We start from the raw sequence: 144,179 nt of genomic DNA, 5'->3' as shown, positions 1-144,179 counted from the left end.
ACTAAGGAAGAGGTGACATAGATCATCTGAGAGACAGCACAGAGGGAAGATCAGTGAGATAGCGTAGCTGGAGATGTAGTCCTCACACAAAGTGATGCAGAAGTGACGCGGAGGAGGGTAGAGGGTCTCCAGGGTGTTAGAACTTCTCCAGGAGGAGGAGAAAAATTGTCTTAGGAGTTTCTCTCAGAAGTGTCTCTATATTCTGTAGAATCTTTCTTTGTAAAGAGATTGTTGCTGAAGATTAATAAATAAACCCTCATCTGTTGCATCAGTTTTCCCGCATTGGATTTTTCCGGGAACAATTGTCCAAAAATGACTGTGTTGATGTGATTAATTCTTATGCTTGTATACCACTGTTATTTTTCTCTATGATATTATGTGATAATTGTAGTAGAATTTATTTTAATTTTTACTGAAGGGTTTTGTAAATAACTTATTGTGGAAAATAAGTAGGAGAAATAAATCAGTTACTGCAGTAGAATTTCATGTTAGAAATTTTCACATGGTATCAAAGCAGAGATCGGGCAACAGGATTAAAAAATCTGCTATGATTCAGGAGCATGATGTCAGGGCATCAACTCAAAAGGACTCATGCAGATCTCCAGAGAAAGAAGAGAGCACAAAGAACACGAATCATGATTATTCTATGTTAGCTTCCAGACTGGAAGAATATGTCGCTTGCTTAGTGAGTTTTGCCTCCTCTGAGGTTTGGTATATAGATAGTAGAGGTTCTTGGCACATGACAGGAATACGAGATTGTTTTTCGAATTATCAGGAAGAAAGGATGAACTTCCTAATCACCATGGGAAATAAGTCAAAATGTACCCCCATAGGAAGAGGTACTGTAGTCTTTCAAACAAAATCTGGGGTCAACTTTGAGCAACCAATGTGTTGCATGTGCCAGGATTGGGGATGAAATTACTCTCTGTATCTAAACTTCAAAACAGGGGATATGATGTTTTCTTCATTAAGGAAAAATTATATGTCAAGCACCCAAGTTGGAAAAATAAGACGCAGATTGGAGTCAGAATTAGCTGGTTGTATAAATTATAGCTAGAATCTCCAATGGCACTGATAGGCAGCAGTGGGGAAAAATATTTGAATGAACTATGGCACAGGAGGATGGGACACTTACACCATGGGGCTCTAATAATTCTCGGAAGAACAGTAACAGGAGTTCCAGACTTGAGTACCAAACGAGATGATATATGCAGAGGGTGCGCACTAGGAAAGTACGCCAAAGCGGCATTTTCCAGAAGTAACAACAGGGCTAAGAGTGTTCAAGGATTGATACACTTATATATCTACGGACCCATGTACACAAAATCTCTTAATGGTACCAATCACTTCGTCACCTTCATTGATGACCATTCTAGAAAGACTTGGATCTAATTTCTAAAAACCAAGGATGAGGTTTTTGGTCAATTCAAAGAGTTCAAGGCTCTAGTTGAGAATCTGACAGGAAAGAGGATAAAGATATTGCACTCAAACAATGGTGTAGAATACATCGATAAGGACTTCACTAATTGTTTTGCAAGAGAAGGCATTAGAAGAGAGTGGACAAATCCCTATAATCCATATCAGAATGGAGTAGCAGAAAGGAAGAACAGGACTATTGTTGAAGCAGCCAGGGAAATGTTGTATGATTAGGATATGCCTAAGCTTCTATGGGCAATAGCATGCAACACGACTTTTTATGTCCAGAAGAGGACTCCTCACAGGACATTAGGTAATATTACTCCGAAGAGTGTCTTCACTGATAAGAAGCTTGAGGTGATTCATTTCAGGATATTTGGGAGTTTGGCATACTGCCATATACCCTAAGAAAAGAGGAAGAAATTGGATCAGACTGTGGAGAAAGGATATCTTATGGGATATAGCAAGAACGCTAAGGCATACAGAGTCTATCTTCCGAGGAATAGGAATATCGTAATTAGACAGGATGTAAAGTTCATGGAGGACATAACTTTCAGGAAATCCCAATAAATGCCTTCCGAAGAGCAATCAAAGGATGATCCATTGGTCCAGCCACTTCAACCAGCAGAAACTAGCACTAGTATTTCTACTAAAGGAAAAAATCCAGAGGTATCACAATAGGTGGAGTCTCAGGAAGAGGAGGAGAAGATAGATATACCCACTACCATTGGAAGAACAAGTCAAGAACTTTGACAGATACTACGAGATGCAGAGGATTTCGTGGGTGCACCTAGGAACGTGAAAAGGGAGCATAGACAACCAGATAGATACCAAGCCTTGGTGGCTTAGGTTGGAGAACCCTCTAGTTTTCAGGAGGCCGTTCAACATCAAGTATGTGTAGATGCTATGGTGGAGGAATAAAATTCCATAATGGTCAATGATGTCTGGGAAGTAGTACCTAGGCCTCAAGACAGGTTAGTTTTAGGTTCGAGATGGATCTACAAAGTCAAATATGTTGCAGATGGTAGTGCGGAAAAATACAAAGCCAAGTTTGTGGCTAAGGGGTATGCTCAAAAGGAAGGGATAGACTACGAAGAAACCTTCGCCCTAGTAGCCAGGTATACTTTTATTAGATCTGTGATATCCCTTGCAACACAAATGGGGTGGGAGATTCACCAGATGGACGTCAAGATGACGTTCTTGAGTGGAATGATAGAAGAAGAAGTATACATTGAACAATCAGAGGGTTTTGAGACACATGAGAAGAAATATCATGTATGCAGGTTGAAGAAAGCCTTCTATGATCTTAAACAGGCACCTAGAGCATGGTACATTCGAATTGATGGTTACTTGCAAAAGATGGGATTCGTCAAGAGTGACGCAGATCCTAACCTATACTATCTAGTTGTAGAGAATGAGCCTCTAATCCCGGTATTATACGTGGATGATTTTTCTTTGACAGGCTCATCCAAACTCATCAAACATTGCAAGGAAAGCCTAGCTACAGAGTTCGACATGAAGGATTTGGGACGAATGCATTATTTCCTAGGGTTGGAAATTTGGCAGCAGAAGGGTGGGATTTTCCTTGGACAAGGGAGATACACTACAAAGATTATGAAAAGGTTCATAATGCAAGACTCTAGACATATGTATACTCCAATGATTACCAACTAGAAGAAGATTCATGCATCCGAAGATAAAGAAGTCGATCCCACCTTGTACAGGCAGCTCATAGGGTCCTTGATGTATCTGGTCAATACCAGGCCATACATTTGCTACGTTATCAACACCCTCAGTCAGTTCATGGTGGAACCAAAGAGGGCGCATTGGGAAACAACCAAGCATGTTCTCAGATATATATGAGGAACATTCAATCATGGACTAATGTACACCCAAGGAAATGACATCAGGCTGAGTGGGTTCACTAACGCAGATTGGGCTGGAAGTTCAGTAGATCGAAAAAGTACCACTACGTACTGTTTCAAAATTGTATTGGGAATGACCTCCTGGTGTAGTGGGAAACATAAATTCGTAGCTCTGAGCTCAGTTGTCACTTTATCAGAGACTGTGTCCAACAAGGGGTCGTATAGTTGAGGTACACCCTGACAGGAGAACAGGTGGCAGACATTCTCACCAAGGCTCTAGGAAGAACAAAGTTTTTTTTATTTCAGGGAGAAGATGGGGATGGTTAAGAATTTGTTTCAGTAGCAGAAGCAGATATTATAGCGAGTTGCAGTGCAACAGTTAGTAGTGGCAGTGCTATGGGAAAAATGATGCAACATATTCAGAGGGAATTGTAGTGTAGATGTAGCAGTGACAGTTGCAGTATCATAGGCAGCAGTACAGGGTACAACAACGCAGTAGATGAGGGGCAGTAGGTTGAGCATCAGTAGCGCAGAGGACCGATGATGTGGATCAGTGTGATGTTTCTATTTGGAGGCATTGCTAGAACACATTCCTTGTAGGTTTTAACCCCGTACAAAAATTACCTGCATACGAATTCTAAAACACAGAAAATAAACAATGCGAGACCATAACACATAAAACACATATACACAAAGATTTTCCCCTGGATCCCAAAACCAAGACTACCAGATTGATTTTTCATTATGTTCCTTTCAATGTTACAATACATATTTATACATACCGAAGCATCCAATACCATGGACCGAAAATCGTTGCGTCCAAAACCATGTGTGAAAACCATGCACAAAACCATAGGTAGGTCCGCCCAACCTAATATAGGGTCCAATAAAAATTTCCCCGGGGTGCTGCCCCGAACCCCGTAGAGGGGGGCTACCCTCCCCCCTCAAACCCCCTAGACAGGGGGGGTTGTCGCTCCCCCTATGATGCCCCCACTACACAATCGGCACAATGAAGGGGGGGTTGTGCCCCCCCTCTAACCCCCTGGTTAACTAGGTGAGATAGTCGTGCAAAGAATACAACACAACCCATCATTCTCCCACTTGTTGTTTTCTTTCCATAGGGGGCCACAGGAGAGCTTAGTCATTTATCTAGCCCTGCAATGCCCATTGTTTCTCTACACCAAGAGAACTTCTCAGAGCTCACAGATTTATTCAATGCATCTGCAGTATTCTTCAAAGTGTGCACCTTTACCAACAACACCTTTTTGTCTTGTATCATATCCCTCACAAAGTGATACTGAATATCAATGTGCTTTGTCTTTGAATGGTAAGCAAGGTTCTTTGCCAAGAAAAATTCACTTTGGCTGTCGCAATCTATCCTTATAGCTCCCTATACTAACCCCATACTTTAACACAATCTCTGCAACCAAACTGCTTCTTTGCTTGCATGAGTGGCTGCCATGTATTCTACCTCTGTAGTTGATAGTGCCACTACAGATTTTTTCTTACTCATCCAACTGACTGCACCTCCAAATAGGTTAAACACATACCCACTTGTAGATCTTCTCTTATCCAGATCTCTAGCCCAGTCTGCATTAACAAAGCCACGAATGTCCAAAACTCTATCCAATCCTGGTCTTCCTTGGTAGCACAAATCATAATCACTAGTGCCACGCAAATACCTGAAAACCTGTTTCACTGTTGTCCAATGCTCCTTCCCTGGTTTTGACATAAACCTGCTCAATAGTCCCACTACATGTGCAATGTATGGTCTAGTACAGACCATTGCATACATCAAGCTATCGACTGCACTTGCATATGGAATACGGGACATGTCCTTTTCCTCTTCTTGTGTCTTGGGACACTGTTCAGCAGAAAACTTTACACATACAGGAATAGGAACCTTCACCGGTTTACTATCCTGCATATTAAACCTCTGGAATATTGCCTCGACATACTTCCTCTGGTTTAATCAGAGCTTTCTCTTTGCCCAATCTCTTTTAATTTCCATGCCCAAAATATAGTTTGCAGCATCAAGATCTTTCATGTCGAATTTGGAGGACAATTGGTTCTTCAAATCCTGGATAATTTCTTTGTCATTTCCAACCAGCAATATATCATCCACATACGAGACCAGATAAATAACATGGTCACCAATTAATTTAAAATACATACAGTGATCTGCTTTGCTTCTGGTGAAGCCAAATCCTCGTATAAATGTATCAAATTTCTGATATCACATCCTTGGTGAGTGTTTTAACCCATACAGAGACTTCTTTAACTTGCATACCAGTTCTTTCTTACGCTTCACCACAAAGCCTTCAGGTTGCTTCATGTAGATCTCCTCTTCCAGATCCCCGTGAAGAAATGTTGTCTTCACATCCATCTGTTCTACCTCAAAATCAAAATCAATAGCAACAGATAAAAGTAATCTAATAGAAGCTACCTTGGCAACAGGAGAAAAAATATCACCAAAATCAATTCTCGGCACCTGGGAATAACCTTTTTCTACCAACCGAGCTTTGTATTTCTCCACTTTTCCTTCTGCATTCATCTTCTTCTTGAACACCCATTTACTGCCAATGGGTTTCCTTCCAGCGGCAACTCTACCAGATCCCAAGCCTCATTTTTGTGCAAAGATGCCATTTCATCAACCATGGCCTCTTTCCAGAGTTTGCCATCCTCTAAATCTACTACTTCCTTCACAGTTCTGGGATCGTCATCAGTAATAGATAGAGAAAAATTTGAAAAGAAAGAAGATGGACTATACCTTTCTGGTTACCTTCTTTCTCGAACTGATCTCCTCACAACCATAGTTTGTGGCTCTTCATCTTCTGATTCCTCTTCTGCTGTAGAGTCTGATTCTTCCTCCTTAAGCTCAAACTCTATCTTCTCAGGTTCCTTTGGCTAGACTTCATGTTTAACAACATCTTTCACCTCTTTGAACACCACATCTCAGCTGTACACAACCTTCCTTGTTATTGGGTTCCAAAGCTTATAACCCTTTAAACCATCCTTATACCCAATAAAGATGCACTTTTCAGATTTACTATCCAACTTTGTTCTTTTCTCCTTTGGAACATGTACATATGCATCACATCCAAATACCCTCAGATGTGAAAGAGAGGATTTCTTACCTGTCCATACCTCTTGTCGTGTCTTATCCTCCAACATTGATGAAGGTGATATGTTGACTAGGTAACATGTTATCTCCACCGCCTCTGCCTAGAATTCCTATCCTAACTCGGCACCACTGAGCATTCTTCTTGCCCTTTCCATAAACGTCTTGTTCATTCTTTCTGCAACTCCATTTTTCTTAGGTGTGTATGGAGTAGTATTTTGTCGTGCCATACCACACTTCTTACAGAATTATTCAAATTCCTTGCTGCAAAACTCTCCATCGTTATTTGTCCTCAACACCTTTGTCTTCTTCTCTATCTGGTTTTCCACCAGGGCCTTAAATTCTTTAAACCTATCAAAGACTTCAGATTTCTTCTTGAGGAAATATATCCATGTATTCCTTGAGAATTCATCTATAAATGATACATAGTACACAAACTTACCTAGTGATGGAACCTTCACGGGTCCAAACACATCATTGTGCATAAGCTCTAATATTTGTTTCGCCCTCTTACCACTAGAGGGGAAACTCACCTGATTCTGCTTCCCATATACACAATTTTCACAGAGATCAAAATCTAGAATGATATTAGTCATACCTTTACCATGAAGTATTCGAAGGGCCTTCTCTCCAATATGTCCAAGCATTTAATGCCACAACATGGTCTTCTCTCTAGAGACCACTAGATTTTCTGATCCACTTTCAGGAATCACAGAACTGTTACACCCATCAACAACAATGCTACCTTGCAGCTTGTACAGAGTTCCAATCCGAACTCCCCGCATCAATACCAGTGCTCCCTGAACCATCTTGCAAGTATCCTTCTCTAACATTGTTTTTACACCTGCATCATCCAGCTTGCTTACCGAAATCAAATTTCTGGCCAATGCAGGAATATGCAGAACATCCAAAAGTGTTCCAACCCTTCCACCTTGCAACTTCAACTTTACTTTTCTGTGACCAATGATTCTAGCCCTCCTATCATCCCCTAAGAAGACATCACCACCATCTTATTTCTCATACTCGCAAAACCACTCTCTATGGGGAGGGAAGTGAAAGGATGCACCTGAGTCAAGCAACCATGACTCATGATCTACATGTGTACTTGAAGAAGCCAAGTACACATCCCCACCTTCATCTGAGGTGGTTTTCACCTCTGCAGAAGGAGCATCATCAGTTCCCTTTCCTTTGTTAGGAGATTTAAATTTACAATCCCTTTTGTAGTGCCCTTCCTTTCCGCATTTCCAGCACACCAGCTTTATAGGTTTTCCTGGAAATTTAGATCTCCCTCTAGATTTAGATCTCCCACTCGATGACTTATTTTTGTTTCTGTTCTGGGACCACCCTCGTACAGACAAGGCATCACCATTCTGGCTCTCTATTTTTCTGTCTCAGCTCCTCTGTCAGCAAGGATGAGACTATTTCATCAAACTGCAAGGCAGTTGCATTGCTACCTATTAAAATAACCAGACTATCCCACGAATCTGGTAGAGAACACAACAAACTAATGCACTTATCTTCATCTAAAATTTTAATATCAACAGACAATAACTGACTTACCACATTATTAAATGTATTTAGATGCTCTGTCACCAATCTCCATCTTTCATCCTCAGGTTATACAGCTTTTTCCGTAGGAACTGTTTATTCACCAGAGACTTAGATTGGTACAAAGTCCCTAACTTGCCCCACAAAGCCTTTGACGTAGCTTCCCCTGATACATTCAGCAATACTAAATCTGAGACACACAATCGTATTGTGCTCTTTGCCTTCCAATCCAACTTCTTCCATTCTTCATTGGACACTCCCATTGGTTTAGTACCCGGATCTACCGCGATCCACTAATCTTTATCCACCAACAGATCCTCCATATTGAGTTTCCACAACTCAAAACTCTGACCATTAAATTTCTCGATCTCTATCTTTCCAGTGCTCGCCATCTTCTTTCACCACCAGAATCGATCCCGTAGATCTCCCACTGAACATGGTCTACCACAGGCCTGAGCGAAACCCCTTAGCAACAAAGGCATCCCCTTGAAGCCAAAACAGCTCTGATACCAAATGTAGGTTTTAACCCCGTACAGAAATTACCTGCATAAGAATTCTAAAACACATAAAATAAACAATGCTAGAGAATAACACATAAAACACATATACACAGAGATTTTCCCCTGGATCAAAAACCAAGACTACCAAATTGATTTTTCATTATGTTCCTTTCAATGTCACAATACATATTTATACATGCCGAAGCATCCAATACCATGGAACGAAAACCATCGCGTCCAAACCATGTGCGAAAACCATGCACAAAACCATAGGTAGGTCCACCCAACCTAATATAGGGTCCAAAACAAATTTCCCCGGGGCACTGCCTGCCCCCCTCAAACCCCTTAGACAAGGGGGGCTAGTCGTGGAAAGAACATAACACAACCCAACATTCCTTGCTAAGAGGGAGTGTTGATTTTGGGTAGCATCGGATGTGATCTAGCTCGGAAAATTTGTGGAGGGGCTAAAATTCATGAGATCTCCAAGACATAGAAATCGTTTGGAGGAATTCCACCTGGATGATGAGTTATTAAAATAATTAATATTTTTAATGGGGATCCTAAGTCTAAACTTAGGAAAATAAAAATATTAATGGGTATTAAGAAATATATGGGTGAGAAGATTCTAAGGGACGAGGATAAAGTCTGTTTTAATATTAGCCGTTGATTAGGGACTTAAGCTCAACCGTTGATTCATTAACAGGAAAGGTATAAGAGAAGACTTAAGATTCATTTGGAAACACACCGGGCAAATACTTAGTAACCCGAGGGGAATCGATTCTCAAGGAGAAGAAGTTCGATTTCAGAGGGAGAGTAGCAGGGTGAAGGAAGAGGAGGGTATCAGCATCAGTCAGAGACTGAGGAAGAGGTGACGCAAAGCATCTGAGAGACAGCGTAGAGGGAAGATGAGTGAGACAACGCAGCTGGAGATGCAATCCTCATGCACGCTGATGTAGAAGTGACGCAGAGGAGGGTAGAGGGTCTCTAGGGTGTCAGAACTTCTCCAGGAGGAGGAGAAAAATTGTCTCAGGTGTTTCTCTCAGAAGTGTCTCAATATTCTGTAGAATCTTTCTTTGTAAAGAGATTGTTGCTGAAGATTAATAAATAAACCCTCATCTGCTGCACCGGTTTTCCCGCATTGGGTTTTTCCAGGGACAATTGTCCAAAAATAACTGTGTTGATGTGATTGATTCTTGTGCTTGTATATCACTGTTATTTTTCTCTATGTTATTATGTGATAATTGCAGTAGAATTTATTTTAATGTTTACTGAAGGGTTTTGTAAATAACTTATTGTGGAAAATAAGTAGGAGAAATAAATTAGTTATTGCAATATAATTTCGTGTTAGAAATTTTCACAGGAGCATCAAGGCATATGACGAGAGAAAGTGGACAACTTCATAATCTATCAAATGAATCATCATCTCATGTAGTTTATCTAGGAGACAACAACAATTATGTAGTCAAAGGCCTTGGATCTACATCATTGAAGCTCAAAAGTGGAGCAAAGATACACCTCAACAATATACTCTATGTCATAGGTTTGAAAAAGAATTTAGTTTCAATTTCTTGTTTAGAATATAAAGGAGACAGGGTTGCATTTGTAGATGGTAAAGTTCTGGTTTGGGGAAAAGGTTCAAGTATTGATTAGGCAAAATTTATTGGAGTTCATGAAGGAAGGATATATAGAGTTATAACACCATCTCCTCAAGCCCTAGTTCACATGGAAACCGATCATGTTGAACTATGACATAGAATATATGGGCATGTTCATTACAAGATAATACCCTCACTTAGTCAAATGGTAAAGGGCATCCCCAACATCAAGGAAGATCCTAAAGGAGTATGTAAGGGATGTGCTTTGAGAAAGAATATAAGGAAACCTTTTACAAGTAGTTACACAAGGTCTAAGGAAATATTAGACCTCATTCATTCTTATGTGTGTGGGCCAATGTCTAACAAATCTCTTGGAGGCCATATTAATTATGTGACCTTCATTTTGATCATTCTAGAAAGACGTGACCCTATCTTCTCAAGACAAAGGACGACGTATTTGAAAATTTCAAGGAATTTAGATCTAAAGTGAAGACCTTAACTGAAAGAAAGATAAAGACCTTGAGATCCGACAATTGTGGGGAATACACTTCAAAAGAAATAATTTCATATTGTAAATAAGAAGGTATTAAGAGGGATCACATTGTTCCCTACAATCCCAAGAAGAATGGAGTTAGTGATCCGAATTGGATCCATAGAAAACTATCAAAGAACCATGACTGTATCAGGTCGGAACAAATCTCTAAAGAATTTAAAACAGCGATCAAAAACACCCCTGAACCAGTGGCAATTGCAGCCAACGTGGAACGATGAGGACCTTGGTCAAAGCACGCGGACCGAGGCCCATGGAGACTGCACAGGAGGTCAAAGTAGCCCCTAGGAGCCTCGGAATGGAAAAGGAGGTGGAATTTGATGCATGATTAGCGCTAATCGCGCATCACTGGGCGAACATGGCCATGAAGGAAAAGCCCGAGCACTCGTTCACGTGGGGGAACCGGAGGACCGTGGGGGGAAAAGGGAAAAGTGCTAAAACATAATGGCGGGACCCGCGCTCTGGAAACCGATGGTTTTGATCGAGGCGCCCTTAAATAGTAAGAGGTTTTGGACAAGAGCAGAGCGATTCCATACACCGATCGATGCGTGGCAAGTGGAGTTGAGAGAAAACCGCCATTGATCGCACGCTATCAGTTGAGCAAGTCAACCGTGTGAAACGTGCGTATGGCATCAGATCTGGAGGACTCAGATCGGACGGCTGAGATCGCGCCCGATGGGGGAAGATAAATCGACAAAGGAATACGCCGCATTTTAGAAGGGATTTGGAATCCATTTGACCGCCACGGTGGAGGAAGAACGCATCCACGACGTAACTGAACAAATGAACCGACGAAGCATGTTGGCGCCATTTAGAGGAGGACAAGTGGCCACTCCCTAAGCTTTCATGATGACGCCGAACATGAAACTCCAAGTGCAGCTGCAGAAGGTGAAGAGACAGAGGCGGAAGAGGAACCGAACAGGCATAGGGGACAAATAGCTAAATCCATGAATAGAGATAATAGAATGGAGAGGAAGTTAGACACAGAAAGAAGAGTCGAGAGATGAAGAAGTGGAACAGTGAACCCAAAGAGGAGGACTGAACACAGAGAACAGTAAAGCAAAGCAGAAGGGACAGAGGGCCAAGCTGACTAGCAACAACATTGAGCACCAGAGAGCTTGAAGATTCAAGCCATCCCATAGAGGAATCTGTCCAAACTGAGCATCACATTTGGCTCTTTCCACTGTAGACCAGAAGGTCACAGAGCTGGTAGGAAGAAGAAAAGTATGTGTACTCCAGTGGCTTGGGGAATCCAAGAACCACCCTGCCAAGCGAAACCTGCTTCAGGAGAACTCACATTGAGTCCCTATATTGTAATTCTCTACTCAAAGGCACAATAAAACAAGGCCACCACTGAAAGCTGGACCGGAGATGTAGCCCTGGAGAATAGGGTGAACTCCTTATTAAAATTGCTTGTGTCTTTGTGTTTGCTTACTGTATTTCTCTGTTGTCTTTCCATTTTATTGTCTGTGTATTGGCAATATGATCGATCCGTTTTTTCAATAACACAGAACACACACCAACACATGAGTTTGTAATACCTTTGTTTAATAAATATTTAATTGATGTCACTCATAGGGTGAATATCAGATCAAGTGGTATGAGAGCTCTAAGTTGTAAGGTTAGACAAGCTTGTGTTGGTTTAGCTATGAATGCTCACAAGATCAAAGCTCAAATTAAGAGAAGGAGAGTTGGTGGAAACTTATCCTGAAATTGGGAGAGTCTATTCTCGAAAGACAATGTCGGAGGAAGGTTCTGTAGAACCAGACCCTCAATTCATAGAGGGTTTCCTAGCTATAAAGTCTATGGTTGAAGAAATGTACAGAGACTTTAGAAATTAAAAGGTGGAAGATTCATCAAGCTCTAAACAAGATAAAGAAGAAGATGAGTCTCACTTCCATGACCACTCCAAAGGAAAGGGGAAAGAGGAAAGCTTTCTCACACCTCCTAATAGCCCTTTGCATAATAAGAAAGCATCTTTGATTAAGCTAGATGTTAAATTTGATTTGCCTATATATGATGGAGAGCTAAATGCTCAAAAGTTGGACAATTGGATTAGACAAATTGATGTGTATTGCAGGGTACTAAACATGAACTCGGACAAGAGTAAGATTTAGCTAGCAAGCCTACGCCTAGGAGGCACTGCCTTGGTTTGGTGGGAAGGAAGAACCCAAGCTGATATGAAAAGACATGGCAAGACTATCTCTGTCTGGAGTGAATTTGTTGTTGCAATCAAAAAGTAGTTCTATCCATTGGCCTACATGCAACAAGCCATGATGACTTGGAAAACTCTTAGACAGTTGAAAGGGAAAAGTGTGCAAGGGTATACTCAAGAGTTCAGAAAGAGAGCATTGATGTTGGGTATCTCATTAGATTCACCAGAGACTATTTTAAATTATAATGGTGGTCTACACAGCTACATGAGGCATACCATCCTCATGTTTAATCCCACTAGTATAGATGAGGTATCTGTACAAGCTACTCATCTAGAGGCTAGAGGAAAGAATGGCAATCCAAAAGTTGGGGGACCATCCCAACCCACTGTAAGCAAGAGCAAGGAGAAAAGAAAAAAGAAGTGGAAAGCAAGGAAGGCTAACACTACACAGAAATCCAAAGCTTCATGCACTCACTGTAAAAAGGAGGGGCATGATGACAAGCATTGTTGGATTCTGCATCCAGAGTTGAGACCTAAGAAGTCCGAGGGCAAGAAGAAGAAGACAGTTGTAGCTATTCAGAAATATTTGGGATCAGACTCGGGAGATGAAACAACTATAGTAGCCGCGGGTATAAAAGGTAAGAATTCTGAAGCATCTACTAGTAATTCTGCTCAATCTGTTATTGATGAACAAAATGAGAGAAAAATACATGAGCTTTTCCATATTCAAGTTATTTCCAAAAATCAAAAGATTGATACTTTTTTTATAGTGGCTCACAAGTAAATTTGATTTCTGAAGCAATTGTAAAGAAATTGGGATTAGCAACTACACCTCACAAGAAACCATACCCATTAGGATGGTTAAACGATAAAGCACAACTACAAGTGACTAGACAGTGCAAAATCAAGTTTTCTTTTGGGTCAGCATTTGTAGATGAGGTTGAGTTAGACATAATTCCTTTGGATATATGTGGAATTGTTTTATGAAGTCCTTACTTGTATGATAGAAAGGCTATTTTCCATAGAGCTAAGAACAAGTATCTACTTGTTAAAGATGGAATCGAATACTTTGTAAGAGATCATAAGCTCAAGAATAATTACACTCTCATAAACTCAAGATAGATGAAAAGAATGGTAAATTCATGTAAACAATTCTTACTGATGGTTGTAAAGGAAAAGAAACCTGATAAAACCAATGTATTTGAAGGTTGTAATGTTGAACAGAAAGCTGATATAGAAAAGGTTGTTTCAGAGTATGATGTCTTATTTTAGGAACCTAAAGGTCTGCTACCCAAAAAGGGAATAGTACATGATATTATTTTGCAGCAAGATGTTCCATTGCCTAACATTGGGATGTACAGGTTGTCTGCTTTAGAGAATGCTGAAATCAAGAAGCAGGTGCAGGAGTTGCTCGAGAAAGACTTTATCAGGCCTAACACATCACCATGTGGGTCACCAATCATTTTGGTGAGAAAGAAAGATGGCTCTTGGAGAATGTGCATTGACTACCGAGCACTGAATAAGATAACAATAAAAAATCGTTATCCCCTTCCTCGCATAGATGATCTCTTAGATCAATCGAGGGAAGTTGTTTATTTCACCAAGCTGGATTTGCACAATGGATACCATTAGGTCAGAGTTGCAGAGCAAGATGCATGGAAGACTACTTTCAAAACAAAGCAGGGATTGTATGAATGGTTGGTTATGCCTTTTGGCTTAACTAATGCTCCTGCTACTTTCATGAGATTAATGAATGATGCACTCAGGCCTTTTCTTGATGATTTTGTTATTGTGTATCTGGATGACATTCTGATTTTTAGTAAAATGTGGGAAGAACATCTAAAGCATGTTAAGCAAACATTAGATGTTTTGAAAAGAGAAAAACTTTATGTTAAACTCTCAAAATGTGAATTTGGCAAAACATCTTTAAACTACTTGGGTCATATAGTAGGGGGAGGTGAATTGAAAATAGATCCCTCTAAAGTGGCAGTCATTGTGAACTGGCCTAAACCCAGGTCAGATACAGAAGTGAGAAGCTTCTTAGGAGCAGCACAATATTGGAGGAAGTTCATTTCTAACTTCTCCTTGATTGCAGTTCCCTTACATGCTTTAACAGGATTGAATAAGGTGTTTCAGTGGGGAGGCAAACATCAGAAAGCCTTCGACACTTTGAAAAAGAAAATTAGCACAACACCTGTACTAGCACTGCCAGACCTACAAAGACCATTTGAGATCCAAACTGATGCCAGTGACTATGCCATGGGAGCAGTGTTGACACAACACGGTAAACCCATATGTTATCATTCTGAGACTTTTAATCATGCAGTAGTTAACTATCCTACATATGATAAAGAATTGTATGCATTAGTTCAGAGTGTGAAAAAGTGGAAACATTACTTAATGGGCAAAGAGACAGTAATACATGCTGATCATCAGCCACTTCAATATCTACACTCCCAAACTAAGTTGCAGCATTCAAGACACTACAGATGGATGGGTTTTCTACAACAATTTTATTTAGTCATCAGATATAAAAAGGGCATACATAACAAGGTTGGAAACATGTTATCTAGACCCATTATAAATGCATCTACCATACTTAAGCATAATTCTGTGCTACATGAAAGCTACATAGAACAATATGCTCAGGACATGGACTTTAAAGATGTATATGCAACTTTGAGTCAAGGCAAAAGAGTAGAAGAATTGGACTGTCATATAAAGGACCGACTCTTATACCATTGTGGGAAACTCTGCATTCCACAAACTGAGAAGATAAAGATAATTAGGGAAGCACACACTTCTCTGATATCAGGTCACTTTGGGGTAAGTAAAATAGTTGCACAGCTGCAAAGATTCTGCTAGTGGCTGAAAATGAATGAGATAGTTTCTAGATATGTAAGAGGGTGTGCCATGTGTGCTAAAAGCAAGCCCAGCAATAGAAAGCTAGGCTTTTACACTCCATTCCTAGTTCCTTCTCACCCTTGGGAAAGTGTTTCCATGGATTTTGTTGGAGGACTGCCTAAATCTAGGAAAGTTCATGATTATCTATATGTTGTTGTGGATAGGTTCAACAAAATGTGTATTTTGATACCTTGTAGTAAACAGATCACAGCTGAACAAACTACAAAATTGTTCTTTGAACATGTATGGGTTCATTTTGAATTACCCACTTCCATTGTATCTGATTGAGACACCCGATTTGTGGGGAAGTTTTGGTCGAGCCTGTGGGAACTGATGGACACCAAGTTGAAGAAAAGCACAACTTTTCATCCACAAACAGATGGCCAGACAGAAGTAGTAAACAGGACAGTGATCCAGTTATTGAGAGGATATTGCAGTAAATATCCTAAGCTTTGGGATGAGCACTTGTGTTATATGCAGCATGCTTACAATAGAGCCAAACACTCTTCTACACAGAGATCTCCTTTTGAGACCTGCTTTGGTTTCACACCAAGGTCTCCTTTGGATTTTGTCTTTGGTAAAGATACCATGGTTGATGGACACAGTGATGTGGACAAGGCATCTAGGTTCATTGAACAGATCCAAGAGATCCACCAGGCAGTACAGGAACAACTGGAAAAGAGCCAGGCCGAGTACAAGGCTAGGCATGATAACCATCAGATGGAGCATAGTTTTCAAGTTGGAGACCAAGTCTGGCTGTATATCAGCAAGGACAGGATGCAAGGTGAAGGTAAAAATCTAAAGCCCATCAGGTATGGACCTTTTAGGATACTTGAGAAGTTTGGTGAAAATGCTTTTTGCCTTGATTTACGAGCTTACATGCACATCGACTCAATCGTAAATGTAGATTGCTTAGATTGTTTGAACCTTCAATGATTGAGGACCTTGAAGAGCAAAGTCAATTGCCTTCTATTGATGACCTGCTACCTGAATACCTCAATGAGTTGCAGGAAGACACAGTGTTGGACAGGAAGGTGAAGACAACGCGCAAGGGAGGTGTTGAGTACCTCAGGATTGGGCTCAAAGGTTCAAAGCCAAGCAGTGCAAGGTGGATTGAGATTGGACAAGTGAAGAAACAGTATCCTCACTTAGTCGATGCCTGAAAACCAACTTTTGGTGGTCGAAAAGCTTTTTCAATGAGAAGGCTGTGATCCAAATTGGATCCATAGAAGACTGTCAAAGAACCATGATTGTATCAGGTCAGAACAAATCTCTAAAGAATTCAAAACAGTAATCAAAAACACCCCTGAACCAGTGGCAATGGCAGCCAACGTGGAACGACGAGGACCTCGGTCAAAGCGCACTGACCGAGGCCCATGGAGACTGCGTAGGATGTCAAAGTAGCCCCTGGGAGCCTCGGAATGGGAAAAGGAGGTGGAATTTGATGCGCGATTAGCGCTTAGTAAAAGCCCGAGAACTCAGTCACATGGGGGAACCGAAGGACTGCGGGCAGAAAAGGGAAAAGCGCTAAAACATAACGGTGGGACCCGCGCTCTGGAAACTGGCGGTTTTGATCGGGGCGCCCTTAAATGGTAAGAGGTTTTGGACGAGAGCAGAGAGATTCCATACACCGATCGACGCATGGCAAGCGGAGGTGAGATAAAACCGTCGTTGATCGCGTGCTATCGGTCGAGCAAGTCAACCACACGAAACATGCATATGGCGTCAGATCTGGAGGACTCAGATCGGACGACTGAGATCGCGCCCGATGGGGGAAGCGGAATCGACAAGGGAATACACCGCATTTTAGAAGGGATTTGGAATCCGTTTGACCGCCACGGTGGAGGAAGAACGCATCCACGACATAACTGAAGAAATGAACCGACGAAGCATGCTGGCACCATTTAGAGGAGGACAAGTGGCCACTCCCTAAGCATTCATGATGACGCCGAATAGGGAACTCCAAGCGCAGCTACAAAAGGTGAAGAAACAGAGGTGGAAGAGGAATCAAACACGCATAGGGGATGAATGGCTAAAGCCATGAACAGTGATAGTCGAACGGAGAGGAAGTTAGACACAGAAAGAAGAGTTGATAGATGAAGAAGTGGAACAGTGAACTCAGAGAATAGTAAAGCAAAGTAGAAGGGACAGAGGGCCGAGATGACCAGCAATAGCATCGAGCACCAGAGAGCTTGAAGATTCAAGCCATCCCATAGAGAAATCTGTCCGAACTGAGCATCACATTTGGCTATTTCCATTGTAGACCAGAAGGTCATAGAGCTGGTAGGAAGAAGAAGAGTCTGTGTACTCCAGTGGCTTTGGGAATCCAAGAACCACCCTGCCAAGCGAAACCTGCTTCAGGAGAACTCACATTAAGTCCCTGTATTGTAATTCTCTGCTCAAAGGCACAATAAAACAAGGCCACCACTAAAAGCTAGACCGGAGATGTAGCCCTGGAGAATAGGGTGAACTCCTTATTAAAATTGCTTGTGTCTTTGTGTTTGCTTAGTGTATTTCTTTCCATTTTATTGTCTGTGTATTGGCAATCTGATCAATCCGTTGTTTCAATAACACAGAACACACACCAGCACATGAGTCTGTAATACCTTTTTTTAATAAATCTTTAACCGATGTCACTCATAGGGTGAATATCAGATCAGTTAGAGAAAGAAAAAAAAAATTAAAGAATGTATACAAACTATGATATTTGATCAAGATCTACCGAAGTTTTTATGGGGAGAAGCAACAATGACATCAGTATATATACAAAATAGAAGTCCTCATAGAATCCTTAAGAATGTGACACTGGAAGAAGCATCGACAGGATGAAGCCATGTGTGGACCATCAATGAATCTTTGGGTGTCCTGCATACATCCATGTTCGAAAAGACATGCGAAAGAGATTAGATTCTAAAAGCATAAAAGGGATCTTCTTTGGTTACAATCTTTCTTTAAAAGCATCTAGAATCTACATCAAGGAAGTTAGAAAAATTAAAGTTACCAGGGATGTTATATTTGATGAAAATCATGTTTACAAAAGATCCAAGGATATTCCAATCAAATCCAATGACGAAGATATATCGGTATTTGAAGAAGAAGAGCATCATGACAAGGAAACCACAAACCAAGAAGAAGAAGAGCATCATGACAAGGAAACCACAAACCAAGAAGAAGAAGAAGAAGGACGAAGTGAGACTATTCAACGTGTAATCATTCTTGAAACAAAGAAGAGGCCAAATTGGTTGAAAGCTACACTTAAATATGTTGAAGGACATGGAGCTACTAAAGGAACTTTTAGAGAAATCAAAATACCAAAGAGATATTCAGGATATGCAACATATACCAGCCTAAATCCATCTAACTCTGGATCTATCATGCACCGAGAGGCATCAAATCCCTGGAGGTGAAAACCTTCTTTTTGGAGTGTAAAATTTGAGGTGAAGTTTTTCACCTCGAGTGATTCGATCCCTCTAGGTGCATGATAAGATCTAGAGTTAGATGGATCTAGGTTGGTTCCAGCTGAGGGTAGCAATGTCATATTTTTTTATTATCATTATTATGTATATGTTTGAGATAAACTTCATACTTTGGAATTTACATTATGATTTATTTTCCTAACGTGACTATATAATTTTGTTCTTTAATTTAGTCTATGTTGCTTGCCTTTCATGGTTTGTATGTCTGTGTTTGGATGTTTTGAGTGGTTTGTGTGTGTGCTATGAATATAATTCATATAAAAATAATAAATGAAAATATCAATATAATAATAATAAATAATAATAATTAATTAACTAATAATTAGTTAGTTATCAATAAAGAGGCATGTCTCTAAATACACAACCGTTCACGAAAATGTACCTGCCTGGGTATATATACAATACCCTCAGTTGCAATCTCATATTAGTTCACTATACAATATTTAATATACAATTATGTGTCTTACAATGGACATTTACGTCTTTGAATTATTTTAAATATTTTCGTTGCGTATATGACTTTTGGTCATTACATTGGTATCAGAGCCATGCAAGCCTTTGGAAGTTATCTATTGCACAACCTACCATTAAGTTTAAGTCCAGAAATCATGGAATTAAGTGAATATAATAAATCTAAATTGTTAAAGTATATTGGATAAGCATTAGATCAACTAAAACAAATAAAAACATCATTTTCATAATCAATAAAACATCTTGAATCATATGCAACATGTCTAACAGAAGAGTACAATGACATGAAAGAGACTAATGATAAAGAATTCTCTAACCAAGGAAATGATGTTGAAAATGTTGATTTAGGAACTCCTTAGAGTGACATAGATGAGTCTAGATCTGAAAATATCAAGAGTGAGAACGAACGAAAGCTCAGGCTTCAATTTCACTTTGATGCAAAAGTAGGTGAAGTTTGATTTAGTCGTTGTATCCAGGAAGGCTTATGGCTCTAAAAATCCCAATGGCTTGTTCAATGACATTTTTATATTTGTTGATGTCTTCACCATACCTTCGAATTAGAAGCTACGTAATTATATGATAGAATATGGAGGAGGATTTCATAATTACTTTTCCAGAGATCGAGTTACACACATTATTTGTAGTAATCTTCCTGACAACAAGATAAAAAATTTAAGGTCTTTCAGCAGGGGACTACCGGTTGCAAAACCACAATCGATAGTTGATAGTATTGCTGCCAACAAAATTTTACTTATGGAAACCTACCAAGTTGAACGCCTTGCAAATTATTGTCCATAACAACAAAGGTTTTCTGCTTTTTTTACTATCAAGTCTATTCCTCTCCTTGATGGCAATATGGGGATGGAAAACATGACTGCTTCCATATCCTACAATCAAGGGTCCTTGTTGAATGGGTCTAAGGAAATGGTTGAAAGAAAAAAGAATTATGACTGCATGCCACAGGCACAGTTTTTTAAAGAAAACTCAAGTGCATTATGTGGTGCACAAGAGATGCATGGTCGTGAAGAAAAGTGCATTGAACAAAGTTCCCAAATGTTAAATAGTGCACACCAAATGACTGGTTCATTGAATTTGAAGGAAGAGTGCCATCTCACTGATCACAGGGATGTATGCAATGATAATGAAGATGATCTTAAAGACGAATATGACTTGGATTATGATAATGGTAAAGATAATTGTGATGATGCTTTTTAGCAACAACCAATAAGGTCGCCTTCAGTAACAAGATCAATATTTCCAATTTCATGAAAAAGACCTCTGTCAACCATGAATTTTAGAAGTGCAATTACAAAGTTTCGCACTCTAAGAGGTTCATGTTAGTCCTTACGTTGGATGAAGACTTGTAATTTTGAGTTTCCATTACCTCAAAATCTTGATGATCACAAGCACAACATGGGTCACACTTTCATGGCAATTATAACAAATGGCTCAACTAAACTAAGTGATTTGCAACCACAGATTCCAGATATTAAGGGATTTTAGTAGATGTAAAGCTAACACTCCTAAGTACCCATGATATAGAGTATGAGAAAAATTCATTTGAGGGTTCAATGGTATCTCCTAATAATATCATAAAATGTTTATATTCGGTTCAGTTTTAAGTGGATCTGGTTCTGACTGTTTGCCACATAAAGGCGTAAGTTGAAAAATTATTCCAAATTTAATAAAAAAAATTAGCAAGTTCTAATTGGAAGGTCTGACTTGAATCAATAGAGTCTGTTAACAAAATTCTTGAAGAATCAAATAAATGCATTCAACCTATAGGAACAAAAAATTTGAAAATTGTGGGTGAATTAGGGCATGACTGAGTTCAACTGTTTACAAGGTTTGTCACGATGTTAGCCCAATGGATGTTACACCGGACAATCCCTCTTGCAGACAAGAGCGATCTCCCTACATCCTAAATGGAAACTAGAAACAATCATGACAAATGAACTAAATCTTTCCCTAAGTTGAACTTAATCGAATTACAAGCAGTCTAACTTAAAGATAAACCTCTTACCGATTTCGCGAAATGCCTGATGAAGATACATGGTTGTGACTTGATGCAACTCTTCAATGCTTAGTAGAACCTACAAACATAAACCATTAAAAGGATCAAAAGCACATGTGATGTAGTAATTCAAACAACTTAGCCTAATGATCAATAAAATTAGGGATTGAACTTGCCTTAATGAACATAATAACTAATTGCAAACTATTCATCATTCATAATAGACAAAAATCAATGGGAGAAAGTGCCCATTTGTATTAATTAGAAGATAAGAGGAGCCTTACAACCTTTGCCTTGATGTCATGAGGTCCCTCCCAAATGCCTTCAATCTCCTCCTTAGATAACAAACTCTCCAATCTCAAACTAGCAGCATAAGTTTGTATTCTCTGAATTCCGACCTCCTTCATCCTCAACCTTCTAGTCCTCTTATAGATCAAAGAGGGGGAAGTTTCAGATATCTAAGAAAAGGATGAACCTCCTTTAGTGAAGGATTAGGTTACCATGAGAAAAGGGATGGAGATGCATCTTATGAGGGTTATAGTTCGAATAGTCATCACCTAGAAGCTTTCAGTTGGGAAATATTCGACCAACTAGGTTTCTAGAATGTACTTTATTTTTACTTTCTAGAATTCACCTGCACAGGTTTATAGTTATAGATAGAGTGCAGCTCTACGCTGTTCTCAGAGTAAATTTCAGCGAAATTGGCGCAAGTGGAACTTAACAAGGTGTGAGAGCTATTTGACCCAAATTTCTCATGGACTTTAACATATTTGGACTTGTTGGACTTCTAAGGGAGATAGTTTCAACATGTTCATGGATGGTGCTCTGCGCTGTTCTCAGAGTAAATTTCAGCGAAATTGGCGCAAGTGGAACTTAACAAGGTGTGAGAGCTATTTGACCTAAATTTCTCATGGACTTTAACATATTTGGACTTGTTGGACTTCTAAGGGAGATAGTTTCAACATGTTCACGGATGGTAATAATATCCATAAACTGATCAAGTGTCATGGCGACAAATTGATGTGTAACAGATTGCCCCCTAAAGTGTGAAGTCTGAAAAATAAGTTTAAAAGATTGAAGTGCTTTATCATTCCAAGGATCGGATCAGAGGCAATGGTCAGAAACCTGCAAGGAACATTCAAGGGAGTATAATGCAAAATATATATCAAAAATCATCTTTGAGGTAACCATTCCCATAATCAGACTAAAGCGAACTCAATGAAAATGCATGGAAAAACTAAGATCATATAGATGGTAGACACAACATGGACACAACCATCTGTCTACATAATCATGAATATAAAATCTCCTCGCAACCTGGATTGATGAAACTAGATCCAGGGTCTTGATCTCCATCTCTCAATCCACAGTACAATTCTAACCATGTGAGTGAATGTCTCAAAGTCAAACATGGCAGAAACCACTTGATTACCGGTCAATGATGTGAACCGTTAACAAGCACGAGAGAAACCACCAATAATGACAATGGTTCTCAAGGTACTCCTAGTACAATCTATGAAGTGCGAATATATGATCTAAAGTCGAGCACTCATAGAATCGTTCGATCGAAGCCCAATGATGAGAACTTGTCGTCGAAATTGAAAAACCTGCCATTAAGCCATGCATTCTTCAAGTTACTAAAGGTTTCTAAATCAGCTTCCTAGATGATGAGCTGAAGTCGATAGGAAGTGATTCGTCATAGGAAAGCCTACGACACGAAACATGATATCAAGTTTTGAAAATAATTGCAAGGAATGACTCAAGGATGGCCGACACGAATGAAGGCAAAGATTTTGCAAAAGGATTTGAACCAAGGTTGAAATTCTCTTGAACACATAACAACACTTTAATGATTTGGCAACATTTGACTCAACAATAATAACCAAAACCATGAAGACTTTCAATGAGGTTTGAAAGGCAAATGGATTTCTCAACCCGGACATGAATGTGATGGAGTGTCGTGTTCAAGAGCGACATGCTACCTTTTAACTGACGATGTAAAATGGACACCTTCCCCAAATTCCCCCCCACCATTACTGGCAAGTACCTCTTTATTTTTTATAAGCTTGAGGAGGATAACATATGCTTGGACTGTAAGCTCATCCTTCGGATGAGTCCATCGAAGTATTTTTAACGAACCCTAAGAAGGAATGGTTCGGTCTCATTATGCTTAACGAGTCCTATACTGTTTAATTTTAACGAGTCCAATAAAGGTATAACTCGATGTCATTTTCTTTTAAGATATTTGAAAAAGACACAAAAAGAAAACTCATTCATCTCTTTAACCGTAAAATTTTAACGAGCCTGGAGAAAGTAAAGCTCGACGTTTTTCATTTTTAGAGAGTCAGAAGAAAAACATAAGTAGACTCCATCAGGTTCTTTTTCGTTAGTTTAGTCTCTCAGGTCCGAAAAAGGATAAAATAATACAAGAGAGAACTCTATTGACCATGTTTGATCAACGTATACCTTTTTTGTAAATAGTCCTGGCTCAGTCCGTAAAAGGGGTAAACTTATACTGAGTGGATGGTTGTTCATTTACTTTTACGAGTTCAAACAAGTAAGTACTCGACAATCTTTTCAGTTTTGAAAAAGTATGAAAAGGGCTTAAAAGAAGACTTCATGATTTTTCACTTTTCGTAATTTTTAAAGAGCATAAAAAGCAATAAAAGTTTGTTGAAATGTCAAAAATGATTTATCTTGACTCCGTAAACGATCCTGCACATTCAAACTCAATAACCTGTCATAACTGCTCAAACATATGTTTTCCCTCTTAAAAAGATTCAAAATATAAAAAATAATATTTTTAAAGCTCCAAAAACTTATAAGAATGGGAAAAAGTAATTTATTTTCACCATCTTTATTTTCACTAGTTCAGAGTAGAGAGAGGATTTTTTACCGTAAAACTTCCAGGACTGATTCCGAGCCAATCGGTGGATGAAATCATGCACCATTTCCTCCAGGTTGAAGATATTTCCATAACTTAGCTTTTCATCCATTTATTTTTTTCATTTTACGTTTGCATTTGGTTTTCTAGGACATTTTTTTGTCAAAAAATGTGCCCTTGGCCGTGCAGAGTTTTTTCTCAATCGAGCCCACGCAGGACGATAAAATTTTCCATACGAAAATTCTTGGCCTGCGCAGAATTCTGCTGGAAATTTCCCCGCAGCTGCGCCATGTCCATAAAAGGGCAATCGCGCAGGCATCGTGGGCTATTTTAAAAACAAACTTTGGGCCTCCAAAAACATGAAATGTATTTTAAGAAAGACTCTAACTGATTTAAAATGGTCATTTCATGTCATTTTTCTTACTCAAAAATGGAATGGAGGGAGAGAGAGCATGAAGCCAATGATGTGCCTACATTGGCAGATCCAACCACTTTGCATGCTCTCAGGAATTTCGACCTACTGAAATACTGGTTAATCCCTGGGATGAAAGCCCAAGTAGATATGATGACATGGTTGGTGAGGACCTGGAATGTCCAGGAATAGTGTTTCATGATTATTGATTATCGCCTCACCATTGATGTTGATGACATATATTTCCTGACTGGGTTATCTCATCGGGGAGCCGATCTTTCACTTTTTGGATCAAGAGTAGGGGGAGACACTACTGATGGATACTTGCAGCGCTTTTGCAGGGGTGCACCGCCCAAAGATGGATGGATTGACATTCAGTCCATCAAACTTTTACCCTTGAGGACCATTGCTTTCACTGTTAGCAAACTGTGTGGCAGTGCTTCCCTCCATCTAGCCACCCGGGCACAGATGCAGACGGTCGTGGAATGTTGGGAGTCCATAGTATACAACTGGTGTGAGGCAGTAGTGGTAAATATGAAGGGGAAGCTGACTAGGTGCAAGAATGGTAAACTGAAAAATTTCGGTTATGGTGCCATTCTAGTTGCTTTTTCCCTAGAAAGGGTTCCTATTCTTCAACCACAATAGATTCGGGCAGACGAAGGGGGTTCGAGGGATCCACGCTTGATGAGGTGGGTTGCACTGATGGCACGCCACGGTGGTGATGGTCCTGTAGTGAGGTATACAATAGATTTTTTTGACTGGCTGAGTGAGCAGATTGTTCCAATCGAGGACTTCCTGTACGTTGAGATAGATTATAGAGGTGACCCTGATATCCCACTTCCAGCCGAGGCTCAGTGGGGTGATCTAGGTAAGATTTTCTCATTTCTGGCATATTTTCAAAGTTTTTTTATTTTTTAAGTGTTTTTTGTCTTCAGAGGCTAATTGTTTGAAATGTACGTGTAGATGTGGGTCCAACCTGACCATCCGGGATGATACGGTACGATAGACGAGATGAGAATCCTATATTTGTTGCAGTAACGAACCCAGAGGTGGATGAAATCCTGACAGATTTGGAGCACAACCTTGAGAGGTTGATTGCCAACATCCCAGAGACTGGATTTGATGACATTCCACATTCCTATCACAGGCATGTAGTTGGGGTTACTAGGCCGCTTAAACGTTTGCAGCGTCAAGTTGCTCATGCTAGCATGTGTTATCATGAGCATCACCATGCCTAGTTGTTCTAGTTTATAGACCATTTTTGACCTTTTGGATTCAGTATTATTGATAAAATAAAAGGCCACGGGCCTTATGTCCTCGAATGACATATTTTGTACACACACCCAAACTCTATTTTAATGAAAAATCTGCTACTTCTATCTATGTTTATCTCGATCAATGAATGAATGAATATTGTTTTTAATTTACAAATATTGTAAATGTCTATTTAACACATGACTCACCAATGCATCTGTCAATGTGTTTAAATATCTCGGAATGTGTTGATATTCAATATAATCAAATCGTCTTTCCAAGAGACAAACATGGTTGGACTCCTAACTAAATAAACACCATTTAAATGTAATACTACAAGATGTGAATCTAACCTAATGATCAAACGTTAGATACCAAATGTAATGGCATCAGCCAATAGCTCAATGACTGTGCTATATTCTGCTATATTGTTCATTGTTTGACCGAGACATATCCCATGAATAGAAACTAGCTCGTTACTGGGTGAATAGATAACCCAGGCTGCGGAAGATAAATTCCAAGTACTATGACTAGCACCATCAGCAAAGCCAATGTAAGTCGGAGAAAATGTCGACATCTGCAAATCAAGTGTAAAAATGAGATAAGCAGAAGAAGTAGTAAAAAACACTAATCTACCACACATACCTAAAAATGGTAAATAATGTACAAATCTTCACCAAAAATTTATGCAAAATATTTCTTTAGGTAAAGACCATTTCTGGGCTTTCCCAAAGGAACACCATCGTAATCAATCAACTCATAGGCACCTTTAGCTAATACATGTTTTATGATGTAAGGGCCATGCCACATGGGCTCGAATTTTCCTGCACCTAGCTTGTCATGAGCTTGATCATATACCAAGACTAGGTCACCTTCTGAATATGTACGAGGATTAACATTTTGATTGTATTGGGCTTTGACACGTTTTTGGTGAGCTTTGCTAGCCAATACAACATTATGGCGATTTTCATCTAGATGGGATAAGTGTACAAAGCATTCTTTATCTGCAGAGGTAGCAGGTAATAATTCGATAGCTAATTTAAGAGATGGAATTTCACATTCAATAGGTAATACGACTTCCAAACCATAAACGAGTTGAAAAGGGGTAAACTGGTCGATGTTTTTACAGTAGTGTGATAAGACCACAATGCTGAAAAGAGCATAGAGTGCTAGTTTCCTTTATGGATACCAACTATCCGTTTAATCATATTGGTTAAAACTTTATTGACAGCTTCGACCTGACCATTAGCTTGTGGATAATACAGAGTAGAGCTATCATGGTGGAGGCCAACATGCGTGGACAGTTCGACCATCATAAAGTTGTGAAAATGACTACCATGGTCTGTGACAATAGCTTGTGGGACACCGAACCGAGCAATCACATGATTGAAAATGAAAATAGCTGCAGTTTCACCATCATCTCTATATGTAGGCATCACCTCAACCCATTTTGTAAATTAATCGACTACAAGGATGATGTATCCATGCCTCCGAGCCAAGTGAGGGTTACATGTTACGAACGATGCCCATTTAGCAAAAGGAATGACAGTTACAATTGGATGAAGAAGAGCAGGAGGTGCTCGCATTTTGCGATCATAAATTTGGAAATTATGGCATTTTCGGATTGTAGTGATGTAGTATTTAGACATTGACAGCCAAAAATATCCAGCACGTAATATATTTTGGGCAGTAGCATACCCAGACATGTGACCGCCACATGCTCCAAAGTGGCAGTCATTCAAAGTTTTTTCGGCTTCTTCAAGAGTTAAACAACGTCGGAATACAAAATCGGCACCACGACGATAAAGAGTGTCGCCAATAATGTTGTATTGTTGGGACCGATATCAAATTCACTGACAATTAGTTTTGGATAACTCGGGCCTAAAAATTTATGTTTGGAGATATATAATGATGTCTCCATACCATGGATCAGACACACTAATAAGAAAGAGAGATTTGTGAGCAAAAGAATCTTCTGCTACAATTTCTATATCAGTGTGGGGGAAGTCACACAATAATTCGGCAAAAACCAAGGATTTCTTTGATTTGGATTTTTCAAATTCCAGATCAAACCCTTGTAAAATGACTATCCACTTCGAGTATTTCCCACTAGCAATTGCTTTGTGATAATATACATCATAGGGTTGCAATCTGAAAAAACAATAGTTTTTGGAGAAGTATATAGTGACGGAATCGTTGAATAGCTTGCACAACTACCAAGGCTAGCTTCTCCACATGTACATATTTAATCTTAGTTTTAGTGAGACTCCTACTCAGATAGTAAATCACATGTTCGTTGTCAGAATCATCCTCCTGGACTAACACCATGCCAATGGTGGCATCAGATGCAGCTAAGTACAAAAAGTAGTCTCGATGATAATCGGGTGGATGCAGTAAAGGTGCATTAGTCAGTGCATGCTTTAATGCATCAAAAGCTTTATCAGCAAGCTCATCCCAAAAAAATGGAATACCCTTTTTCAAAAGTTGAGTAAAACCCTGTGTTAGTTCAACATAATTGTGGATGAATCTACGCAAAAAGTTTTCTTTCCCTTGCAAAATTTGGAGTTGAGTCAAGCTAGAAGGAGCAGGCAAATTCAAAATTGCCTCTACCTTGAGAGGATCGACACGAATGCCTTCCTTTGAAATGATGAATCCTAGAAGGCAACCAGATTGCACACAAAAAACACATTTGTGCGGATTCAAGCGAATATTGTAATGCCTACACCTAATGAAAATCATTTTTAAGTGCATTGGGTGATCCTGCCATTTCATGGAATGAGTCAGGAGGTCATCTAAATAAGGCTAAACAATATGCTTGATATTATGGAATACGTAATACATTGCTCGTTGAAAAGTTTTGCTAGAATTTTTTAGGCCAAATGGGAGTTTGCGATAAGAAAAAGTCCCCCATGGGCATATAAATGCGGTTTTATATTGATCGACAGGGAGTATGTTTATCTGATTGTAGTCATAAAATCCATCCATAAAGGAAAAAAATTCATTTTCGGCACAGTCGTCAACAATTTGGTCAATGTATGGAGTTGGATAATTGTCCTTGGGACAAGATTTATTGATATCTTGGTAATCAACACACACTCGAATGGTTCCTTGCTTTTTATTAACAGGCACAATATTTGATACCCAATCGATTAAAGGAACAAGGTAAATGAATCCTACTTTCAACAATTTCTCAACCTCAGTTTTGATAGCAGCAGCTTTTTGTGGATGTATAGGACGTAATCGTTGTCTGACTGTCTTAGCATCCAGATAAGCTTTAATTTCATGTACAACAATGCTAGGGTCGATTCCTGGCATCTCTTCGTAGGACCAAGCAAAAATGTCACGAAATTCCTGAAATAGGGCTTTGTAAGTTGAAATCTCTTGTAATGAACAAGAGGCTCCTATATGAATATTTTCAATTATTCCAAGTTTTACTGAGATATCGATAGGTATTGTTGCCGATATGTTCCCTAAATTTTGTTCAGAACTAGAAGAAAGGGTAGATATTGGATTTTGAGGATCGCTAAGGGTCTCAGATGAAAATAATGATGAAAAATTATTCTCAATTTTATCAAAAGATGGTAAGAAAGTTGAACGATGATGAGTATCATCCCATGGCATTTCATCCAAGGTCATAACCTCCATAATCCCTTCATCAGTTAAAAAATATTTGTTAAAAGGATCAGGCATAGAGATTGGTTCCAAGCGTGACAAATGAGAATATTCATCAATGATCATATTCATTTAATCATCATCAGATGTTGATGGGTTTGAAAAATATTGAATGGCCTCATAGGCTAATTCAAAAGGACTGCAAGGCATTTCATCACCATATAAGATCATTTCTGATTCTGACGGTACTTTCCATGGATCTCCCATTTCGAAAGTACTTGATGTAATCATGTTGATCTGTGCTTCATTCTGAAGAAGAAAAGGTGGAGGGAACGCAAAAGTTCCCATCAAAGATGAGTCTTTGAGCAGGCCAACACCAACTTCTTCATATGGAGTGATCGATTTTCCAACAAATGGGATACTACCGGTAGAATTAGGGTCAAAGGTATAGTAGGATAATTGATCTACTTTCATAATTCTTCCTTTGTGAAGAAACATAATCATCCTAAAATATGACGAGACTACTGCCGCCATGGCATAAGTCTAGCTTTGGACAAGCAAAAGGTTGTAATCAAGTTGAGAATCAACAACCTCAACGTCTATTGTAACTTTTTTTCCTTCTAACTTGATGGGAAAATCATTTAAAATTCCATACGGATGAAAACATCTTCCATCGAAGGCTTTCAAAATCATGGGAGATTAATTGATTGTTGGAGAACCTAAAGCTTTCCAACAGGCAATGGACATAATGCATGTCGATGCTCCTTCGTCAGTCACTGTTCGAAAAACTCGTTGAGTTTTGACGTGAACTGGTATCTAAAAAAGCCAGTTGGTGTGGGAGACGCGAGACATGATTCTTGAGATCAAAAACAATAAAATGGGAGTCTTGAGGATCTACATCTCCTATCACTAATAATAATAATTTCCTTTGCGTTGGACAAGTTTGCAACACTTCAAGGGAAAACATGGCCGAAGGTGACATAGCCAGATCTTCGATGATGTTATAATTTTGGGCAACCCTCGTATGAGGATTAAAGGCTGACTTATGAAGCATACCCTTAGGAGGCAGATGAATTACCATATCAGGATTTGGTTTTTCAATGTGTAATGGTTCAGAAGAAGGAGGAGTAGATGCGGAAGTTTGACCAGATGAATTGGAGTCATCTCCATTTTCAACAGGACTCTTTGATGTGTAATCTTTGGATCTCGTTGCTACCATAACTCTGGAAGACATCATCATGATATATGTCGATGGGGATGAGGAGGATTGGTCGTGAGAGACCATTTTACTGTCTTGAGGAAAAGGATCCTTCAAAACAGTGGGTGTGGGCAAACTTTTGACAAATTTGGAAACTTCGGCCCGATGAGGGCACTCCTTAGTATAATGATCTTCCTCACAAATCAAGCAAGGATATCGAGGTTTCCTCTTTTCGTCAGATGGTTCGTTCTTGGCTGATTTCTCCTTAGAGCGGTTGTCTTATTTAGTTTTTCCTTTTCCCTTTTTCTTATTTCCAGATGATTTACCTTTTCCAGTAGATGAATCTACAATGTTGATTTCAGAAGTAATTTCGGGAGAAGGATCTTCGTCAGGTGAATCAAATAGAGCCAAAACTTGAACATTCTTAGAATTTTTCTTTTTGTTCTTAGTCTTCTGGCTCACAGAACCAATCATGCCATCTGCGGCATGTGATCTTGGAAGAGGTGGATTATTTGGAGTAGATCGGGGTAAATCTAGGATCTTTTCATACAAAGTATCAGACTTAGTATAAACAAGATCAAGATATTGAGCGCCAGGAATTACCTGCTCTTCAGTTGCAACACCCACTTTGGCCACATCTTCAGTTATTACTGGTAAAATTGATTTTATAAACCATTCGGCCAGAATATTGTCTGGAATGTAAACTTTGGCTAGGCGACGTCTTCATCTCCATTTGTTAATGCGACCTAAGATATGGGTAGACATTGACTGCTTTAAAGAAGTCAAAAGTTTAGTTCCATTTTCATATCGAACGAGTAACTGAAAATGGGTCAAAAAGGTTGTAGCAAGGGCATTGAACGTGTTGAAAGAAGCACGTGGTAATTCCACATACCATTTGGTTGCCGAACCAATTAGGGTTCATTGAAAAAGTCTTAATCTAATAGAATCATCATTTAACGTTGGACATGCACCAAAGATGGTAGGTCATGACATGGTTTCACGTAACTTCACCCAACTTACCTTCAAACATAGGAATGTCACTGGGAAACTTAGTAGGAATGGTTGACCAATAGGATAAATAAAGAATTGGATCATTAGTTAACCAAGAGAGGTCAAGAAATCCAAAGTTGCAATGAAAGGCAACTGGCGATTGGGGTCCTGCGATGGATATTGATAACCCTGAGGGGCGAGTCCCGTACCAGGAGGAGGATATCTAGGATATCCTGGGATAGCCTGAGAAGTTGGGATCTGCATACCTCCTGGGTATCCAGGATGAGCCATACCGTATTGCGTTGAATAGGTTGTTGAAACGTATGACCTGGGTATGGTTGATTCTGGAAGGTGAGATTCTGACCCATTTGACCTTGAACAAACTGTCCTTGAAAGGGTTGGCTTTGCAAGGGTTGACCTTGGAGAAATTGAGTTTGAAAAGGTGTAGCTTGAACAAACTGACTTTGGGGTATACCTTGGAAAGATATCCCTTGAAAAGGTACTTGCATATATGGAACAATAGGTTGAACAACAGGTATTTGAGGTGTTGATGGAATCGTAGGAATGGATTGAACACCATATGCCTAAGGTAAAGACTAAACACGAGGTTACATAGTAACCTGTGACGTAAGCAGGATAATTATTTGTGATACTCCTGGAATTGGCGTTCTAGGTGAACTTGAACCTGGGTTTTGAATAAACGTTGCCATAGCAGACTTCCCTACAGTTTGATGGGTACTTTGGGTGAGTTGCTGAAGCGATTGTTGGGCAAGTGTCAATGAGGTAGCCTCGACGGTTGGTTGAATTTGAGAAGATATGCCTTCAAAAGGCAGTTGTTGCATATGTTGTTCAAGTGGTTGGCCAGGTTGATACAAAGGCACTTGAGAAGAAACATGAATTGACTATTGAGAAAGGTTTCAGATTGTATTCAATCCAGGGTAAGGCATTCCATAGGCGGATTGAGGCATAACAGGCTGACCAAAACTGGTTTGAGGAATTTGAGCATAGTTAAAGTAGTTTCTGGTGGGGACTTTCCCCCTAGCTATAGGGTAAGGTCCACCAAAAGGTTTTCCTCCAGGTGGAGGATATGATGGTTGTCCCCCAGGTGGATAATAACCACCTGTTGGGTTAGCTTGTGGATTACCAACATTACCAGAAATCATATTAATGGCTTGTTCAGATGCCAAACCTTCATTAGTAGGGTTAATTACACCAGTTGACATGTTTGAAGATGGGTTCGAGGAAGAAGCTCCTGAATAAGCTCCTGCGAGAGAGTGATATCCAGGTGGTAAAAGACCACCATACAATGTGGACTCTGGAGAAGTGGAATACATGGATGTATCTGTCATGACACTTCTAGGAATCATTGTGGACCAATCAAAACCGGGTATGGTAGAATAAGGAGTCGTGTAACGCGGAATCCCTTGCCCTAAAAAGTTCAAGGGTGTAAAATACCAAGGGTCAGGGTGAAGAGATCGAAACAAAAGTTCTGAGATATCCGCAGGTTCACTGGTAGAAACTAGAGGCTCCTCCTCTTCATTTGAAACAAGTTCTTCAATGGAAATAAGACCAGGAGGAAGACTATCAGTAATGATAAGTTTCATGCGCGGTGAAAGTGGAGGATCCAGAATATGTGTTGTAGCAGGTGTATGAATTTCAGGCTCAAAAATATCAAACTCGGGTTCGTCAATATCTAGTTCAGAAACGAGATTTCTATCAGAAGATTCTCCGATATCTGATTCAGTTTGAATGATTTCAGTAATTTGTAAATCAGTTGCTGCTGAGTGTGATGTTAAATTCTGAGTTTGATCAAATTCAGTTTTTGTTACTTCAATTCCTGAAATAGTGGATGTTATAAGTTGATTAACTTCAGTTCCTCTTACACCAAAATCTATAATAGTAGAAGTTTCATTTTCTACTATAGTTCCAGTTTTAGATGATTTAGATTTTTCTGCTTTAATATTCTCTAAATGACTCGGTGTATACTCAGGGAGATCACCGATTATCCTACGTGATTGTCTTGGTAGTTCCGCCACAATGATTTTTTTTTAGATTATTAATCACACAATATCTAAATTACACCTAAAGTCTCTAAAAAGTTAAAAAAAAAAACAACACAGAAAGTAACATGCGCTAAAAAAAATCTAGGAGTTCAAACCACACAAACTTACTCTTCACAAAGATCAATATATACTAGTTGGTGATGAAATCCAACATCGAAGAGATCAAGGTGAAAAGTTTTATAGAAAATGAGTATTTGGACCAGTTACCCTGACAACCTGCTTAATGAAACGGTCTAGTGCAAGTAACTTTGCTATAAACCATCCCGAGCAAAGATTACCCTCTAGAGAGTCCAAGTGAGTCTAGCCAATGTCTATTCCAGGTACAATAGGACCTTCCCTCTGTCGTCACCTTAGGTAGAGCCCTAGGATTATGGTCACTATGTTCACCAAATACAACAATTTTACCTGGGGGGACAGTTGTAGATCGGACATACACGCAAGGGCAGAGTAACAAGCTCAATCCCCTTGAAGGCTCCTCCACATGATCAATTGGAGGTTTACTTTCAAGTGACCCCAAGTACCTTTCGGCATTGTTGTAATACATGCAAATTATTGTATCTAAGCCAATGAAGTGGGTCAGATCACTTCACCAAAGTCGACACGACCTCGTTCTTAACTCATGTATAAGAAGAGCTTCCTAGAGCAAAACGGAAATACTTGGATTTTCTCTCCCTAACTCAAGATTCTATTGTCTGTTTGTAGCTTTGGAAATTTTACTTCCTTCTCTATTCCAAATCCCTACACTTAAGCTAATGTAGGTGAAAAGAGCCCTAAAAAATATAAAATTCTAAGTGAATTTTAATTAGCATTGTATTATTAAGTTGTTCTTTTACTCAATGGGTAATGGAGGTGAAACTTATGATGTTGTGACGACTCGAAATCTTAATGCACTCTAAAATGCAAAAGCAACTTTCAATTTTCGATGAAATTATATTTAGAGAAAAGAAAGAGTTTTCTTTGATTTTTGAGAAATAAAAGCAACAACTCACAACTTTTCAACTTTTCTCAAAACAACCAATTTCACTATTTTGTAATGAAAAATGCAGCCAACAAACTAATTTCCAGATTTCCCTAATTATCAAAATAAACTAAAAACTCTTTTCTTCTAATCACTTGAAACTTTCAAGCACACAGAAATCAATCAAGAAGATAGAGAAAAAACATATTCTCCTATGAACGCTTTGATTTGATGATAATAACAGTGCAATCGCGAAAATTTTCCAAGATGAAAGCAACAACTTCTTTTATCAAGGAAAAATAACTATGATTTTTCCACAAAAGCACAAAGTCTTCAAAAACCCTAACTTGTAATTCAAAGTAATTTTGACTACAAATAAACAATTTTTAAAGCTTAACCAGTGTATTTGACAAAACAAAATAAGAATATCAATGACAAAAATACATTCAAACTTGTTTTGATCAATCAGCAAATCAACCAGTCAAAACCCTAAGGTATTCTTCCAAAAAGACCTAATCTTTAAAAAATCATTAACAAAGCAATCAACTAAGTTCAGAAAAGACAACACACAGTGCAAACAAACAGAATGACACTTTCAAAAAGACAAATTCAGGTTTGGGTTGAACCTATAATAAAATTTTCAAAAATTTTCAAGGACTGCGCGGGTTTCCAGTAGGCAACAATGCGCATGCACTTAGTTGCTACAGCAAAAAGGACATAGATATGCACTCTGTGGATAAAAAGAAACAACGTGGGAAAGAAAACTTAAAGAAAAAATAATAAAAACTCGAAAATCAACCAACAAGGTCTAAAAGGCCATTAATTTATGAAGACTCAGGGCTGGATAAATAAAAAAAATCAGAAAGCAAGGGTAAGGAAGAAGACGAGAACAGAGATGTTCCCCAATATGGTCTCCAGTTTGTTACACTGACAATCTCTCTTGCGGACAAGGGCAATCTCCATAGATCCTAAATGGAAACTAGAAATAATCATGACAAATGAACTGACCCTATCCCTAAGTTGAACTTAATCAAATTACAAGCAGTCTAACTGAAAGATAGACATCTTGCTGATTTCACGAAACGCCTGATGAATATCCCTGGTTGAGACTTGATGCAGCTCTTCAATGCTTAGTAGAACCTACAAACATAAACCATAAAAAGGATCAAAAGCACATGTGATGTAGTAATTCAAACAACTTAGCCTAATGATCAAGCAAATTAGGGATTGAACTTGCCTTAATGAACATAATAACCAATTGCAAATTATTCATCATTCATAAAAGACAAAAATCAATGGGAGAGAGTGCTCATTTGTATTAATCAGAAGATAATAGGAGCCTTACAACCTTCACCTTGATGCCGTGAGGTCCCTCCCAAATGCCTTCAATCTCCTCCTTAGATAACAAGCTCTCCAATCTCAAACTAGCAGCATAAGTTTGTATTCTTTGAATTCTTACCTCCTTCATTCCTCAACCCTCTAGTCCTTTTATAGATTAAATAGGGGGAAGTTTCAGATATCTAAGGAAAGGATGAACCTCTTTTAGTGAAGGATTAGGTTACTATGAGAAAAGGGATGGAGATGCATCTTATGAGGGTAATAGTTTGAATAGTCATCACTTGGAAGCTTTTAGTTGGGAAATATTCGACCAACTAGGTTTCTAGAATGTACTTTTTTATTTTTAATTTCTAGAATTCACCTGCGCGGGTTTATAGTTATAGACAGAGCGTAGATCTGCGCTATTCTCAAAGTAAATTTAAGCGCATGCACGAGAAACACTAAAGAAATCAGCGTAGGTGGAACTTAACAAGGTGTGAGAACTATTTCACCCAAATTTCTCATGGACTTTAACATATTTTGAGTTGTTGGACTTCTAAGGGAGATAGTTTCAACATGTTCATGGATGGTAATAATATCCATAAACTAATCAAGTGTCATGGCGACAAATTGATGTGTAACAGTGGATCACAGAGCTTATGCATGAAAATTCCTGAAATATCGATGCAAAGCTGTTTCAAGGCAACCCTAGAACACATAAAAAACAAATGGGGATTCTACAAAGAATTATAGGAAATTCAAACTCCAAATCTGTGAATCTACCCATAGTGAAAATGATCAAGGCATTAGTCGATTACAACCTTCACATATATTGTATTCTCTTTGAGAATATTAATGAAATAACACCCGAGGATCCCATTAATAAGCACACAAAAATCAACGAGAGGCTTCTTTCCTTGATAACCAAAAAACTTCTTTACGCACTTGATTACTTAAGAGAATGCCACACCGCACACATGTACCTAGAGCCCACCAATATTTTGATCAATAGGATCAGAGACAACCTGAAGGTTGTAGACTTTGGGACCAACATAATCGATGAATCAAGAACTTTGGCAAGCTACAATTTTAAAGCAAGGAACCCGAGATACATGAGGCTTGAGTGTTCTGATGAGTCTGGTTTTGTAATAAAAAATGAATCCGAGATAATGGGAGGAGATTTTTGGAGTTTGGGAATATGCACGTTGGAATGTTGTGAAAGTTTGAATGTTTGTAACCCTAAGTTGGCAGAAACTGGTATACTTCTTGTTAAGTATGGAGCATCCATGATTCGGATTTAAATAGGAACACAACAAATTATAGGTATAACCATAAATACAGAGATGCATTAGAAATAATAATTCATTTCATTGATGTAAAATACTGAAATATGCTTACAAACAGAAATGGAAATAAACCAGTTAGGGCGATGGTAGCTTACGATCTCCATTTGACGTGCACAATAGCTCGCTAGAAAGATCTATCCAAGGACTACAACTTGGGGAAGAGAAACATCAGTCCATCGACCCATGTTGCTCCCAGTTTTCCCAAAAAATGTCGTTTAGGGCCTCAAAACGGCTTTGGAAGTTCAAGACCTTAAAAAAACTACTAAAAATAGTAAATTGTGCTACAATTAAGGAAACTAAAAAATTGAAAGAGACAGTTGTGGGGGTCCAAGTGGGATAAATGGGTGGCCACCAACATCCACCTGGATCTTTCCTCCCCCCTTAGGAAGCAATGGTCCCCATTGCGTTGAGTTTCTACATGAGATGAAGAAACCTTTGCTAAACTTGATCCCTGGTGAGCTATTCTGCAACCTCTGAAGTGTCCAGTAATGGTAGGAAGCTTGTTCAAGGATGGTCCACATTGAACACTTGGTGCAAGCGAAGTAATGTGGGAATGTTGTGCTCTAAAGCATTGTTTCCCACAACCTTGATAATGGTGTAAGAACCATATTGGAGTGGTTTGAACTTCCGATGGGCTCTTGTAAGGCGTTCTTTCTGTAGATGCAACCAGATTTTGTCACCCACTTGAAACTTGTGTGGTACCTGATGCTGATCATGTCGCTGCTTGTACTTGGCATTTTCCAGAATGGAGTGGCGATAGATCGGCCCATTGGGTAGAGGTGCTCCGGAAGTCAGATCGGATGAATGCTTGACCTGACATTGCAATGGTACCCCTGTGGGTGAGGAGAAGATGGTCCTATGTTCTTTCATGACTGTATCCATCTGCTGCTACTGCTGTGTGGAGGAATCCTTCGCAGGGGTCATGGATGTGGCTATGATATTCCCCTTACTTTGAGAGCGAATCGACATAAAATAAATTTCCTAGTCTGGGAGATGATCTTACTGCCTTTCTTAGCAGAGATCAAAGAGGTGGCGGTAGTTGGGGCTACCTCCGGTATCCTGTATAATGAATTACACAAGGAAATAATAAAGAGTGAGGTCTTGACTCATACAAAGCATGTCGCCTCCACAGGTATAGTTGGCCTAATAATACATCACAAACATCAAGAGGTGCAACATCACACAATACCTCATCTGTGAAGGGCTTCATGCTGTAGGGAAGGCGGAACTACTGGCGGACTCAGAGATCTCGTCCTTGGTGAAGCCACCCGATACTGTACGGTTGCGGGTGTGATGTAGTCGATAGGCCTAACTACTTTACGACCTCTGCTGAAATGAGGTTCTTTTGGCTGCCGCCGTCGAAAATGAAGTGCAATGGTGAACCCTTTACCTACATCTGTGAGTGGAAAAGACGCTACCCCTCCTCTGGATCTTTGGGCTCATTCTTCTGGACCTTGGTGGTGGCAATAGTGGCACCGGGCTCCGCATCAATGATCTGCTTCCCTTTGTCATTCCCCTTATTGGGTTCTAACTCAGGGTCAGAACATGCATCTGATTCTGAAGCCTTCAACTTAGCCACTAATGATTGCTTGGTCCGACACTCACTTATGTTGTGAGCAGGGCTCTTATGGAAATCACACCACTTTCTTGTGTCCTTCTTTGACTTCGTGGTGTTGTTCTTTTCTTGCGGCTTCGATAGGTTGTCTTGGGTCACCCTGCCTTAGATTTGTCCTTTGTTCTTCAGATTCACAGATCCAAAGTCTCACTTCTTTTGTTTAAACTTCTACTCGAATTTGACAGCGTATTGGTACGCCATGCCGAGCGAGGAGATGTTCAAGAACTCCATCTCATCCTGGATGTATTTGTGTAGGCAGTCGCGGTATTTGAGTACCAAATGCAGCTCAGATTCCTTGATACCCAAATCTGTGCGAAGGGTATGAAAAATGTTGGTGAACTCCGACACATCTTAGTCCCTTCCCTACCACAGCATGGTCCACTTTATGTATTTGTCCTCATAGCTTTTGACAGGGTAGTATTGCTCCTTGATGGCATCGTTGAATGATTCCAAGTGGGTACAACTGAAAATAGTGAGCCCATACTTTCATCCTTCTGCTCACAGTAGGTTTCCCACCAGTCCTTGACGTGGGGGGATGCTTTGAGAAGAGCGAAAATAATCTTTTCCCGACTGGAAAAATCATGAACAAAAAAATACCCTTCTAGCAGATTAACCATTTATCTACGACATTTGCGTCTATCTGACCTCGAATATGGGGATTTCAAAATTAACTTTTACCTTAAAGAGTGTGGCGTTTCTAGAGTAGCTGTCGGAAGTTGATGCGTCGCCTCTGGGTAGCCGCTGAAGGATCTGGGCGAAGTTTTCCATCATCGCATTCCTTTGTTGCTCAAGGATTCTTCGAGCAAAATTTTGATAGGATCTCCTGCCCCTCGTATTTCTTTTCATCCGCCATGGGAGGCCATCGATATTTGCAAGGCTGGTCTTGCAAAGGTTCGACCAGTTCAAGCCCTAACTCCTTATACCCCGACCTCCTTGGGGACATGCAAAGAAAAAAGAGAAAAAGCAGACCGCTCTGATACCATTGATCTGGATTTAAACAGGAACGAAACAAATTACAGATATAACCATAAATACAGAGATGCAGCAAAAATAATATTTCATTTCATTGATGTAAAATGCTGAAATATGCTTACAAACTGAAATGGAAATAAACCAGCTAGGGCGATGGTAGCTTATCTCTGAGAAGAGATGTGGCGGCTACATGCCTTTGAACTGTGTTACAATGAGGCTCGAAGGCCTATTTATTATTAAGAAACAATGGAAAACCCTAAACATCCAAAAACCTAACCCTAGGAGATGAAACGCCAAACTGTGGGCCCCGTTTGGGTAAATTGGTACATCAACTTCCCGGGGTCGTAACTTTGGCATACGATCTCCATTTGACGCGTTCAATAGCTTGTTAGAAATATCTATCCGAGGACTACAACTTTGGGAGGAGAAACATCGGTCTATTCCCCATGTTGCTCCCATTTTTCCCAAAAAACGTCGTTTAGGGCCTCAAAACAGCTCCGGAAGTTCACGACCCGAAAAACTGCTAAAAATAGTAAATTGTGCTACAATTAAGGAAACTGAAAAATTGAAAGAGACAATTGTGGGGGTCCAAGTGAGATAAGTGGGTGGCCACCAACATCCACCTGGATCAATCCTAGGAATTGAAAATTTTCCTCTTTGATTCCATGGAGATTCATGCTCAGTTATAGGAGTTGATGGAGAAACTCTGACATCTTCCTATTCATATGCCAATCACCATTATTATGTTAGATGGGATTTTATCAACGACACAGGATAGGGGGACAAAAACAAAGAATTGGTGAGAAATTTATCGAACACTATATCGAAGAACTGTGCGGACACGATCGTACGACTCAGAGCAATGTACAGACTTGACTGTACGACTCAAAGCGGTTAATAATCCTCATAGAAATAAATAAATAAATAAAGAATTAACAAATTATATAAGTTCTTTATAAAATTATTATAATTTAACTTTATTAATTATAAAGTTATATTATAATAATTTTTTATAAATTTACTTTGAAAAATAATAATAATATTAATAATAATAAAAATTACTAAAAGACTAATAATAATTAAAAGAGAGAGAGAGAGAGGGGGGAACTAGATAAACGCCCAATAGTACCACTTACACATGCCAAAATGACATGGAGAAGGTGAAAACAAAAAAATTGACGATTAAGCTTTGAGGACAAAGTTTTTTGAAGAGAGGGGCAATGTTACGAATATATTTTATATGAAAAAATAAATATATATAAATACACAATAAATCATAGTTATAGTTAATTAATAATTAGTTAATGAAGAGACCTGTCTCTAAGGACATGACCTTTCATGAAAGGGCACCTGCCTAGGTATATAAGCGAGCCCTCATTGTAACATTCAATTAATCCTTGTAATATTCATCTTATTAATAAAATATTACTTACAATACATTGTGTATTTTACATATTAAAAGCACAAACAATTCTAAGTTTTGTTGCTACAGTGTGCTCGCGTTTGGATGCTTTGAGTGGTTTATGTGTTTGGATTTGGATGGTAATGTTTGCGAATGTTACAATTTTTGTGTTATATTTGTATATGTGTATGTAATTGTCTATTAGTAATTAGATGGTGATGAAGAATGAAGAAAATCTTGTCAATAGCTTGTAGGAGGATTGATACTGCACATCTATTTCATTTAATTTTAGGTATCACTGTTTTTGACAACTAATTAATTCTTAATAGTGTCCCTCTAGGTATTACTAAATATATCTTGAAGAGTAGTTTTAATTTTAAAATTGTTAAGTTACCTCAACCTATGTTATGAATATAATTCATATAAAAATAATAAATATAAATATAAATATAATAATAATAATTAATAATTAATTAATTAATTGTTAGTTAGTTAGTAATGAAGAGCCATGTTTTAGAGACATGACCATTCATGAAATGGCACCTGCCTAGTGTATATACGCATACACTCATTCTCATTTGTAATCATCTCATGTCTCATCAATTTTTATATAATGTTTAATATACAATTACTACCCTATTATGGATATTTACGTTTTCCAAGTCTTTTGAAGATTACTCTGTTACGTATACGAACCTTGTTCGTTACATTTGTATCAGAGCCACGTTGGTTGACCAACAGGTCATTGGCCATTAACCTCCCATCAATCTTGTTGTCATGTAATTGAAGTGTTTCGCTTAGAGTTTGGAGATTCTCCATATTGCCATTTAGACCTTTGGCCCCAAAAAAATAAATTAAAAATAAAATAATAATAATAATAATAAATTGAAAAAAGATTATAAAAGAAAAGAGTTAAAAAAAGGCCTTTGGCCATTGACATTTCAATGATTCTAGTAAAAAAAAGAGTTCGATGTAAAATTTGAAGGAGAACATTCATATATATAAAAAGGTTCTACATTATTGATAAAAAGGTGCATGATAAAGTCAAAAGGGAATCCTCCAAATATCTTTAAAACTATATGTAAGAGAAGGAAGAGTAGATAAGATTATCTTGATTCTTCAATAAGTGGTTTACAAGCTCTGGTTTTAGTAACCCATGGTAATTTCCTATGGTATTTTCAAGGTAAAAGAAGAACAAAAAAAATACAAAATCTAAAAGAAGAATAAAAAAAATACAAAATCTCTTTATGTGAATGGTAAGTTTTACTTTTTACTTGGAGAAAATTCACCGAGTCAAAGGCACATAAGTGGACATATATTTTATATTATACCCTGAAGAGATGAATATCCACGTTTCACTATGGTTGTAACTTAAAAAAAAAAATATAAATATATATAGAAAAAAAAAAGGTTTATAAAAAAAAATAAAGTTAAAAAAGGAAAAGAAAGTTTAAAAATTTATTAAAAAAGACGAGAGTTTAAGAAAAAAAACAATTGTTGAGAAATATATATATATATATATATATATATAAAATTATAAATTAATTAATTAATCAAACTAAATTACCAAGGAAGGTTATCAAGTCAAGAAAAATGGAGCCTAATTCGAAAATAATGAAGGAAGTAGTCTATAAATTAATTAATTAATTAAACTAAATTACCAAGGAAGGTTATCAAGTCAAGAAAAATGGAGCCTAATTCGAAAATAATGAAGGAAGTAGTCAAGATGAGTCCCACACAACAATCACTATTTTGGACTAAATTTCCAAGTTGTCTAGAAGAATTTGGATATACATATATTCAAAAAAGTGCAATTTACTTGTCCATGGTGTGGAAGATTATTTAGTATATAAGAACATTAAGGCAATGAGCAGATACAAATAACACGATTAAAGGAAGAAATCACAAAACTTCAAGAAAATAACAAAGCATCAAAGAAGAAATATAAAGATCTCGAAGATCGTGTTGGGTGTGGAGCATGATTATCTTCTGTATTCAAATGTCTCAGGCGGATGTATACCCCAGGAAGGTTGTACACCCCTCCACGCGGGGGGGACTTGTCCCCCCAGTTGGGGGGTCTGGGGGCTAGCGGTCCCCCGGCGGGGGTTTGGGGGCAGTGCCCCCGAAGCTAAAAATAGATGTAAAATTGCTTTATAAAAGTCTAGTAATTTCTAGTCAATCTGGGTCGTTCATTAGGCAGATGATCTGATGGTAGAAGTTATGTTTAATTTAGGGTTTTCTGCCCTAGAAGGCAACCCCTCACTATATATGAGGGAATTGTATTGCATCTATGCACATCTGTATTCTGAGTGAGGAAGAGAGAGGAGATTGAGAGCGAAGAGGGTGTTACAGTGGATCTGCTGTAGGTTGTATCTCTTTAGTTTGCTGGATAATATAATAAAGAAGGACTGGCTATTTCTCCATGGATGTAGCCCAAACCGAGTGAACCATGTATATTTGTGTCTCTCTTGTTTTATGTGTTTTCTGTGTTTATATTTCTGCAATATTTTATGCGTTCCATTGCTCTGTAATATATAATTTTCTAACAACTGGTATCAGATCCGAAAGTCTATTTCACTGATAAACTCACAGGAGAGAAGGGTTCCTGGTTCGAGTGGGAGCAATGGTGGAATATGGTAGGTTTAGGGTCGAAAAATTCAACGGCCAAAACTACCAGCTATGGAAGATGTAGAAGGAAGATTATCTGTATCAGAGAGATCTGTACCTACCATTGAGCGGAAAGACAAAGAAGCCGACAAGTATGACAGACGCAGAATGGGATATTCTCGACAGAAAGGCACTTGGAACAATACGGATGTGTCTAGTGGCATCGGTAGTGTTTAATATTTCAAAGGAAACGACAACACAGGGTTTAATGTCGGCACTGGCCAAACTATATGAAAAACCCTCCGTCTCAAATAAGGTATTTCTTATGAAGCGTTTATTTAATATGAAGATGTCAGAGGGTGAATCTGTTGCTGATCATTTAAATGATTTTAATACAGTTACAAGTCAGTTAAGTTCTCTAGGGGTAAATTTTGATGATGAAGTTAGGGCTCTGTTATTTCTGTGTTCATTGCCAGAAAGTTGGAATGGTTTAGTTATGGCCATTAGTAACTCTGTCTCTAGATCTAGTACTTTAAAGTTTGATGATGTTGTCGGTGCAATCCTTAGCGAGGAAATGCGACGGAAAAGCTCCGGTGAGACATCAGGTAATGCTTTGACTGTAGAGACTAGGGGAAGAAAAATGGAAAGAGGAAAGAGCCTAGGATATCGCAGTAAGTCAAGAAAAGGTAGATCCAAGTCCAGATCGGTGATAGTGTGCTGGAAATGCGGGAAGAAAGGACACTGAAGAAAGACTGCAAGTCTCGGAAGGGAAAAGAAGGAAACACATAGCAAGAAACTAATCATGAAATGAATGTGATAGGTGATGTGTTGCAAGATGCTTTGATTCTTTCATTAGAAAATATTATTGATGCCTGGGTGGTAGATTCAGGGGCCTCATTCCATGCCACACCTGATAGGAAACATTTTCATGATTATGTTCAAGAAGATTTTGGATAGGTTCGATTGGGTGATGATAAACCTTGTAAAATCATTGGAATGGGTACAGTTTTCATAAAACAGCAAAATGGAAATCAGTGGCTATTGAAGAAGGTAAGGCATGTTCCAGATCTGAAGAAAAATCTGATTTCAACAGGGCAGTTGGGAGGTGAAGGTTACGTAACTACTTTCACAGATAAAACCTGGAAGGTCACTAAAGGATCCCTGGTAATAGCGAAAGGAGAAAAGGTTGGTACATTGTATTTATGCAATGGTATTTCTAATTCTGTTAATGCTTTAACGTCTACAGGAGAAGATATGGCATTGTGGCATGATAAGCTCGGGCACATGAGTGAGAAGGGGATGCAGATTCTTAACTCAAGAAATCTGTTGCCAGGTTTGAAGCATGTTTATTTAAAATTCTGTGAGAATTGTGTTTATGGAAAATAGAAGAGAGTCAGATTCCTTAGAGTTGGGAAAGAAAAGAAGAGTGCAAAATTAGAGCTTGTGCATACTGATGTATGGGGACCTGCTCAGCTATCATCTCTTGGTGGCTCTCGTTATTATGTTACTTTTATTGATGATGCAACCAAAAAAACCTGGATTTATTGTATTCGAAATAAATCTGATGTATTTGATACTTTCAAGAAATGGAAAGCTTTGGTTGAAAATGAGACAGGGAAAAGGTTGAAGTGTCTCAGATCAGATAATGGAGATGAATATTGCAGTAAAGAGTTTGATAGGTATTGTTCAAAGAATGGAATTCGTAGAGAGAAGACAGTTCCAGGAACACCACAAGAAAATGGTGTGTCAGAAAGGATGAACAGGACAATCATGGAGCGTGCAAGGTGCATGAGATTGCATGCAGGATTGCCTTTACAATTTTGGGCAGATGTTGTAGATATTGTTGTTTATCTAATAAACAAAGGGCCTTCAAGTTCCTTGGATGGTGTTATTCCAGAGGAGGCATGGACAGGTAAAAAGGTAAACTACTCTTTTTAAAGACTTTTGGTTGTGAAGCCCTTGTTCACATTAACAAAGAAAATAGAACAAAGCTTGAGGCAAAATCAAAGAAATGTACCTTTATTGGATATGGTGTTAATGATTTTGGTTATTGTTTATATGATTATGAAAATCACAAAATCATTAGGAGCAGAGATGTAATATTCAATGAAAAGGTCTTGTATAAGAATCAGTTGCAGGAAAAGAAACAAGAAAAAGAAAACAGAGAATACACAGTGCTTGATGATATCACAGGAAAAGTGATGGTGCCTGAAAATCATAATGATCAACAGCTAGAACAACAACCACAACAGCAACAAGCACCTCAAACACCGGAAAGTGGTGTTAGAAGATCTACCAGGATAAGTAGACCCCCTGAACAATACTCTCCTTCATTATATTATGTATTGTTGCCTGATTCTGGTGACCCAGAATGTTATGAAGAAGCAGTGCAGGTAGAAACCAAGAAGAAATGGGAGCAAGCCATGAAAAAGAGATGGACTCCTTAGCAAATAACCAAACTTGGGACTTAGTCAGGTTGCCTGCAAGTAAAACAACATTGCAGAATAAATGGGTTTACAGGATGAAGGAAGAAGATGGAGGAAAACAAAGGTACAAAGTTAGACTTGTGGTGAAGGGGTTTGCACAGAAGAAAGGTATTGATTTTGATGAAATATTTTCTCATGTTGTTAAAATGATTTCAATCAGAACTATTTTAAGTCTAGTAGCAGTTGAAGACTTTCATCTTGAGCAGTTAGATGTAAAGGCAACCTTTCTCCATGGGGATTTGGAGGAAGATATATATATGCAGCAGCCACAAGGATATGAGGTAAAAGGGAAGGAGAAACTAGTGTGCAGGTTGAAGAAGAGCTTGTATGGATTAAAATAGGCTCCAAGGCAGTGGTATCTAAAATTTGACAGGTTTATGTCTGAACAAGGTTATACTAGATGTCACTCTGATCATTGTGTTTATCTCAAAAGACAAAATGATGGCAGCTATATTATATTGTTATTGTATGTAGATGACATGCTTGTTGAAGGTTCTAACATGCAAGAAATAAATGTGCTCAAAAGGAAATTGGCAAACACATTTGCAATGAACGATTTGGGTGCTGCAAAACAAATCCTTGGTATGAGAATAACTAGAGACAAGAAGAATCACAAATTAACATTGTCTCAAAGTGAGTACATAAAAAAGGTGTTGAAAAGGTTTAATATGCAAAATGCAAAACCAGTTAGTATACCTTTGGCTAGCCATTTCAAATTAAGTAAGGAAGTGTGTCCCAAGACTCAAGAAGAAATGGCTCATATGTCTAAAGTTCCATATGCATTAGCAGTTGGAAGCTTAATGTATGCAATGGTCTGCACAAGGCCTAATATTGCACATGCAGTGGGAGTTGTAAGCAGGTACATGAACAATCCAGGAAAAGAACATTAGATGGCAGTGAAGTGGATTCTCAGGTATTTGAGAGGTACCAAAAATCAAGCATTATGCTTTGGTGGTTCAAACATTGCTCTACAGGGATATGTTGATGCAGATATGGCAAGTGACAAAGATAACAGGAGGAGAACTACAGGATATGTATTTACTATAAGTGGAACAACTGTCAGTTGGGTTTCAAAAATCCAAAGTGTTGTTGCACTTTCAACAACAGAAGCATAGTATGTTGCTGCTACAGAGGCTAGTAAAGAAATGATTTGGTTACAAAGGTTTCTGGATGAATTGGGTAAGAAGCAGGAGTTGGGCAGGTTATACAGTGACAACCAGAGTGTCATACATCTTGCAAAGAACTCTGCATTTCATTCCAAGACTAAACATATACAGCTCAAGTACCATTTCATATGGTCAGGATTGGAAGATGGATAGTTGAAGCTGGAAAAGATACACACTAACCAGAATCCTGCAGATATGCTAACAAAAGTTGTAACCAGGGAGAAACTGAGAATCTGCTCAGTTTCAATTGGTCTTCAAGTATGATGAAGAAGATGAGAAACAACTAGGTCCAAAGTGGAGTCATTGTCTAGCAAATGAAGCAGTGGTGGAGTTGCTATAATCAGTCTCCAAGTGGGAGATTATTGGGTGTGGAGCCTGATTATCTTCTGTATTCAAATGTGTCAGTCGAATGTATACCCCAGGAAGACTGTACACCCCTCCACTCGGGGGGGGGGTACGGGGGGGACTTGTTCCCCCCCCCCCCCCCGCGGGGGTCCAAGGGGGCTAATCCCCCCCGGTTGGGGGGTTCGGGGGCAACGCCCCCGAAGCTAAAAATAGATGTAAAATTGCCTTGTAAAAGTCTAGTAATTTCTAGTCAATCTAGACCGTTCATTAGGCGGATGATTTGATTGTAGAAGTTATGTTTAATTTAGGGTTTTTACCCTAGAAGGCAACCCCTCCCTATATATGATGGAATTGTATTGCGTCTATGCACATCTGTATTCTGAGTGAGGAAGAGAGAGGAGATTGAGAGCGAAGAAGGTGTTACAGCGGATATGCTGTAGGTTGTATCTCTTCAGTTTGTTGGATAATATAATAAAGAAGGACTGGTTGTTTCTTTGTGGATGTAACCCAAATTGGGTGAACCACGTATATCTGTGTCTCTCTTATTTTATGTGTTTTCTGTGTTTATATTTCTGCAATATTTTATGTGTTCCATTGCTCTGTAATATATAATTTTCTAACAGATCGGTTTCATGAAAAATCAATAGAAAGCAACGAAGAAATTTGGCGTATAAGGGACCACAATGAGAAATTACTTTCACAGATAAAAAAGTCCAAGGTTAAGAAACAAAAACTAAAACAAGAAAAAGAAATTTCTGATAAGGAACTAAAGGAGAATCTATTAGGAAAAAAAATAAAAATAAATAAATAAATAAAAATTGTGTCTAAAAACCCTTAATAAAAAATTATTAGAGAAAATAAAAAATCTAAAAGATAAAGAGAAAGAGACTAAGGATGAAGTCAACATTTTAGAAAATGACGAACTTTCATGTCTAAGGAATCATAACCAAGTCTTACTTACACAAATAAAGAAGCTTAAAAGTAACAAGAAATCACTAAATGACAAGTTAGAACAACTTCAAGAAGTAGTATCGAAGTCTCCAGTCATTTCAGTGCAAGTTGAAGATAAAGAAATAAATATTGATCCATTCAAAATCGTAACTCAAGCAGAGGATAAACCTACTGAAGTGAAGACACATGCAGAAGTTGCAATTCAAACGATGGACATTCCAAATGATGATTCAGTAGTCAACTCAACAACGACAATGTCTGAAGGAAACCAAGAAACAACCACTAACATGATAAGGGAAAGTCCAACCAGAAGAACTATTTATCAATATTTGAATCACAAGAGCAGAATTTCCAATCAATCTACGTACCAGTATCACTCATAACATAAATGACAAATTTATGTTCCCAAGAATACTGAAGTTTGCAGAATCCAGTCCTACAATAACTATTCATCACAAATTTTTAGAGATTAGAAGATTCCACAGAAGATTAATCTAGGATGGTTTGATCCGTTCTTAGTACGACAATTTTGTCTATCACTTAGAGCATCATATCATCTTGTATCAACGAAGATGAAAGTTTAGAGACGAGAATATATTCTAAGTAAGTTTTGAGGACAAAGTTTCTTGAAGAGAGAGACAATGTTATGAATAATTCATATAAAAATAATAAATAGAAATACAATAATAATAAATAGTAATTAATTAACTAATGGTTAGTTAGTTAGTAATGAATGTTGAAAATGGCAACAAGAAATGCTAAAAATTAGCACTGTTAAAAATAGTAGTTTGGGTACCAGTGCTGGATCGAGCAACAAGGAATGAAAAATGGAAGTGCTAAAAATAACATTCTATTTTTAGTAGTTCAGGATGGATTCCTATTTTAGTCAGTCCCTGGACTAAAAATAGGAAGTAAAATTCGAATTTGAACTTAACAGATGTTTGAAAATAAATTAATTAATTCTCCATGAGTTAATTAGTTGTGAAAATTCAAACATGAAGTCTATCTGAGGACATGCAACAGTTTCTCTATTAATTGAGAAATTTATCCATCAGTTAAAGAGATAAGGATGAGTTCTAATTTGAGTAATAATTAGTTGGCTCAATTAACTGAGTCAAGTCCAGTTATAATTGATTTAAACAATTTGCTTAAATTAAGTAAGTTCAGATAGTTAATGCATGCTTGCATATAACTGTTGCACTTCAGATAACTGAAGATTTACTCATGAATAACTCATGCATGTCAGTTCAGACAGAGACCCAGTTGAGATCAGAGAAGGGACAATGTACTATCAGTTGGATGAATATTTTTCCTAGAAAGGAAGCTCATCCATGATGAGGATTTATCTCCTTCAGGACTGCGTAGTTGGATCAGAGGTTAGTGAGTGTGTGAAGAGGCCAATTCACACAAGTGGTTGCACTGGACCCCAATCAGAACTACACAAAGAAATAGGAGGCTTGGAGGGCAGACCAGAGGTTGGATAGAGGCCTTTGACTGTCTATGAGCAACAAAGGTATTGCAGAGAGCATGATAGCTTTTGAGTTGATTCTTTTTATAATACTGGTTATATTTTCACGTGTATGATAATACAAAGATGGGGTTTTAGGCTGGTGTTTTCCCCTGGATATTTCTTCTGTGTTATATGTGATTGATTCCTTCTTATCAGTTATATGTGTTCAAATGATGTTGCTCATGTTCGATTAAATTTCCGCTAAATTGGTTGTAGAAGTAGATCAAGTATTTTGCTATAGTCTATTGCATTATCAGGTGATCTGCAGGTGGGAATTTCTACATGGTATCGGAGCTAGCTAATCTGTAGAAAAATTCTACATGGTATCGAAGCACAGGTGATCAAGGAAGAATAGTATATTGAGAGGAGATTTCAAAGTTTTGAGTTTTGGGCCGAGAGTTTGCAGAGCAGATTTGAAAATTTATGTACAAAATTTTCAAAAACAAATAGAAAATTTGGATTCCTTGTGGAAAAAGACCCAAATTCAAAAAAAAATCGGCTGAATCAGAGTTCGGATGAGGGAGATATCGCCGATTTAAAATCAACTCTTTTCCTAAAAAAAATTGTGACGGCGGAAAATATGAAACAGATTGGTGTGCTAGCAAAGAACCTGTATGCACTTGAGGTACAAGATGCATGCAAAGCCTTGAGGAGCAAGGCAAAGGTTAGAGACTTGGTGGTTGAGAGGGAGAGTAAATTACCTCTCAACATGCAGTGCCAGAAGAAGTCTCAGACAATTGTGGAGGAGCTACGATTGGGGAAGCAGCTTCAGGAGGTTGTGGAGTAGCTACAACTAGGGAAGTCGAGAGGAGACAGAGTGGAGGCATCCACTCATGCAGAGACCTCCAATAGGAGAAATTTCGAGCCAGGTGGGCAGAGCGATCACATGCATCAATACCTCCAGGTAGGAGGTGGGGCGATGTGGAGTGATCGTCCCAAGAAGGCTGGAATAGGGGCAGGATCCTTGAGGTACCCAACCTCTTTGATTTGACTTTGCTACAAGAGCCCCGACGAGGAGTAGCAGGATTGGCTGAGTGGGTAGAGACAGATGCAGATGGAGTGGCAGAGAGAACTACAGTGCAGGAGTCCCAAGACAGTGTAGAGCTAGCAGGCTGCAACAATGTGATAGGCACAGGAGTGTTGCACCAGTGCAGGATGGCACAGAGAGGTGTGCAACGGTGTGAGATGCATGGAGTGTTGCAGCAACTGAGAGGTCAAAGAGGGAGCACTTGTCAGCAGCAGGTACAGCTTCAGCATCAGAGTATGTTTCTAGCCCAACAGAGAAGTCAGTTGGGAGTTTTTTTGTTCCGAGAGTTGCTGAAGCAACCACACTTAGTAGAGTGTTGCATGCAGAACATTCCAAAGGTACAAGATCGGGTTCAAGTTGAAAGCCTTTCTTGTTGAGAGGGAGTGTTGAAAATGGCAACAAGAAATGCTAAAAATAGAAGTGCTAAAAATAGCATTTTGGGTACCAATGCTGGATCGAGCAACAAGGAATGAAAAATGGAAGTGTTAAAAATAACATTCTATTTTTAGCAGTTCAGGATGGATTCCTATTTTAGTCAGTCCCTGGACTAAAAATAGGAAGTAAAATTCAAATTTGAACTTAACAGTTGTTTGAAAATAAATTAATTAATTCTCCATGAGTTAATTAGTTGTGAAAAATCAAACATGAAGTCTATGTGAGGACATGCAACAGTTTATCTATTAATTGAGGAATGTATCCATCAGTTAAAGAGATAAGGATGAGTTCTAATTTGAGTAGTAATTAGTTAGCTCATTTAACTGAGTCAAATCCAGTTATAATTAATTTAAACAATTTGTTTAAATTAAGTTCAGTTAGTTAATGCATGCTTGCATATAATTGTTGCACTTCAGACAACTGAAGATTCTCTCATGAATAACTCATGCATGTCAGTTCAGACAGAGACCCAGTTAAGATCAGAAAAGGGACAGTGTACTATCAGTTGGATGAATATCTTTCCTATAAAGGAAGCTCATCCACGACGAGGATTTATCTCCTTTAGGACTCCGTAGTTGGATCAGAGGTTAGTGAGTGTGTGAAGAGGCCAATTCACACAAGTGGTTGCACTGGACCACAATCAGAATTGCACAAAGAAATAGGAGGCTTGGAGGGAAAACTAGAGGTTGGATAGAGGCCTATGACTTTCTATGAGCAGCAGAGGTATTACAGAGAGAGCAAGATAGTTTTTGAGTTGATTCTTTTTGTAATATTGGTTATATTTCCACTTGTATGATAATACATAGATAGGGTTTTAGGCTAGTGCTTTCCCCTGGATATTTCTTCTGTGTTATGTGTGTTTGATTCCTTCTTATCAGTTATATGTATTCAATTGATGTTGCTCATGTTCAATTAAGCTTCCGCTAAATTGGTTGTAGAAGTAGATCAAGTATTTTTCTTTAGTCTATTACATTATCAGGTGATCTATAGATGAGAATTTCTACATGGTATCGGAGCTAGCTGATCTGTAGAAAAATTCTACAATGAAGAGGCATGTTTTAAAGACATGACCATTCATGAAAAGGCACCTGCCTAAGGTATATAAGTAGACCCTCATTCTCATTTGTAATCATCTCATATCTCATTAATTTTTATATAATATTTAATATACAATTACTATCCTAGTATGGATGTTTATGTCTTCCAAGTCTTTTGAAGATTACTCCATTGCGTATACGAACCTTTTTCATTACAATCTGTTGAGACGATCGATATTGTTAATAACTTTAATTATGAAAAATGATGAAATAAAAATTTTGAATGCAAAGTGACAATGTAATAGTGTTGAATGACAAAAAAATGTGAATAATAAGAATGTAGTCAATTAAAAATAGTCTTCATTGTGATCAATCTCAAACTATTTTCTTCTACTATTCTTATTGTCACCCCTGTTAGTTTTGCCATCTTTTCATATCGATTATATGAAAAGTGCAGTTGAAATCATAAACCATTCAAATCTTTAACTCAAGCTATTGTATTAAACATCTTACCTTTTCTCTCTTGCTCCAATATTAATTGAATTACTATAACACAAAAATCAATGCACATTATCAATAATTTTTTTGTGCTTACACTAAAACCAATCACATTGTTAATCCAATCACTTTGAGATTAATGTACCATCATGCTTCTAGTTACATCAAATCAAAATCAACATCTACACTGAAATCAATGCATCTAATGCAAGCAATCAAATATGATTAGAAAAAACATCTACACTGAAATCAATGCATCTAATGCAAACAATCAAATAGAATTAGAAATCAACATCTACATGGAAATCAATGCATCTAGTGCAAGCAATCAAATATAATAAAAAATCAACATCTACACTAAAATCAATATGTCTAGTGCAAGCAATCAAATATAATTAGAAAGAAACATCTACACTGAAATCAATGCATCTAGTGCAAACAATTAAATATAATTAGAAAACATCTACATTAAAATTAATACATCTAGTGAAAGCAATCAAATAGGATTAGAAATCAATATTTACATTGAAATCAATGCATCTAGTGCAAGAAATCAAATTTCATTAGAAATCAACATCTACGTTGAAATCAATGCATCTAGTGCAAAAAATCAAATAGGATTATAAATCACTATCTACAATCAAAATCAATGCATCTAGTGCAAGCGGTCAAATAGGATTGTAAATAACCATCTATAGTAAAATCAACGCATCTAGTGCAAGCAAACTAATAGAATTAGAAAACATATACTTTGAAATCAATGCATCTAGTGCAAGCAATCAAATAGGATTAGAAATCAACATCTACACTGAAATTAATGCACCTAGTGCAAGCAATCAAATATAATTAGAAATCAACATCTACACTGAAATCATTGCATCTATTGTAAACAATCAAATAGGATTAGAAATCACCATGTATTGTAAAACTAATGCATCTAGTGCAAGGAATATTCTTCCCTCTCTCCCCCCTCTATCTATATTTATATCTTACTCCATTTCTATTTCTTTATCTCTCTATATCACCCCCAAACATACACACACACTCTCCATCTCACCCTTGTCATTCCCTATCTCTCTCTCTCAACTTCTCTCTCTCTATGTTTTTCTTCATCCCTCCCTCTCTCCCCTTTGAACTCCATCTCTTGGTCCCTCCTTCTCTCCTCCTCTCTCTCGTCCTTCCTCTCTATCACTTTCTCACCCAACTCTCTCTCTCTCCCTCTCCAACCCTATCACTTTCTCCCTCCCTCTCTCCTTATCACTTTCCTCCTCTCTCCCGCTCCATATTTGTGTCTCCCTTTCTCTCTCTTAGCCTTCTCTCACTGTCTCACTCCTCTCCTTCTCTCTCTCTCTTCATTCCTCCTATCCCCTCTAATTTAGTTTATCTCCTTCAGTGCAAGCAATCAAATAGGATTAGAAATCACCATCTACATTGAAATCAATGCATCTAGTGCAATAAATATTCCCCCCCTCCATATATATCTATATATCCCTCCATATCTCCTTCTTTGTCTCTCTATCTCACCCCCCAAACACACATTCTCTCTCTCTCTCCATATTTATCTATCTCTCTCTCTCTTCGTCCCTCTCTTCACCTTCCATCTATATCTCTATCTCCCTCTGTATCTCTTTCGTATTTCTATATCACCCCCAAAACATACACACTCTTTCTCCATATCTATCTATCTCTCCCTCCCTCTTGCTCTCCCTCACTCTCTCTCTTCCCCTTCTCTCCCTCTTTCCCCTCTTATAGCTCTCTTCCCTCCTGCTCCCCTCTCTCCCTCTATCTCCATCTCCCTTATCACTCCCTCTCACTCTCTCCACCTTTCTCTCTATATGTCTTTCTTTTTACCTTCCTCTCTCTCTCTCTCTCTCTCTCTCACGTCCTTGCTCTCTTCCTTCCTCTCTCTCCCTTTCTCTCCCACTTCCCTCTATCTCTTCCCCTCAACTCTCTCTCTCCCTTCATCCTCCAACTCTGTCACTATCTCCCTCCCTCTCTCCTTTTTTCTCGCCCCCTTTCTCTCCATCCCTCTCCCCCCCATTCTCTCCATCCCTCTCCCCCCCATTCTCTCCATCCCTCCTTCTTTGTCTCTCTATCTCACTCCCAAGCATAAACATGCTCTCTCCATCTATTCCTTGTCACTCCCTCTCTCTCTCCACTTTTCTCTCTCTATGTCTTTCTTCTACCCTCCCTTTCTCTCCTTCCAACTCCATATCTTTATCCCTCCCTCTCTCCTCCTTTCTCTCACTCCCTCTATCTCTCCACCTCTATCACTCTATGTCTTTGTTCTTCCCTCCCATATATATCTAGAGTTAATATATATCATGATATATTAATATTTATTATAATATAAAAATTTAATATTTTATTAACTTAAATTTATTAAGTTGAATAATATTAATATTAATATGAGATTTAATAATATTATTAATATGAATATTAATATCTCAATATTAATGTTAGTTTTATTGATGTTTTTTACATGGCATGATAACAAAATTTATAATAAAACTACATCAAATGAATATTTTCGAATATTACAACTTTGATGTGGAAATAGTTGTGTATAGAAATGGTAGTGACTTTAGTAAAGAGTAAAGATGTTTATAATTTTACCTAATTTGGAATTTTAATGTGGTAAATTTTTTTGTTGAAGGTAAATTTATGATCCATTCAAATTCGACGTATATGATAAAGGAACTATTGAACACGTGAGATAATCGCATTCTATTTTTTTATTATCTAAACTCATGAGATAATTGTATTGTAGTTTTTTTACTTGTATGGTTATTTTCATTTTTGTTTTAAGCCAACATTATTTTTTTCTATCTTCATTATTATTATTATTATTATTTATTAGAGAGATGAACATAAACATTATTTAGATTTCTAATCTTTTATTTTTATGTTGATCGACATTAGCTAAAATTTAACTTTGAGCTCAAACATACTTACACATCAGGGTCATATTGGGTTGTAGAAAGCGCCTCTCGGCGCAATGACAAAATTGATAGAAGTTGAACCAATTACATTTGAAGAAGTCGCTCATCAAGAAAAATGGAAGAAGGCGATGCAAGAAGAATATCAATCCATCATGAATAATGGGGTTTGGGAAATCGTTCCTAAGCCAAGTGACAAATCAGTTGTCACCTCAAAATGGATTTACAAAGTCAAACATGATATTGATGGGAGCATAGACAAATACAAAGCTAGATTCTTGCAAGGGGTTTCTCACAAACGAAAGGCATAGATTATGAAGAAACCTTTGCTCCTACTGCTAGGTATACTACTATAAGATCTTTGGTTTTGCTAGCTGCTACCATGGGATGGAATATCCATTAAATAGATGTCAAAACAACATTTATAAATGGAACCATTGATGAATAAGTATACATCGAACAACTGGAAGGTTTCAAAATAAATAACAGAAATACACATGTTTGCAGACTCAAGAAAACCCTATATGGCTCGAATCAAGTTCCTAGGGCATGGTATGCAAGAATGGATGTATATCTCTTAAGAATTGGGTTCGTCAAAAGTTCCATAGATGCAAATCTCTACATCAAGGTGGTGAAAAATGAACCAACCATTATACTACTATATGTGGATGATTTGTTTATTATAGGTGTGGAGCACAAAATACAATAACGCAAGAAAATATTGGCAGCTGAATTTGAAATGAAAGATCTGGGACTCATGCACTATTACTTGGGTTTAGAAGTCTGGCAGAAACCTAGTGAGATATATTTGGGTCAAGGTAAATACATAATCGAGATATTGCAGAAATTCAATATCATGGATTCCAAGTCTATGACTACTCCCATGATCACTAATCTCAAGAAGTTGAGAAGCTCTGTGTCTAGTCTCATTGATCCTACTAGCTATCGTAAGTTGGTAGGTTCTATGATGTACTTGGTAAATATGAGAACTGATATATGTTTTGTTGTAAATGCTCTTAGCCAATTTTAGATGGAGCCTCGTCATGATCATTAGATAGTTGCCAAGCATATTTTGAGATATTTACGTGGCACTATACATCACTGGTTGAAGTATGATGGAAATGAAGTTAAGTTAACAAGTTTTACCGATTCCAATTAGGGTGGCAGTGACACTAATTGAAGAAGCACTATCAGTGGATATTTAAGTGTGAGATCTGCAACGATTTCATGGATGAATATAAAAGAAGATCCTATTGTGTTAAGTAGTGTTGAAGCAGAGTATGTTGTTGCATGTGAAGTAGGAAAGGAAGTTGTTTGGTTAAAGAAACTTTTGTCAGATTTGTTTGGAAAGCCTCTGGATCCTACAATGATAAATTGTGATAATCAAAGCAACATGAAGATGTCAGAAGACCCTGTATTCCATGCAAGAATGCAGCATAACAAAAACAAGTGCCACTATATTAGGAGTTTGGTACAAGATGGGGTCGTGAAGCTACAATATATTCCAATGGATGAACACGTAGCTGATGTGTTGACAAACTCTCTTCCGAAAAAGAAGTTTGAATATTTTAGAAGCATGTTTGGGTTGGTTGATATTACAGATTTAGTTGAAGGGGAGAGATGAAGCATCTAATGGAAAAATGATTGGGAGGACATATGGCTAGGTTTTGATGTATAGATCCCAAAGAGGGAGGGTGGCATTGGTCATGGAGCTCTGACCTTGCATACACACCTAGATCCCTGGGTTGGTGGTAGAGCTTAAAAGCATGATGGTACCTAGAGTTGACTAAAGCTTGAGTCCCCTTAGTCCCACCCAGATAGATTACCCTGGTAAGGTATCTAGTCCACAACACTGAGTGTACTAGAACTCTTCATAGTTCATTTCATTTAGAAATCATCCATGTACTCTCATATGTATGAATACATTCCTAGTTAATAGGGATTGTTGAAGAATGTAACTAGCTCCAATCTTCATAATTGTACTTGTCAAAAGAAAAATTATTATTAAAGAAAATGACTAATTAAAGCATGGGTTTCATGCTTGGGTCAATGTTTTCTATGTCAAAGCCTTCATTGAAGGCTTCTAGGTTTTGTCTTAAGTCATTAGAGTCTTTGCAATTTTTACTAGACCCTTGTTGGGCTTTTGTTTAATGTAAAAATAATTGTTTTTGAGTCAAAAGATTATTTGTCACCTCCACACCAAGTCAGCCCTGTCCCCATGAAGTCGATCTACAGTAGGGAAATTTGACCCAACAGAAAGGCTATATAAGGAGAGGCAATTCAACCTATTTCACTCACTCACTCAACAAGTTTGATCTACAAGAAAGAGAAGCAAAAAAAGAGAGCAAAGAAGCTAGAGAAGGATGAAATTTGTTGGGAAGACCTAAATAGGGTTTTTGGGCTATCTATCTCTCACACATGCGAAGTTTTTAGGTAGTTGCTGGGGCTGAAAATCTGTCTACTGCAGGTCTGAAATTTTGTAGCTGGGGGTCAAAGTTCTGCTGCTAGGGGGCCAAAATTCTGGACTGAAATTGCTATTGGGAAGCTGTCACTTGGAGTATTTTGTCAAGATCATCTATTGTAGGGAAGGGCTGACTTGGTGGTTGGAGGAGGTATTTGTCTAGGTCTAAGAAGTATGGAAGTGTCTCATCTTGATTTGAATCTACTGAAGGAAGACTTTGACTGGGTTTTCCCCTTGTGGGGGTTTTGCCTTGGCTGAGTGCCTACATCTTGTGTCTCTTGTTCATGTGATATTCATATACATATAATTTGGTAATTGTTTGATGAAAGATAAACAAATTAAGAAGTAAGAGAATCCAACATAATTCACAAGTAATTATGAAGAAAGAGGAATCAAACCCTAATTCCCATAAGCATTGATTTACTCAACAATATATACTCGCTTTTTAGTTAAGCATATTAAATTAAATCAATAAATAATGACTAATGATCGTGCATTTCAACTTCAAGCAAGAACGAATGAAGTTTAAAACATAAAAAACAAAAACCCTACATTCACTTTGATACTTCGAAAGCATCTATCAAATTTTTAATGCATGGCTCCACATTACAAAAGAATACCACACGTATAATGGAGATTCTTTGTTTGAAATATGGATCCATCACCCACTCTTTGACCCTTTGGATGCATTCTAGTGGCAGTTTGCCATCTTAAGTAGCCTATGTCACGAGATTAAAATAATTTACTATTCCCATTATCCTAAGCACCATCCCTCCCTTCACGTGCGTTCAAACAATTCTTTCTCAGGGAAAAACATTGAATAGGTCAATCTAAAATTGACACTTTCTAGGCACGTAGAAGCAACTCTTTTTTGGAAATGCACCAATGTAGACAAAACATGAGGTCCCCCCTATAATCTCTTAAATATGTTGACTTGATTCTAGTGTAACTTTTAATTGTGTGCAGGTGCAGAGTAAGAACTATTGCACATATAACCACTTGTGCACCTCCACACAATGAAAGCCTCTGCAAAATGGTTATATGTGCAGAGGTGCGGAGAAAGAACCATCACACATATATTATGGTTTTCAAAATAGTCAAGGACCCTTGAAAATGCATAGTGAACTAACACGTCAAAATGGTGGTTTCAATATTTCGGGAGGCAAGGGTGGAATTAAACATCTAACTATCTTATCTCTTGTAATCATTGACATCTATTGATTTGGAAGGCATGTGGACAATACAATTCAAGTGTTCAAAGTGAAAACCAATGCTATATCAAGTCAAACTAAGCTATTGTATTAAAGCATGTCACTGAAATTTTGCATCATGAGTCTTCTAAAATATTACGAAGGCATCAATATACAATATTGGTAAGTTATTTCTAGTATTGTCGAGGCATTGTATATATGAATAAGGTAGAGGTTACACTACAACAAAGCATGTCGTCCGCAAATTCGATGTCAAACCAAATGTCAAAGTGCATGTAGAGAATACAAATTGTTTTTGTGATCATAAGCTTGTGGTGCAAACTGAGAACCATAATTGTAGCAGTCGTTGAAGAGAAGGTTTATACCTTCAAAATTTTACAAATGTGGGCAGTTCAAAGAGTGGGAGCCTTAGAAATATAATATGATGCGACGAGTAATCATCCATATGTTGGCTTGGTTCTATTGTAATTTTTAATTGTCGGAGGTGCAGAATAGGAACCATTGCACATATAACCACCTCATACATGACAAAATATTTTTAGATTCAAATTCAATGATCTCCAAATCCAACCGATAATAAACACCCACCATCCATTCCACTGTGATCATGGAGATGAATGACTCTCACGATATAATTGTGCGAAATGCGAAATGTGGAGGTGCGATGTCTTTAGGATAAGTTCATTGCGTTGAGGACCTCCTCACTCTACACAACAAACATCCTCCGCTCTCCGAACCAGAGATAGGCTATATGCACCATCAGGTCATACCAACTTTGGATGATCGGTACCTTCTTTGTCTTGGTATTAGGTAGCTTTTAAATTGAGTGCTAGAGCGATATATTCTAAATTGTTCCTTTTGTATCAATGCTTCAATCGAATCCAAATCTAAGTCCTTTTGTATCAAAACGTACATTGTTAAATGCTTTTAAATTCACCAAATCTAAATCCAAATTTAACATTTGAAAAACACCCACATTCTCTTCCACTAGACCTCAAATAAGGTATTATACAAATTTTTCTCATGCAGGTTTAAAATCACTGATTATGAAATGCAACCTCCTATTTCAACATCTCTTCTTCTGCACCCTACAAGCTTAAAAATTTATTATTATCGAAATTTGATGGTCTATGGCAATAATTTCTCAAATGGAGCGACTGGAGTGGCACCTATGCACTCTGCACAATGTATCAACATTATGAAATTAGATTGATACATTGTGCGGAAGTGCAAGCTTTCTTCCTCCACACTTTCACACACCACGCAATGTATCAACATTGGGGGTGGGGGAGCTAATATGCAAATATCAAATAATGACAAAAGACGCACACCCTGCACTCCCTTAATCAATTAATTAGTAGTAGAGGAAGAGATTATACGCCTTTGCAACTATTAATCTTGTTAAGCATGATTTGAGAAAATTTTAGACAATTTCATCACCATTTTCACTAAAATAAATAATTTTTAATGTGTTATGGATAACTTCTTTCATTTTACCCACTTTTTATAACTTCTATAGTTGTACTCCATTTTTTATTTAAATTTATTTTGTTTGATTATAATTTTAAACAAAAACTATCAAAATCATATATTCTCACCCTTAAACTCTATTAAAAATAGCAATTTTTTTTCCTCACCCTTAAATTCCATTAACCTTGATTTGGGGAAATTTTGGTTAATTTCATGGTCATTTCCAATAAAATAAATTTTATGGGTAATTTCATCTTCATTTCCGCTAAAATAATTTTTGTGGGTAATTTAATTGCCTTTTCTGCTAAGTATTTTAATAATATAATGTGTTTGTTGCTTCCAAATTAAGCAATTACAAATTAGATAGCTGGTTGGCTTCTAATAAGCTTAGATCCATTCTAACTCCGGATATATCAAGTGTCCAAAAGGATCAAATCTTTTCCCTCTAAAAGAAGTTTGCATATAAAGAGATTTGATGGATCAAATCTTTTCCCTCTAAAAAAATTTGCATATAAAGAGATTTGATCCTTTTCGAACCCTCCATAAATCCATAGTTTTTTTTTTTTTTACAGAAACGATTATGGGGCTTTCATTGACTCACTGGCAAAATGCCATAGATTCGATTACAAAAGCTGAGACTGGTTTCTTGGAATCTCTCCAACCAGCTGAGCATGCCACACTCACTTTTGAATCACATTTTTTTACAATTTTTCACTTGGCCTTTTCCAGCTGATTTCCCAAGCTTATGGATACAAATGAACTGCTTTAGCAAAAGACGGAAGAACATAGTGGTTTTTTAAGGGATTGGTTCCCATGAGACTTCACTATCTCTGAGGATAGTTCCAGCATCTAACTGGGCTGCCTTATTTGCTTCTACATCTGCTTCTTTGTTGTTGGTTCTCAGGATATGGAAAAATTCCAGTCTCAGGAATTTGATCATGCCTTTAATTCTTGAGATTGTCCTTGCCAGTCGAAGATCTACCAGATTTGTTTTGGTCACCATAGCATTGATAATGACTTGTGAATCTCCCAAGACAGTTGCTTCTGTGAGTCCCAGAGCCTTAAGCGTTTTGATCCCTTGGAACAGCGCCATGACTTCAGCTTGGATGCTTGTGGTGTGGCCTGGACCCCATGCAAACCTGTGGGTGGAAGAATCTTTTGGATTTATAATTATGCCTCCTGCTCCAGCTCTTCCTGGATTTCCCTTAGCTTCCCCATCAAAGAACAGGGAAGGAAGATCTTGATTGGATAACCATGTTTGAAAATCTTCTCCGTTTTTCCTTATTTGCCAGTCTTTGGGCATATGAGTGGTATTATCCACTTTTGGAAGCTTAGATTGAGAGCGGCTCCGAACTCAATGTCATGTTGGCTTAGATTTGTGTCATCCTTTTTATCACTCAGCCACTCATTTAGCTGTCCTTTAACTGTATTTGCAACTACCTTGTAGTTCTGTTCCTTATCTCTGAAGATCCTTCTGTTTCTCTCCAACCAGGTTTGCCAACTGATAAATTTGGGCAGGGCAGTCCAAGCAAGTTTGACAATCTTGTTTTTTGGGCCTGGGCCTGGGTATCTTGCCAACCACCCATCAAACAAATTCGGGACTGCGTGGGGGAAGATGGGCATCGATTTCAACGTTCCAAGGAGCTCCTGCCAGACTAGGACTGTAAATTTGCATTCCAAAGAAATATGAACAGCAGATTCGGAATTTTCTTTGCATAGAACGCATCTTGATGGACCAAGAAATCCCCTTTTCTGCAGCCTATCTTCTGTTAGGATTTTTTGATGGCATAACAGCCAACAGAAGAAATCAATCTTTGGAATAGTGGAGAAATTCCAGATGCTGTTCCAAGGCGCCGGGTTGGGGGGAACATGGGGTCTCTCCCTGATTTTGGCATAGCCCTGAGCCACCGAATATCCAATCTGCTTTGCTCCCCAGCCTCTCGAGTCCTTCTTTCTTGCGTGTATAGGGGCAGCTCCATGGAGCAACTGAAGCAGCGTGGCATATTCTGGCAACCACGCAGCTGGGACATTGGGCGTTTTCCAGCCTGCCCAACTATCTCCATGCCAAGCCGATATATCCCAAAGCGATTTTATGTTAGCTTCGTCCATCCACGTCTTCAGCTCTCTCCTTAGACTCGAATTCGCTAGCGGAGGTCTATTCATAATACTATCCTCCCAAATTCTGATATGTTTACCATTCCCGGGTATCCAATAGGCATTATCTCTTATAAGTGGCCCGACTTTGAAGATTAGATTGCTGAGAGGGGATCTAAGATGGTCTTTTGGCTGCTCCAGACACCGGAGTCTCTGACCTCTGAAGTATTTCTTCCACAGCACCAACTGAACCGATCCAGGCAGCGGTATTTATTGTGAGAGCAATTGCTACAATTAGGGCTTTACTTAAAACCTTAAGTACGCCTTTGGCGTTCTAATCTTCCAAATCAGTTTAGCTCCCATTGCTAGATTTTGAGTGTTTAGATCTTTAAAATTTAATCCTCCTTCCTGTAGCGGTCTGGGGACTATTTCCCAGTTTACTAAGGAGAGTCTCTTCTCATTATTCTTGCCTCCTTTCCAAAGGAATTTTCTGATTAGCTCCTCCATGTTTTTAATGATTCCCATTGGTGCCAAAAGAACAGAAAAATTAAAGAGAGGCAGGCTGCTCAACACTGATTTAATTAGCACTGATTTCCTGGCCAAGTTGAGCCAAGATGTCCCCCAGGCCTGCATTTTGGATTTGATTTTTTCTATCTGTGGGAGCCAATCCTTGCTTGTAGCTCTCTTGTGGAAGAAAGGTAGCCCGAGGTATTTGAAGGAAGTCCAAGATGCTAAGGCTGCAAAGCCCAGACATCTGGCTATGGAGCTAGCAGCAACTACTGAAACGTTCCAGCAATAAATATGGCACTTACCCCTGTTTAATTCACTGCCCGAATCTTGGCAGTAGTCTTCCAGAACCTCTTTGAATTTCCTTGCCATCAGTTGAGAAGCAGCCCCAAGGAGCAGAGTATCATCTGCAAAGAGTGCATGATTGATGCTTTTGATCCCTCTTGCTATGCATAATCCAACTATCTCTTGGTCTTGTTGTTTCTTGTTTAAGTGAAAACTAAGGACAGAGGCCTGCAACACAAAGAGGAGAGGTGACAGGGGGCACCCCTGCCTCAGCCCTCTAGTTGCTTTAAAGAAATCTGCAGCCCTGCCATTCACAAGAGGAGAAATCCAGGGTTCGGAGATACAAGCTTTGATCCATTTGATGAAATTTTGTCCAAATCCCAGTTTGTGCATTACATCAAACAGAAATTTATGTCTTACACGATCAAATGCATTAGCTAGATCGAGTTTAATAACCATACCTTGTTCTTTTCGGCGCTGACTCGAGTGGATCGCCTCTTGGACCAAGATGAAATTGTCTACCAACTGCCTGCCTTGTATAAAGCCGCCTTGATTCTCTGGGATGACTTTAGGGAGGATTTTCTTCAATCTGTTTGCTATAACTTTGGTGATCACTTTGTATCCAATGTTGCATAAGGATATTGGACGGAATCTATTAAAGGAGTTAGCACCTTTTTCTTTAGGAATAAGGGCGAGGAAAGTTGAGTTTGTGCAGCCCCCAATTTTCTGGCATTCTTGGGATTTTTGAATCATTTTCATAAAATCCTTCTCCACTATCTACCAGCATGCTTGGAGAAACCTGGGCGTGAATCCATCAGGACCCGGAGCTTTGTCGGGTTCCATTGCAAAGAGCGCATCTTTGACTTCAATTGTAGAAATTTTATTTTCGAGAATCTGATTCATTTTTGTAGTGATGAGCTTGGGGACATCGTCTAACATTTTGGCGTTTTGGTTGGTCCCCACGACTTCAGAATACATTTTTTCAAAGTGGTTTGATGCAGCCTTCTTGATGCTGGCAAAGTCTTTTAAGGTGCTATCCTCATTTTTAATTTCTGAAATACTGTTACGGCATTTTCTAGCTTGGGCCTGCTTATGAAAAAGGAGGAATTACGGTCTCCAGCCTTGAGCCATAGACTCCTTGACTTGAGCCTCCAAAATTCCTCTTCTGCCAAGCATGCCCTATGGAATTTATGTTGCAGCTGATATTCCTTATCTAGCTCTTCTTTGGTGATTTCGACAACTTCCAGATGAAGGTGCTGAATTTCCAGATCTTTTTGAATTTTTTTTTCTGTCCACTACAGGATTGGGCAAGGTCTTTACCCAACCCTTCAGCATCTTTTTAACCCTGCGAAGTTTTTCCTCCCATACAAAGAATGGAGATCCCTTGACCGGCTCTTTCCAGCACTCTCTAATATTTTGCAAGAAATCTGTCTCTTTGGTCCATAGGGAGCTAAACCTGAAAGGTATAGGCCCTAGATCCTTAGAAGGAATCAGTTCTAGACTGATAGGCTTATGGTCTGAGACACTGCTTTGGAGAATGCGCATTCTAGCCTCCAGCCCCAAGAGAAGGAAGGAGCTTTGAACAAGAAATCGGTCAAGTCTTGCTGCTATGTGTCCCGGCCCCACTCTCTTGTTTGACCAAGTGAACGTGCCTGTGACTGGTTTTATATCTAGCAGGTCCCATTCTTGCATGAGATCTTCGGCCCATTCTCTTGCCGGATCCCTGACTATGCTGCCTCCTCTTTTTTCTGAGGCTCGGAGTGTGAGATTTAGATCTCTGGCAATGATAATATTTTCCAAGTTTTCTAGATCTGCTAGACTTTTGATGGAGTCCCAACAGTTCTTTTTCTCACCTGCATTGTTAGGAGCATACACATTGAATAGACAAATAATCTCCTTTGTTTCTAAGTGCTGCAATTTTAAAAAAATCCAATGGGTATTTAGGGACTCAGAGATTAGTGAAAACTTGTTTGAGTTCCAGAGCGCCCCAAGTCCTCCCGACGCTCCACGGGCAGACATTGCATGCGCTCCATTTTTTTTCCAAAATTTTTTGCTTGCTTGGAGGAAGGCTGAGTCCTCCAACTTGGTCTCCTGGATGAGGAGGATATCTGGGGATTCCAATCTTATTAAGCTATGCATTGCTTCTTCCTTAGCTGAGGTGCCCATCCCCCTACAATTCCAGGAGACTATCTTCATTATTTATTTCTGCCTTGGAGGGCTCCCTTAGAGCCCTGTGATTGAATCCTAGTCGCCTTCGGGGTTTTAGCTAGGAGCTTCTCTAGCATTGGCTGGCTGCCCTGGAGCTTGTCCTTGTAGGTTTCTTGTTCTCTTTTATCTTTTGCAGATTTGCGCCCTCGTGTAGATCTTCTGGGAGAGGACTGGGATTCCCCGATTTCCCCTTCTTCCTCTGATTCTTCGGACTCTTGGGTTTCCTCCTCTTCTTCTGAAGCCTTCTCTTTGGATCTCTCTGGTATACTTTTGATGGAGGGGGAAGCTTTAGGGGCAGAGATCTCCTTTGGTACTTCTGTATCCTGTGTGATCATGATTTCAGATCCAAGGATTTCAAATTTATTTCCTTGGCTTTCCCTGGCTGATTTTTGAGCAATGCCCTCTTGAGGGGTTTTGGCACTGCCATTTGTGTTCTTCCTGTGAGAGGTTTTGGATCGCTTTGCCTGATTCCATCCATCTTCCTTTCCTTTTTCTTCCACCCCTTTGGACGGGCAGTCCCTGGCAAAATGCCCGTAGACATGGCACTTCCGGCATTTGAATGGCAGCTGCTCATAATCCAGTTTCTGTATATGAGTCCAGGGACCAACCACTATTTTGACGGCTTCCGGCAGTTCGACCTCCAGATCTACCTCTACACAGATTCTGGCACAGTCATATTGGTCCTTGCTGTTAGCCTTGTCTATAAATTTTCCAAGGGTGTTGCCGATATGCTTCAAAGAATCCCAGTTCCAGCAATGAACTGGTAGGTTGGGGAGCCTCACCCACACCGGGACCGTTGTGGGCACGTCCACCGCCGGATCGAAGTCTAGTGTCCATTTGTTTAAGTACAGCCCTTGGGGGCCCATGAAGTAGGGGCCATTCCTGAAAATTAGGTCTTTGTCTTCTTTTGCAGAAAATTCGAACAAGAAATAGCCTCTCCCGAGGAAGTAAGAGGTTACCTTATTTTGGATCAGAGGTGCCCAGTTCCTGGCAACCCAGTTCTCGGTCGTCTTCGGGGAAGGCCAGAGTCCTGTAAACTGACCTACCAGAGCCCGATCTGCCAGAGAGAGAGCTACTTGGATCGGCCCTTCCGGCGGGAGAGCGATCTCCGGGATATCTTCCAGCCTTTTCACAAACTTTGCTGCTTCCGTGCATTTCTTCTTAGGCAGGGAGGCTAGAAGGGTTTTGAAGGCCTTTGCTGTAGAGGGAGGAGGAGGAGAAAGAGGAGGCTCCTCCATGGTGAGCCAAAAGATCCAGCCAGGGTGGCCGCAGTCGGGAGCAGGACCCTCGACGGACCCCCGCAGGCGCAAAGACGAACCCTCCGCGAGTACCCTCGTAGGCTCCAAACAGGTCTTTCCGGGGACTCCTACGCAGGCTCAGAACGAGTGGTGAGCGGATGCGCACGCAGGTTCGACTCCCGTGGAGTGCGGGCTTCACAGGTTGCAGAGCTTCCATAAATCTATAGTTAAAATGGATCTAGGTTGATTTAATTTCCCCCTTTAAATAAGCTATATTCCACATAAATATTATAAATAAATACCATAAATCCGTAATAATCTAAACGGTTTTAATCTCCCCTTTTAAATAAAACTATATTCTACGTAAATAAATACATAAATTCTCAATATTATAAATTAATCCATTTTTTTTAAATTATTATTATTGTGTTATACCTCATATTTATTTAATTTTTTAATTTTTATTTTTATAGAATTTAACTTAATGCAATCTAATTACTTTGATGGCTATATCAGCGTACAAATATCTACTAACTACTTTGAGTTTCCACAGTACTCACCATTTCATACGGCAGCGCACGCGAGTAACAATACCAAGCTATCTTAAAAACGTTGCAGAGGTTTTAACAGGTATTCACAAGCAGCAACCATGAGTACCATGAAGTTTTGCAGAGAATGGTACCCACTTGACTCGTTCACTGTCATATTTCTTCAATTTTGTTTAAACGATACATATAATGCATGCAGTAGCTGGGATCAGCATGCTGAAATGTAGCAATGGGCCGAAGTATTTTCTGTTTATATTTACAGCTCTGACTGTATTTGTGTAGCAATAACATATTGTATCCAAAGGAAGACAGAGAAAACAAGATTCTCCTGTATGCCTGCCGAAACTGCGATCATCAGGTCAGTTATAAGACAAGCTTTTACCTTAGGCTATGGTGTGGCTCACCCAGACTTTAGAGGTTTGACATTAAATGAAATGTTGGTATTGATTTTTTTTTTTATTGCCTCTTCCCCTGTTTGGAGTGTTATAATGCAATTTAGCCAGCTTACGACATTCTAGAAAGATCTCATTCGAGATGCTGTGGGTGGGTTATCTATTCCCCCAAATTCGTCCCGCATGGGCTAGTTCAGTAGGGGCGAAACGCGGATTTTGAGTTGTGGTGGAATAAAAGACTCTCACCTTTGTGGAATTTTGTGCAGGAGATTGCAGAAAATAATTGTGTGTACAGAAATGAGATTCATCATGCGGCAGGTGAGCGCACACAGATTTTACAGGACGTGGCTTCTGATCCCACACTTCCACGCACTAAAACCGTGCGATGTGTTGTGTGCAATCACGGGGAGGCTGTATTCTTCCAGGTCAGCCTGTTTAGCACATATCTTTTTTCTTTGCCCTATTATTCGAAGAGCTCATATTGCATGTTACAGAAACATCAAGTAGCCGATCTTCTAGTCATATTTCGTTGGGTTGCTATCTAAATTCGAAGAGATTGAATATCTGTTTATCATGGGTTTCAACCCCTAAGTTGATTTTAAAACATCCATTGTCTTTTCATCATGGTTTTCTAATTGCATATCTCACTACTACAATGGCATATCCATGACGGGAATTTTGTTCCATATTAATACTGTCCTTGTCTTGCTTCTGGCTTAGCCAGGGTTAACATAATGGAACTAGCTCTAGTGGTGTATTTGGCAGGATAAAGTTGCTATTGCTTCGCATACAGTGGCATATTCCACGGCGGGGATTTTGTTCCGCACTAATACTGTCCTCCTGCTTCTATCTTGACTAGGGTTAATATAATCAAGCTAGCCCTAGTGGTGTATTTGTGTGGCTAAGTTATTGCTTCATTTTTATGTGCCAATTGCTTTTCACAGAAGTCTTTAATAAAAGGTTAACTGTATATGAAAGGAGAGGAAGGTGAAGTGGTATCGATTTTATAGTGCGCAAAGCAGTAGTGGCAGTTATGCAATATAAACCTAATAAATAAATTAACTATAATTACATTTAAAGGATGTACAAATTAATTTCTGGGTTGGAAGCCAGCATGAAGATTGAAACCGTGCACATCAATAGCATGTTCCATGGGATATTAACTGATCAGGGGCCGATGTTTCAAGCATTTACCGAATCAAGGAGCCTATTCAACAAAACATAATCAACTTGAAGAACATAATCAACACTAGAAGAACATGCCTTTCATTGTGCGTAAAGGGATAAGGGATTTTGAGCATAGATACATCTCTTCCAGTTCAACACTAGAAGAACGTGATTTTTCACCGAGCATGAAGGAGAAGCATTTGTATGAGTACAATGTTTTTCATTCATCAGGAGCCAAGAAACTCTTCATTAAAAACAATAATGCATTAGGACTATGTTGAGGTGCTAGATAAACCTAGTTTAATAGGTCAGAAAATGGCTACAACTAACTAGAAGTACTTAAACGGTCCGTCCCAAGCCACTAAACAATAATCATATACAATTAGTGTTGATATGTCATGATTTCCTAGACTAATAATTACTTCCAATGATTTATTCATTATTTGTCTTGTATCACATTCATCATTAAGTAATTACACATAGAAAATCTCAACAATAAAACACTAAAAACAGTAAAATCATGAAGAGACAGCCAAACATAAGAGAGAAAAATCACCCTGGGAAAACCCCAAACCAGGGGAAAAACCAAACAACCTTTTCTTTAGAGAAATTTATCCAATTCAACAAGGAATAAAATCTGAATTTCCCAGTTAAATCAAGTAAAACTAACCAGTAATTAAACCTAGGACAAACTGCTTATGAATAACCTCGAAAAATCGGTCTGTTGTGCAGTTAGAAGTTTTGGTCTGCCTAAGGGAATTAGGTTTGCCTCAGAGGAATTTGGTTTGCCCCAGATTTTGTTCTTCTATTCTTTCTCAGATTTCGTCCTTTATTTTGCCTCAGATTTTGTCCTTTTCATCCTTCACGTGTAAACAGTACTTGGAAGTGATCTGAATTGATGCCCAGACGGAGAGGACAAATGCCAATATATAGATGTTGAATGAGCCAAATGGATGTGTCCCTTCACTGGGGCTGACTTGAAGCCGACCTTACATTTGGAGGCAAAAAATCAAAATTTTAAAATTAAAATTTTTGTTTCTTTTGAAGCCGACTTGAAATCCACATATATATTTATCATTTCTTGTATATTTGGAGGGATAAAACTTGATTATGAAGACCGACCATAACTACAAAATTCAACACTCCCTCTTAGCTAGGGAGGCATTCATAATGACTTTTCCAGATGTTCTCTTGTTGAATAAAAATTTCTCTATCCCAAGAAAAGGTTGAATGAGCTCAACTATGTTGATGAATCCATCCACCTCATGTTCTATACAAGAACCATGTGGAAAGCATCCCCGCATCAACATCAAATAGAGGAACTAGCTACCCACTAGTCCTAAGGTCACCTGTCTCCAAATCATCTCTTGGAGTCTTGTTAGGAACCCCACCTGACCCATGGTGAAACCCTTGGGTCACCAATCTACCAATTCATCATTTGGAGTCTTGTTAGGAACCCCACCTGATCCATTGTGAAACCCTTGGGTCACCAATCTACCAAGTCATCACTTAGAGTCTTGTTAGGAACCCCACCTAACCCATGCTGAAATTCAGGGCCGATTACCATTCCCACATTTCGTCACATCTAATTGAATGGTAAAAATACTTGCCCAATGCTATAAGACACTCGCTCAACCCACTAGCCAAACCCTATGGCAATATGGTCAAAACTATCTGACTGGGGGAGCATTCAGAGGCCTTGATTCTAACTGGGCCAATCTCCCCAACCATATTACATGGTTTCCCGGTCCAAGACCTAAGGGAGATTATCCGCCCCTTGATGCTACAACATCAACACTCCCTTCAAGGGAAACACTCTCAATTACTTCAAGCTTGTCCAACATCATTCAGGAACAGTGAGAATGTCAACAAATAGCTCGACCACAGAAATACATAGGAGCCTCACTGCTCCTTTTGTATCAGGTGCATTTATCATCATGATTGTACTTGATCAAGCAATCTTGAAGCTCCCCTGCTTCTCAACTTGCCAAACTGCAATTGGAGCCAATGTCTTCTCAATGCCCTCTCCCTCTTCATGGGAGAATCTTCGCTTTGCACTTTTCTATGTTGCCAACAAATGCTTGATCTTGTGAATCCATCTTGAAGTCATTGCTTTCTTTCCACAAATCTTGGTACTATGAGATCCTTCTAACTTGTGGGCTTGTTTGCTCCCTCTGAACTAGGAGCCCTTCTAGATATTGATACAATTTCTACCTCATGAACATGAATCACTTCTGTTGGACTAGCTATCCACTAGTTCTAAGGTCACTTGTCTCCAAATCATCTCTTGGAGTCTTCTCAGGAACCCCACTTGACCCATGGTGAAACCCTTGGGTCACCAATCTACAAAGTCATCACTTGGAGACTTGTTAGGAACCCCACCTAACCCATGGTGAAACTTAGGGCTGATTACCATTCCCACATTTCGTCACATCTAATTGAATGGTAAAAATACTTGCCCAATGCTATAAGACGCTCAACCCACTAGCCAAACCCTATGGCAATATGGTCAAAACTAATTGACTGGGGGAGCATTCAGAGGCCTTGATTCTAACTGGGCCAATCTCCCCAACCATATTACATGGTTTCCCGGTCCAAGACCTAAGGGAGATTATCCAACCCTTGATGCTACAACATCAACATTCCCTTCAAGGGAAACACTCTCAATTACTTCAAGCTTGTCCAACATCATTCAGGGATAGTGAGAATGTCAACAAATAGCTCGACCACAGAAATACATAGGAGCCTCACTGCTCCTTTTGTATCAGGTGCATTTATCATCATGATTGTACCTGAACAAGCAATCCTGAAGCTCCCCTGCTTCTCAACTTGCCAAACTGCAATTGGAGCCAATGTCTTCTCAACGCCCTCTCCCTCTTCGTGGGAGAATCTTCACTTTGCACTTTTCTATGTTGCCAACAAATGCTTGATCATGTGAATCCATCTTGAAGTCATTGCTTTCTTTCCACAAATATTGGTACTATGAGATCCTTCAAACTTGCGGGCCTGTTTGCTCCCTCTGAACTACGAGCCCTTCTAGATATCGATACAATTTCTACCTCATGAACACGAATCACTTCTGGGAGAGTTGTCTTGCCACATACTTTGCTTCATTCTTCCAAATGCTTCCAACTGCTGCCAGGGCCTTGGCAGGTTGTCACGATGTACCTACAACCCTCACTAGGAGGTCAAGGAAGAAACGATTGTAACCCAACAAAGGAAATAAAGACAAGAGACTAACCAGAATTAAATTAATAATAATAATCAAGGAAAGATATGAAGTATTTATCTTTGAGGATTGTAGGGGATTGACAGCTCCCTCTTGATCCTTGCTTTCTTGCAGAAATGAAATCCATTTGCAAACTCATTATCCTCATCATCTTGCTTTCCTTGCATGAGCTAGTATTTCTTAGGAATTTCAACCTTGTACCAGGCTGTGTTCTTGCTGCTTTATTACTAAATCAGTCATCATACTCCTGCTATAAGAGATTCTCTTTCTGGCCATCATGGCAACACTTGTACTCTTAACTTAGGCAGCATACATCTACAACTAACATTCTTGCCATATGCAATGGCATTAATATGAGCTAAACTCAGCTAATAAACTGATACTCTTAGTAGCTCCAACAATGAACCTTTGTAAGCAACAAGCACAATCTACAACACAGATCAACTCAGGTTTTGCCTCAAAATTCTAGTTATTGTCATAACTTCAATACTGTCACAGATCAGTACATACTTGACAAGAGCCCTTACACTGTAATGGCATTAGCAACTTCGAAATAACACTTCACATATCTTGCAATATGATGCAATAAAAGGAAATGTCGAAAATTTCAATCAACTGGTCTTGGCGTAAGTGTATAGAACTCATTTGGTCCATCTCTTTTAGCAGGCCTTATCTTGCCTGAAATTTAAACTCGAGACTGTGATGATGCCATTACTTCTTAAAACTACAGAACGGCATGTGTCGGACCTTATAATATCTTCCAACAGAACATGGACTCCTCTGCATATGAGATGAGGCTGTCAACAGAATCAATCAAGGAATCTTCCATCTAGTCCAAGCAAATGTAAACTTGTAAAGTGATTCACTATAGCCTTTGCAAGGCTTGTAATCTGCCTAATGTCATGTCAACAAAAAAAATATTGCTTAATAAGATGTTTCAATATCTTCCATAGAAATCTTCCAAAGTAAAGTTGCTCCACCAGACAATCTTCAATTTGCATGAGCATGTGAAAGAATTTGATTCCAAACGGTATGACTGCAGAATCAAAATCAATGAAACTTGTTTAGGATCCTACTTCAAGGTTTTGGTTTTTGTAAGACAACATATTTGATAGCAAGCCCCACACATTCCTTTGGTCCAGCAACTCAGGGTTTAGACTTCTCTCAAATCATTTTTGAAAGGACTATAACATAGCAATGAACAACAACTTCCCAATGAGAGATGGATGGAGCTTTCATAACATCAAAAACATTCACTAAAAGTATACCAAACTAACTCAGCACTTTCTAGACTGACCTGGGTTTGAAAATTCTGTCCACAGTTTTTGTTTATAGAGATGATTGCTCTTGTACCTTTCAAACTAAGTGGCCTGGCCTCTTCAAACAATTGTAATTTGTATCTATAGCAACAATTTGTCCTTTACAAGGAGAATCTTCAATTCTGAAAATGACTCAATCTTTACAAGAGAATTTTTGATCTCTGAAAATGATGAGGAACTCTACCTCCTTTTCATTGTAGACTTACAGGCGGCCCTCGAATGTTAACACAGAGACTTCTTTTATACAAGATTGATCCTTCTTTAATTAGGACAGTGATCATCTTTGAGATAGCATTCTGCTTTGTAATACAAGGCAATCATATCACTCTTCAGGTTGCCAATTTCTGTACAAGTGTATTTCATAGTCAACTAGCCTCACCGGTTTATTGATAGCATTTCAAAGGAATGTTTAAGATCCCTAGCTCCTAATCAAACCAGGTCCTAAACCGGCATTCCCTTGACTGCCATTTCTTTGTTGCACAATTCAGCCCAAGGTCTTTTCTGGAGTCCAGAATTTGTTCTTCAATCAGACTTTGAATAATCCTTGTTTTCTTGACATGGATGCATGTATGATCAATATCTTCAGCATATGGAGCAAACGTGTCACCCTTCTACGTATGGATTAGTAATGAAAACAAGATCTCCAAAAATCATTAGCAACATATGTCCACCTTGGCTGGCCTTCTGAGGCATCAAGAGTCAAAGGCTTCTAAGCTTCCTCTCCTTGATCCTGAGGTCATTTTTGGCCTCCTGTAACATCCTGATGCTTTTTCGCCTTCTGTAATCAGTTGACTGAGGCTTTTCGGCCTAATTCCTCAGACTTCTTCGGCCACTTTCTGAGGCTCCTTGGCCTTTGATGCTCGGACTGAGGCCCTTTTTTGGATTCTACTAGGCCTGCGGCCTAGTCCTGAGGCTCCTTGGCCCTTCTAATATTTATTCCTGAGGCCTCTCGGCCCACCTGAGGCAGACTTCGGCCTAGAATTCGGATGAAAGTCTTCTAAACAGCGTTAGGGCTTCAGTCTTCCTTCAAACTTGGTTTTTGTTTCATACTTGAACACAAGCAGGGTTTGGCTAAGACAGAAATACTTAGGTAGCTTTTCCCTTCAGTAAGTGTCTTGGCTTTTAATGGCTTCTCTATAACCCAACCTCTGATACGAGAATGATATTTCATGATTACCTAGATGGATAATTACTTCCAATGATTTCTTCATTATTTGTCTTGTCTCACATTCATCATTAAGTAATTACAGATAGAAAATCTCATCATTAAAACAATAAAGACAGTAGGATCATGAAGAAACAGTGAAACACAAGAGACACAATTTATCCTAGGAAAATCCCAAACCAAGGAAAAAACTGAGCAGCCTTTTCTTTAGTGAAATTTATCCAATTCAACAATGAATACAATCTGAATTTTCCAGTCAAATCAAGTCAAACTAACCAGTAATTAAACCTAGGTCAAACTGCCTATGAATAGCCTCAGAAATTTGGTCAGCTATGCCTTGGAAGTTTTGGTCTGCTTAAGAGAATTAGGTTTGCCTCAGATTTCGTCTTTCTATTCTTCCTCAGATTTCATCCTTTTCATCTTCCACGTGTGAACAATGTTGAGAAATCAAGATGCTTTAAATTAAGGTTAGATTTCTCTTATCTCTGATAATTACTTGTGAATGTTTGTTGGCTTCTTAGTTAATTTAATGTTCTCTTTGTCAAGCAATTACCAAAATGTACAAAAACATGAAGATCACAGGAGACAAAGACCGCAAGAAATTAGGCCTCAAGCTAGGGCAAAACCCCACAAGGGGGAAATCCCACAAAAACTCTCTTCTTATAGAGTCAGATCAAAGTGAGATATCAAGGACCCGAGACCAAGACCAAGACTGCCACAAAGACCCAAGTCAACCCTCCTTTATTTCATCTTCAACAAATCATAGTCAACAGAAGTCAACACTGGTCAAATCTCAGAAATTTTATCATCTCCTAAAATTTTGGCGTCTGAAATTTCAGGCCTGCAATACCACAGAAACTGCCTCAGAAAACTTGCACACGTGAACAGAAATTAGGGCATAAATATGCTTGTCTTCTCTCTCCTTTGACTGTCCTTTCTTTCCTTTTACTTTGGCTGGTTATCTTCTTCTTCTTGGCATAGAATTCAATTTGTGTGTGAGTGTTCAAATGAGGTCGAGCTGCCTTCTATTTATAGATGTCTAGGAGGTCGAAAAGGTGCCTCTCTAGGCCGACTTGACTTGTGGATGACAAAATTGGCTTTTTGACTCAATACAAAATTCTTTTTTTTTTCTTACAAGACGTCCAAATGGGACTTTGACTCAATTACATCTCTTTGACTCATAATAAATTTTCTTTTGACTCAAATGACCTATACAAGCATGAAGAACATGCTTTGACTAAAAATAAAAATAATCATCATAATAACCTTGGAGCATATGTATTCAAGGCAGCTAACCAGGTTCTCAGAGCGTCCCTGGACAAGTCCTTAAAATCATCTAGTGTGTATTTTGGCTAAAGATGGAACAACGCTACTTCTTGATCCACAAAAAACTCAATTAGAAAAGCAGGATATAAATAGATCCGTTGATTATTTTGTGTGTTGCTTATCCTTTGCCATCCACCCACGTATTTCATTTGAAGTAATTTGTGTTTTGGTTCTGCTTCATTATTCAATAAATGTTCACTATGGAGGTCAATCATAATTGAATTGCGTTCTGCAGGCTACAGCTAGAGGAGAGGAAGGCATGGCTTTGTTTTTTGTTTGTTGCAATCCAAACTGTGGTTATCGATGGAGAGATTGAGCAATTTACCGGAGTAGCGAGAATGCCGAATTAAGGGGGTAAGTTTTGACCTGGATTCTACATTTATTTTTAGATTTGGTTATATACGAATTTGGAGATAGCACCTTTGTGTAAATTTGAATATAACCATTTAGCATTTAGCATTAGGTGATTCTTCTTGTATAGAAGAGATGATTTTGTTACCCTTTGTTTCCAGGTCCATATTCAAGCGAAGGTTCCTTTAGATGACTGTGTTCTGAAAGTGTTTATGGATCAATCATCTCATAAATTTTGGTAAATTTTGGTAATACATAACAGAAGTTTATGGCATCCAATTAGGATGGTAGTTTCATTGAGGTGTAGTAAAAAACTACACTGGATGGTTAGAAATGCGTCGACAAAAAACTCTGATGTGATTAATATCGAAAGATATCCTAACATTCATAATTATGGATCACAGAAGCCTAAATTCAAAAAATACACTGGTCTTGTGTTCCCACCCACTTTTGAGAGAGGCCAGGAGGTCTTTTGTGAATCATTGATAACTTTCTGAGTGGGTACCTAATGAAATATTTGCATCCTGAATGTATACTCAATTGATCTTACTTGTGGATCGTACTGTTAATAACCACAATAGCAATTTGTTCCTAATTACTTTTGAAAAACGCAAGAGAGGAAGACCTTGTGAATTACTCGTTTATTTTCAAGTGATATATACTGAGATATTTGTCCTGTGCAAATTACTGAGTTATTAATCTTGTCCGTGAATATTGAGACGCGTCTGGCAGGGTGGTCAAATTTATTAGTAAGATGACTTAGCATCAGAAAATACTCGTTTATTTTCAAGTGATATATACTGAAATATTTGTCCTGTGCAAATTACTGAGTTATTAATCTTGTCCGTGAATATTGAGACGCGTCTGGCAGGGTGGCCAAATTTATTAGTAAGATGACTTAGCATCAGAAAATATACTTTTGATGGCTTCTACATAGATAATGAATTATACCTGTTTCCAACAAAGCATGCTGATATCGAAGTTGTTTCTAATTGTGATGGTCTTAAGTATACCTCTGCTTGTAAGTTCAAAGAATTTCTGTTTTGAAGAGTTGACATGTTTTTGTCATCTTTCTATATATATCTCCTGGGCTTTGGTGGATGGTGAATAGTAGTTGGTACTTTATCCAGAAGTACTAATGGGTATTTTAGTCTGTTATTATTTCTTACACATGTAAGAACTAATATATAAAATGTAGGTTCTAACAAATCTTAGTATTCATGTAGATATGTAGTTTTGTAGATAGCATATTGAAGATAATACTAACCCTGGGGTTTTCCTCTCATACATTTCCTTTTTCATACCATATAAAGATAAGGTTGTAAGTTCAAGAATTTCTGTTTTGAACGGTCAATATAATCTTCAAGTCCCCTCTTTCTCTCTCTATATATCCTTCTAGGCTTTGTTGGATGGTGAGTAGTAGTTATAGATGGGAGATACTAGGAAAGTTGGTACTTTATCAACAAGTAACCATGGGTATTTTATTGTGTTATTATTTCGACTCATGTAAGAACTAATATATAAAATGTAGATTCTGAAATCTGTATATTCATGTATATAGTTAGTTTTGTAGATAGCATATTCAAGATAATATTAGCCCCTAACCTCTAGGGTTTCCATTTTATACATTTCCTTTTTCATATCATATAAGCTCAAGCTTGTAAGTATTGAACCGTTAATATGTTTTTGTCCTTCCCCTCTCTATATATATAGAAATACACCCTTTTGGGCTTTGGCGGATGGTGAATTGTAGTTACAGATTGGAGATACTTGGAAAGTTGGCACTTTATCAACCAGTACCTATTGTGTTACCATTTTGACACATGCAAGAAGTAATATTTTGTCCTCTCTCGCTATATATATATATATATAGCCTTCAAGGCTTTGGTGGATGGTGAATGGTAATTATAGACGACAGATACTTGGAAAGTTGGTACTTTATCAACAAGTACCTCTGGGTATTTTATTGTGTTATTATTTTGACACACGTAAGAACTAATATATAAAATGTAGATTCTAAAAAAATCTATGTATTCATGTATATATATAATTTTGTAAATAGCATATTCAAGAAACTACTAAACCGGTGGGTTCCATTTTATACATTTCTTTTTTCATACCATATAGTCTTCACCCATTGCCCAATCTTGATTTTCACAACCTTTTTCTTTATCTATCACATGTTAGATTGGCAAGCATAGTGTATTCAACCATTGATATTCTATTTCACCTAACCATTTTCAATCATAAAGTTTCTTGCCATTATTCCATTCTTCCTTTGTAATGTATTGCTCCCGTTTTCTTGTTTTCAAATGTTAACAAAGACCACTCTTCTTATCTTTCTTCATAGGCCATAGCCTAGAGTTCAAACTTGGATCTTTGTATCTATTATTTCTTTCTTTAGCACCTTCTTGAACCAAGTTTGGATGTACTTTCTCTCTTTGGGTCTTCATACTATGGACAACCACCTAGTCAACTTGTTCAACCATGAGGTTTGTACATGGTTCCCACAATCTTGGTCACATTATAGTATTCATCCAATCCACAAATTGGGCACTAGTAAGAATCCCAATAACTATATGACTATCATGGTTAGCCACAAATTTTCCAAACTCTACTACAATCCTCCATTTGAAGCTCCCTAGGGAGCTTGAGAGGAAGGTAGAGGATAGATTGGATTTTGACTTGAACATCAGGTTATTGATCACATTCTCACACTTGGGGTCATCATTAAGGAAGCACGATGTCAATTTTTGAAAGTTTATTATTGGTTTTTAGACTTTTAGAAAGCTATTGGTTCTATCTCCAAGGTGGTTGTTTTAAAGACTCAATGAAATTAGCATCTCAAAGGCCTTATTGTTAGCCATCATGCCCTTTTCTAGGCAACCTTTTGTCAATTGGCAGTTAGCCTAGGTAAAAACAAGGCCACGATCTTTAATGGGTTGAAGAAGATCATCTTTAATCACCTCACTTTAGTTTGTAGAATGCACTTCAACCCCGAGTCAACAATGGCTATGGGTCCTTGGCCCTTCTTGAGAGGCAACATTTCTAGAACCATTTTTCAGGACATATCATCCAAGATGTTGCTCATGGGCAGTCTTGTTCGGCCCACAATTCTATACGATTAAAAAGTTTGGGGACTTGGTTTACTAGATCTTTATTGTCCAAAAGTAGTGACGGTGGATTTTATGGGGAATGTGTTTTGGAATTATCTGTGCTGGAAGAAAGCATTGATGGGGGCTTTAATAGAGAGTAAAAATCATCCTCCTTTGCCGCATCATCAGATGCAAACAGACATTTCCTTAACGCATCATCCTTGTAGAATTTGGTGCTTGCCCCCATTGCCTTCAAACAATGTTTGGACTCCTCTCACTTCTACATCACATTTAATGCTTTGCTTATACAATGATGGTGTGGGACCGATATCCGTACTCAGCCTATTGTTTATTATAGTCCATTACAACAACTAGTTCTTTAGCTTGGCCTTGGTGTTGGTACATCGCGGTTTTAAATCTTCTAGGGTATTACAATGGACGTACACCCTCCATTTAGATATTCATTGTTTGCACTTGGCCACGTCTTTTGGCCAAATAGGAGATAAATACAATCATCCAAGAGGATATCTATAAGCAATTTGTATAGGTCGCTTGGAAGATGGCCTTCTATGTTGAGCACTTCATGGTTACGAGGGATGGACTCATTATTTGACCCCATTGCACACTTTGCCATTGGATGCATGCTCTTCAAATACCCTTGGGTCAATTCAGAGTTGGCTCTCATAGACTACAATTTGAGATCGATCACCATATTGGATCTGCTAGTTGTGCCATCTCGAAGAGATTGAGATCGATTATTTTGTCTTTGATTACCTAGTTTACTACAAGATTCAAGGATTGTTCCATTGTTAACACTATTAACATTTCAGGCTTGGCAACGTATTTAGATGCTCCGACTAGATATGCCTAGCCCTATACATGTAAGGAGGCCCTTAATCCTCGCTCTTTAATCTCTAGCCACATCCACATCCACATCCTAGACCAACTCTCATACAACAGATCACTTCCTTTTGTTACGATGTTCCCATCTAGGGGAACCAAGTAGTATATGGATAGAGATGATACTAGATCAGTGAGGACATAAGGTATTATTTCTACCTCCTTGAGACCCTAGCAGTGTCGCCAGAGAAGGTCTCATATTAACAATCAAACCAATCACCAGTTGATGTCTTCTAAACCATAGTGTTAGGATCTTCCTTCTAGACAATGACACAATGCTCATTCTAGCTCCTCTTCAGATACTTCTTCCAAGATAGACATCTATTTTATGTTTTCTTCATTAAGCCTTTGATGCTATGAGAAATGGATGCAGTGGATCATGTTGAAGAATGGATCATGTTGAAGAATGTAACTAGTGTCAGTCTTCATAATTGTACTTGAGTCATAATGTAATGTATTTGTAAAAAGGAAAATTATTATTATTATTATTATTATTAAAGAAATTGACTTATTAAAGCGTGGGTTTCATGTTTGGGTCAATTGTTTATAAGTCAGAGCCTCCACTGTAGACTTCTAGGGTTTATATCAAGTGTCCTTGTCCATGTCATATTGTGAAAGACCCTTCTTGGTCTCTATTTACAAAGAAGAAATTTATTTTATTGTAAAATAGGTCAATTAGGCCTCCTCCACGAAGTTGACCTCAAACTGGACAAGTTGGCCTAAATAGAGGGGCAGAAACCCCTATATAAAGGTAAGTAAAATATTGATAAGCATGATGAAGGGAGTTATGTGAATGATCATGATCAAGATAACCTTGATATCATAAGAAGGAATATAAGCCATGAAAGGTTCTCTGATGTTATAAAAGAAGGAAGTGGTTGATCTCCCTAAACTAAGAGGGAGTCTGGATAGAAGAAAGGGTATATCTCCCCAGTTAAGAGGGAGGGCATATTATGACAATGAATACTTTGAAGTAAGCAAAAGTATTATCAATAAATGTTCATGAAGTTGTAAAAAAAAAAAACAAATCTGAAGATGTATTTGGTGTTGTTGAAGAAATGAAAGAAGAAGAAAGCTTCTGACAAATTATATATAACTTGATGATGAAAGTAGCATCAGAACGATTGAGGGCCCCATAGGTTTTTATTTGCTTGTATGTATATTTGGAAGTTTATTATTGATTGGGGTTTGTGTTTGTACAGGGAAATCTCTCCATAAAAAGGTTGAACACTTTGGAAGCATGCTTGGACAAATGGATATATTATAGGGAGAGTTGAAGCACCTAATGGTGGATGTTTGGGAGGGCATCTGGCCAGCCTATGTGTTGATGTCCATATCCCGAAGAGGGAGGGTGGCGTTGGTCATAGAGCTTTGACCTTGGATATGAACCTAGATCCCTGGGTTGATGGCTAGCTAGTAAGCCTAATGCTACCTAAAATGGCTAAAAGCTTAAGTCCATCTTAGTTCCACCCGGATAGATTACCCTGGTCAAGTATCTGGTCTGCAACATTGAGTGTGCTAGAACTCTTCATAGTTCATTTTGAGATCTTGCATGTACCTTTATATATATGTAATTATGAATAACTCCCTAGTTAAGAGGGAGTGGAGAATGTAACTAGTGTCGATCTTCATAATTGTATTTGAGTCATAATGTAATGTATTTGTCGAAAGAAAGAAAAATAAATTTTATTATTAAAGAAATTGACTTATTAAAACATGGGTTTCATGCTTGGGTCAATTGTTTATAGGTCAAAGCGTGTATTGTAGGCTTCTAGGGTTTATACCAAGTGTCATTGTCCATTTCATATTGTATAAGACCCTTCTTGGTCTCTAGTTGTCAAAAGAGAACTTTATTTTATTGTAAAATGGGTCAATTATGCCTCCTCCACCAAGTCGGCTTAAACAAAGGGGCATGAACACCTATATAAAGGCAACAAGTCAACCTCATTTGCCACACACACTCATCAAGTTCGATCTGCAACTTCTGGGGCCAGAAAAAGTGTGAATTTCAAGGAAAGAAAACAAAAGGGCTAGCGAAGAAGGAGGTCTCTCTCAAGCATAAGAAGTCGAAATTCTCTCTCTCTCTCTCTCTCTCACTCGTGTGAAGCTAATGGAGGGGCCGAAAACTATAGAGCTAAAGCTGGGCCGAAATTCTGTAGTTGGGGTTGAAATTTTGTAGTTGGGAAGTCAAATTTCTGGATTGTTGCTGGGTTGAAGCTACAGGATAAAAAGAGACTACTAAATCATATTGAAAGGCTACCTTGGTGGAGGAGGAAGGTCTATTGGTCTAAGGTTTTGGCCTATTTCATTTTGAATCTACTGAAGGAAGAGTTTCTGACTGGGTTTTCCCCTCTATAGAGGGTTTAGCCCTGATTGAGTGCCTATTTTTGGTGCCGCTAATCTTCATGTTTTTTATTTGATAATTACTTGATGAGAAAAAGATAAAGAAGGAACATAAAGAAGTTAATAAGAACGTAACAATATCACGAGTAATTATCAACATAAGAAAATATTTTTACCTTTTCGATTTTCTAATAGATCAGAGTATCCTTCTACCATTGGGAACATATCTTTTTGTTGGATTCCCTCTACATTTGTGGACTTGACCCTCTAGGTTTTTATGTTAGACATATATTATATTTTATTTCATGCTACTTCCTTTGAACAACCCCATTGAACATTAATACACTTATTTTATGCCCTTTCCTGAGTCCCACTAATGGAGTTTGGTCACTCCTTGACAACAATATTAATGTAAATTTCCCTCCAATACAACCTTGTCACTATATTAATATTTTTTAATAGAAATGAGTACATGTATTAGTTTCAAATCCGTGTCTGGCTCATGGTAAATGCTCGAGTAGCACAACATGGATATTTGTATATTTGTTCTTTTCCCTGTAGCGATTGTCCATTAGATTAAAAAAAATCTGCAAAATTTGATAATACTACAATACTAGCTTGTAGGTATAAAGCCTATAATATTGTTTTGCACCCTTCAATATCTCAGGTAGTCTTTGTTTCCTCCTCCTTTGGAGGACTGTTCAGGTTGGGCCCCTCACCCCTTTTGAGAATTCAATAGGGAAATGAATATGTTAATTCTCTTTAACTTGATAACTATTTGTGTTACCTTTTTTTTCTTATTAGCTTTGTTCCTTATTACTGTAATGCGAGATACATCAAGCAAATACCAAAAATAATAAGAACAGTGACACAATATATAGGCTGCAAGCTAGAGCCAAAACCCCTCCTCTTGAGGGGAAAACCCTTAAATATCCTCTTCTTATAGATCCTTCAATTGACGAATACCAAGACCTTGTGACTCAGACTAATACCCTCCAAGATCAAGATCAGTCACCAACTCAACCATTAGTTGCAAGAACTTCGACCTCCTACTTCAAATCAGAAATTTTGTCTGCCCGACAACCGCTGCAATTGCCACTGCCACACTTGAAAACTTCGATCTTCCTCTTTTCCTTGTTTTAGGGATGACCACAGGTTGAACAAGTTCACTAGGATCTTCTTCTTCATGATGCGATTCTTCTTCTCCCTTGTCAACTTCTTCCTCAAATACCAGAAGTTCTTCATCATCAGAGTCTACGAAAAGTTCCTTTGATTTCTTGAATGCTATGCTTTCCTCAAATATGACATCTCGGTTGACTTCTATGTGATGTCCTTCTTTTATGTAGATCCTATAAGCTTTTGATGAGTTGTTATACCCCACAAACGTTCCCTTCATACCTGATGGATCCTACTTCTTTCTTTTGTCCTTTGGTATGTGGAAATATACAAGACAACCAAAGATTCAAAGATGATCCACATATGGCTTCCTTCTAATGAACACATCTTCTAGAGTTTTGTTATCTAGGGACCTGTGGGGACTTCGATTTTGAATGTAAACAATTGTCTTTAGGGCTTCTCCCTACAGAAACTTAGGTAGATCTTGATCGTGCAACATTGCTTTTACATTTTTCTTTAATGGATCGATTCTTTCGTTCTACAACTCCATTTTGCTCAGGATTATATGAGACTATCAGTGCCCTCTTAATCTCAGACTCCTTATAGAATGCTATAGTCTCCTTGGATGTATATTCTCCTCCATTATCAGATCTTAGAATCTTTATTTTTCTTTCTGTAAGGTTCTCCACTTCAGCTTTGAATTCTTGAAATTTTGTAAATACTTCGTCCTTGGTTTTCATTAAGTAAACCCAGGTCTTTCTTGAATGATCATCTATAAATGTGACATAATATATATGACCTCCAAGTGATTTGGGAGTCATAGGGCCACATACATCAAAGTGAATAAGATCCAAGATTTCTTTTGATCGTGAAGCATTGCTTCCAAATGGTCTCTTGGTATTCTTACACAATGCACATCCCTTACATACTCCTTCGTAATCTTCTTTTAGTTCAGGTATCCAATCTACTATGGAACTTCGAGTTGGAAGGATTTTGAAATGTAGATGACTAAATCTTCTATGTGAGAGTTCACACAGACTAATTTCAATGTGAACTAGGGCTTCAGCCAAAGGAGATATTAGTCTATAAAGTCTTCCTTCTCGATCACCAATGACTTTAGTTTGTTCTATACTTGAGTTTTTACTCCATACAACAACCTTTCTATCAATGAAAGTTGCTCTATCACCCTTATCTTCTAAGATTGAAATGGAAAGTAAGTTCTTAGGCAAACCCAGAATAAATAGAATGTTGTTGAGGTGGATGTTGCTTCCATTCTTCAGCTTTATAGAGGTCAGTCCAATACCCTTTATGGGATAGTTCTTGTTATCTCCAAGTTCCACTGAATAAGTGGATTTTCCTTTTGATGAGGTCTTTAATTGTTTAGAATGGCCAGTCACGTGTCTTGATGCACCACTATCAATTACCCAAATGTCTTCATCTTGGAATGTGCTAGAGAGAGCCGAGAAGATACCTTCATCCTTTTCCCCGATTGATATTTTCTTTGAAGAAACTAAGAGAATCCACGCTTTCTTGATACCTTCCTTGAGATAGCTTGCTATCTTGGAACGCTTCTTGATGAGCTTCTTCACTGTAGAGGAGATCTTCATGATGCCCTTAGCTAACCTTAGCTCTGATACCATGTTGAGAATTCAATAAGGCAATGAATATGTTAATTCTCTTTAACTTGATAACTGTTTGTGTTAACTTTTTTTTCTTATTAGCTTTGTTCCTTATTATTGTAATGTGAGATACATCAAACAACTACCAAAAACAATAAGAATAGTGACATAGTGTATACACTACAAGCTAGGGCCAAAACCCCTCCTCTTGAGGGGAACACCTTTAAATCTCTTCTCTTCTTATAGATCCTTCAATTGACGAATACCAAGACCTTGTGACTTAGACCAATACCCTCCATGATCAATATTAGTCACCAACTCAGCCTCCCGTTGCAAGATCTTCGACCTCTTATTGTAGATCCAAAATTTTGTCTGTCCGACAACTGCTGCCACACTTGAAAACTTCGATCTTCCTCTTAGAGCCTCCTTCTTCCCTTCGCTTGCCTTTCCTTGTGACTTAGGGCTAGAGAGAAACCCTTAGTGACCTTCACTTGCCTTCTTTCTTCTCTTTCTTCCAAGGTTGAACTAGAGATAACCCTTTCGCATAAACCATAGCTTTGTCTAGCATGTGGGAGAGAGAACTAGCCCAAACACTTTGAAAGTTCAGGTCTTGATTTGCCTTGCTTTCGAAGGAGGTGAAGAACCCTTTCCCACAAAAGGAAGAGGAGATTTCCCCTTTGATCAGCGGGATCTAATTATTTTCCACCCAGGTCCTTACTGTTCCTAGGGAGGGCCAAATCCCCATGAACTGACCCACTAATCCCGCTAAGCCAGCTACAAGGCCCTCAATCTGGCCTGGGGGGTGAAGACTTCCACCTTTGGAATCTCCAACTTTTTCACAAATTTTGTGGGTTTTTACATGTAGAATTTGGCTACATTTTCCACTTGGAGGTTGAACACCTCGATGTTTGGGGCATGTGACCAAGGAGGAGACGTAGGTCCACAAGAGTTGTGCGACATATCGTTGCCTTGCAGGTCCGATGATTTGTTGTTGTTCGCGTCAATCTAATCCCTCGCTCACTGTGTGGCGACTATGAAATGACATGACAACTCACTATATTATTTAGCATGCACTAACTTCATTGTTTCACCACCCTCCTTGCACACTCACCATTTGTACAATAATCAACTTCTCTTCTACATTTCCAGCCCATGGACTTTCACCTTTATCATTCTCCTTATCATATTACTTCTGAAGCTTATGTTTTTTGCCTTCCATTATCTTTATGCATTTTTTCTTTGCATTTCAACTCATCATTTATTTGTGTCCTTGAGTCAACACTCCATTCTTTGGTGGGTTGGTTGCAGGTGTTAAGAGTAATCATTCAAAACCAGAAACGATTTCTGCAAGCTCAGGTGGAACTTCTTCTCGGGTTTCCTTTGGAGTATCAGTCATCAACCTCCAAATTTAGTTATTCTTTTAAAATAGCAGAACTGGTTAGTTTACCTGAAATATGACAAACCTTCACTTTTTCCACGGAATAAAAAAGAATTAAAATCCCAGATCATAACCTTATCATGTCCGTCATTCCACAAACCTTTAGCGCATTAAATCTTCGTCGTCAATCTCATTCCTCAATATGACAGTTATCGTGTCGTCTGCTCACCAACTATTCTGGACAATCTCCACCGTTGATCAATCTCGCTTGATCCAATGGTTGACACGTAACCTCGTGTGGAATCTTGCCCGATGTATAACAAGCCGAGAGCACACGAGAAAAGTGGTTTTCTCGTGTTACGTGTCAGTCGCTAAGGCTAATCGTGTGAATTTTAAAAATACCACTTACCACCTTGAGACTGCGCGAGAAACTGCTTACACCTACGAAGACTGGTCTTCTATTCTGTTTAACGTCTGCGCTTGTTGGCACGTGATGACCATTAGATCTATTGGATATGTTGATCGGACGATTCAGATCTTCTCCTGGGTTTCTCATGAATTTATCAAGGTTTTCTCGTTCCGCCAAGAGTTAGCACTTCCGCCAAGTTTAGTTCTTATCTATCATATTCAGGATATCGCTAATTAAACTCTGTGGGTTCGAAATACATTCGATTTATTTCAATGCGCAGTGAGTAAAGATTTAGATGTGATAACACAAGATTATACAAAACTCTAGTTCTAGAGGGGCCAAACTGGAAATCAACAACACTCATAAATAATAGAGTTTAGGCTTCTGTGATCCATATCAAGTTAAGAAAGATTCTTCGGCGAAAATCACATGGAATATCATTTGTCGACGCGTTTCGAACCAACCAGTGTGGTTCATCGTCAGGACAAGTTGAAGAAACAGATCAAGCTCATCATGTTAAATAGACTAAGCTGAGCCTCCAACAGCTATCCTTTCCAGGTGTCCATCTTCCTTATGTTCAAGGGACCACTGATAGAATTGGCAGGATTCTCAGGAGGCACAGTGTCCCTGTGACCTTTAGGCCCCTAAACACTATTCGTATGTCCCTCAGATTAGTGAAGGATCCTATCGACCCTAAGGATATGAAGGGCGTTTATATGATCCCTTGTTCCTGTGGAACCCCCTATATTGGGGAGACTGGTCGTTCCATTAATCAGAGGATTAGTGAGCACGCAGTGGATATTAAGCATAGGAGAGCTAAGTCTTCCGCTTTGGCTGAACATGCTGAGAAAACCAATCATCATGTTTGTATTGAAGAAGCCAGTGTTATTGCTAAGGTTTCGCATTTCCACCATCGAAAATTCAGGGAAGCACTTGAGATTGAAAATAGACCAAGCAATCTCAATAGAGATGATGGATGGAAAGTCAGTAGGTGTTGGGTCCCTGCCCTCTCGTCCTAGTCGTTTTTTCATCCTCTTTGGTTTTTTGTCGTTTTTCTTTATTTGTTCTTTTACTATTATTTTAGTTTTTATTTTATGTTATTTATTTTAAATATATATAATTATTTTTATTTTTTATTTTATTTATTTATTATTATTATTATTTTTTTTATTTTTTATTATTATTTTTTTTTTATTATTTTTTTATTATTTTTTTATTTTTATTTGTATTTATATTTTTCGAGTGTTATTTTAATTTTAGTGTGATTTCTATTTATTGTTTTCTCCTTTCTTTCTATTTCTTCTGATATTTTAAGGCCCTCTTATTTTGAGGTCCCTCTTATAGCTAATTTTGTTCCTTATATGTTTAACTAATAGGGTCCTTTTTGACCTTTTTGTACACATGATACTTATAAATAATATTATTTTATTTATTCTTTATATTCTATTGAGGCAATTACCTTTTTCATAAGGTCATTTTCCTATTAACTTATGGTTATTAACTTTGATTTCTAACTTAATTTCCTTTGATTTATTAATGATATTTAAATAAAACTATTATTTTCATATTAATAAAATGTAAATAAAATTATTATTTTAGGTCATTTATTTTGCAAACTGCCCTTTAAATTATTAATCAACTTATAATTTTTAATGATTCTTTTAATTATACATTCTATTGAGGCTTTTACCTTTTTCATAGGGTCATGTATTTAACTAATTTTTCCCCTAACTTATGATAATTAACTTTGATTTTCTAACTTAACTACCTTTTATCTATTAATAAAAATTTAAATAATATTATTATTATTTTTATTAATAAAATTTAAATAAAATTATTACTTTCTATATTACTTTTTAGGTATTCTATTATTTTAAGGCCATTTATTCAACTAAATTATTAATTAACCTATAATTTTTGATAATTAAACGATTATAATAATTTTGACCCCTGTCCTTGAGTCAAACTAGCCGTTAGAAAGGATAGCTGTTGGAGGCTCAGCTTAGTCTATTTAACATGATGAGCTTGATCTGTTTCTTCAACTTGTCCTGACGATGAACCACACTGGTTGGTTCGAAACGCGTCGACAAATGATATTCCATGTGATTTTCGCCGAAGAATCTTTCTTAACACTCATAAATATTTCGAAGGAAATTAAAACCTATGGGATTGACCATTCATGCACAGAATACACAGAGATACAGAGAGATTCCAAATTTTACAATCCAATCCTCCACAGCGAAATCCCATTACACTAATTCAAAACTTACATAAATACCTATACATACAACAACCAGATCCTAAATCAATGGATCGAAACTGCCTAATCCTAGATAATATCTAATCTGCATGATATTCTCCTCAAGAATCTCAACTAAGCCTAACTACTTGAATTAATTACAAATTAATTCAAATCCCTGAATTCTAGCTCAAATCCTATCTAGAAAGCTTTGTAAATTGACAGCTAAAGGATCCTATTCCTTTGCTTGTAAACTTTTTTTGTATTTTTGGAATAAAATTCGAAGCCTTTTGTCTTCAAGCCTCATGCTCCTGCATCAGACTCCTGAGGACAAAATTCTTCATGGGCTCCTGTCCATGAGCTCTTCTACAGAACTGCCCAACTTCTGTAGCATGGCATCTGTCATCCAGGTAGCATTAGCAATTGGTTGATCCTTCCACTTGATCAAATACTGAAAATACTCCTGTCCTCTTGTCTTCTTAAACAATCTCTTGTCTAAAATCTTTTTTGGCTGCAATGCCTTTGCTGTAGGTAACTGTTTTACCCAATCAACCTCTTGTTCTTCCTTGTCTTCTGCTGTATCATTTGCATTTCTATTTTCATACTTGTACAAATCAGCAACATTGAAAATTGGAGATATTCCAATGTTAGGGGTTAATTCAATTTCATATGCATTTGCAGAAAATTTCCTCAAGACTCTGCATGGTCCAATTTTCTTAAATTTTAACTTGTTATACTCCCTTTTTGTAAATCTTTCATTCCTTAGGTGTGCTAAAACCAAATCTCCAACCTCAAAATTAACTTCTCTCTTCTTCAAATTTGCGCTGCTCTTGTACTTTATGTTGCTATCCTGTAACTGTTGTTGTACCTATGCATGTATTGCTTTAATCTCTGAAGCAAAATCTTCTCCTTTAACACTTCTCATCTCAGCTTTTTCCAAGTCTCTTAATTCAGACACTCCTCTTGGGTGCATTAAATAAACTATATGGAATGGACTCTACCCTGTACTCCTATTAGGAGAATCATTATAAGCATATTTAGCCTGTGCCAAAATTTGATCCCACTGTTTTGGATGTTCACCTGCAAGACTACTCAGAAGATTACCCAAGCTTTTGTTTACAACTTCAATCTGTTCATCAGTCTAAGAGTGATAAGCTGAACTGAGACTCAGTTTAGTACCAATTTTCTTCCACAAGGTCCTCTAGAAATGACCAACAAATCTGGTGTCTCTATCTGAAACAATGCTCTTAGGTAACCCATGCAACCTTACAATCTCCTTAAAAAACAGATTAGCAATGTGAGTAGCATCACTGGTTTTATAACATGGAATAAAATGTGCCATTTTAGAAAATCTGTCTATCACAACATAAATTGAATCATTTCCTTTTTGAGGTTTTGGTAAATCCAAAACAAAGTCCATACTTACCATATTCCAAGGTCTATCTAGAATAGGTAATTGAACATATAAACCTATGTTTTGGCTCCTTCCCTTTGCATACTGACAAACTTTACAATTTCTCACATACTTCTCCACTTCAGATCTCATCTTCGGCCAGAAATAAAACCGATTCAACTGCTCATAAGTCTTGTCTGCACTAAAATGTCCTCCATGTCCACCACTATGTTTCTCCTTGATTAAATTTTCTCTCATAGAGCAATTTGGTATGCATAGCTGATTTTTTTAAACAACAATCCTTCTTGCAAGAAAAAAATCCAGCCACCTACTTTTGTCTAACAAAAGAAGATTTTTACAAGCTTCAAATGCCTCTTTAAAATCTAAATCTTTCTCATATAATTCCTGAAGAAAATCAAAACCCAACACTTGAATTTGACTCTCATGAACTAATATACTTTGTCTACTTAAGGCATCTGCTATCTTGTTTGATTGGCCATTTATATGCTTCAATACAAAATTAAAACTTTGAAGATATTCTACCCATTTTGCATGTATCTGACTAAGCTTTGGCTGTTGCATAATGTACTGCAATGCATGATTGTCTAAATAAAGTATAAACTTCTTAGACATCAAGTAATGTCTCCACTTTTTCAATCACTGTACAACTGCATAAAATTCCTTATCATAAGAAGAATATTTCTTCTTCGATTCATTCAGTTTTTCACTGAAATAAGCTAGAGGTCTGTCCTCCTGACTTAAAACAACGCCAATGGTTTCTCCACTAGCATCACATTTCACTTGAAAAGGTTTATTAAAATCATGCAAAATTAAAATAGGTTTTTCAGTGATCTTTCTTTTCAACAACTGGAAGTTTTTCTATGCTTCAGTAGCCCATTTAAATGGATGTTTATCCTTCTTGATAGTGTCAATAATAGAAGCATTGATCTTAATAAAATTCCTTATGAATTTTGTATAAAAACTAGCAAGACCATGAAAACTTCTTACCTCAAAAACACTTTTTGGTGAAGGCCACTCTATGATTGCCTTTATTTTCTCTGGATCCATCTTTAATCCATCAGCAAAAACAACAAAGCCCAAATTTACCAATTCTTCCTTCATGAATGAACATTTCTTTAGATTTAACAGTAACTTTTCTTGTTGTAGTTTCTGTAAGAGATGATTCAGATGTCTCATATATTTCTCTTTAGATCTGCTGTAAACTAATATATCATCCATATATACTATTACAAATTTACCAATAAATTCTTTCAACACTTCATTCATAAGCCTCATAAATGTACTAGGAGCATTTGATAACCCAAAAGGCATTACCATCCATTCATACAATCCTTCATTTGTTTTAAAAGTAGTGTTCCATTCATCTCCTTCTCTAATCCTTATTTGATGATAACCACTTTTTAAGTCCATCTTTGTAAAATATCTTGCTCCACTTAAACAATCCATGAAATCTTCAATTCTAGGTAAAGGAAATCTGTACCTGATTGTTATTTTGTTGATTTCTCTTGAATCAGTGCACATTCTCCAGCCCCCATCTTTCTTTGGACTCAACACTGTTGGCACTGCACAAGGACTCAAACTCTCTCTTACTAGTCCTTTATCTAACAGTTCCTGAACCTGTTGTCTGATTTCTTCATTTTCTGTGGGGGTCATCCTGTAAGCTGCTTTATTTGACAAATTTTCCCCTGGAATCAAATCTATATGATGACTGATTTTTCTAATGGGTGGTAACTCATTAGGCAAATCATCTACAATGATATTACAATAATTCTCCAACATCTCTTGAATTTCAATTGGAAAATCAACAATTTTGGTGGAAGTAATTATTACCTTGGGTTTGCAAATCAATGCAAAATTTACCTCATCCTCTTCAATCTGCTGCAAGTATTCTTTTCCACTCAGCAATAGAGTCTTTGGATCAGATTTTCTTGATGCATCCTCTTCTTCCATAGGCAACAATGTATGATTAATACCATCTTTACCAAATTTGTATGTGTTCTTTTTCCCATCATGCATAGCTCCTCTGTCATACTACCAAGGTCTTCCCAACAATATGTGACACACATCCATAGGCATCACATCAAACAGAATTTTGTCTTTGTATTTCCCAACTGCAACTCCACTTCACACTATTCATTCACTAACAATTGATGTCCTTTTTGAAGCCATGACACCTTGTAAGGTGTTGGATGTTTCTTTGTCTTTAATTTCAACTTTTCCACTACTTCTGTAGAGACCAAATTATTAGTACTTGTTACACTAAAAAATGTCACCATGGCTATTTACAGTTGGTATGGCTCTATCAACAGTCATACTACCCTCTTGAGCAAGTCTTATGCCTCTACTATTCATGTCAAACTCCAAGAAAGAGAGAAAGTCTTTATAAACATGTTTATCTCTGGGTACGCAGGTTCTCTCAAGCCTTGCCTGCGGGTACGCACCTTTTGTTCATAAGGTCTGCGTCCAAGGACGCTCTGTATCTAAAGGGGCAGGTGCGTCCCTCTGAAAAGGTTAAAATGCGCAAGTTTTATCTTCAAAAACTTACTTGTGGTCATTTCTAGAGCATTCTAGAAGGTTGTTTGATGTGTATTGAGCGCCTCCAGATGGTTCATGCACTCCTATCAAAGAGGAACTTATCCCATCAATAAGGGAGTGATCCCATCCAAAAAGCTTGGACTTCTACAACAGCATTTGGACAAAGGTAAGAACGAAACACTTGATTTCTCATATCATAATGCATGTTTAGAGAAGGATAGCTCCAGTTTGTTTTGTTTGTCATTAGAATGTCTTAGACTTCTAGGAAGGTCAGTTGTGTCCGCACCCTTGACTGATTCCGTGTGACAAATTCCATCTCGGATGATTCGATCCGCTTACGTCTTTTCCAGCGTACACTCATTGGTCTCGCGGCCAAGTGGTACATTGAGTTACCACGGGCCTCTTTTTACAATTTTAGCCAGTTAGCTACCTCGTTCTTAACTCACTTTCAGTTACCGGTCAGATACGATAACGGTACGGAGTTATTAACTTCACTAAAACAATCAACCTCCACGTATATATCAGATCACATTCATGAGTGGAGACGTCGAAGAAGGCTAGTGAAAGTTTTTATCAAAGAGGAGCTTATGCTTGTGAGGAGAGATTGTCATCTTTACTCGTTCTATTTGGAAGTGGGTGAGCTTTGTCAAAGTAGAGGAAGACTCTTGTGGACCTTGGAAGGAGCTTGCACAACACCAAGGCTCAGGTTGTAATGGTTCCTTTTGATTACCTTTAATGCAAATTGGTCCATTCTTCTCAATAACTTGTTGTTAATGGGTTATTTCATGTACTCCTTGGTCTATGTGTTGAATATGCTTTGTTTTATGTTATAATCAGGTGCTATTTAATTGTTTGACTGTTGGTGATTACAGGTTTTGGAGAAAAGGAGGAGCTCATCCAGATTAACAAAGCTTGGACTTCTACAACAGCGTTTGGACAAAGGTAAGAACGAAACACTTGATTTCTCATATCATAATGTATGTTTAGAGAAGGATAGCTCCAGTTTGTTTTATTTGTCATTAGAATGTCTTAGACTTCTAGGAAGGTCAGTTGTGTCCGCACCCTTGACTGATTCCGTGTGACAAATTCCATCTCGGATGATTCGATCCGCTTACGTCTTTTCCTCGCGGCCAAGTGGTACATTGAGTTACCACGGGCCTCTTTTTACAATTTTAGCCAGTTAGCTACCTCGTTCTTAACTCACTTTCAGTTACCGGTCAGATACGATAACGGTACGGAGTTATTAACTTCACTAAAACAATCAACCTCCACGTATATTTTAGATCACATTCATGAGTGGAGACGTCGAAGAAGGCTAGTGAAAGTTTTTATCCCGGACCAAATCTTAGCTGAATGGTTTGTTAAATCATTATTACCAAGGATTACTAAAGATGTAGCTAAGGCCGGAGTAGTTACTGAGGAGCAAGTCATTGCTCAGGCACAATACCTTGACTTAGTTTACACACAGTCGGGTACATTACACGAGAAGATTCCGGATCTTCCAAAGTCGAACCAAATCGCTGTTGCTCCTTCGGGATCTCATGCCGCTGATGGTATGATTGGTATCGTGAATACAAAGAGTAAGAAGAAGTCTTCCAAGGCTTCAACTACTCCTATTATCACTTTGCCCGATTCCCCGACAGGAGAGTATTCTCCTGAACTTACCGCCGATATTCACGCTGTAGAGTCATCTACGGCCAAATCAAAAAACGGTGGAAAGAAGAAAGGAAAGAAGAAGGCTAAATCAGACAAAGCTCCGAAGGAGAAAACTGAAAAGTCGGAAACCAATGACGAAAAGCGCAAACCTCGATATCCTTGTCTTATTTGTGAAGAGGATCATTTTACGAGAGATTGCCCTCATCGGGCCGAGGTAGTGAAAATAGTCAAAGGTTCTCCCACTCCTGCTGTGTTAAAAAATCCATTTCCGGAGCAGGAGAATAAGATGATAGGTTCTTCCTCGAATGCCAGTGAAGAACCCATTTTGATGATGTCTCATGTGAGGATTGCGACTCGATCGCAAGATTATGGTAGTAAGAATCCTATTGATGGTAAGGAAGCAGAATCTTCTCACTCTAACCCATCAACCTCAGCTCCTAGTTCCGATCCACTACAGATCGAGAAACCTAACCTAGACTTAGTAATTAAACCGCCCGCCAAGGGTGTACTTCGAAGGTCTGCTTTCAATCCACATGCGAGAGCGGCCCAGAATTACAACATTGTTGAGGACTTAGCTGTTTCACCCTCAGCAATGTCGGCGTTAGAAGTGCTGCAATCATGCCCAGCACAACGAAAATTGCTTTTGTCGGCTATAGGAGCTGTTGACGTTCAGGATCCGAATCTAATGATCTTCGATCTAGAAAATAGTACACCACAACTCCCCCATCAAATGGCTTTCCAAATTCCAGTGATAGTCAAAAACAGGCCTATTCATCGAACTGTGATTGATGAGGGAGCTTCTACGTGTATTATGTCAATTCAATGTTGGAGATCCCTTGGTTCTCCTTCGTTGAACCAATCCCCCACCATCCTTAAGGCCTTTGATGGCCGTGGGTTCCGTCCGTTTGGTATTCTACAGGAATTGCCTATAGGGGTAGAAGGTAAAACCGTTAGTCTGGATGTGGAAGTGGTTGATGCCCCTCTAGACTACAACCTTCTTTTGGGTCGAAGTTGGTCATATGCTATGACAGCGGTCGTTTCATCGGTCTTCAGAGTAATTAAGTTTCCACATAACGGTAAGATCGTGACTATTGATCAGCTGACATACTTTTCATCCGACCCAGCCTCTTCAGAGAGTATCCAGCATGTCGGTAAGACGACAATCCCTTATAGGGACGTTGGTGTAGGTTTAGTTAAGGATTCCGGTTTACTGGGAACTTTTCCTCTCCCTCCACTCAGCGTAGAACCTTCGTTTGCAACAATTCATATGATTACATCAGAAAACATTATTTATGATGATCCTTGGTATGTCCCATCTGACTCTGAGATAGACTCATCCGGTAATGCTATGCCTTTGGGTCCATATGAAATTGCTTATGAAGCTCTTATGTCTTTTACCGATTTTCATTCAACCGAGGTCGACCAAATGAATGTGGTTAGTGAAGAATCACTTTTCACCTCAACCTTAGAACGGATAGCGTTTCCCGAAGTCGTGTCATCTGACGAACAACTTCGCGAAATCCTATGTGTAGACGATCTACCATGGGACGATCTCCATCACAGATCTTCGTTTTTACCTAAGGATAATGCATTTGAAAATGATTTTTCATCTATCTTTACCGCTGAATATGTCAAAGACGCTCAGGATCCAACGAAACATTCTGATTCAGAGTTGAATTTAGGGAACATTTCTCGTACTATTCCCCTTGATATTTCAGTGAAGCCTGGAATTGAGGAGAACATTCATATAGGTGCCGCATGTACAGAAGAAGAAATCCAAACTTACAAGGCCCTATTCCAAGAATTCCGCGATGTGTTTGCCTGGTCTTACGAGGAAATGCCGGGAATCGATCCTGCCATTGTTGTTCATGAAATCAAAACCTACCCGGATGCTAAACCCATCCGGCAACGGTTGCATCAGATTCACCCTCGAAAAGCGGCTGCGATTAAAGCAGAAGTCGAAAAGTTGTTGAAAGCAGGTTTCATTTATCCGATCCCGTTAACGGATTGGGTATCGAATATTGTTCCGGTCAACAAGAAACAAGGAACAATAAGAATCTGTATCGACTATAGGGATATCAATCGAGCTTGTCCAAAAGACAACTATCCTACGCCTTATATCGATCAAATTATTGATGATTGTGCCGGAAGTGAAATGTTTTCCTTCATGGATGGTTTTTCGGGCTATAATCAAATCAATATTCTACCTGCCGACCAACCAAAAACGACATTCATTTGTCCATGGGGGACATTTGCTTATTGCAAATTACCTTTTGGGCTTAAGAATGCCGGGGCCACTTTTCAACGGGCGATGTCTTACGCATTTCACGACATCAAGCACATTGTGCAACCGTATCTCGATGATTTGCCTGCTCATTCTTTACATCGAGCTGATCACCTTGACCACCTACGAGCAATCTTTATGAGGTGTAGGCATTATCGAATTCGGTTGAATCCCCACAAGTGTGTTTTCTGTATAGAAACAGGTCGATTGCTGGGATTTGTTGTTTCAAAAGCCGACATTCGCGTCGATCCCTCGAAAGTCGAGGCGATCATCAAATTGCCTCCTCCTTCGAGTTTGCGCCAACTCCAAAGTTTGCAAGGGAAAGCGAACTTTTTACGTCGATTCATCCCAAACTACGCCGAGGTCACTAAAGGTTTTACACGGTTGTTGAAACAGAACGTTCAATTCTTTTGGGACGAGATTGCCCAACAATCTTTTGATGCACTTAAACACGCGTTGACCCATGCACCGTTGTTGCATCCTCCCAACTACAACCAGGACTACTTCTTATACCTCGCAGCTTCACATTCCACCATTGGGATGGTGTTAGTTCAAGAAGATGAATTCGGAGCGGAACATGTGATATATTATCTCAGTCAAACCTTAAATCCCACTGAGCTAAAATATTCGCATGTGGAGAAATTGGCCCTGGCAGCCGTTCAAGCTGTCCAGCGTTTTCGTCACTACATTCTTCTCCATAAAACTACAGTTATTTCGGATTGCAACCCTATGATTTACATTTTGACAAAACAATTGCTAGGGGGCAAGTACTCTAAATGGATCGTTATCCTGCAAGAGTTCGAATTGGAGTTCGAAAAGTCCAAGTCTAAGAAATCCTTAGTTTTTGCGGAATTGATGTGTGATTTCCCGAGTACTGACACAGAGCCTGTGGCAGAAGAGTCCATTGCAGACGAATCTTTGTTTCTTATCAGTACTTTAGATCCGTGGTTCGGGGATATAATCATCTATCTCCAAACCCAAACCTTTCGGCCTGAAGCTTCAAAAGCGGAACGTCGAAAAATTAGGTTTCAATCCCAGCAATACAAAATTATTGGAGATACACTTTATCGCCGGGGGGCAGACTTAGTTTTTCGACGTTGTCTAACTCACGAAGAGGCTGAGAGAGTTTTGAATGATTGTCACTCTGGAGCATGTGGCGGTCATATGTCTGGGTATGCCACAGCTCAGAAGGTGTTGCGCGTTGGTTACTTCTGGCCATCTATGTTTAAAGATTGTATCATTGCAGTCCGGAAGTGCCACAACTGCCAAGTGTTTGATCGAAAGATGCGCGCACCACCTGCTCCTCTCCACCCTATAATTGCCGTTGGTCCATTCGCCAAATGGGGTATCGACTTTATTACTTGTAACCCTCACTCGGCCGGGGGGCATGCGTATATCATCCTCGCGGTTGATTATTTCACTAAATGGGCCGAGGCGATGCCTACATTCGACGCAAGCGGCAAAACAGCTGCAGTTTTCATATTCAATCATATAATAACTAGGTTTGGTGTCCCACAAGCAATTATTACTGACCATGGAAGCCATTTTCGAAACACCATGATGACTGAACTTACAAGCCAGCTTGGTTTGCGCCATGACAGCTCTACTCCTTATTATCCGCAAGCCAACGGTTTGGTTGAGTCTATCAACAAAGTTCTGGTTATCATGATCCGACGAACCATTGGTATTCATCGGTCGAATTGGCACAACATGTTATTTTCGGCGCTATGGGCATACCGAACCTCAGTGAAAACCTCAACAGGGTTCACTCCTTTCCAGCTAGTTTATGGCTTGGAAGCAGTGTTACCCATTGAATGTGAAATCCCATCACTTCAAATGGCTGTCGAATTACTCCCAGCTACTTCCGAAGAGGAGAAACGTTTATTGTACTTAGCTAAATTAGATGAGACTCGACGTGATGCTGCATTAGCAATCGAGACTCACGCGAAGCGAATGAAAGCTCAGTATGATAGAAATGTGACCCCTCGAAGTTTTTCGGAGGGAGACCTAGTGCTCTTATATGATCAAGCTAACGATAAACTAGGTGCTGGAAAATTCGTTCCTATGTGGCATGGACCCTATATTGTAAAGCGAAAGCTAGCAAAAGGGGCTTATGAGCTAGTAGATTTTGATGGGGACTCTTTGGATAAACCCAGAAATGGACTTTACCTAAAGAGGTATTATGCTTAAGTGGTGGGTATGGAGAATTTTTTAGTTAGGTTAGGTTTTCTTTCTAGCTAGTATGATTGTTAGTTAGTCAGTGTGCTTAGCTTAGTGAGTGTGTTTTTCGTGGTTATTCTGGCTTATCTTGGTTTTGCTCTTGATATTGTAGATGTCGACGCCCCTCCAAACATACATTGGATTTGCTGATGGTGCTTTTCGTAGTACACAGAATATCTCTTCCGCAGCTTGGGTTATCTATTCACCCTCTGACGAATTAGTTTCTATGCATGGGGTAAGCCTCGGTCAAACAACGAATAACATTGCAGAATACAGTGCAGTGGTTGAATTATTATCCGAATCTATTTCATTTGGAATTCGACGTTTGATAGTGAGGTTAGATTCTGAACTTGTTGTATTACAGCTTAATAGAGTTTATGCCATTAGAAATCCTGTGTTATTAAGGTTGTTTTTGAGAGTGCGTCTCTTGGAACGTGAATTTGATTACATTGAATATCAGCATATTCCAAGGTCCTTGAATACATTAGCAAATGCAATTGCTTCTCGAGTGTTGGACAGACATTTACGATAATCATGCAAGTAAATTTAAAAAAAAAAAACATTTCATCATACATGTTAAACAAGATAAGCCGGTAATAGTGATATATATATAGATAGGAGTGTGTCAAAAAATATACATCGTCTTCGATCATAGGTTGAAAAACACCTTATGATCGGCAAAATGATAAGTACAAAAAGTCAAAATGTCACATGTGTCTACAAAGTGACTAGCCAGTCACTGGTGGTGCTCCCTATACGACACCATTGCACGGGCTACCTTGCGCAAAAATCTCCTCAACGGTCCAGGGAGCACGACTATGTAGCGCTGAAGTCTGATAGGAATATCATCCATAGAAGTCTCCGGTATATCCGCCGTCAGACGCTGTAGATCATGCTCCAACTCAGTCAGTACCTCTGCAGCCGCCGCATCCTGTGGGGCCGGTACCGGTGCATCTGGATGTCTCCTCTCGAAAGGCCGGAGGTTGGCTGGACGCTGTGGACCAACATCTGCATTTTGAAAATTTTACTGTCAGTTTGAGACGATATATATAAAAAACAAAAAAATACATAATTTGAAAACTCGTGAAAAATAAAGTACCTCTGTCATCCCATTGTTCTCCCTGTGGAAGAACCATGTCCGGATCACCTCAAAAATCTATTCCGGCATATGGAAAGTCCTGAATCGCGAACACTTGGTCCTCTAACCAGTGAAAATAACTGTCAGTAAATCGAACAACTGCCGCACCCTCGTCCGGATGCCGGGCCATCACCGCAACCCATCGTACCAGCTTTGGCTCCTGAGGACTCGAAATATCAACAGTGAGATGCTGAGGGATCAGCATTGGAATCCTCTCTAAGGCAAAGCTCACGACTATAGGCCCATATCCAAAGGTCTTTAGTCTCCCGGTCTTTGCCTTGGTCAGTTGGGCTTTCAAGTTAGCCAACAGCGCATCACACCAGTTGAAAATGGTGCCTTGGAGACAATCAATTGCCATTCGAAATTGAGACCCAGTAGCAATATGTAAAGTGGATGAGCCACAAATCCTGGTCACAGTGAAAGCTAAGACCATGAGTTCACGTTGAGAGACATATTTGATCTCTATGCCTTTCTTATGCTCTCGATCAGGTAGGCACCAATCTGCTCGGAGACTATCAAGGGATTGGCCACCCGGCCTAGTCCCAGCCAGATTGAGTTGCTCACCTCTGTTCGGCAAGCCAGTGAGAAAGTAAATGTCAGCAGGCTCTATCTCGAGTTTTTTCTCGCCGATATAAAAGCATTGCTCTTGAACATTCCATCTCTCGACCAGCCACTCCAAGAATCTTACCTGAGCTCTCATACCGGGTATGGACCAGTATTTGTATAATCCACATCCTCTTAGGGCATCGAGGGAAGGTTGATGATTGATTGCAGCTTCATCAACCTCCTCATGCTCTCTTTCTCTCCAATCCAGCACGATAAGTGCCCTACACATGAATAAACAGGCATTAAAATTAGTTTTGGGAAATTTCAATGGTTAGTTTGGGAGTTTGGGGTTTCAAAACCCGCGTTTTGCGGAGGACGCACCCCGCGTTTGGCGCACAGTGCGCCGGGACGCAGGTGGCCTGAAGGTAACCTGCGTCCCCCGACCTTTTCCCTGTGTAGGAAAAAGTCGGGGGACGCAGGCCAGCCTTTAGGAAACCTGCGTCCCCCGCAGGGCGGTTTCCAAAACCCAAAACCCCCCAAAAATAAAAAATGAAACCTAAAACAAAATTCTAAACGGATGAAATTGACAAGAAGGATGTTGTGAAATACCTGGAAGAGACGGCGTTCGATTCTAACGGTCGGATTTTCCGCAGCGACCACGGGAAGTTTCTTGTCAAAAGCTCCTTTTTCAACCTCAACAGTCAAACGGTAAAAATGACATGGTAAAAAGTCTTTTTATAGGTTTTTTGGATGAATTTGTTCATTTTTCACCATGGAAAGGTGTTTTTCGATGAATTTTTGCCTATCTTAAACAGGTATGAGTAATGTGTGGCTTTTGTGCAGGACAAAGGAACTTAGAGGGAAAATTGTAATTTTTTCACAAACAAAATATCAGAGTCATCTTTTAAGCCCTTTTCTGACTCCTAAAACATGAAAAGATTGCCGAGCGTTTCTTTTACACTCGTTAAAACGGAATTAAAAGACGGTCCCCTTATAGCTCTTTTCTGACCGTAAAATCAGGAAAAGATTGCCGTGTTTTTGTCGTTTCAAACTCGATACGGAAATAAAACGACGTGTCCTTGATCGCTTTTTACTTTTCAGGTCAGTGACACTAATTATGAAAGTACTCCTTGGTCGCAAGATCAAGCGATTCCCCCAGGTATTATTTTATACTTTTTCGGGCTTGAGGGACACAAATTTACGAAAAAGTTCAACTTGGAGTTTCCTTAAGTTTTTCAGACTCTCTAAAATTGAAAAACGCCGAGTTTCTCCTATACTAGGCTCGTTAAACATTTCACAGTAAAGGACCTGTTCAATTACAAACAGGAATGAACCACTCCTTCCTAGGGTTCGAATCAAAACTGGGTTGGACTCATCCGAAGGATGAGCTTATAATCAAGCATATGTTATCCTCCTCAAGCTTGTTAAAAATAAAGAGGTACTTGCCAGAAATGGTGGGGGAAAAGAGAGAAGAATGAACCTATTTGTTACCTTTTGTCTCAGAAGAAACTTTATTACCACTCTTGGACACGACACTTTTCATTCACCTGGGTTGGGAAATCTTTTACCTCACAGTCAATCAAACCACTTTTGAAAGTCTTCAACCGGGTTCCGGGGATTAACTTTGAGTTATTCAGCACCAAACCATCTATCGTGTCGTTATGTGTCCAAGAGGTCTGCAAACAAAACTTTCATCTGCAAAATACTTGTCATCCATTTGACCATCCCTGAGTCAGTCCTTACAGCAGTATTTCTTCAACTTGAACAATGATTTCGTGTTGTGGGCTTGCCCGCAACGGGTCACTTTCTATCGACATGAGCACATTATCTAGAGAGATGACTTAGAAATCGTCAGTGCCTTGAAGTCTGCATGCATCAATGGCAGGTTTCTCACCTTTGATGTCAGTTTACATCATTGACTTTCGATCGAAGGATTCCGTGAAATGTTCGACATCAACTCATTCATTCACATCTCATGGATTGTACTGGGTACTTTGAGAACCATTGACATTACTGGTGGTCTCTCTCACGCTTGTTAACAGTTCACATCATTGACTGGTAATCAAGTGGTTTCTACCATGTTCGACATCGACTCATTTATTCGCATGGCTAGAATCGTACCAATTCGAGAAGTAGGAATGAAGACCCTGGATCAAATCTTTACCATCCAGGCTGCGAGGAGTTTTGTATTCATTATCTAAGTAGACTAATCATAAACAGATGGCTGCGCCCATACTGTGTCTACAAAAAGTCTATGATTATGATGTACTGCAAAATCATTCCTGTATCAGAGTAGTTAGTCTGTTAGTTAAAGTTTTTATCTGAGTATGGGAATGCCTACCTCAGTGATGATATAATCTTATCCATGTATTTTGTGTTGAAAATTTCAGGTTCCAACCAGGTTCTCCACGAGATAATCCTCGAAATGATAAAGCGCTTCACCCTTCCTAGATAATACAAAACCCTAATCTATTCCAGGCTTCGCACTTTAGGGGGCAATCTGTTACACTAAAAAATGTCACCATGGCTATTTACAGTTGGTATGGCTCTATCAACAGTCATACTACCCTCTTGAGCAAGTCTTATGCCTCTACTATTCATGTCAAACTCCAAGAAAGAGAGAAAGTATTTATAAACATGTTTATCTCTGGGTACGCAGGTTCTCTCAAGCCTTGCCTGCGGGTACGCACCTTTTGTTCATAAGGTCTGCGTCCAAGGACGCTCTGTATCTAAAGGGGCAGGTGCGTCCCTCTGAAAAGGTTAAAATGCACAAGTTTTATCTTCAAAAACTTACTTGTGGTCATTTCTAGAGCATTCTAGAAGGTTGTTTGATGTGTATTGAGCGCCTCCAGATGGTTCATGCACTCCTATCAAAGAGGAACTTATCCCATCAATAAGGGAGTGATCCCATCCAAAGAGGGGACTATCCCATTGATGGTGGACCTGATTAACTTCCTCTTGAGCACTATAAAAAGAGGCATTGAGCCAGAAGGAAAGAGGGTTGAAAGCTATAGATTTCTAAGGGTAAATGCTGCAGGAATTAGGACTCCCATTTAGAAGCTTGTGAGGAGAGATTGTCATCTTTACTTGTTCTATTTGGAAGTGGGTGAGCTTTGTCAAAGTAGAGGAAGACTCTTGTGGACCCTGGAAGGAGCTTGCACAACACCAAGGCTCAGGTTGTAATGGTTCCTTTTGATTACCTTTAATGCAAATTGGTCCATTCTTCTCAATAACTTGTTGTTAATGGGTTATTTCATGTACTCCTTGGTCTATGTGTTGAATATGCTTTGTTTTATGTTATAATCAGGTGCTATTTAATTGTTTGACTGTTGGTGATTACAGGTTTTGGAGAAAAGGAGGAGCTCATCCAGATTAACAAAGCTTGGACTTCTACAACAGCGTTTGGACAAAGGTAAGAACGAAACACTTGATTTCTCATATCATAATGTATGTTTAGAGAAGGATAGCTCCAGTTTGTTTTGTTTGTCATTAGAATGTCTTAGACTTCTAGGAAGGTCAGTTGTGTCCGCACCCTTGACTGATTCCGTGTGACAAATTGGCGACTCCACTGGGGATAGATTCCATTGATGAGAAGAGTCTTTTCTTTTGTGTGAACTTTGCTTTGAGAAAATTGGTTTATTTTTCTGGTTTTGGCTCTGTGACCTTGTCTCTGGGTGGGTTAGCTTAGGATTAGTTTTATTTTGGGTTTTCTTGAGTTTTTCAGTAGGACGCACCCTCTGAGTGTTGCACAGTGCGTCCCTGGACGCACTTTTGCTGTGTGCACAGAGCGGGCCCGCACCTGTGCTAACGGGTTGCCTGCGTCCCCTGCCAAAATTTGAGAAAATTCCACTTTTTGCCTTTTTTGCTCTTAGATTTTGTTTTTTCTTAGTTTCTTCTGCCCAGATTCATCAGTCCCTTGTCCAGAATCTTCACCTGAACTGGTTTCATTAGCATTGAGTGTTTTAGTGGATTTCGTCGAAGTGTAAGCCCTAGGGTTTGATTTTTGAGTAGGTCTTGTAGCGACTTTAGCGGTAGGAGTTGTCAAGCCTTAGATATCTCTGGTTTTGTCAACATTCTAAGAAGTCAGACCTGTTATAAAGTCTACCTGTAGGAGCAACTTACCATCAAGTTGTCTTTTGGGCCAATTTCGAAGTGCTTGTTGTTTAAGTCTTGAATTCCATTTTACGAAAAGAACAAAAAGATTTGAGTTTTGTTTTGACTAGTCTTTTGATTCTGCATTAGCTGGTCCTTGATTTGATTTTGATCAAGTAAAACATCCTAGAATCATCTTTGTGAGCTTTTGCCTTGTTAGATTTGCTTAGAGTAATCTCTCTTTTGGTTTGCTTGTGAGTCAAGTTTTCATAGTTTTGTAGCTGTTGAGATTGTTTTTTGTTAAAGATAGGTTTACATGCTTTATTAAAAAGAGAAAATACAAAAATATCTCCTTTGAAAAAGTTTTGTTTCAAGTAGCTTTGAAAGTTTTGAAAGAAAAATAGTTTTTCGTGCAAGTAAAGAGTGGTTATGCTTGTGTGCTTGAATATTAAAAGAAAATTGTTTCTTTGATTGTCTTTTCTAAGGAAGTTGTTTTCTCTAAAAATTGCATTCTCTCAACTCTCTTAGTTAAAGAATTTCATTGAAAAAGCAAAGTAGCATAGATCATCTTAGGTGCATCTTCGTAGTGGTTGGAGTCGAGTCTGCACACCATTGGTTTCACTTCCATCACCTTGTGACTTTAAAGAACAACCTTAAAAGTAACGCTTAAAGTAAAATTGAACTAGTAACTTTTATTTTCTAGGGCTCTGAAGCATCAATTTAGATCAGGCTAGTGCCTTGGAGTAGGTGAGTAATTAACTCTCCAAGACAGTAAAACCAAACAAGTAGTCGATCTTGTGATAGAATAAAATCCAATTGTTACATTTACACTCTGGGAAAGCTCCTCTTAAAGGAGAAGCACGAGCTCGTGTCCGAACCAGTGAGGGGATCATTCCCCCCTCGTTGGGAATGACGCCAGATAGTACGTATTACAAACGGTAAACCTTGGATTAACCATTGTCGAGGAGCCAGGGGTCACTTATCGGTAAACCTTGGATTACTGTCAAGGAGCCGGTAAGGGGATTGAGCTTGCTACTCTGTCCTTGCGTGCTGTCGGAGTTTAGACTGTTCCCCCAGGTGTACTTGTGGCCGTTGGTAACCTTAGTGACCATAATCTCTAGGATTCTACCCAAGGTGACGGTGGAGGGAAGGTCCCACTGTACCTGGAGCAGACGTCGGCTATACTCACTTGGATTTTCTGGGGGGTTCACTTCACTCGAGACGGTTAAAGTGGAGGGACTTGGTCCAGTCTATTCATTAAGCAGGTTGTCGGCGTAACTGTTCCACCCGCCATTTCTGTACTGAATCCAGCGAGGTTGGGCCTAATCACCAACTAGCGCTTTTGGTCCGGAAGAATACTGTTTGTGTTTGGTTTGACGCCCTAGATTCTTTAGGCGTGTGATTAAAATTTGTTTGGTTCTTTAGAGACTTTAGGTGGTTTGATTTGAAATTTTATTTTGTTTTCATGTGTAGTAGTTAAAATATTTTAGCTGTGGCGGAATTACCGAGACAGTCCCGTAGACTTCGGGGCCAGTCTCCTGAAGTTGTTTCTGTGGCCGAATTTTTGAGAAGATCCCGTAGACTTAGGGGTGAGCCTCCTCAAGACGAGTCCAGTCATTTAGAAGGTTTAAAGGTCCTTGTAACTCCTCCTAGTGGCAGTAGATTAGGTTCACCTGAAGAAGGAGAATCTTCCTTGGTAGTCCATCCAGATTACCAAAGTTTAGAGACAGGTTATAATCCCGAAGCTGTTACAGTTTCTGAGCTTGTTGGTAGTTTTTCGTCTGCTAGTGATACAGGCGAAGAACCAGAAATATCCAAACCTGTTACTCCGACTCCTAGTGTTCCTGATTCACCGAGAATAGAAAGAATTATCACCAAAAATCTTCCTGTTGGTTTGATTGCTATCGAAGAACTTGTTCCAGAGGAAGAAATAGGCGTCTCTGATCCTGAAGATCAAATTACCCTTGATCTAAGGGAGCGTGAATCTATCTTTTACAGTCCTCCTAGAAGTACTACTTGGTACCTTTCGTTAACCAATTATTTAGACAACTTTGGGCTGAGTTTTTCCACACCTCGTACTCCTTTTCCACCGGGAGGTATTCATACTCCTGTAAATATGTCTGGTCAGTCATCTGTGTTTACACAAAGTCCTGAATCTTTTTTACATGGTGGTCCTTCTGTTCCTACTGGGTATCAATCTCTTTCTGGTACCTTTGCGGGAGCGTCTCCTCAACCCGTTGATCATGGGTTATTAGTTGGAAACAGTGGTAATGTACCATTGAGTGTAGGAGACATTTACATGATGTCAGGTTCAGTTCCCGTTACCCAACCTCAAGGTGGCCAATTACCGCCTGGGGGGCAACCTTCATTAATGCCTGGGGGGCAACCTCAAGGTACTTCATTCGTGTCTGGAGGGCAACCTCAAGGTCAGTACGCTTATGTCTTTTCCAGCGTAATTCCATCTCGGATGATTCGATCCGCTTACGTCTTTTCCAGCGTACACTCATTGGTCTCGCGGCCAAGTGGTACATTGAGTTACCACGGGCCTCTTTTTACAATTTTAGCCAGTTAGCTACCTCGTTCTTAACTCACTTTCAGTTACCGGTCAGATACGATAACGGTACGGAGTTATTAACTTCACTAAAACAATCAACCTCCACGTATATTTCAGATCACATTCATGAGTGGAGACGTCGAAGAAGGCTAGTGAAAGTGATCTGAAATATACGTGGAGGTTGATTGTTTTAGTGAAGTTAATAACTCCGTACCGTTATCGTATCTGACCGGTAACTGAAAGTGAGTTAAGAACGAGGTAGCTAACTGGCTAAAATTGTAAAAAGAGGCCCGTGGTAACTCAATGTACCACTTGGCCGCGAGACCAATGAGTGTACGCTGGAAAAGACGTAAGCGGATCGAATCATCCGAGATGGAATTTGTCACACGGAATCAGTCAAGGGTGCGGACACAACTGACCTTCCTAGAAGTCTAAGACATTCTAATGACAAACAAAACAAACTGGAGCTATCCTTCTCTAAACATACATTATGATATGAGAAATCAAGTGTTTCGTTCTTACCTTTGTCCAAACGCTGTTGTAGAAGTCCAAGCTTTGTTAATCTGGATGAGCTCCTCCTTTTCTCCAAAACCTGTAATCACCAACAGTCAAACAATTAAATAGCACCTGATTATAACATAAAACAAAGCATATTCAACACATAGACCAAGGAGTACATGAAATAACCCATTAACAACAAGTTATTGAGAAGAATGGACCAATTTGCATTAAAGGTAATCAAAAGGAACCATTACAACCTGAGCCTTGGTGTTGTGCAAGCTCCTTCCAGGGTCCACAAGAGTCTTCCTCTACTTTGACAAAGCTCACCCACTTCCAAATAGAACGAGTAAAGATGACAATCTCTCCTCACAAGCTTCTAAATGGGAGTCCTAATTCCTGCAGCATTTACCCTTAGAAATCTATAGCTTTCAACCTCCTTTCCTTCTGGCTCAATGCCTCTTTTTATAGTGCTCAAGAGGAAGTTAATCAGGTCCACCATCAATGGGATAGTCCCCTCTTTGGATGGGATCACTCCCTTATTGATGGGATAAGTTCCTCTTTGATAGGAGTGCATGAACCATGTGGAGGCGCTCAATACACATCAAACAACCTTCTAGAATGCTCTAGAAATGACCACAAGTAAGTTTTTGAAGATAAAACTTGCGCATTTTAACCTTTTCAGAGGGACGCACCTGCCCCTTTAGATACAGAGCGTCCTTGGACGCAGACCTTATGAACAAAAGGTGCGTACCCGCAGGCAAGGCTTGAGAGAACCTGCGTACCCAGAGATAAACATGTTTATAAAGACTTTCTCTCTTTCTTGGAGTTTGACATGAATAGTAGAGGCATAAGACTTGCTCAAGAGGGTAGTATGACTGTTGATAGAGCCATACCAACTGTAAATAGCCATGGTGACATTTTTTAGTGTAACAGTACTGCCACTATCAATTATCATTTGACAACATTTTCCTTGAACCTTGCACACAGTCCTGAACAAAGTCTTTCTCTGTGTTGGTTCAACAACTTATTTTGCTAGCTTTAACAAAACTTTGTTAACTACCAAAGATTCCCCTTTCTCTAGTACATTTTCTTCTTCTGGCACCTTTTATGCTTTCTCTTCAGTCTGAGAAACAATTACATTTCTCTGATTTGTTCCTGTGTTTTCTGGGCACTCATAGGCTCTGTGTCCTAGCTTATTACATCTGTAACATCTGATTTCTCTTCCTCTGCCTCTGCCTTCTCTTCCTCTGAAAAAACTCCTTCTTCCACTTGCATCACCTTCTGTGGGTGTATGCTGACTCGAGCTGCTGCTAGCCATCTGTAGGTGTTGTAGATCTTCCTCTACCGCCTTGACTTCCTCTTCCTTGGAAAGTACCTCTGCTTTTGGTAGATTTCTTCCTCATGAGTTTTTCTTCAACGCGTAATACCATATGATAAGCCTCTTCTATTGTTTTAGGAAACAACACACTTATCTCATCTTGTATCTTCATTCTGAGACCATTTATGTATCTTGCAACCTTCTCATATGTATCTTGAATTTGTCCAGCTCTTATGCTCACTTTGTAAAATTCCTCTGTGTATTCTTTCACTGTCAAAGACATCTGCCTAAGGTTGTGCATATGTCTATATAATGAAAGTTGATAATCACTTAGCAAAAACTTACCTCTCAACTTTGCCACCATCCTGTGCCAATTTTTAATTGGCTTCTTACCAAGTCTCCTCCTTTCTCCCTGCACTCCATCCCACCAAAGTGCTACATGTCCTTTCAATTTTGTGACAACAAATTTCACTCTCTTTCCTTCTTCCATTTCTTCATAATTAAAGAATTTATCCATGTCATTAATCCAGTCTATCAACTCCTCATTTCAGGAGTAACTTCTGCAGGTTCCTCTTCTTCTGCAACGTCAACTTCAGGCTCACTGACATCTCCAGCACCTGCATCTCTTTGATTTCCCATTTCCACTTCTTCTAATCTAGCTTGGATCTGTTGCATAACTTCCAACACTTTAGCATTTGCAACTGGTCTTCCTCTTCTTCGACCACCACCATGTCTTCCTCCAACTCTGAAGGCCATGTTGGATTTATTTTTCTAATCTTTGAGATCCTGCTCAGTGTCAATAAGCTGCCTGTGATACCACTAATGGTGGGCTGGTTGCAAGTGTTAAGGATAATTGTTCAAAACCAAAAATGATTTCTTCAAGCTCGAGTGGAACTTCTTCTCAGGTTTCCATTGGAGTATCAATGATCAACCTCCAAATTTAGTTATTCAGTTAAAATAGCAGAACTGTTAATTTACCTGAAATATGGCAAACCTTCACTTTTTCCACGCAATAAAAAAGAATTAAAATCCCAGTTCATAACCTTATCACGTCTGTCATTCCACAAACCTTTAGCACATTAAATCTCCACCATCAATCTCATTCCTCAATCCGACAGTTATCGCGTCGTCCACTCACTAACTAGTCCGGATGATCTCCACCGTTGATCAATCCCGCTTGATCCAACGACTGTCGCATAACCTCGCGTGGAATATTGCCCGATGTATAACAAGCTGAGAGCACACGAGAAAAGTGGTTTTCTCATGCTACGTGTCGGCCGCTAAGGCTAATTGCGTGAATTTTCAAAATACTACTTACCACCTTGAGACCGCGCAAGAAACTGCTTCTCCTACGAAGACCACTCTTCTATTCTATTTAACGTCTACGCTTGTTGGCACACGATGACCATTAGATCTATTGGATCCGTTGATCGGACGATTTAGATCTTCTCCTGGGTTTCTCACGAATTTATCAGGGTTTTCTCGTTCCGCCAAGATTTAGCACTTCCACCAAGTTTAGTTCTTATCTATCATATTCAGGGTATCGCTAACTAAACTCTATGGGTTTGAAATACATTCGATTTATTTCAATGCGCAGTGAGTAAAGATTTAGATGCGATAACACAAGATTATACAAAATTCTAGTTCTAGAGGGGCCAAACTGGAAATCAACAACACTCAGAAATATTTCGAAGGAAATTAAAACCTCCGGGATTGACCATTCATGCACAGAATACACAGAGATACAAAGAGATTCCAAAATTTACAATCCAATCCTCCACAGCAAAATCCCATTACACTAATTCAAAACTTACATAAATACCTGTACATACAACAACCAGATCCTAAATAAATGGATCAAAACTACCTAATCCTAGATAATATACAGTCTACATGATATTCTCCTCAAGAATCTCAACTAAGCCTAACTACTTGAATTAATTACAAATTAATTCAAATCCCTGAATTTTAGCTCAAATCCTATCTAGAAAGCTTTGTAAATTGACAACTAAAGGATCCCACTCATTTGCTTGTAATTTTTTTTTGTATTTTTGGAATAAAATTCGAAGCCTTTTGTCTTCAAGCCTCATGCTACTATATCATTGTTTGAGAGCACTTTAATTGATCTTAGATGTGGATACGTTTGCACATAATGTATGATAATACTTAAAAAGCAATAAATGATAATTGTATTAATTATAGGTCATTGTACTAAGTTATCAACATTGAGTTAAGTGGTGTTGAATATTTAAATGGTCTTCAATATCATCAGTGTTTGGGTTTATATTTTTATTCAAACCCTAGTCTTTATGCCTTGGAAAAATCATCGATAATCATGGATAATTTTCCTAAAAATGTTTCATCAATATTTGGTACCGCCATAACAATGGCCTAACATTTAAAGGAGAGAGTAACTACTATCTAACGTTTTAATATACAACCTTACTATTCCATTTCTTTGACAATTGAGCATTCAACATTGAGTTCTTTTTTAGCTTAACGACCATGACCGCAAAATATCTATCTTACCAAAATCAGTGAGTACTTACCCCTAGCCTTGTCCATTAGTCATCAAGTACCATTGACTTGGCCATATAAATTGCATGAAATAATGTGGTCCTAAACAATTCTTGCATGTACATCTTAAACCATAACATCTGCATTGATGTTTGTAGGACGATTTATGATTTTAGAATCAGTATTACAAGAATGTCCATCTTATAAGATAAAATAGGCATTGTAAGGGTCAGTGATAAAGAAGGAAATTTTAGATTCAATATAATTTTCCTTTGGAAAACTTGTGTATCATTAGGCTTTCTTATAATCAACATCCCCTATGTTCCATAAAGGGTTAAGAAGATGGTTTTCATTTTTGAGCAATTTGGAGACCATGTGTTAATGTTTAACCTTCTCAACATTTCACTTTTAGTAGCTCAACACATTATTACGAGACAAGTTATTGAGGCTTAAGAGTGAAGTAACGAGCTATCATAAATGGTAAGAACCAATGCTCAATGCAAAATTAAAATCCAGGTCAGCTAATTAGGCACCTTATATTATTTAACAATAATGTTGCCCTTGTTTTTAATATGGGTTATGACAGGGTGCCATATTTTGCTCAATCTCCAATCATCATTCTTGTTAATGTTGGCAAGGTGTTTCTCCATTTCCATTTCCAGGGTGTTTAGCAACGATACTTGTTTTTTCAAGGCAAACATGATATATGGAATTATTTGAGTATTACACGAGGGAAAAAATTTTGTGCATCCATACGAGATGTCAACCCCATGCAAGCAACTATAATAAACCATAATAGCTAACACAACAACTGAAATCTCAAAGTTATGGTTTATCCAATAGCTAATAAAGCTACATCTCTTAATCAAGGGACGTTGTGGAAAAATGGGGTACAATTTCATTATTGAGTCCATAAAGTCTCCAAGGTTATGAAATGAAACCATGTACCGTCACCTTTAATTACCATATGTTTTAACATCACCCAAACCAAACCTCAAACACATAGATGGGGTTTGAAAGTACAATCTCCCCCTCCCATTCACATGCTTGAATTAAACACAATCATATTTATTGAATTCTCCATTGGGGTTTAGCGATTGCGAGGTGGGCTAATGAAGTATTGCCATTATGTTGTAGTACAAAATTAAGAGTGTGGTCTCTTTACATCGCTTTTTTCTTGGTGGTTTCTCCTTAGTTCTTTTGTGGTACCCATCTCTAATTTTCTAAGTTTTACTTGTATTCAACTCTCGTCACTCAATGCTTTGATTTCTGAACTCCAATGATATGACTCTCTAGTTTGATCAAGCTTTGAATACATTGACCTTTTTAGATTTGGTTCCAGAAATCTTTGGACTTCTAGTGCCCTGGTAGTGTTGTTTGGTTTGTGGAGTAGGAGGCCTTTCCCATGTGTTGGATCTAGGGATTTCTTGCGATGGACTAGTACTAGTTTGAATTCAAAATTTCCATTTTCAATCACCTCTATTATGGGTGTACCATTTATAGATTACTGGGGAGTTTAGGAGATTGAAAGACATGAAGAGTTTGTTCAACGCAATAAAATCTCCCTTTTCTCGGTGACTTCTATGGTTAATGAAAGTGAACATCAATGCACCTTTCAAAATGCAATAATTATGAATATGTGGGTTCAATAAAACATAAAATAGATGTTTCGGAAGCATAATGAATATTTTAAGGAGTATGTCCATCAACCTTAACACCACTCTATTGCTTCAAATCATAGGATATCAACCAACTTTGTTCAAGTAGATTTCAAGGAGGGGGAGATAGTACATCAAATGTTAGAAGACATGAACATTGGACAATAAAGCTCTCTTCCTTCCAACATAGGGTAGGAGGAAGCTAAGAGACATCATGTATTATATTAATTTATATGATTTTTAAATAAATTATAATATTAGGTGTCTTTTTAAAATAGTATACCTACAATAATAATTGGGATGTAATAATTATGAACCTTGGTAAACTCTCTCATGCGACTTATGACAGTTGACAAATTTGTATTAAATATCAGGACAATATTTCTTGCATGTTCATTGTTTAGTTGGGATGTAATAACTACAAAGTTTGGCAAACTCTCTCATGCGGCTTATGAGAGCTGACAAATTTATATGAAATATCAAGACAATAGTGCGTATATGCTCATTGTTTAGTTATACGACAAATATTTTTTATCTAATATTTCCCAACTTTGATAATAAAAAAACAAATAATTAAACTAGACCTTAACACCAACCACTTTTTTTCCAAAGAAAATTGATCGCATTATTGTAGTTCTTCACGAACAATGGCTACAAAAGTCAATGTTACACTTGTAACTATGTTGTCATAGGGTTCATTAGCAACGATTGATTTGTTAATATCAAAGGAAAATGTAAAAAAGGTAATAGATAGAAGCATATCATAACCATGCAACTCACCACAATAAGTTGTGCAGAAAATCTAATTGTCTCAAATATAATAACTAAAATGTACAATATAGGTATATAGGGTTATAAATTGTTGTTTAGTCCTTGCATTCCCACACTGTATCACAAAAGTTTTCACTCAAAAATGCTAATAACTCGTTGGTTCACTATAAATTCACATTGAAAATATTACAAGATAACCTCTCACTCAAATTGGTATCTTATGCCACATTACTATTAGTTTATGAGATTCAACATTTACGCATTCTTTGTAAAATGTAGATTGTTCTAAACAATAAAGGGCTATGCAATTTATATAAGTACTTGGGTGATCGTCTCTAACCAAGTCATTAATCCTTAGGTTTTCTGCTCAAGGGTAATTACACAACTCTAAAATCTAGTGATCAACTTTGACTTAGACAACAAACCTTGAAATCAATTATATACTAACAGTATTGGTTTTCTCCATGTCATCATAATGTGCAGTCTTGCCATGTTGGCACATGTACCTTTGCGTGAATAAATTTGTGCCTTGTTGACATATGCATGTCTATACAATTACGCTCTTGATTAGCCTCTACTCACCTAAAAATTTAATTAATATTTCTAATCATGGCTGGGGAGCCATTTGGAACTAAGAACTCCACATCAATGATCTACTTATTTCTAGCCATTGCTTGGGAGCCATTTGGAACTAAGATCTCCACATTAATGATATGTCTATTTGCCTGCTATATTGTTACAAGGTTCAATACTAACAATAAATTTATTAATTTTGGAGGAATTTGTAAAAAAACTAAATAGATGGCAATGTATTATAACCATTCAATTCATCACAATAAGTTGTGTAGAAAATCTAATTTATTTTAACTAAAACTATAATGTACGATAGTTAATAAGGTTACTTATAAGTGTTCAACATTTGCATTCTCAAACCATCTCACAGAGGTTCTCACTCAATAATGCTAACAACTCTTCATCTCAATAAATTAAGAACGAAAATCTCACAAAACAACCTCACTCAGATTGGTCTATCATGGCACAATACCATCAATGCTATGATCCTCACATTTACACATTCTTTCTAAAGTGTTCATCATCTTTTATGACAAAGGCCATCTTCGTCACACCAACAAAATTATATAGTGTGCCATGTGCCCAATTATTTATATTTGGTTATGAAATTTTTACTTGAGTTACTTCGGTATGTCTCCCCATATCTCCGAAAAAATTCATAGAATTATGATGTCTTCTGCATTTGCTCCAAATTTCATGGTATGAAACATCCAAAAAAAAATTATAGTGAAAATTTTGAGAAGGCTTGTTTGAAATACATTTAAGGACCAATCACAAATCCTAACTTCAAGTGCATGTATCTCTGAAAATAAAGTGAACCAAAATTTGAAATATTAACTAGATGTTCCCCTCGATCTATCTTCAATATGCTAAAAAATTTACCATTTGAAGCATTCTAGAAAACAAGTTATAATGAAAATGTCAAGATGCCTTGTTCACACCACAAATTACAGTTGTACCCGCACACATTCCTTCCAATATTTTCTCCTTTTATATACTAGCAATTGCACCTAAAGGTGCAAAGGTACACCGAAGGAATAAGAAGGTTTGAGAAATTCCATCTTGAGAAAACAAAATGATTAAATATAAAATTTCTTATTTCTAAATAAAAATAAAAATATACTTTTTAAATAAAAATAAATAATTAAAAGAACAAGGTGATGTTGGGTTGGGTCATTTGATTAAAAATAAATAATTAAAATTTGTAAGAGCATTCCTGATCATCCCCCCAAACTCCTCACATTCTTCAATGTGTTTTTTGCTCAACACATCTCCAACTCGACCTGAGATTCTTGTAATATGTTGGAGGAGGCTTGGGTATCAACTCAAACCCTCCAATCTCACTCCAAATGTACATCTCCTTAAACATAGAATGAATATATATATATAGATATATATATATATATATATGCAATAAACTCAATTGAAAATCAATAAACTCAAGTGGGAGTGTTAAAAGCCAACTCGCGACTTAAAAACATATTTTTATAAGTATATAGACAAATGTGGCACATAGTTTAATGTTTTTTTAAATGTCTGGTCAATTAAAGCTGCTAAACATTTTTTTTTGGTCCAGTGAATTAAATTCCCACCAATGTTGGAGATTCAGACGAATGCTTTCTTGGCTGGAGAAAGCAACTCGTTATCATTATGGTATTTTGGAGTCATGGTCCCCACCTATTTTTAGTATATTTATTGTTTCTTTGGCTACTGCAATTTGATTCATACCATTCAGTTCCAGTCTTGCATCAATCTGTCATCATTATGGTATTTTGGAGTCATGGTCCTCACCTATTTTTGGTATATTTAGTGTTTTTTTGGCTACTGCAATCATCTTATTCATACCATTCAGTTCCAATCTTGCATCAATCTGCATATCTCACTTTATTTTCATTTCTACAAGTAGCACAAATGTTGAAGCTCAGATGATTTGCCTTTATCTCACTGTATTTTAGCCTATTAAAAATTGTATTGCTTTTGTGCACATTCTACTATTATTGTGTGTGTTACTGCAATGTACGTAAAAACTACAGGTTGACCCTTTTTTTGTTTTGGGAGAACTTACTATATCATTATAATACTATGTATCTCCTGTGAGCCATTTCACAATAATGGGCAAGCAGTGGAAAGAACCATGTTGTGGTATGGGAACCATCAACCCCTACACCCACTAGCTCACCTGACAAGTTGTCCTTCCAATGACTAGCTCACAAACGCCTTCCAATTTGAAAGTTTTACCTTCTACTCTGGTATTTCAATTTGATTATTTTTAATGTTGTACAAAAGAAATAACAGAGACCGGGGAAAAACGTAGCAAGGGCTATTAGCACACTGAAAAGCACTTTGAATCTTAACACCATATCCAGAGATGGATCCATAAACGAATTCAAGAAGGTGGTTTGCGGAAGTATGTTCAATAATTTGACGCAATTGTACCTTGGGAGCTAGCTTCCATAGAAGCTCATCAACAATGTTAGAAAGCATTTTGATTCATTGCCTCTCAAGTGGGTACTCTAGTCTTCTATGACTTCTCAGGATTTTTGTAATTTTTATTTGAGTTGGCACCTATGGACTGGGAAGTTATAAATTTCAATAATTGTAGTTCACCTTCTTGTAACTTTGCTTATCATGATCCAGTTGAGATGGGGAACTATATAAATCACATTCCTCCCCTATAGGCATAAATTGTAAAATGGGCCTGGAAATTCTGATTTATAAAGTTGCAAGTATTTGATATTTGGTGTCATCTTTTCCAGATATTTTTCAATTGGTGTTCTTGTTCTTTGTTTGAATCTCTAGTTTTTTGCAAGTGCAACAATTGTAGTGCATTTGTTTATACTACAATGTTGCACCCCTCGTCAAAGAAAATTACAAATTCATGTTGTAAACAAGATTTCCTAGAGATATGTACCATGCAAATTGAATATCTCAATGAGATTCACCACAAAGTTAAGATCTGAAATGAAATGGTTCATATTCAATATCTCAATGAGATTCAATAAAATATTAAGATCTGAAATGATGTGGTTTCAAAATATGAATATGTAGTCCTTTTCCTGTAATGTTCTTTAGGATTGCCAACGAGGCCTTGGTTTACTACCGAGGTCGACGAAGTATTAAGCCATTCATCAAAGTTTTATTCTTGTTGTGCTCTTCCTCACCCAAATGGAATGAATTTCAAAGGGATGAGTTCGAGCGCAAGTCACCTACAATGTTGGCAGAGTAGTTGCCCCTCAGACCCAATACCTAAGCCAAAGGAAATCCACTCTATGTGGTTTAGCCCCTTGGGTTGTGTTCCTCAAAACATTTTCCTCAGATCATTTAAAAAAAATGTTGGATGAGCATATGGATTAGGGTTTGGTGGATTTTCAATTGGTGTTCGTATCTATGTAAATCTACAATTATTGTTAGTCCTTTGACCTCTAAAGCACCTTGTTTTATGATTTTAAAGTTAATATCTGACTCTTCAATTTTTTGTTTCTATATTCTCTGTTTGGTCCTTCTCTCTTAAAATAATTTCAAATGTTCTCTTTGGTATCGCTTTTAGGCAAATATGCATTTGTTATAATTGTTTTAACTTTTGGGAGAGGTCTTGGGCTTTGTTTTTTAACATCTACATTTTCTTTCTACTTTTATCTCAATATTTGAATTTTGTTTTCCTTACTATCGTTTTGTATTCCTGGATTTGGATGTGGTAGCTATGCTCAAGCTGAATTTGATATGAAGAAAGTATTTCTTCACATTCCTTTGATAGAGCAAGCAACAAAAGACCATCCTGAAGTTATAATACATGAAGTCGGTAGTATTAAATATCCACCTACTGATGCATATGAATCCCTGAAGTCTAACTTTGCATTCTCTGATGATGAGCTTTGCCTCTTGAAGATCACATTTTCTTGTAATTCCATTATATCCTGGCTTGTTGTGAATTGTGCACTTGAAAATGTTGGCATCTCCCTCAAGGAAATACATCTCTAAGTAAAAAAAATTCACACTGGAGATCATAACCATGCATTGCAATCATGATAATGCTCCAAAACAAATATTGAAAGTGCCCTTAAATCAACAGTTAAGAAACCTAAAATAATGAAGCTCACATTTGGGCTATGTGGGTGTGAAGAGCGAGATTGTGCACATATATTTTAATACAATGAGTATATTGCTTGATAAGCAAGGAAACACAGCTATTGCAGATATTGGACTGGTTCACCCTTGTGAGATCTTGGAAGAGGTTCTTGAATATGAGATAGGTGGATACAAATGGCTTGCACCTAAGGTTTTTCAATCTATCCTTTGATATTTATTCAAGGGCACTGGCTATCTGAACGTTTTTTGCTCTTGACATTTTTCATTTTTTGGCTCTAGGTAGTTTTTATTCAAATATTTGTAAAGAATCACAATGATGTGTTATTTGTTAGTTTCTTAAGGTCTATTCCGATGACATTGAATGGTGATAGACTTACAAGTATAATGTTATTTTCTCTAATTCTCTTGTTTTTTGTTCATATTTTACATTCTTTAATTCCTGCACCTTTCTATGTTGTTGTTGAGTTCATTTTTGCTTTGGGGTATGCTTAGATTTTTCAGTTCTTCTTCAAATGCAATTGTTTCCCCCCAAGTTAGGCAACACTAGTCATTAGAAAGGTTAAATTTGTTGATACAAAATTAAAGGAGGAAAAGTTGTTGATGGATGTTGTGTGCCTAAGCAATTTGGAAATTCTGAGATTAGAAGGCCCTTTCCTGAAAGTGATTATGCCTTCGCTTGTTTGTCTAACGAGTTTGAAGGAATTGCAGCTCCAAGGATGTATGAAATTGCAATGTTTGACCAATTCAGTGGGGCCGTTGAATGATATGATCGATTTGAACATATCGAAATGTGGGATACACTACTTACCACCCATTGTCTTGAACATGAAGAATCTGAATGTTTTAAGGGTACACTCATGTCCTTTAAGGAACCTACCATTTAAAAGGGTTCGTGGATTGGAGTCTTCTAGTGACAAAGGCATCCTTTAGGTCAAAGATTTAGAACTATACTCCACAAAAGTATCAGCCTTCAACATCTTATGATCCAGAGTTGTAATAATCTAGAAGAGGTTGGAGCATTGCCAACAACCCTCACAACTCTGGATTTGGGGGATTGTCCTACCTTGAAGAATATAGTAGGGCTTTGTGGTCTTGACCGACTTAGAACATTCAACAGGTCGGGTTGCACTAGATTAAAAGTAGAGGAGTTTCCAGCTGGTTTGACATATTTTGAAGATGGCTACACTTTCGACAATCACGCAGAAGAGGCGGTGAATTTTTTCCCCATAGTAACTATGCAACAAAATTCACCTCCAGTTGGAATGGGGTACAACGAATCCCCAGTCTTAGGGGGATCCAATTTCTCATGAGAGTTAGTACACAAAATACTCTCAACTCCGTGGATTGCCCCAGATCAGAGAAAGGGATTCCCCAGATCAGAGAAATGGAGCAAAGAACTCCTCTTGATCAGAGGAATGGAGTGGAGATGAGTAGTAAATGCACGTAATGGGGAATGTTTACAGGAAATTTCATCACTCTGGAACATGGTTTTCAGTTGTTTAACTTACATTTGTTCAACCCTAGAATTAGATATATGCATAGTAGACAAACTTAATGATAGAAATGAGAATGAAAATCTCCACAGTTATGCGGATGCCGTATCCAAGCCCCACCCTACTCATGCTAGACGACATCTAGGTCGAATTCCCTCCCATTCTAAAAAAAGAAAACAGAAGCCACAACTGTTGATAGTTGTTCACAATTCAACCTAGAAACTGATAAAATCAAAATTGAATCTATACCCAAAGAATCAGAAGCCTCGCAAAGCACTCTACCTTTAGGGGCGAAACAAATTCACGAAAGCCCTCAGCTTGAACGCACAGAGATAGGCAGAAAGCTATTGGGCGATTTATAATAACTAAAGCAAACAATCCCCATCTAGGCCAAAGTTGTTGCTTCATTTATGGCAGATCTACTTTGGAAGAGCGGGTGAGGGAAAACATCGCACAATTTTAGAGCGGCGTACCATCCACTCAGGTCACTGGCGTGATGATGAATAACCCGAGGTCATACGCCTTCATTAATCGCATCGAGCTCAAGGCGCGTGGACTTAAAAAACAAAGTCTCATTTAACTTTTCCACGTGTCAAATTTTCACTTGATGGAAGGACGAAAATGGGACGTTGAGATTGGCTTGAATGAACCATATTTGCCCAGCCAACTCCATAGAGAAGGAAGACCTTCGGTGTAATTATCATAACCCTTATAAGACATTTTAATTCAAAAAGACATGTCAATTCATTAGTTAAATAATTAATTTTCATTTTAAATAATTAATTCCCTTTTTTTGTAATAGCAATGTTATTTGGTTTGTTGAGTAGGGGTGGTTGTTTTGTGTGTTAAATCTAGGGCTTCCTCTACTAGTACTTTGTCATTTTCAATCACCTCTATTACCTCTATTATGGGTGTACCATTAGTAGATTAAAAGGAAGTTTATTAGATTCAAAGACATGAAGCGTTTATTCAAATGAACACAATCTCTCTTTTCTCGATGACCTCTTAATGAAAGTGAACATTAATGAACTTCACAAAAAACAAAGTGACCTATCAAGCAAGAACCTTTTTTGGGGGACTTATTTTTGACATTTTTTTATATATTAAATATGGATAATTTTCCTAAAATATTGGCGATTTTAATGCAGATTTTGAAAGTAGCATCAACTTTTTTTTTTGGACATATTTTTAATATTTTAAAATTTCTTATGTCCTAAGTATGCACATTTTTTTTTAAATATTGATTATTTAACCATTTTTCAAGTTGTCTTATTCCTGTTTTTATTTCTCGTCCTAAGATGTTGTTTTTTAAGAGTTTTTTCAAATTTGTGTTTTTTTTTTTTCTTTGCAATGTTTTTTTAAATGAGATTTTTAATTTTTTTTGCAAAGCTTAAAAATAATAATAAAGTTAATATTTTTTATATATTTATATATCGTTAATGAATACTTCAATACTTGTAAATAATTGTCACTAAAAATCAATAATTTTAAGCACTAGACAAAAATATACTTTTTGCATATAGATATAATTTAAAAGATACATATTTTGAGACAATTTCTTTAAAATGAAATGTTAAATAAACAATTTTTTTGAAAAAATTAAATAAAAAAAATTGGAAAAATAACAAATTTTATGAATTTTATATCCTAAAAATAATGACATTTGAAGAATTGTTATTATTATTATTATCATAAAAAACATGATTCAAATAAAATTTGCAGTAAAAAAAATAAAATAAAAAATAAAAAATGTTTAACATACAATTAAAAAAACAACATTATAAAAAAACAATAAAATTGAAACTATATATATATATATATATATATACACACACACAAACACATATAGGAATAGAATACGTTCTAAGAGAGAAACCCTAGCAAAGCAATGGCGAAAAGAGGAGGGGGATTCGGGCGCGGGTTTGGGTGAGGCCGAGGCGATAGAGGCCGCGAGGATAGTCACGGTGGACGCCGAGGACCCCGAAGAGATGAAGAAGGAAAGGGGGTATCCGTGACAAAGCTTGGCTGCCTGGTAAAAGAAGGAAAAATCTGTTCCCGCGAGCAAATTTATCTTTTCTCGTTGGCCATTGAGGAGCACCAGATCGTGGGTGACGACAATGGCCACGTCGAGCTCGGCGTTAAGTGCAGCAAAGAGGTGGCCACGGCCAGCCGCGGAGCCATTATTTTGGCCAAGTTTTCGGTTATTCCCGTGAGGAGGGGTTATTGGGGTAACAAGATCCGGAAACCCCACATTGTACCTGTCAAGATCACTGGTAAATGTGGCTCTGGAATAGTCAGAATGGTGCCCACCCCCAGAGGTGTCGGGATCGTGGTTGCTCGCGTGCTTAAGAAGGTTCTGTAGTTTGCTGGAATCGAAGACGTGTTCACCTCCTTGCGAGGGTCGACCAAAACTCTCGGAAATTTTCTCAAGGTTGTCAAGACGTTGGAGGAGTAGACAAAGACTACAGAGCATTATGGAGACATTGAAGCTACACCGTCCTGCATGACCCAGAGGACCACAGAACCCCCTTCCTTGGTAACTTCTAATCGCTTTCAAATTTTTATTAAAACCCCTTCGGGGAAGTCTACCTTGATTTGGGTCCTTGCAACAGACTGTGTTATGAACCTGAAGAATATCATCGCCAAACAAATTGGCTACCCGGTTGGACTACAACTTCTGTTATATGGGGGAAGAACCCTACAGGATCTCAGATCCATTTTGGACTACAACATTATGTCAGAATCTACTATAACACTCAACCTGAGGCTGCGAGGTGGTGCAGCAACTTTCAGTTCAACAAAAAAAACAGAAGGAGGCAATGGGACAAGCACAAAAACAAAAAACAACATAGATCCACAACAGAAGCACAAAAATGGAGGAATATCCTTCAAGAACATCTTACAAGGGGGAAAAACTCCTACAGTAGTCCCAAAGCAAGCTGGAATAGAACCCAGTCCATACATTGTGGAGCAGCTGAACTATACACCAGAACTAAATATAGATATACCAGAAACAGATGAGGCATGTAATAATTTTGAATCACAAGCCATCATTTGTCGATTCAACTGTTTCTGGCCAAAACCCTTTGAACTTTTCCATTGGATATTCACAAAATGGACTCTACACTGTGAGATTCACCTCTGTTCCAAGGGGTTTTTTATTGTCAAATTCCATTCAACAGAGATAAGAGACATTGTGATACAGGAGGGACCATGGTTCTGGGGATCTACAGGCCTTTTCATCACACCATGGTTCCCGGAATTCGATGCCAATATTATGGTTGTTTCTAGGATGTCGGTTTAGGTCCGTCTGCACAACCTCCCATTACACTTCTGGGACCAATAGGTTCTTGCAGGTATTGGTAACACCATTGGAAGATATATTAAAATGGATACACAAATAGTGGAGGAAAGAATTTTTACATTTGCACGCATTTGTGGAAGTAGATCTCAGTAAAGGCTTACCGGACCACATACAACTAAAGCATAAACAACGAAGCTGGACACAAACACTAGACTATGAAAACATAGCATTTAGGTGCAGAATATGCCGGCAAACAGGACATCTACAAAATACATGTCCTGAAGACAAAAAAGACAGCCGAAGGAAGAAGAAAACAGGGAAACAACACAAGGGTTGGAAATTTCCCCCACCAGATCCTGAAGAGGAGGAGGAGTTTGAAGTGGAAGAGCCCATACCAAATGAGAACAATCAAATAGACAAAGAAGCAGAAATCCAGGAGACATCTCCACAAGGACCTATGGAACCACAACCGGAAAAGATGCCAGATACAATGGAAAATAGTGGAACCAAAAGACTACACACATCAGACACCTCTGATTCTGACAAGGAAAATCCCCGACCAGGCGCTGAAAATCCACTTCAACTTGTATCCATGATGCCGTCTCAAGGGGAGTGGCGCAAGGTCGAGAAGAAAAAGGGGAGGAAAACATGATTTTCTCCCCATATGTACATTAAACTTTTTTTAACGAACCCCTGATCTGAGGTCATTTGACTTGCAGATGAAATGCGACTCAACATATACAAAATGTAATTTTGTTTTCATTAATAAAATTACGACTTTTCTTACGGGAATATATATATATATATATATATATATAGATAGATAGATAGATATATATATATAGATAGATATATATATTAAAAGAAATCACCGCCCTTAGCTCTAATTAGCAGAGGAATCACCCTTCGCCAGCAAGGGGCAAAGGGAAGTGATTTTTTTTTATTAATTTTTCATTTTAAATGAACTATAAAAAAAAAGAAACGATCTTTTTTTGTAAATTTGTTTGAAATGTTTTTGTTTAATTTTTAATTTTTGTCTTTTTTAATTCATTCCAATGTTTTTTTCAATACATTTTTATTTATTTTTAACTTAATATTTGTTATTATTTATTTTTTTTTTTAATTTTTTTAATGCTTTAAATTTGTATTTTTTATTTTTATTTTTTAAATATCTAATTTACTTTTATTTATTTATTTTTTAGTTTGTCTTTTTTTGGTGTTAAAATTTTAAATTAAATCATGTTTTTTTTCTTTCTTCATTTTTTTTTATGAGTTAATTTTATTTTTTTAACCATTTTTATGCTTAATTTTTTTTTTGTGTTTTTTATATATTTTTTATGTTGGATTTTTTTTGGCCCTTTTTTATGTTTTAATATAGTTATTTATTTATTAGTTGTTATTTTTTAGACTTTTTGTTTTATTTTTAATTTTTGTTTTGTTTTTTTTGTAAGTCAAAACTTTCTATTAACTGCAAATGCAAATATTTACATGGTTATTCCATAAGATCTTATTAGTCTCACTCCAACCAGGTTTGTTGACTGTTGCTACCAAATCCAATCCCCTTACACCCACAATTTAGACCACCCACATTTGATTCTTCTTCTAAGGAGCATACCACCACAGGAGGAAAGTCTGGTGCCCGTAAGCAAATGCCAACCTAATGTCGCCCAACAATGCACCAATGGGTCAAAAAGATACAAGATAACAAAGAACTAAGGAGACGAGAATCAATTGAGAGAAAATCCCAATTGTTTCCCCTATCACACTCCGACCAATTCCAACGACACCCCAAAGAGCAGGCGATACAATAGATTAGAGTCTATAAAAATTGCCAAGTGAAAACCAAAAGCAGGTGGAGAACAAATTAACCAACCATTCTAGAGGTTGCCACAGGGAGTGCAAGTATAAGTAACAGTTAGAATTTCTTTTGGTTCGCTTCTACAAGCTCATGCCACTCTTGGCACCCTCCAATTTAGAGCACATTGCCCATTCAAGTCTCCAATAACTACCAAAGAGCCGGAGGGTTGGCCTATGGCGCCAATCTAGCTCACTTACACCAAACTAAAATCACCATAATATCATTGTGAAATCCATAATCTGTTGTATGAAACCCTGATCCCACTTGCATTAACATAAATGCTCCCGATCATTGATGGTTGATTTCACACTGGTAGGTTGTTTCATGTTTTGCCACACAACACTCCTTCCTTTAACACCATGGATTGTCTAGAGGGAGGCTAGGCATGGCTCCTGACTACCTTTGGTTATCCACCCCCATCGGGGTGTTTTGTTTTGTATTTTTCATTTTTATTTATTTATCTATTTATTATTATTATTATTTATTTTTTTGCTGCAGGGTCCATGTCAATCCTCGACTAGCAACTGAACCCATTATGTGTCAATTTGATAGTTGATTTTAAAGTTTTCGTTATAATGGATCAAGTCTGCCCCCATAGTGTGTCAATTTCATGGTTGATTTTAAGATTTCATTGCAATGGGTTGAGTTCATCTACATTGCATGTTAATTTAATGGTTGATTTTTAAATATTTGTTGCAATGTGTCAAGTTGTCTTATGCTAAGATTTTAAAATAGCTATATTTTTAACATTTAAAAAAATTACTCTTGGTATAATGACTCTTTCATTCAGATGTTCATTTTTAAAGTTTTGTTTAGTCATATAATTTTTCCATATTGCCATGGTTGAAATATAATGAAAAGTTAAGTTTTTTTGTAGTCGTGATATTTGATTTTAATTCCATGGTTGAAAAATTGTCAAAAATTTAAGGTTTTTATGAGTCATGATATTTTATCTTTAATGTTATGGTTGAACACAATTATAAATATTTTCTCTTTAATGCCATGGCTGAAAATTGTTGGAATTTTAAGGCTTTTCAAAGACATGATATTCTATCTTTAATGTCATGCCTGGAAATTGTTGGAATTTTAATTTTTTCAGAGTCGTGATATTTTATCTTTAAGGTCATTGTTAAAAAATGTTGAAAATTACCCCGAAAAAAAAAAGAAGAAAAGAAAAGAGATGTTATTCTAACATAAAAATTTTCCATTTTTAGAGTTTTTTTTTTTTTAATTGGTTTTCACTAGAATTTTTTACTCCCCCCCCCCCAAAAAAAAAGAAAAGAAAAAGAAAAAACGTCATTCCCCTAGCTTTCTTCACTTAGTGAATTACTATCATTGAGTCTTCAAAGAGTGAGACTTTGATAATTTTCTTTTCAATTGCCAATTCCAATCCTTGCCAAAGCGCAAGATATTCAACTTAGTTTTTGGTTTATACCCCCAGGCCCTGTTATCTAGGCAATCTCTTCTACGGAAAGAAGCGATCCCTCTAGTCCAATGAGTGGATCTAGTAACAACTGAAACGAATTGATGCAAAGCTTCATAGTTTAAATCAGAATGACATGAAAGAGGAAATATGACCTATGTCACTCCTATGCAGTCTCTTTTCGATGTCAATATCGATATCCTCACTTCCAAGTTCGATCCTTGCTATTCTGTTGTGAATGAATACCTACAAGAGAGATCAAACAAATACAACAAAGGAAAAAAAATAGCATATGAATTCTAATGTAAACCATATGACAAATCAAGGAGCATCATACTAAGCAAGAAGTCATTTACAAGCTTATGGAAAGTAAACATGCACTCTATTAATAATAAACACAAGAGAGAAGCATACAACCACTACCTTGATGTTGGAAGCCTCCTTCTGGATGGGTTTCCAAGTCCAAGCCAAGACTTCTCAATCTCTCCTTTCTCCTTCACAAATTGGCAGCAATTAGGCACAATTTGGCAACAACATGACCAATCTAGTTTGACCAACCATTTGACGGTGTAAGGGAATGCATTTATAGGGAATGAGAGGGATTTAAGGACCCACAAAAGGGGGAAGAAGGCCACATCTTAAGGGGAAGATCCCTAAAGGTAGGATCAAGGACTCAAAATGGGAGTACTTGACCATATCCTTATTCAACAATAACCAACTCATTGTTCTCGAGGCTTCTAGTAAGAGAAGTTTCTGCTCCATTTTTGGAGAAACTGCATGAAGAGGATTAGCACGGATTTTCCTATCCAAAGTCACGTTGGCAGCGCTAGTCACTAGTTAGACCAAAGGGTACTAGCATAGGTTTTCCTACTAAAAGTAGTGTTGGGCTTGCAAATAGGGTTTTTTGACAAGCTCTTCGAGAATTACTTCAAGGCATTTCTTCTTCTTTTCTTCAGGGATGCTCTAATCAATGTTTTTCATGGCGAATTCATTGACAGCTTTTGTCGCTTTGCAACATTTTAGGAAAAGTATGATATCTTAGGGTATGATACAAGGAATGCGATAAATTACTGTATAACATATGCCCCCAAAATCATGAATTCAGAATAGGAAGTGATGACTGAAGTGCTTTAAAAGTCAAGGTAAGGACTTTAGAGAACTACCATCAAGAGACCTGCAAATAAAACATAATACAACATATATGACATCTCTGAATAGGCATTTACAATATACGAAGCCACGACATGGGCGCAACTATCCGACTAGAAAGGCTCATGTGTATGGATCCACAGCATGGATGCAACCATCTGATTGGAAAGGATCATATGTACGGATTCACAACATGAACGTATCCATTCGACTAGAAAGGATCATATCTATGGATCCACGACATGGACGCAGCCATCTGATTAGAAAGGATCATATGTATGGATCCACAGCATGGAAGCAACCATCCGACTAGAAACAATTATGTATATACAATCATGAATACTAAATAACTCCATGTAGCCTAGATTTATTAGATGAAATCTAGGGTCTTCATCTTTGTCTTGATCCAACCCAATTACGAATCTAACCATGTAAATAGACGTGTTGAATTTGAACATGGTAGAAACCACCTGATTACCAATCAATGATGTGAACCGTTAACAAGTACAAGAGAAATCACCAATAATGACAATGGCTCTCAAGGTACAACAACACAATCCATGAGTGTGAACAACGAAGCTAAATTCGAACACTCGTAGAATCATTCGATCGAAGGCTTGTGATGTGAACCTATTGTCGAATGTGAAGAACCTGCCATTGAGGCATTCAAGCTCCAAGGTACTGGAAGGGAGTTTCTAGATCATTTTCCTGGATAATGAGTTAGATTCAACAAGAAGTGATCCGTAGAAGGAGGGCCATAATGTTTCCCACATCATCGACATGAAATAAAGGAATTTGTAATTTTGGTTAGAGTGATTCAGGATTGTAGCTGAGAAGGTAAAATGGGGTATAAGAGGTTTGAATTTGCAGCCAAAACTTCTCTTGAACATATCGGTGACAAGACTCTGGATTTTGGTTGCATTTGACTAAAAATGGGATCAATGGTCATGATGATGATAGGTAATGATCAAATGAGAGGAAAATGGATTTCCCAAACCCAAGAAGGCATGTGACGAAATGAATCCATCCTAGGTAGTTTAACAAGCCCTAGGAAGTAGTAACTCAGTTTCGTCATGGTGACAAGTCTTGCGTCGTTTAATTTTTACGAGTCCGATGGAGGGGTAACTCAACATCCTTTTCATGTTTAAAGAGTTTGAAAAGAGGAAAAAAGGAAACTCTAGATATCCCTTTTCGTAGATAGTCTCTTAAGTCTGAAAAGGTAGAAAATAATACTCAAGAGAACCTCTTAGCCATGTGTGACTAAGGTATTCCTTTTTTTGTACATTAGTCTATCTCAGTCCAGAAAAGGGTTAAAATTATGCTGAGTAGACGTCTTTTCATTTACTTTCACGAGTTCAAAAAGACAACTGTTGGACAATATTTTCATATTTTTGGAGTCTAAAACAAGCTAAAAGAGGACTCCACCTCGAGGAACGAGTGGTATAAAAGGATAACAACTGGTTCCAGTCATGATGGAACTACTCAAAACATGTAAACGTTAAGAGCTTGGATAATAAGATCACTCATCACAGATGTTCCTCGGGCAAGGGTAAAACAACCGAGTGAAAGCGTATGATCGGCCAAAAAGATGGTGACGGTGGAATGAGAAAAACCAAGGCTCATCTGGAAAAAACACGTTGATAGAAACGACAATCATGAGAGGTAAGATGAAAATGGTTTAATTTTTACACAAGCTTGAAATATAGGAAACTCTGCTTGAAATTGGTTTCATTTTTAAACAATCTTGAAACATGTAGAAACTATGCTTGAGATTGATTTGCATGCCCCTAGCATAATGACTCAATTTGAGGTACATGCCTCCCAAGCTTCATTCCATTCACCTAAGTAGACTACTGGTTACTATAGGTGGATGGAATGAAGGTTCATTTACAAGATCAAGTGAAAGACTCGACTAGGAATTTACGAGATCTAAACAAAGACTCGAATTGGAAGGGGATTTGTTTCATTTTTTAAACAAGATTGACACATGAAAAGAACCATGCTCATGACACCTTGTTTCATTTTTTAAGGAGCTTGACACAAGAAAAGTAACTGTGCTCCGAGAACCTTGATTCATTTTTTAAGGAGCTTGACACAAGACAAGGAACTATGCTCCGAGAACCTTGATTCATTTTGTAAGGAGTTTGACACAAGAAAAAAGAACTTTGCTCCAGGAACCTTGATCATAGCCCATAAGAGGCCATCGATTCCAAGAGGTTCTCATTAGATGGGAGAACAATGCTTTGGAAGGGATACATGTCAAGGGATCTAATGGAAAGATCAAGCTTTAATTCCCCCATTACTTGATGCACTATATCACTGACTAGATCATCAGTAGATGCAGGCAAGGAACAAGTGGCCACATAATTAACCTATGGCGGGGGTGATACCTCTTGCATACATGGAACATTTAGGGAAGATGGTTGATCGAGAGTCAAATTAGGACTAATGAATGAAAATTGATCAATGGCCACAATTCTTCCTTCACACGGGAAACATATGACACAAAAGAAAGAAGAGACAAGAGCTCCCATGACATAAACATAGTCGCGGTCAAGGATTAAATTAAAATCCAAAGGGCCTTGGATGACCATCACGTCGAGATAGATGATTTTTCCTCCCAAAGTAATAGGCAACTTAGGAAGGATCCCTAATTGGTTCCTCTGTTAAAAGCTAACAGATTCTAGATAACGGGCACAAGCTACAGAGAACCTAAATCTTTCCAAGTAGTTGAAGAAAGAATACTAATAGATTCACCTTCATCTATGATTGTGCTAGGTACGGGTATATTATAAATCTATACTATGATTTGAAAGGGCACATAAGAAGGAGGACAATATCCTGGTAGTCGACTCCAATCAAAGAAAGTGACTAAACTACTTGGAGAGGGTGCAATCGGAATGGGAGAACTACCCTATTGTGTTACAAGAATGGGAGGATCATCCCCCTATACTGTGGGAATAGGAGGATCACCCCCTGTACTCTGGGAATAGGAGTATCACCCCCTATACTCTGGGAATAGGAGGATCGCCCCCCTATACCATGGGAATAGGAGTATTTCCCCCTAATTCTTTGGAATCTGAAGAAACCAGAAGAACTTGAGGGGTACGAACTTCACCCTCTATAGGATAGACACGATCAAATGAAAGTGGGACTGGGTCAACCATTTTTTTGATCAATGGTTGGTCAGAAATAGACTCATGGGATTCACTTTTAGAGAGAGTGGGAATGACTAGAGATGGTTTCTGATCAATCTCTTGATCAACTAGTGGAGGGTCAAGGGAAAACTTCTGATAACCAGTCGAAAGACAAGGTTGAGAAGCAATAATGTTATCTAACACTTTAGAGGCTTCATCCATATGAGGAAAGACGTGAATAGGATGATTCCCTTCACACAACCTAAAGGGAAATTTGACTTGTCCCTTTTTCCCATGGGACTTACTGTCACTAGGTGAAGGTTTATCACCATCATGATCTCCAGAGGCCGATGACAAAGGTTGATGTGAACCTTTGGACCACACTTCTAAGACCTTGGGAATACTAAGACAATCTCGAAGAAGGTGGTCAGCCTTACAAATCTTGCAAGGGAATTTCACTTTATGAGTTCGATTGGAAGGTTTCTCAACATCAAATGCATCATTAGCATCAACTTCTTGGTTGCCCCTTTGCTTATTTTTCTTCTTCTTATCCACCTGGTTACTAACTTGCATGTTTTCACTAGACGATGAAGAATAAGAGGAAGAAGACCAAACATGGGAAGAAGGAAAAGGGTCAATTTTAAGATTAACTGGAGGTTGATATGGTTCAGGTGGAGGAGAGGTTGGGGCAGGAGCAGTTTGGATATTCAGAACCATAGGGGTCGAAAATAATCAAACTGACAAACCAATGGTGAATCCAGGAAGGGATAACATTTCCATATAGGGAGCACCAACATTTCCAAAAGAAGTAAAAGGACTAGGATTCAGATTAGAGGGGTTTCCTTGGTTCGTAGATGCAAGAGCTGTTGCCATTAGTCTCAACCTAAGATCTACTAAGGAATATTTCCACAGGAAGGATATTATTCCATGGTCAATTCATTTTAGAAATTAACAACAAATAAATAAAAAAGGGGTAATTAGGCATAAAGGTTTACCAAGAAACCATGAACTCCAATATACACTTTGGCGAACCAAGGGCTTAACCTACAACAACCAATCTCCCCTAATGTTGTGTTCGGTGTATCATGATATACAAGGTGGAAGACTCAGTTACCTATGGATGGATAGCAACCTATAGGGAACTCCCAAAATATACACGACGGTACGTGGGAGTGCAGTCTGTGGTAGTGTTGTCTTATGCATAACCATTCGATGAGAGCATTCCCATATACTTACTATGCGTGGAGCACCTCCGATATACCTGAAAGTACTGGAGAATAGTCCTATACACTTCTGTACGTGGAACGAGATTTCACCCCTGGGATACAACGCTAGAAAATAATGACAACTCCTACGTTTAACGACGCCGAAACACGTCTATAGCCTAGACCTCTAAATTTTTGTGTTAAGTTCCAAATGCTCCTTAGGCTAATTGAGGTAAATTTTAAGTTTGTCTTCAATTAAGTTTCAGATTTAAGGTGTTAAACACATACATGGCAGCAACATAATATTAAAGATAAGCATGAGAGCATATCTATTATTAACAAATGATATACATTTATAGTACATTCATATGACCTTTGGTTTCATATTCCAAGGTCTGTTGGACTTCCTTAGACTATTCAGCTTCCACACCAACCCTTAGAGGATTAGGTGTCCAACATCCCCCCCCTTAATATGAAGGGTTATGTATGAGTCGAAGAAGAGAGATGTAATACAAAACGCGCAAAATGTATGGCAACGCTAGGCTGAATGTGCTCTCTGAAATGTTGGTATAAAGGGCAGTGGTTTAAGGATGACCACCAACACTGGAATGCTTAGTGCAGTGCCCAGAACTCTTCCAAGTCTGGTATGAAGCTCAGGTCGTCTACTAGAGGAAGTTCTCCTGATCTTTTGAAGAGGGAAACCTTCAACCATGAAATGGAGGTCACACCCCGCATAAAAGGGAGAACCTCAACCTAAAAAGGGAGGTCTCAACCTGTGATGGTTTAAGGATTACCAACAACTCCGGAATGCTTAATGCAATTCCTGGAACTCTTCCAAAACTGGCAAGAAGCTACAATATTCTGCTAGAGGAAGTGTCTCCAATTCTTTGAAGATGCATCACCAACTGAAGGCATGCTAAAGGGCATATTTGTCTCTGGCTACAACTCTGAATCTGGTATGGCAGGTTGTGGCTCAGGCTCGCTTGATGTGGCTTTGAAGCTTCTAGATGACCATCATTTTCTCCCCTGTCAGATACAAGGTGAGATGATGGAGAAAATTCAACTGCAAGACTGTTCAATACTCTAGAGCAAGTTCTGACATATGACTGGAATATCTTCTTGGTTGTTGATGCCCATTGCAAAGAAGCGATCCATCCAAGATGAATATTTGTTCTTGCAGGAGGTTTTCTTCTTAAGCATTTGTTTGAAGAATGACTGGTTTTATGACATTACTTACATGGATGAAGATCAAAATAGTGATCTTTCAGATGGCCAACTCGGTCACAGTGTTGGCATTTCATAATCTGTTGTTGTTGCTCTGGAAGAAGAGCAGAATTTGGAACAACTGGAGGTGAAATATCATGAAGGAATCCAACACTCTGAAAGTGAATGGGATTGGAGTAATCTGGAATATGAAAGGACATGTCCTTGTCATATCCAAGACTAGTTCTGTGTTTGTTATGGACAAGCTCTTCCCAAGGTCTGATGATGGGCTTGGGAAGTGCATACTGAATTTTTGCATCTACATGTAACCTTGTTGCTTCATTGGGAAATGGATCTGAATCAACTACAACATTATTGACTTGTTGTTGATGGGTTGTTGTTTCAATGTTCTGAACAAAAACAGGTTCAGAATGATGTCTATTCTGTTGTAACTCCTCTTGCTGTAGCTTTGTCTCAAGTTGCAAAAACTCAATATTCTCTTGTGCATTTTGCAGACACATTTTAATATTGGAAAGAGAGGTTTTGTTGATTTTAACCATCTCATCAACAATGGAATGTATTAAATTATTTAGTAGTTTCAATACATCATCCATTCGATCCATTTCAAACCAATATAATCAGAGAAATGATGTTATCTTCAACCACAAATTGACCTATAAAATGATAAATAGCTGCAACTATTAGATGAGTAGTAGGGTACCAATATCACCAAGTCACTGTAGCAGACAACCCAGTACTAATTTCAACGCAGCAAATGATGCTTCAATGCACTTACTTCTCAAATTACTCACACTGTGCAAAAGAAGAGCCAATCTTCTACTTTCTTTGCAAATGAGATTTGTCTGATAGTTCTAGAGCCTACTTACAAAACATATTTTCATTCAAGATTCACAGATGCAATCATCTTTATAACTAAGTATGCACATATCTGACACACACCAAAGCCGACATTGATAATCTGAGTAATAACATCTGCAATAGACCGAGTTCTGGCACCCAATCTCGTTAGCTCATCAAAGTTATCTCCGGCTGAAAGAGTAGCTGTGTCCAACAACATGTACTCACAGCATAAGAATTCATCAACGCACAAAGCTTTCGCGGGAGTATACACGGTCTTCACAAGTCAAGGTTTAATGCTCCTTTAATAAACTCTATGCGGAAACGTTTGATTTAACTATCCAAAGTCTAGACCTTTATAAACCTTTGAGCGGAACCTTATAAATCCTTCATAATATTTGGTTAATTCTTATTACCCGTGCATATTAACCACACCATGGATTTTAGACTTTGGTTAAAACTCAACTTAAACCATAATACATTAATCCTGCTTATTTCTATTATAATTCCCATATAATAGAAATATTTCATAAACCACACTTAAACCTTACCTTTCTTCCATTCCACAAACCTTTGCACATATATCGATGCTCTCCTTAGCACATTAAATCTTAGCCGTCGATCTCATTCCTCAATCTGACGGTTATTGCGCAATAACTCGCGCCAACTAGCCTGGCCAATCTCCATCGTTTATTTCTCCTACCTCAATCCAACAGTGATTGCGCGATAACAAGCACGATAGTTAATACTTTGAAAGCACGCAAGAAAAGTTGTTTTGGGTGTGCTACGTGTCAACCCCTCAGGTTAATCACGTGAATTTGTAAAATACCGTTTACCATTTTGAGACCGCGCGAGATACTACTTACCGCTTTTGTAGACCGCTCCATTATTCTGCTGTCACGTGGCTTAATCTGATCCCTTCACTTCTTGACTTTATTTTGCGCGATAAGATCTCCGCCGATCCTATTCTATCAATCCTGTCCGTTGATCTGGCTGATCCGACGGTTCCCATTCTTTGTTGTTTAATTCTTTCTACGTCGTTGATCTTCCGTGTGCGACTTGACTTTGCCTCATTTGTACTTGTATACGGTGCCACTCTACTACCTCCGCGTTGTCCACCAAAGGTAGTTTGTCCAAATCTTGGGCTACCAAATGTTGGAGTTGTTGACTGAGCTCCAAAAGTTGAACTCTAACAAAAGGAGATGGAGTGCTTCCAAATGTTCCGCTGCTCCCAAATGCTGGAGTAGATGCTGCACCAAATGGAGTAGATGTCGAAGCCAAACAACATTGTATATATACCAACGTTATATATGGGGAGACAACATTATATATGGAGACAACGTTCTGACTGGATGGAGAGCGGTAGCGTTTGGTGGTAATAATTGTGCATATAGCGTTGAAAGAGCCACCGGTGGAGGCAGAGAATCCAAAGATGGAACTGAGGAATGCCAAGAGTCGTTTGCAGTGGGAGGAGGTATGGTAATGCGAAGAAATGGTATGGCGTTAAACGAATATACTGCAACTGCAATAACTGTGTGTATCCGTGGTAATAATTGTGCATACACAATGTTTATACACAACACTTCATCACAACATAATATCAATCAACTTATGAGTAATAACATACCAACTGCAATAACATACCAAATGGTGTGCCAGTTTTGGTTTCAATGCACAACGTTCAACCTCCAGCACAAATCTAGCTAAGAGAGGTCAGCCGGACAGTGTGCAGTATGAAATAGGCATGCACACAATAATAGCAGTTCTATCCGCAACATGTTATTTTCCCTTGAGGGTCTTGCTTTTCTAACCAATCATTGTCGGTCCCTTGTTGAATTCTCCTTTTATCAAGCACTTCAATCCACGCCATTGATCTCACTTCTCCAGATCCAACGGATATCACGTCGTCCGCTCAACAACTAACCTGGACGATCTCCACCGTTGATGGGACCCGTCCAATCAAACGGTTGTCGCGCAATCTCGCGTGATATCTTGCACGACCGATATCTGGTCAATAGCACACGAGAAAAGTGGTTTTCTCGTGATAAATGTTGCCCGCTAAGGTTAAGCGCGTGAAATTTAGGAATACCATTTCCAGCCATTAGGGCACGCGAGATACCACTTACCACATGTCAAATACTACCCATGTGCTTAATTCATATTTTAATAAAGACGCTTAAGCTTAATATTAATCAACTGTGATATTCAATAAAATGGAAATTACAGAGTCTTGGCCCTCTCGGCTCGATTACAATAGTTTGTCTGACCTTTTCAGTCCCTTCAGTATTTATATAATTGACCTGTGTAGCTGTGAGAGAATTACAGTGAAATTACTCAGAACCCTTACCATTTTTTTATCACTCCCAATTCCTTTGCCCAGCTCATTCCTTCTGTGGCAATGTCGACTATCATTTCTTCCCTTAAAGTGAAGATGTCGAAATTCTTCTCCTTCTAGTGCCAAGAGGAGTGTTGTCACCATTTCTCATGGTCATGGCTGCAATGATTCATTCTTAGCCGGGATTGGCGTTCCATTAAGATCATGGTAGTATCCAACGTTCTTTTGCTTCTAAGATTTGATGTTTCTTCTTCCCATGAAACTTTTTCTTCTTCTCCAACAACCACTGAAAATGGTTTTGGTGGAATTTAGTGGTTAAATATACAAGGCTTCACTGTTTTGTCTCGAAATTCTGGAAGATTATGGAGAGCAAAGCATAGGTTTTACAATGCAGTGAATGAGACTAGGAGTTAGAATGCAGTGAATGAATTAATCATATTTGATAACCTACAAAGAATGGAACAATTGCAGAGGTTGCAGCTATGATTTAGCTGAGAAAACATTCATTAAATGCAGAACTGATGGCAGAAATGACCGCCACAGAAAGGCCATAAAACAAGTGGCTCAAATATGAGCAGGGCAGGAGTACGCCTGCTCTGATACCATGTTAAACACATACATGGCAGCAATAAAATATTAAAGATAAGCATGAGAGTATATCTATTATTAACAAATGATATACATTTATAGTACATTCATATGACCTTTGGTTTCATATTCCAAGGTCTCTTGGACTTCCTTAGACTATTCAGCTTCCACACCGACCCTTAGAGGATTAGGTGTCCAACATAAGGCTCAAAACGATGTCACCTGAACACCTATGATGCAACTATGATGAGAAAAGGATCTTTTCTGTTTCAATGAAAGCTAATCTAGTATGGGAAGATATTCAAACAATGATGCAACAACGAAGAATGCAGAAAACAAAGCTTTTCTAACTAGATCTTTCAGTTTCATTTTCCAAATGCAACCACCAAAAGCAAAATGCTTTCAATTTTTTTTTGATGAATGAGAATGAACTCGATGCAATTTTAGTTTTCAATCACAAAACAATGTAATCCATGTCCAATGATAAATCTCAAAAAATGACTTTTCAATGCAATATAATCTAATGCATTTTATGAAAAGTAAATTATGAGATGAAAACTAAACGATTGCAAAATCAATTTGTTTATGAATGAAAAAGAACTACTACTACTCAATCAACAAAAAATAAGTATTTTCCCACAAGCAACAAACAAATATTTTAATTGACTCAAAGAATCAAATACTCAACCAAAATTTACTTTCACCACTTCAAACAATGGGAGGGACTTTTGCACACCACAAAGGAACTAACACAAATCAAAGAAAATTCAATGCACACAGAGCAGGAGGATGACCTCAGAGATCAAGACACACTAGGATTTTTAGTAGAAACCCTAAAAATTCTCAATTTTAAGGATCAGCACTACTTTACATAGCAAAATCTACGCTGACAGGGTCATCAACGCTACTTTACATAGAAAAATCCGTGTTGGCAACACTACTTTACACAACAAAATCTGTGTTGGACGAGAAACTGGACCAGCGTGGGCAGATAGTGGAAGGCAGGGTTTCCAACACGACTGTATTGGGAAAAATCAGCGTTGTCAACACAATTGTGTCTGAGAAAAAGGGTGTTGAGCGAGAAAAGCTTAGGAGAAACAAACAAAGTTTCAACAAAACCCTAGACCTAATACCCTAAAACACAGAATACTCACAGTGAAAATTGAAACATAATCAAAACCAAGGATCATTCAATGGTTTGTCAAACTGCAAAAGAAAGCTAAATATAAAAGGAGGGATGATTGGGCTATAGGATCCCTAGTAGAGTTGCCAATTTGTTATCTAGGCAATCCCTTCTATGGATAAAAGCGATCCCTCTAGTCCAATGAGTGGATCTAATAACAAACGAAACAAATATGTGGTCTCTTTTCAATGTCGATCCTGATCTCCTCACTTGCAAGCTTGATCCTCACTATTTTGTTGCGAATGAATACCTGTAAGAGGGATCAAACAAAGGCAACAAAATAAAAACATAACTTATGCATTCTAATGTAAAACATATGACAGATCAAGGAGCATCATATGAAGCAAGTAGTCATTTACATGCTTATGAAAAGTAAACATGCATTCTATTAATAATAAACACAAGAGGGAAGCATACAAATACTGCCTTGATGTTGGAAGCCTCCTTCAGGATGGGTTTCCAAGTCCAAGCCAAGACTTCTCAAGCTCTCCTTTCTCCTTCACAAAATGGCAGCAATTAGGCACAATTTGGCAACAACATGACCAATCTAGTTTGACCAACCATTTGAAGGTGTAAGGGAATGCATTTATAGGGAGGGAGAGGGAGTTAGGGATCCACAAAAGGGGGAAGAAGGTCCACATCTTAAGGGGAATATACCTAAAGGTAGGATAAAGGACTAAAAATGGGAGAACTCGACCATATCCTTATTCAACAATAACCAACTCTCCATTCTCAAGGCTTCTAGTAAGAGAAGCTTCTACTCAATTTTTGGAGAAATCGCCTGAAGAGGATCAACGCAAATTTTCCTATCCAAAGTTGCGCTGCCAGCACTAGTCACTAGTTAGACCAAAGGGTACTAGCATAGGTTTTCATGCTAAAAGTAGTGTTTGAATTGAAAATAGGGTTTTTTGACAAGCTTGTCCAGAATTACTTCAAGGCATTTCTTTGTATTTTCTTCACGGATGCTCTGATCAACGTTTTTCAGGGTGAATTCATTGACAATTTTTGTTGCTTTGTAACATTTTGGGAAAATTTTGATAGCTCAGGGTATGAGACATGGAGTGCGACAAATAATTGTATAATAGGCCTTAGGCAAATTGAGTCTCTATTTGTTCATCAAGGCGAAAGATAACTCCTCCCATTCCTGCTACCCCTGGATGTTTTATAAAATTTCAAACAAAATAAACTAGAAAATGTATATTTGGAAAGAGACCAAAACGTAGAATAATAAGACTACTCTAAATATTTTAACCATAAGAATTTATTTTTTTAATTACTTTATATAATATACATATATATATATTTTGTTTTTTTACCATATATGTATGTACATAGTTGACATTTTAATAAAATAGTGTGGGTCATAAATAAAATATCTCAATGTCCATTTTATATAAAGTATTTTAATGTCACCTATGCATATATGGTAAAAAAGAAAAATCTATGTATATATTACATAAAGCAATTAAAAAACATTTTTTTTATGGTTAAAATATTTCAAATAGTTTTATTATTCTACATTTTAGCCCAATATCTTTTCCAGATTAGCAATCACATCAACATTAAAGTAAACTACAGATAGAACATAAATATAAATCACAGAAGACAAGCTAAGACAAGAGGACACAAGATGTGGTGCTAGCCAAGGACAAACCCCAATGTGGGGAAACCCTTGATCAATTCTTCTTATATGTTCCTCAATAGTTCAACACAGATAGAGAGAGAGATAGTACATTTACAACTGAAGTCAACACTTTGACTTATCTAGATGAGAGCATAGATCATCTCTAAGAAGATGATACATGAGATCAGTTGAAGACATGCTGCTTCAACTGATTCTCCAAGGTGACTCCTTCACCTATCATCATGCTGCATCTCATCATCATGCTGCACCTCACCGTGTTGCACCATTCTGCACCCATCATCAGACCATTCTGCACCCATCATCACAATGCTGGACCTCATGACTGCTGCACCTAATGTTGTACTGTTGTCCCATGTGTCATGGTTGAACCAAGTTGTCCATGTTTGCTGTCCCATTGCTTGCTTGTTGTCCCTTGCATGCTTGTTGTACCATTGCATGCTTGGTGTACTTGCTGCTAAGTACCATACAACTGTCCCAATGTTAGTTTGTTGTCCCTTGCATGCTGTTGTACCATTGCATGCTTGGTGTACTTGCTGCTAAGTACCATACAATTGTCCCAATGTTAGTTTGTTGTCCCTTGCATGCTGTTGTACCAATGTGCTATACTTGTAGCACCATGAACTTGCTATATCATACTACTGCACCTCACCATTGTGTTGCCCTCATTATGCTGTGATACACTTCATCACTATACCCATCATGCTGCAGCATTCATCAAACATGCTACTGCACTACATCATCATTGTTGCGTCCATCATCATGATGCTTCAATGTGTCATCATCACTATTTTTGAGCTTCTCTATTTGATGCATTGCATGATTGGTTAGGGCATTCTAACAGCAGTCCTAACAACCTTCAAAATGTGGCCAGAATAGCCCTCCACAATTGTGGCCACCTTTGTAAGAGGGGAGGAAAGCCTTGGCTGCAATGCTCAGCGATTCCAACCCCTATTCCACCCTTTGGCCTCCTCTTATCTACTGCGGCTTGCTACAACACGCTGTCCCTTAGCTACAACAACCCTTCTAAGGGATATTCCTTCACCTAACCACCCCAAAGAATTCCCCCTACCTCTCAACCTCAAGATATGGGTTGTGGCCCTCTTCAACAACTCCTTGGCCTCCTGGAATATCCTTAACTCCTCGTTTTTCTCTTCTAAGCTGTTGCAGCTAGGGCATATCCATACCATCCTTAGGACAACGTATAAGCTTTCTCCATAGGGCAGCGTAGGGCCTCTCCATAGGGCTGTGTTAGGGTCTGTTGTTAGGCCTCCTTCACCGTACTACATCTCCCTTTCCTCCTGCGTTTAGGGCTTCTTAATTAGGGCAGCGTAGAGCCTAGGGCACTCTCTCTAGATTAGGGCAACATTATCCCTTAGTATCAAGGATCCAAATCATATTGCATGGCAGAGAGCCCCCTCTTCTCATAAAAAAAACAGATCCAATGTTTAAGTTCAGATTCAAACAAAATACAAGTAGAAGGGAGATCACATAATGCATATCCAGAGCAGTTGGTTCAGGTTTTTATCAAAACCATTACTAGGAAATCGAACGTGCTAAGGGTCCGAGGAACGAATCTAGAGTCAGATTTGAAGTAGAGTGTCCAAAATATTACAAGTATTCCTACTTCTTTACAAGGTTTGATCTTTTCAAGAAAAGTGATGCAAGATTGTATCCATTTGGAAGACAATGGTATTCAAAGAAATGCCACAATTATCCTGAATTTAAGATTGCAAGGTGGTGCCCCAGAAGTGAGCTTTCCACATGGACCATCTTCGACTGGAAAGGGTCTAGCCTCGTTCAAGGATGCACTGAGAGGGAACACTGTCACACTGGACAAACAAAACCCAACTTTGACAATACCAGGGTCATACATCGTAGAGAAGATGGAGAAAGCCCCAGATCTGTCCATAGAAAAACTAGAAGTAAGTGGTCTTTTCATTATTTTGTAAGCAAAAGCTATCATATGTCGATTTAATGGACACTGGCCCAAATCAGAAGATCTAAATGAGTGGATCTACCTTAATTGGACCAGAGAATGTGGCATTTATTTGTGTGTAAAATTTTTCTTGTGGTTCAGTTTGATAAACAGAAAGACTTTAATTTTTTCATAAATGAAGGACCGTGGTTTTGGGGAAGGGCGGGTCTCTTTGTAACCCCATGGTTTCCAGGTTTTGATGCTAAAATAATGGTGGTTACAAAAGTGTTGGTATGGGTAAGGCTACATAA

The 144,179-nt window shown here is 38.3% G+C and overlaps 2 protein-coding genes and 2 pseudogenes across 3 annotated transcripts; 3 read left to right on the top strand and 1 right to left on the bottom strand.

Annotated features, from left to right (window-relative positions):
* Positions 1 to 63,062: 63,062 nt before the first annotated feature.
* Positions 63,063 to 63,890, bottom strand: LOC149232132 (uncharacterized). Its single transcript, XM_089381837.1, has one exon. The coding sequence runs from the start codon at positions 63,888 to 63,890 to the stop codon at positions 63,063 to 63,065; it is 828 nt and encodes a 275-aa protein (XP_089237963.1).
* Positions 63,891 to 68,634: 4,744 nt separating this feature from the next.
* On the top strand, positions 68,635 to 78,301 carry LOC149232131 (DNA-directed RNA polymerases II, IV and V subunit 9A). 2 transcript variants are annotated; one of them, XM_089379365.1, is made up of 5 exons: positions 68,635 to 68,791; positions 68,944 to 69,019; positions 69,320 to 69,478; positions 77,502 to 77,613; positions 77,772 to 78,301. In XM_089379365.1, the coding sequence occupies exons 1-4, from the start codon at positions 68,763 to 68,765 to the stop codon at positions 77,607 to 77,609; spliced, it is 372 nt and encodes a 123-aa protein (XP_089235491.1). In that variant the 5' UTR covers positions 68,635 to 68,762; the 3' UTR covers positions 77,610 to 77,613; positions 77,772 to 78,301. The 2 variants fall into 2 exon arrangements, with proteins under 2 accessions (XP_089235491.1, XP_089235492.1); XM_089379366.1 differs by having other exon boundaries at positions 77,495 to 77,613.
* Positions 78,302 to 81,968: 3,667 nt separating this feature from the next.
* Positions 81,969 to 120,632, top strand: LOC149232130 (uncharacterized; annotated as a pseudogene).
* A 3,321-nt stretch (positions 120,633 to 123,953) lies between these two features.
* LOC149232129 (small ribosomal subunit protein uS5y/uS5u/uS5v pseudogene) lies at positions 123,954 to 124,520 on the top strand (annotated as a pseudogene).
* Positions 124,521 to 144,179: the final 19,659 nt, after the last annotated feature.

Source organism: Pinus tabuliformis, chromosome J (genome assembly GCF_031772625.1).
Source record: "Pinus tabuliformis cultivar Carrire ecotype Pingquan chromosome J, CPIR1, whole genome shotgun sequence".
Lineage (NCBI taxonomy): Eukaryota > Viridiplantae > Streptophyta > Pinopsida > Pinales > Pinaceae > Pinus > Pinus tabuliformis.
Note: the sequence above shows the minus strand (reverse complement) of the source record. Positions and strands in the feature narration are given on the sequence as shown.

Excerpts from the sequence above, each read along its gene's own strand:
- LOC149232132 (XM_089381837.1), bottom strand. The coding sequence starts at position 63,890 with ATGGACGAAGCTAACATAAAATCGCTTTGGGATATATCGGCTTGGCAT.
- LOC149232131 (XM_089379365.1), top strand. The coding sequence starts at position 68,763 with ATGAGTACCATGAAGTTTTGCAGAGAATG. Across the intron at positions 68,792-68,943 it reads ATGAAGTTTTGCAGAGAATG|CAATAACATATTGTATCCAA; the intron begins GTACCCACTTGA and ends GTATTTGTGTAG. Across the intron at positions 69,020-69,319 it reads GCCGAAACTGCGATCATCAG|GAGATTGCAGAAAATAATTG; the intron begins GTCAGTTATAAG and ends AATTTTGTGCAG.